This window comes from Notothenia rossii, assembly GCF_949606895.1.
Source record: "Notothenia rossii genome assembly, chromosome: 12".
Classification (NCBI taxonomy): Eukaryota; Metazoa; Chordata; class Actinopteri; order Perciformes; family Nototheniidae; genus Notothenia; species Notothenia rossii.
In genome coordinates, this window is record NC_136911.1 from 19994758 (window position 1) to 20127242 (window position 132485).

The 132485-nt window shown below is 42.0% G+C and overlaps 7 protein-coding genes across 14 annotated transcripts; 3 read left to right on the forward strand and 4 right to left on the reverse strand.

Moving 5' to 3' along the window:
* Positions 1-8711: 8711 nt before the first annotated feature.
* Positions 8712-11298, reverse strand: dtx3la (deltex E3 ubiquitin ligase 3L a). The gene is made up of 5 exons (XM_079661333.1): positions 11165-11298; positions 10305-10387; positions 10058-10209; positions 9307-9518; positions 8712-9213 (listed from the first exon to the last, which is right to left on the reverse strand). The coding sequence occupies exons 2-5, from the start codon at positions 10384-10386 to the stop codon at positions 9144-9146; spliced, it is 516 nt and encodes a 171-aa protein (XP_079517459.1). The 5' UTR covers position 10387; positions 11165-11298; the 3' UTR covers positions 8712-9143.
* Positions 11299-27996: 16698 nt separating this feature from the next.
* Positions 27997-35062, reverse strand: c1ql3a (complement component 1, q subcomponent-like 3a; the record flags this gene model as incomplete). The annotated part of the gene is made up of 2 exons (XM_079661341.1): positions 34457-35062; positions 27997-28176 (listed from the first exon to the last, which is right to left on the reverse strand). The coding sequence occupies exons 1-2, from the start codon at positions 35045-35047 to the stop codon at positions 27997-27999; spliced, it is 771 nt and encodes a 256-aa protein (XP_079517467.1). The 5' UTR covers positions 35048-35062.
* A 3640-nt stretch (positions 35063-38702) lies between these two features.
* rsu1 (Ras suppressor protein 1) lies at positions 38703-61211 on the reverse strand. Its single transcript, XM_079661326.1, has 9 exons — positions 61066-61211; positions 60785-60898; positions 59867-59917; positions 55989-56109; positions 53966-54084; positions 52651-52733; positions 52131-52245; positions 51808-51940; positions 38703-40620 (listed from the first exon to the last, which is right to left on the reverse strand). Exons 2-9 carry the CDS (start codon positions 60891-60893, stop codon positions 40518-40520), a joined length of 834 nt encoding a protein of 277 aa, XP_079517452.1. The 5' UTR covers positions 60894-60898; positions 61066-61211; the 3' UTR covers positions 38703-40517.
* A 526-nt stretch (positions 61212-61737) lies between these two features.
* trdmt1 (tRNA aspartic acid methyltransferase 1) lies at positions 61738-65208 on the forward strand. Of its 2 annotated transcripts, none has more exons than XM_079661317.1 (11): positions 61738-61880; positions 62371-62480; positions 62831-62907; positions 63074-63145; positions 63324-63389; positions 63578-63647; positions 63737-63817; positions 64011-64312; positions 64475-64532; positions 64641-64770; positions 64921-65208. In XM_079661317.1, the coding sequence occupies exons 1-11, from the start codon at positions 61817-61819 to the stop codon at positions 65019-65021; spliced, it is 1131 nt and encodes a 376-aa protein (XP_079517443.1). In that variant the 5' UTR covers positions 61738-61816; the 3' UTR covers positions 65022-65208. The 2 variants fall into 2 exon arrangements, with proteins under 2 accessions (XP_079517443.1, XP_079517444.1); XM_079661318.1 differs by lacking the exon at positions 61738-61880 and adding an exon at positions 62165-62228.
* A 439-nt stretch (positions 65209-65647) lies between these two features.
* On the forward strand, positions 65648-87632 carry pde7a (phosphodiesterase 7A). 4 transcript variants are annotated; one of them, XM_079661309.1, is made up of 16 exons: positions 65648-65720; positions 66919-67089; positions 67924-68061; positions 68751-70541; positions 79220-79280; positions 80543-80575; positions 81131-81220; positions 81820-81983; positions 82103-82166; positions 82526-82722; positions 82814-82945; positions 83035-83126; positions 84624-84771; positions 84990-85086; positions 85623-85703; positions 85887-87632. In XM_079661309.1, the coding sequence occupies exons 4-16, from the start codon at positions 70404-70406 to the stop codon at positions 86123-86125; spliced, it is 1536 nt and encodes a 511-aa protein (XP_079517435.1). In that variant the 5' UTR covers positions 65648-65720; positions 66919-67089; positions 67924-68061; positions 68751-70403; the 3' UTR covers positions 86126-87632. The 4 variants fall into 4 exon arrangements, with proteins under 4 accessions (XP_079517435.1, XP_079517436.1, XP_079517437.1 ...); XM_079661310.1 differs by lacking the exon at positions 80543-80575 and having other exon boundaries at positions 67924-70541; XM_079661311.1 differs by lacking the exon at positions 80543-80575 and having other exon boundaries at positions 67924-70541; positions 84627-84771.
* Positions 87633-88291: 659 nt separating this feature from the next.
* On the reverse strand, positions 88292-92605 carry mtfr1 (mitochondrial fission regulator 1). The gene is made up of 8 exons (XM_079661322.1): positions 92490-92605; positions 91637-91745; positions 91424-91522; positions 90724-90854; positions 90388-90620; positions 89976-90234; positions 89618-89798; positions 88292-89471 (listed from the first exon to the last, which is right to left on the reverse strand). The coding sequence occupies exons 2-8, from the start codon at positions 91670-91672 to the stop codon at positions 89424-89426; spliced, it is 987 nt and encodes a 328-aa protein (XP_079517448.1). The 5' UTR covers positions 91673-91745; positions 92490-92605; the 3' UTR covers positions 88292-89423.
* A 199-nt stretch (positions 92606-92804) lies between these two features.
* On the forward strand, positions 92805-103045 carry armc1 (armadillo repeat containing 1). 4 transcript variants are annotated; one of them, XM_079661329.1, is made up of 7 exons: positions 92805-93179; positions 93745-93953; positions 96274-96365; positions 98075-98267; positions 99495-99611; positions 100413-100487; positions 100991-103045. In XM_079661329.1, exons 2-7 carry the CDS (start codon positions 93792-93794, stop codon positions 101180-101182), a joined length of 831 nt encoding a protein of 276 aa, XP_079517455.1. In that variant the 5' UTR covers positions 92805-93179; positions 93745-93791; the 3' UTR covers positions 101183-103045. The 4 variants fall into 4 exon arrangements, with proteins under 4 accessions (XP_079517455.1, XP_079517454.1, XP_079517453.1 ...); XM_079661328.1 differs by having other exon boundaries at positions 92806-93099; positions 93742-93953; XM_079661327.1 differs by having other exon boundaries at positions 92806-93099.
* Positions 103046-132485: the final 29440 nt, after the last annotated feature.

Consider the following 132485-nt stretch of genomic DNA (forward strand, 5'->3'; position numbering starts at 1 on the left):
AAATTATATCATGAAAGTTACGGTGCTTATTAAGCATTTTAAAACGTATGTGGTAAGTTGCCAAAGTGCTTTGTTTTGAACGTTCATCAGTATTATAATCAAAAAGAGAAATATGATCGTTAGTTTTTACTGAAATGATCAAATAAAGTCAACATTTCACTGAGCGCAGAACGCAACCCTTGAGTTTGGCATTTTTCAACGTCCATCTTGGTTTTTAGCTGTCGCCATCTTGGTTTATTGGAGCCAGAAGTCGAACAAAAGAGAGGGTTAAGAAAAGTACAACCAAACACAAACAAATTGTTCAATTTGACTTCCATGAACTAAAACAAAACATTGTGGGGAGGGCTCGTAAACAAAAATCACGTGCAACCCAAAATAAATATTCAACAGAAAAGTACCTTCAATCAGTAGAGGCAAGGCAAAACAATAATAACAAAACTCTCTCTAGGAATATCCAGACACTCCCACAAATGATAACTAACTAACCAGGACTTTAAAACATGCACGGCTAATCACAAAGACAAGGCACAGGTGGGGAGGGAAGTGAAAACTCAAAGGCACCAGGTGATCATAATCAGGTAATCAAACAGGAGGGAAAACACAGAGGCAGGAAGTAAAAACAGACACGGGGGTTGATGGCTCTTCAAAAATAAAACAGGAAACTGGTGTGACAGATGGTGATAATATAAGGATGAGTATGAATAAAAAAGGATATACTTGGTTTAGTCATAATACAATGGTTTGATACGTGAAATAAATACCAAGAGTAATCCTTACTTATCCATATGTAGGCCTACATATGTTTTCAACAATTGCAACATAAACTTAAAATATTTCTGGATGGATGGTCAAATGACATTTTCCTCACACTTTCTAATCGTTTTGATTTGTTTTCAAGTTTAGAAAGTGATTGAAGTGATGGTATCAAATCCAAATCAATCACACAAAACAATCTCCCAGTGCCATTACTTTATGCCTCGTTTGATGTTCCCCAAATGACAGCAGAGTGGCCAAATGAATCACAGGCCGAGCACCTGCTCAGGATAATGACATTTGTCCTCATTAGGATGCTCCGTACCTCCTTATCCCCACCCGCTCCACATATCCAATCATTCTTTCATTTGGCAAGTAAGTGATACCACCTCCTCCAGTTCTGCTGAAGCTTTGATGAAATACCTGTGTTTTACTCAATCGCTCCCTTACACAGATGATTTAATTTAGTATGGTCAGTAATAGCCAGGGAAGTAATAATTACATTCAAATATTAATCTGTGTTGTCCAGACAAAGCGATGAATCAAAAGCCTTGACTTGTTCTCTTCCCAAAGTCCCTCCCCCCCCCCCCGCCTGAGCCGCCCAACAGAACAATGACAAATTATTCGAATACCCTTTCACATCAAAGAGGGTTGGATTTGAGGCGGGGCTTCGAACAAACATGTCTAGAGGGTGTGGAAATTAGTGGAGGGAGGGGCGGCCGAAACCAACATAATCAGACGGTGTGTGCGTGTGTGTGTGTGTGTGTGTGTGTGTGTGTGTGTGTGTGTGTGTGTGTGTGTGTGTGTGTGTGTACAATCCCATGCATTAACTTTAAGAGTTTAACCCTGATAATATGTTCAATGTGGTTGTCCCTTTCAACAAGAAAATTGCTATACACAGATTTCTTTCAAATTAAATACTTAAATGGTATATAGGTATAATTTACACTAGAGCAGAATTATCATTGTCAAAAAGAAAAACTTAGAAATGTGGGGTCCAACAATAACTGCAATTTAATTACAAAGAGCTACAATGTAAAATACAAAGAAATGTGCATTTAAAATCATAGTGTTTAAAAACAGTTTTAACCATACACAGATTTTATCAAAACTGATATACTACAAATGTCTAGCTAGCTACTGAATCTGCAGGGTTAAGACACTTGTGGGTACAAAATATACACTTATAAAGACCCCAAAAAAAGCTAAAAATTGCACAAAAAATCTTCAGACTTACATCAAACTTGAAATCCGAACCACAGTACATCCATCAGGAAATAGACGGCTCATGGTCACGGACAAATTGTTGTGATTTACATAGTTTTTGATGTCCCTTTGACTTCTAGTCACCCACACTGGGCTACAGCTCGCCCATTAATCAAACATAAATGGTTGTCACAGCTGGATTCTGTGCTCATCCAACATGGCCGGCCCCTGTCAGCGGGATGACAGCCGGAGAAAAGGGGGAGCAGACAGAAGGTGAGTGTGAGCTCAGGAGGGGGCTTCAGTCTGAATGATGCTCTGACAAAGGATGCAATGATCAGCTCTTACATTTGAATTTGAACAAGTTTACTGTACTGTTCATTAACATGCATTATATTGATGCTTGTATCTCATCACATAGATAACATGTTAATATTGTTCCCACTTTCACTGTTCAGAAAAACAGTTTTTTAGTGTAGTATAGTTTAAATATACAGCATGGCATTGAATTAGCTGCTGATTTGGCCTTTTTGACTGCGTTTGGATTCTTCAATTATTTTTTCATTCTATTATTCTGATAATACCTGTTGATGTGCATAAGGATTATTCCCGCCTTGTTAATTTAAACAATCTACTTTGTACTGCTTTTCAATAAAAGAATCATTTTCTTTCTCATAGCTTCATGTGATACAGATTTAATTCTAACTGACTGAAATCTTGCTTTTTTTTAATTAAAGCTTTCATTTTCAAGCAAACATAATAAATGACTCTTCTGATTTGATACAAGGCAACTCACTCCGTCACCACAAGTTAATGTAAATTGCTGGATGAGGTACACATGCCCTTATACTGTTCATACAGCATTTTGTGAATTACCATTGCTGTTCCCTGTAGGTGATAAACCATTTAAATGGGTAAATATTGCAATGCCACAAGGGGCTCAGAGATATTGCCAATATAGAATACCAACATCTAATATAGTCTGTTTGTCGACTAAACATCTGACGTAAAAATTGCATTTCCTCTGGGGAGGTGACCACCGCTGTGAGTCTCCCATTGGACTCAAAGGTTTTTATATGTATTTGCTCATCCAAGCAAATTGCTATTTGAGCCTCGAGTATAAATACATCAGGGCAATATTTGTCTTTTATTAGGAAGTGTTTATTTTTGTTATTTTTTTTTTATAGAACCTACTTCAAGTATTTTAAAATCTTCACTATTAACTTAATACAATTTATTTCACTCAACTGGCATTACACATTGAAAGCACCGTTTACAGATTGGGCATAATGTGAACAGAAACTTGCTTGGCATATCAAAAATCCTTTCAATATTTTAAGACTATTTATTGGATACAAAAAATGTAATGTGAGTGTTCGCACCTTGCACAACATCAGTGAGGCCAATGGCTTACGTGGACGAACGTGAGTCCTGCCATTTCTGTGGGACTACTTGGTCAAACATCTAGCCATGGTATTCGAGTCGCAAGAGGTATGCACTTAACAGAAACCGTGCAACAATCCAACAACTTAAAATCTAAAACAAACTGTGGTGGGTGTATCAAACCATGTGTAATCGAGGGGGGAGAGTGTGCAGGTTCTTTGTCCAGCCGACTCCAACTTTTGTTCTTCCATGGCAAACGGTTAATCCCCCTGCAAAAGCACCATTTGTCTCTTTTATTTTGTCCATCATCATTTGTTGAATGTAATAAACATTGCAGCCTCAAGGAGCCGCTAACACAAGACATTTCCGTCTACTTCCGTTTATCGCCGCAAACAGTGGACAGCATCAACCAACCTGATGATAGATGGTGATGTATGAAAGGCAATTTAAAAGCCAAAGGCATCTTCACTCTTTCCGTAAACCATCACCCTCAAAGCCCCAGGAGAAGCTCTTCCACATTTCCCAGTGATTCATTCATTAAGTCTCTCACACATGCTAGAAATATTACCTTTACTCCTACCCAGAGTAAACCCCCCAGACAAAAGTGCTTAGAAAAGGGACACCACTGCTTTAAATGCAAGCCATATAGAACTGACACTTAGAAAGGGAAAATGAAAGAATGATGTGGTGATTAGCTACTGTAAGGGAGAGACACTGAGAAGAAGAAAACGGTGAGTATCATGGAGGACGGTGGATAGAGAGACCATGATGGAAGCAGTGAGGGTCTAGGTAGGATGGATTGCCTCTTACCATAGGCCATAACTGAGGCGTCTGGATTCGGAATTGGCCGGCGGTCAGGGTGAATGATGCTGGGTGACATTTATTGGAGCCTAGAGACCAGAATGTGCAGATAGACAGAAGCTATGAGAGAAAGGAGGTGAAAGAGTAGCGAATGGGTGGAAGAGACCAAATGAAAGCAAAGGGAAGTAGAAAGGAGAGCAACGAGGAACTGTGGAAACATTTCCTACTTATATCATCTTAAAGAAAGACTGCTACAGAATATAACCCTCCAAATGTTTCCCTCTTTATTTTCTCACTGCCAAGGTAAATATCTTTAAGGTGGTGAGGTGAAATACTTTCCTTATAAAGTGAGTGCAGGAGATAATCTTTGAGTGCCACATTATCCATTTGTGACCTCCCCGGACACCAGAGTTCACCAGATTTGGATCCTTCTTGTGGGTTTCTTTAGGCGAGTATAATCGAGCAGGTCATCCACATAACGTCTTTCAACATTTCGATGCCTGAAGGCTTTGGGTTGACGTCTAAGAGTCGAAAAGTCTAAGAAGCTTGATTGCACACCGTCAATTCAACAACTCACCTTCAAAACTGAATTTAATATCTAACGTCCGGTTTATCCCCGTGAGACTGATGCATTATGACCAGAGCCTGCATGCCCTAGAGCTCTCTGGGTCCCAATACCTGCAACCCCCTCGTGAAATGACTCTCCCCAGACCCCCTCTCTGTTGAGAATGACCTCATGTTGGTCATTGGTATTGTTAGTCTCGGATTAATCAGCTCGCCCTGTTTGTTTAACCTGAAAAACACCCTCACAGAGAGGATGGTCGCATTTATTATTCAATATGGAGGAACCAATCTTCTCCAGGATTTGACCTTTGTGGATAGTGTGTGTTTGTTGTGTGTGTGTGATGTGTGAAATGTAATATACTAATCGCGTTATTGGCAAAATACAAATTATGTAGTTGAAGTCGTAGTTCTATCTAAGGTTATACCACAGTGTTGCGTGTTACAATCTCAATTAAAACACAATTACTGCCAAACGTGTTCAGCAGGTCTTTTGTTAGACCCTCATAATGGCTTCAATTGTCCTTATTCAAACAAGGACAAAGCAAAATATATGACAGAGAATAAGGAACTCTTGGCTTTCATTGCTGTCACATGATTTGTATGTTGAAACTCTCATAATGTTTGACCTTAAAATATAGTGTTTTCTTCAAAAATAACCCCTGATGGGTAAATGAAAGCATTAAGAACTACTTTTATGTTAACTCAAAGTAAAGTTAGACACAGATACATAAAATGAAAATGAATGAAAGTGCAAAAAAACACAGCTCTGGCTCAAAGGGGGGAAAGAGAAACCTTGTGGCATTGATTGTCTGGCAACCATTGTCTGTCTAGCTTCCCCGCTTCTCAGGGGTGATTTGTCAACTAAAAGACCATTAATCACTGAATGGGAGGGCGGAGGAGTGCTGTTTAGAGGCAGAGCATGACCACCCATCCATCTACACCGAGATCCAGACACACACACTGACCCAGAGGTGCAGGTTCAGGGCCGAGGTGGAGGACCATCCTCAGGTGGTTACAGTGTTAGAGGCAAAGCAGAACAAAACTCTACAGCCACGAACTGTAACCTCCAAAATAAAAGTCCTGTGCCGTGTTGGGCTGTCAAACAACACAAGTTTAGACTTCCAGAACAATTCATCAAATGCTTTCATACAGTTGTCAATCTAACTGAATCCCATCGGTTGATTGTAAGAAGTACACTGGAAAAAATGCTGCTCCAAAAACAAGTTAAGCAATAATGAAAACAAGCTGTTTTCACTTGAAATACGTACAAAAATCTGCCAATAGAACAAGTGGAAATTAGCTTGGTAAGATTTCTTGAAATAAGAAGGGATATTTTTAGACAAATCAGATCTTGTAATTAGCTGGGAGAACGCATTTTGAACTATATTTGACCAGAATCAGGAAATGTTGTGTTACAATATAAACCGCGAATGCTCAAAAGTTTTCTGATTTCTGATGGTTGAAGATTTTCCAATAAAAATGTAAAAAAATATGTGTTTCATCTGAGATACACCTCAAAATAAGATTTAACAAGATGATTCATTGTCTAAAAACAAAACCCGATATCTCACTACCGTGTTGCTTCTGAGGTTATTATGTCTTATATCAGATGTAAGGACATATTCTGACTAGATATTACACAAATATATTTGGCAAGATTTCCATTTTTGTAGTGTAACCCCAACTATTAATCTCGATTTTAACAGGTTCTCCCAAGCATATCCAGGCATATCCATCCCTGACATTCACTCACTCTTAACCACATTAAGATTCATGATTTTTTTTTTTCCGACAGTCAAAGGCCTCCATCTCCCTCCCTTAACTCCACAAAGACCGAATGCAGCTCCTTCACCCGGGATGAATAAATGTGTCCAGAGGGAATCAGCATTCAAAAAAGTCCTTCTATTCTCTCTGAATAGCGAGCAAGTCGGCGGAGAGTGCAGACATTAAAACATTCTCATGTATATGCTATCACACTTCTCCATCTTCAGTGGGGAGAATTCCTGAGCAGAAATGGAAGGCGGGGTGAAGATATGATCACATAACGGATGATCTGGAAGCCAACACACACACACACACACACACACACACACACACACACACACACACACACACACACACACACACACACACACACACACAATTTCACTCAGCATGGCCGGAGTTAACCTCACTGTACAATGTGTCTACACAGGTCATTGTTGAGTCTTTGTGAAGGGATAAAGTGAGAGCACAGGGGAAGGTGAGTGTCTGTGGCCTTGGCTCTGATAGCATTGTGATGAGCGAGTGGGCCGGGTTGGAAAGAGCTGCTTATTGAAGGATAAAGGGTGAGAAGATAAATGTAAAGGAAGTGTTATGGTGACTCCTTTGAAAAATCGCCCCTCTAAAAGGTCCACAGCCTTTGAAATAGCTTTGCTTGCTATCTTATCCCAAAGATTTTAGATATAAAATACATAAACTGGTCTTGGTCTTTGGATTTTTTAGGTTGAATTAAGATCTGGAAATGAGTGACAGGAGTCAACAAAGTCACATGCTATCGATCCATCTTTCCATCTGATTGCTAAATGTTATGTTGGCTTTCTTTGGGAACAAAAGCTGGATATCTAGATTACATCCATCTTAAACACCCACCATCGTCCAGTCTTGTAATTACCAGCCACGCAATCTGCTTTGTCTTCCAAAAAGGGAGGGTCTCTAATTGTGGGCCAAATTAAAGAGCTTAATGAAACACTGCTGTGAACCATTCATCACCACTAACAGAAGGACAGTGATGACAGAGGAGGAAGGAGAGCGGCGATACATAACATATCTTTATAGTGTTTGAACTTCACAAACCCCATGCACTTGGTATTTATTTTAAACGCTGACTTAAAGGAAATATTTAAAGGAAATGATTATCGTTTTTGCACAACTAAACAATTCTGATGTAGCAAAAAAATATTTTGTGAGCTTCCTCTTCCCTCAGTTCAATAGACCGGGATTGGGTAGCTGCCCCTCGAGCTACAAACAATACTACCTCCTTGTGTGTCCCTGATGTGTGTGTTTTGACAGATTTGACAGACTGTGTGACCTGCCAATGGTGGACAGATGAGTGTGTGTGTGTGTGTGTGTGTGTGTGTGTGTGTGTGTGTGTGTGTGTGTGTGTGTGTGTGTGTGTGTGTGTGTGTGTGTGTGTGTGTGTGTGTGTGTGTGTGTGTGTGTGTGTGTGTGTGTGTGTGTGTGTGTGTGTGTCCAGGAGAAAGTGGTTTAAGAGGCTCCGGGATGACAGAGGCCTCCCAAATGAGATTATGCTTTATTGTGAGTGCTAGGACCTGGCTGTAATTCAGTTTGAAGAGAACATCAGGCCTGCATTAAACCGGGAAAGTTCACACTTGGCAATATGGACCAATAAGGGAGCAGTAAGGCTTTAGGTGGGGTATAAAGGTAAAAGAGAAAAATAGAACCAATAAATAGCAGAGTCATTGCCGCCACATACTGTGACTGTTGTGCAGTGGGATCCATCTTATTCTATAATGTGAAGCTGTTTCCTTTGTGGTAAAGATACCAGATTAACAAAGAACGATATTTCAAAAAATGTAATGAAATAATTTGGAAAACTCTCTACAATGGAGATCTCAGGGTCTTCCGAAAGTGATTTTGGAATAGTGGCTGCAACTTCCTGATGTAACAATGGCCCATTACAGTAAGTGTTTTTTCCTATGCACAATCATTTGAAAAGGAGGTGTCGTACAAATTGTGAATTAGTCTTTTTCTAAGCAACACAAGCCTCTCGAAGTAACTCAACAGATTTTGAATAACTCCAATAACCTTTAGGAAGTATTTCAGCAATTCATTTTTTTCTGTAAAGCTAGAAGGAAGTCAGCAGTTCGGCCAACAGAGCCTGAAACTAGACAGTGGCTGAGCACAGTTAAATATGAACAGATAAACAAAAATAATGTTCAAAATGTATATCTGTTAGACGGAAATGTAAAAAGACAAGATCGCAACTGACAACATAACAACTGAAGTATTAGTTAAATAATCGTTTAATAGCACATTATACTTTCAACGCGTCAATGGCGTGAAACATCTGTCATAATAGATGGTGAAATCTTACACGACAACTGGTGGAGTTTGTATTTCACCCTCATCAGGAATATGACCCATAGAACAAATACAATATGACTCCATGTTTAAAAGCATGCTTTGTAATGATACAATAAAATAATCCCTTCATATAAGGACATGTCATTAGACACCATAAAAAGTTGGATTTAATACATTAATAATAATATTTATAAAAAGTATAGGCACTTTATTAATCTACACACACTGCACTAAACACAATACATGACAACCATGGTGGATCTTTTTTTAAAGTTCATTTCCTCGTTATTTTTATCACAGGTTCATTTAGAGATACAATTGTAGTTTGAAGCCCTCACAGTGTGTGCTGAGGTTTATTCAATGCCTTTATCCTTCAGTATCTTTCTCACATTTTTCAGGTAGTCAGGATCTGGGTAGCCATCACTGGAAGAACACAAATTACACAGAGTGAATAACTATAGTGTATAGTATGTTATATAAACCAACTTGTAAAGACTGGTTGCACATTTGACTCACACTTTGATTCCTCCTTCTGCTTGTGTTTTCAAGGGGATGGAAGCAGGGGTGACGACGTCCTGCCCCTCATTATTGGTGACCACAGAGAACAGCAGCTCCGTGTTGAAGGCCTTGTCCAGCAGCTTGAGGACCCTCCGGCCGTCGTGGCTGTCCGGCAGGTATGCACAGAGCCGCAGCCCTGGGTAAGGCTGGCCCGGGTGAGGGTGTTTGTCCTGGAGGAAGAGAAGTGAGGTTTCAGTGGCTTCTCAAATAACATTTACTTGCATTGTTTTTCTTCTCCCTCAGTTTAACTATATGTGTTGCTTCCTTGTTAGATTCCATTTTCCCGTAGCGCTGATAACCAGACCAACCAGATCATCAACTTCGTCCATTGAAAGAATGCTTCCTTTAAAACCTGTGCTGAGCTAGGTCAGTGTCTTTATTCAAATCTAATTATGCTATACATTACAGTGTCAAGTCTTTCAAGACTGGTTTTAAGACAGGTTACTGATCATGTTTGTTTATTTTAAGGTATTAATTAATTGAGAATGATGCTTTTAAATACTTGTAATAGTGTATGTACAGTTTAACAACATCATCTATCATTCAAAAATATGTTACGTAACCCGATGCTAAGATTTGTGTTGTGAAATAATTCAAGCCTCATCAAGACCTCCACATATTTCCAGGGAATAAACAAACCTGGAGCATAACAAATCCTTAGAAAGTTTATATAGGTTGATGGTTGAAAGTTGGTTGAAGCCTAGCTTACTGTCTGTATTCCATCGGGGAATATGTAGTTGATCTGCAGGGTGTTGTCAACGGGGTACCCTGGCAGGTCTCTGTGGAGGATCACCCAGGTCATCTGGCCCGGTGGCTGGGTGCCACTCAGGACTTTGTAGATCCCATTCACCTCTGCATTAGCTGCAAAGACAGGAGGCCAGGTTCAGTCAAATCACCCAGAAGAAGTTAAAGCTCGACAGAATCAGAGAATTGGTTTGCATGTGTGTGGGAAGGACCTTGTTGTACCAGTGATGGAGGACCATTCCCATCCAGGTAGCGGTTGCAGTAGAGTTTTTCGCTGCTCTGGTTAGAGCCCATTCTGGGGGACAAACACACAGAGAGTTTAACATCACCGATTAAAAATAAAATTTCATAAGTTCAAATCTAGTTTTAAGACCTTTTATTTGTAATGTTATTTGAGCTCAGCTGTTCCATGCAGGTGTAGGCCATTTTCTATAAAAACATGACGTTCCCTTACAACAAAACTGCATCGTCAATAACGTTTTGATGTATCATAAGTAAGTCTTGTCCTTACCAAGGTCATGTAAAAAAGGCGGTTGGGTGGGTTTAACAAAACACTGGATTTGTACCCTGGAGACAACTGGTTGTGTCCAATGTGAAACCTAAAGTAAATGTTTACTATTTTTAGATGAATGTCCCTAACATCTATAATTTAGCTAGATAATTCATGAATCTTTGACTGAACCGTATAACTTGCAAGTTGCACCACTTGTAATTGGCAGTATCTACACAAAATCAAGTAATGCTATGTTAAACAGTCTGACAAAAAGTTCAGACATATCCTCTGCCTGCTGAAACACCTGAAGTGAAAGTATTTACTCTGTTGCCTTTTCTTTCCAAGCGCAATTGGAGCACAAGGGGCAGAAATCAAGTTTGTCAACACACACTTCTCTGACATTAAACTGCCATTAAGATGTTTGATGACACGAAAAAATCTGATGGTCTGACTCACTGTTGACTTTATGAATCTGCCAAACATCATGCGTGTCCCATGTACCCAACACACAGGTTTGGCACAGGCAAAGAAACATACAAACTAGAATCATTACAGTGGAATTGGTACTGTCATCCATACCTGTTGAAGTGCTCTTCTTCTCCACACTTTGCAAAAAAGTTCTGCTTTACTTCTGTCTGTTTTCTGTGCACTCCCGTAGTTCAGATGTCTTTCCCATTCATGATGCCCACGAGAAAGAAACCGAGAGAAAGAGGCAGGAAGAGGGAGACAGAGAGGGGCGTGTCAGGTGTTGTGGGTAGATACTGCTGAGTGATCCGTTCAACTGGTGTAGCAGCTTTGACAGGGAGTGTGTGTGTGTGTGTGTGTGTGTGTGTGTGTGTGTGTGTGTGTGTGTGTGTGTGTGTGTGTGTGTGTGTGTGTGTGTGTGTGTGTGTGTGTGTGTGTGTGTGTGTGTGTGTGTGTGTGTGTGTGTGTGTGTGTGTGTGTGTGTGTGTGTGTGTGTGTGGCAAGAGAGTAGAGTAAGTATGCAGGAGTTGCATGTAAGAGGCAAGTGTACATAACAACAAGAATATCACACCAACACGTACACACAGATTTGATATTTCATTGTCTTTTTTAAGAGCTCATTGACTCACAAAATGATATTACAAAATACGACAGTCATTTTATAATTTCCACGAGGAAATGAAAGGCTTTCAGGGTCATTAGCGCAACAATAGCCTGACTTTTTGGCTGATGAGAGTCCAAAGGAAAGCAGACCAGCGGCTCCATTAGTTTTGGTTTCAGCGGAAAGTTTGGCACAAACTTACATTTTGTGAAGACCATTGTTCTCCTCTGGACTACTGACCGCTCTGTGGTAACTAACCCGAACCCTAACCCCAACCCCAACCCTAATTCTCGCAAAAGGAAAGCAAAACCATAATCACTCTTATAATACAATTATTAACATCTCATAGTTTTTTATTTTGGAGCCAGTGGTTCAGCTCTCACCCCTTCAGCTCTTTATTCCTTGTTTGAATGCACTTGTTGGGAGACACATTGGTAAAAGGTGACTGCCAGATTAATGTAACGGCGCTTTTCTATTCTGACACCAATCATTCTGGTATTTTATTGAACTTTGAGTACATTTTAAAACATTTAAATCTTACAACTTACAACACCCTATGACACTAGAGTGTTAGGGTGCAAGAAGAAATGAAGGAGTTCTAGTAGTATGGCGGTCATAGTCCTGAGGGTTAGGGTTAGTTACTTTACGGAAAGCTAAATAATCCAGTCAGTTTCAGCACTGCTGTGTGCTTGAATCCGTTTTGATAGCTATAATTGCTTATTGCAAATCAATGTAGTTGCATGGTAAGTCAAATGAAAAAATCTTACAAAGCCGGTGTAGCTGTATTGATTAAAACATAAGCGCATCTGTTCCATCAGATCAGCGGGATAAGGACGACTTGCTAAAACACATCCTTAAGAGTCAGAGGAGCTTGTGACATTCATATTAAGATGATTGAACTATCTCAGTTCATCCGTGTGGGGAAATACTGCTCTTTTTTAGGCAGTTTTAAGGAAGTTTGTTGCTGTGTAAGTGCTGAAATAATAAAGATTTACAGTTCGCTGGTAAAGCGGGGTTAACTGGATGAAGAAAGGCTTTCCTCTTGGGATTTGTGCAGCTCAACATGTGGATCTATCTGAGTCAGAGCAGACATCCAGTCAGTATTTTAGGTGCAGGAAAAAGATTTTGTGTTTGGGCTCCTCGTCTTATCTGTACTTGGTGTTTTTATCTTTTCCATCTTGATCCTGTTGTCTTCATCTGTGTGATATCTTGGTGGGTTTTGAACATGATGCTGTCAGAAAGTTCAGCTTCACACTCAATTAAGTTGAGTTTTCTACGATGCTCTCGGAAGCAGAGGATTCAACTGGACTCTCTCTCTCCGTCTCCCTCTCAGAGTGCATGCTGGGAGGGGTTGTTGTGAGGGCCGCTGAGAGTACGAGGGAGTTTTCTATCTTTTTGATATCTTTCGATTACTTTGTCTCCGTTTCTGGGTCTTTAGCACTCTAACAGTGTTCAGTTTGCTGTGTTTTGATCAGTCTGACTGCAGGCGGTGGGGACAAACTGACACCGACATGTGATTAAACTTTCTCCAGCTGTCAGTGGTTTAGCAGTGGGTGAAAAGGTTGGATATGGCAGTGTTGACTCTGCTGATATCGTGATCTTATTTGGCATCATTAAAACAGTTAATCAAGTGCTTCAAAGAGGTCTAGCTCAGTGTTTCACCCCCATATTGCTGTTGGGTTAAGCTGAGAAAAGGAATAAACTGTTTGGAGAAATAGTGATCCCCGGTATGAATCATAAAGTCAGTTTTAAGACCCCATAAGAAGCTGGAGCAATTCACTTCTAGGTCGCATTCACACCAAATAGTCCGTTTTCAGGTGCGCACCAGACGACAGTTTGTTACATTTTTCAGAAGGTTTGGTTTGCGTTCACACGGGCAAAACTCAAACGGACTATGAACTTTAAACACAAGTCATGTGCTCGGAAATGCTGTTCAACCATTGGTCAGACATTAAGGGGGTAAAAACGCAAATCCCGACCATTTCTACCGGAGCCTCCGCCATGGAGCATCGGCACTTTCGGCAGGTTATTCTCATGCTGCTGTTAATCTGGAGATCAACAGACTCTAGCGGCCCGCGCATATGATTATATAATCAGACAATGTCCGTTAAAAAACTGATAACATATAATGAGAGATGTTCTGCAGTCAGGAGGAGGTTTCACAGACGACGGGTGGCTCTGACTTTTATGTATAGTTGACGGAGCATTTGTACTGTTACGACACTTTTCAACACTTCATTCTGCTTCACTCTTTAACAAAAAAAACGCGGATGTCTTCAAAATCTTTAGCGAAAGAGTCTTTTGCTAAAGATTTTGAAGACATCCGCGTTCTTGTGACGTGTAAATACTACACTTCCTATGTTTTGGCGCGGACTGCGTTCACACCAGCGATGAACCGCTCCAGAGTACACAAGCAAGCGCTCCGAGACCACCTCTTTTAGGCGGACCAGAGTGAGGTTGTTTAGTTCACTTCAGAGGTCTCGGACTGCGTTCACACCAACCCAAACGAACCGCACCAAGCGGCTAAACGCACCAGGGTTCGATTCAACCTATATACAATTTTAAGCACCATATCTTGCCTAGGTTCAGACCTTCGATTCTCCCCCCTCCACCGAGTTGACGGACACATCCAGCACCATGACATGAGACAGTGGTATCCCGCTTTAAAGAGAAATCGATCCATTCAAGTGTACCTTTTGTGCTGCTGAATAATCCCTCCTGAATTTCTTATGACCCCCTTGGCTACCATATATTTGCCATAGATGGTATCTTCTTAATAACACCTGACATTGTAGCTGTTGGATTCAGGCATATACGATGGTCTCTAGTGATTGGTTAGGGAAAATCAAATCCATGTTCCCCATGGAAATCAATTACAGTGGAAGCAATGTCGGACTGAAGATGGAAACGGACTGTAACAAGTAGACAAGTCTGATATCAGGCAAGACCATACTGGTGTGTTTTAGCTCAATTGGGAATTCGATAAATGTAGCATTTTACTGTGTTTTGTGCATTTCCTGCCTACATTCATTTATATACAGTATAAAAGTCAAGTTGTAGATTGAAACTTGCTTTTGTAAGCAATTTGTCACAATGTCAGATGTTGTTTGTTTGCACAATTATAAGAACAGGTACATAACATGACACCAAGACCAAGCAAGAAAATGGGTGAAAAAAACACCTAACACTTTCTTCTTCACTTTCTATTTCACTATAATCCGCTATATCTGTAAAGGTGACTTCCCTGGAAAGTTAAAGAAGAAACCTTTATAGTCTTGGAAAGTTCACTTTGCTCTAATGAGATTAGTCTTGCGATGCTTCTTTCAGTGCGAGAGCGTGAGCTTGATACTCTATCACGCTGAATGGCACAATTAGCTGCAGAGCTGCTGTCAGGTATTAGCGGCATCTGCAGTGAGAAATCAGGCTAAACTACAAAATAAATGGACAGCGGCCGTGTTCTCCCACACAGAACTCATCCCCCCCCTCACCTCCCCTTGTCCTCCCCGTCTTTCTCCCCTTCTCCCATCCCTCTTTTCCTCATTGCCTCCACTTTCACTCCCTCACCTCGTCTTCTCCTCTCTCCTATTTGTCTTCACCTCTCACTTGCCTCCCCTTTACCTCCCTGCTGCCTTCCTATTATCTCCCATTTGCTCCCCCACACCCCCATCCTTTCGCCCGCGCCTAACCAACCCGGGTCTCCTCCTCAGTTATTGGATAATTTGGCTTTCTCCCACGTGTCTCCGTGCTAATTAAATGTGGTGTACACCGTCTGGAGAATGTCACAATTGATTTTTCTTTCTACAAGGAAGTGGGGAGCCATTTAATTTTGAAAAAAACACCACCCACAACACACACAAACACACACACACATATTCCTTGTACTAGAATACTAAAATGAACATGTACAGATTTACTCAGTATATAAAATCCTACTTCCACTATACTACCCCCCTGTCTGTGCTAAAATGATCCACTTTCACACATGAACTGCATCCCTGCAAGCATGTAGACATTGACCGTAGTGTGCGAGAAAAACAAAAACATCTGAACAGACATCAAATGAACTTTACCATGCCAGGTCCCGAGTTCAAACGCTTGTAAAATCTCATCGAGATTCGCTCATTACCCAGAAGAATAAGAGCTACATGTATGTGTAGATTGAAATTGGCAGATAAATTCAAAGAACTCAATACATTTGTATAAATCCAAATTACAAAACGACTGCGTGATTGCAATAAAATCCACATCTTGTCCTTCGTCGTGCACCCAGGGGCCAACCTTTGCCAAAACAAAACGAAGTATTTCCAGCAAATGTTTGACCATGGGAAGCTGCTGAGGCTTTTCTCCTACTGGGTGTTTGAGCTACTGATAAAGGGCTGCTGAAATACTCAACTGCAATATGTGCATATTACAAAAATAAACCTGTTGACAGAACACGCATAGTGATGTTTCCAGGGATTGTAAAGTCCTTTATCAGGAGCTTTTTCAGTCACAGATAGAAACATAGGCAGTGCATTGATTTCACTGTCACTGAAGGAACATCTCTCAGTTCACAGACACATCAACTGCGAGGACACTTAGCCCCAAAGAACCCATGATGAACAGCTCTGTCTGCCCTCAAGCCACATCTGTTTTATTTGGCATCGTGCACGTACAGACTCAATCTTAATGTGTTTTGCACCTTTAACATACAGCTTCCTGATTGTATAGATTGGTGGATGCTTTTGGACTTCCAAAAGAACAAATACATGTGAAGAAATAACTGATATACAACTTTAAAAATACACAATTTAAGGGTTTTATGAACAAATCTAGCCATCACCAACAGACATTAAGACTAGTTCCTGCTCTTACTGATTGTCTTTCAGCTATATATCTTGTGAGACTACAATAAGGTCATGGTGGAATAAGAAGTACACTTGTGTATTATATTGAAGCACTTATTATATTTCTGGTTGACATCCTTGATTTGAAATGTGAAAAGCCTTGAGAGAATGAGAAAAATAGTTACTTCTTCAGAGTTGAACAAATCTGCTCGTCCATAAAATGTGATGCATTATGACAAAATGACATGATTTGATCGGTGGAATAGAGAGAGAGAGAGAGAGAGAGAGAGAGAGAGAGAGAGAGAGAGAGAGAGAGAGAGAGAGAAAGAGAGACTGTGACAAATGTGCTTTTGCTATCTAAGCGAGATGAGTCCTTCTAAACCCTGACAACAAATGGAGATATCAGTGATATTAAAACCGACAAGGCCCCCTTTAACCTACTTGGCACAATTTGCTTGGAGTTAATAGTCTGTTGTTGGAGATTTGATCAGTACAGAGCCGAGTGTATCACATTCAGTCCAAACAGTCTGCAGAAGCTGTCACTTCTCATCACGTCAGCCCGCTGCGAAACCCAGGCTAACTAAGAGAGGAAAAACTGCTGCTAAAGGAGGGGAGTGTGTGTGTGTGTGTGTGTGTGTGTGTGTGTGTGTGTGTGTGTGTGTGTGTGTGTGTGTGTGTGTGTGTGTGTGTGTGTGTGTGTGTGTGTGTGTGTGTGTGTGTGTGTGTGTGTGTGCAGCAAGGGTGCACTAAGATAGAAAATACCATTCTTATACTCTTATATATGTATCTTTTATCTCATTTTAAAATGATTTATAGTTCTCTGATATACTTCACTGATACTTTTAACTCGTATATAACTGAGCTATTGATTGCATTACATTAAAGGGGCCATATTAAGCTCATTTTCAGGTTCATATTTGTAATTTGTGCTTTTGTGACATGTTTACATGGTTTAATGTTCAAAAAGCTCTTTATTTTTCTCATGCTCTTTTCCCCCTCTGTCTGAAACCAGAGCCCAGTCTGCTCTGATTGGTCAGCTGGCCGGCTCTGTTGTGATTGGTCAACCGCTTAGAGATTATTTATAAATATCTATCAGCGACAGTGGGCCCCTACAATATATATCATTCATCTTCATTGGAATGCATGTGAATGTGTCATGCAAAGAATATGTGAGAATGTACTTGTTTACACTCTACTTATTGTGTTTCTTCTGTGTTTATCTCCAGCATCAAGTTGTTTACAAGAGATTTAGCAGATTGGCGCCACTCTGTGTGTTTGAAGGCGATGTGCTGTGACAGCGCTGTCACCTTCCTGCGGGGCCTGAACACATCTCAGCTCGACCTTATCTCCCGCACCGCTCACTCATGTGCAGCTATTTTAAATTAGCAAAAGGATCTTTTGGGAGGAACATAATATTGTAAAGCCAACTTTTCAATTGAATATTGCTTGGATATTAGTGTTCCTGCTTAAATGGTTAAGGCTCATTGTAAACATGGTACATTTTGTTCGATTTTTACTGATTTCCAACAAAAGATACCAAATAAATCAACTTCAGACTCAAGAACACACTGAGGTTTTCAGTGGCCTCATTGCACTCTTTCTAGGCCGATGTTGCATACCACTTGAAGAAACTTTATGTTTCTCCCTCATTCCAGGTATACACACAATACACACAGAGGAAGGCCTATTGTTAGCAGCACATCATCCATCACAGAAAAATCACTATGTGGACCACCATCTGAAACCGTTAGACCGGGTTGATGAGCATTTTAGAACTTTGTCTCGGAGGGTCAGAGAGGCCCGTCTGTTGGGGGGCCAACAAAGTTCCTGATCAAGTGTTTTTAGCAAATATCCAGATTGAAGTACTTCAAACTGATTTGTTGGTTAAATGTGCATCTGATACAAAGAAATGCTATGTTGCCTGAACTTTTGCCTTTTATCAAATAACTCACTGAATTAACAGTAATTAGCAAAAGGTGTTTTGTTCTGCCACTGACAACAAGGTCCTTTTAACAAGTGAGAGTGCCAGGGAACTAAAGAAGAGAAACTGCAACTTGAATATTTTGAATCGTATTTAGATTTGTTTTAGTTGGACACATGAAAAGGTCCTTCTGAAAAATAAAGCCAAAATCAATCCTATTTTCCTGATTTTTGGGTTGCCATGGTTGTTACGTAATAAGACCTGCAGCACATTTGCCAATGGCAGAATTCAGACTCAGGAAATGTTGGTCTCTTAATAGAGGAAGCCATTTAGCTGATTCAAATCATTTTGTCTACTTTCAGTTGAAGATTGATAATCAATAACCATATTGTTCCTTTACTTTTCCAAGAAATCTTCCTAAACGAACTTCAATACGTAGAACAGTAAGTGAATGCATCACCACTATACAGCTGGTTAAACCATGCATGAGGGTTGGACGGTGGTATAGAGTTGTGGCTGGAAACAGAGAAGGAAAGGTTACAAAGAAAGGGAAGTTCAGAACATAATTGGACTTTCCTCTGTGTTTTCTCTTCCTGTCTGGATTAGAGGAGGGAGTCAAGCAGGATTTGGGACACATGGTAATTATCCAATCTGAGATCCCATCTGCGACCCCTCCTGTCCCCAGACTGTTTTCTAAACCCTCCCTAGCCCTCTCAGCTTATGCAGGATTGTCTTTCTCTGCTCCACAGTCTCTGAGGTCGCTAAAAACAAGCCGGGCTTTTGAGTCACAACAACAAAGGATTTCAAATGAAGAAGCAGATACCTTTTAACTCCCTCTGAGAGGAGCCAGCACTTGTTTTGCTGCCTTAACAATTTCAACAATGCTTGAGTTTTGTGTGGGTCGTGTTGCACAATGCACGCCTGACATACTTTACAAAAAAATAAATGTCTAGTTTGAGATCTAAACACAGAAAAGTTGACTGTCATAATTAAAACCTATTATATGGCTAAGTTTTAGTTGGTACCTCTTATATTGATGGGGTTTATGAGGTGGGACTAATGGCTTTATCATGAGGTTAGAGCTGCTTAAATCAGTTGTTTATAAATGGATTTCTGTTTAGATCTTAAATGTGGCCTTCAACACCTCTTTCAAGATTAAATAACGTAGGTTGTGAAATATGAAAAGCATTTTTTTACTCATTGACCAACGTGTTTGTCACGTTTCCCCGCCAAATCAGCAAGAATTTATGGCCGCCAAAAAATGTCATGTAGGGTGAATGAACTACAATTATGTCAATAACAGCTTTTGTACAAATGTGTTTACAGTTTAGAAATTCAAAGTATTAAAGGTACAGCCACACAGCTGTGCCAGGTGGGAAGAAGAAGCCCTGTTTGTTTGTTTTCAAGTTGCTGTTATTTATCAAAAAACAAACCAGAGCAGCAGGATGCTTTCTGGGACATAGAAGCAGGAAACCAGGCTGCTGGAGTCTGTTGGAAATATGAAGTTCATGCATCAACCAGAAACACCAAAATAGAACACGTCACATGTTCTCTGTCAATATTGAGGTCTTTGTCCACATCACACATAGTCTTCCCTCAATGTCCTCAAACATACAACTCTGCTTGTGATACTCAGCTTGTCTACGAATTAAATCGCTTTTGTCCTGCACCAAATTACTCCAAAACACCTTTAATTGTATAAGACATTGATTGTGTGTGTGTGTACTTGTTTACTTAGCTAACAGTGGACTGCCCACATACAGGGGACTTGGAGGCAAACAATGGACATTTCGGAGGTCCCCGGATAGACATGCACATGTAACGGATAATATATGAATAATACTAAATAATAGTATTGGAAAATGTCATGAATGTATGAACACCATAAAGCAGTCTTTTATAACAAGAGGGCCACAGTCAATGACCACAGTTTAATTGGCTCCATGTGGCTCAAATATGCCATCTCTGAATTAGTTAATAGGAAGAGTCCACTCAGCTGAAACATGAATTCACACAAGAATGTTGGAAACCATTCACATTATTATACGTGCACTGTGGTAATGGCATGAGTGTGTGTTTTCTGTGCTGCTTCTCCCTCCTTTGCACAGCCACACACCTGCTCTGAATCAGCCTCGTTAGTCTCCCCCCCCCCCCCCAGGTGTCTCACATGCTAATCAGCTCCCTGCCTTTCCTCCTTTTAATCACCTCATTCCCCTCTCCTGAGTTCCTCCACCCATCTCCACACCTGCACTTCATCCCCTCGTAGATTAGCTTGTGTTTAATACCGTGGTGAAGCCTGGGAACTCTCCTAGTTTAAATGTCAAAATATTAAAACTTGGATGACAAACTGCTGTTTCTTCTGCAAATGTACACCTGCTATGTACCCCCTTTGCACAGCGGGCAAATTGATTTGTCTAAGGATTAGTTGGAGGTGTTGAAATTGGGAAAGCTAACAGGTTGGAGGGGGAAGAGAGACAGAGAGAGAGAGAGAAAGAGAGAGAATACTTTCTTATGTGATAGTGACGGAGACAGACAGACGGGTTGAAAGGGGGAGAGAGGGGTCAGCCTGTGAGTGAAAGAGAGACAGTGTGTTGGGTGAAGCGTGTCCTGTGGAGAGACAGTCTCAATCATATTGTACTACATGAAGTGCACTACTGTTCTCTGTTTTTGTTTCAAGTTTGGTCACAATTCATTAGTCCAATTTTCCAGGGTCTCTTTGGTTTAGTTGCCAAATAAAGCTAAAATATCCCAGCTTCATAAAGCAAGCTTGTGACGAAACAAAACTATTTTTGTTTTGTCTGCAAGTTGTTTTAATTAAATGTGCAAAATTAACCCGAAAACGCGTTAAAGACTATTCTTTGATGATAATCTAACAGTGTGTCAGATAAAACCTGGGTGCACTGCACATTTAAAAAATCTGTAAAGAAATGTGAGGATGAAAGTAAATGTTTGGAAATTTAAAAGGTATTATTTACCTGCCTATACCAAATTTCACCGCATTTTTCTCTGGTATTTCACACATTTTATTAAAATAACCTTCACTGATTTAATCCGATTTTTAAGGAAGACAGTTGTATTTTGTCAAACATATTTTGTGTGTTTGTGAGACATGCCACGGTAGAACAACCCACATGTTTATTGGGATTAGCAGAGACTTGCCTCGAGTCTTTTTCTGGTGTTTCTCAGCAGTTCTGCCGTAATAAACCTGTATTCTGGGAGATGACGGGTGTTAGAGGGGGGGTGGGCTGTATATTTTAGCACAATGAGTTGTTGGACTATAAGCAGGCCCCGGTGCTGATGTGCTGTCAGCCTGGCCCCAGCCTCCATCTGGAGCTCCACTGGAGGTGTGAACGTCTCCTTCACTGCCCTTCACCACTGGATGCACAACATGCAAAGAAATGAATATGGCAAGTTTACTCCATCCTTTCTTAGGCCATAAAGTCGACATAGCTACAAATAAGAGAACAATTGTAGTGTGTCAGATCCGGCCGCTAAAAGCATAAAGAACATTTCAATGATAATCAGACCAGATTGGACTATCAGTGAATTCGGACCAAGTCATATGTTCGAAAGCCTCAGAACAGAGAAGATTGACCTTGAGTTAAAAATGAAATACATTTCATATTTACTGCTTAATCTATCTAATTTTGAACATTTTGGTAATCAAAAGAAGGCATTCCTGTAAATAAGAAATAGTCAACTGTACCACAGTACTATTTTTTTAAGTAAGCCTTAGCGATATACAGGTTTTTGGCAAGAACTGGGATATTTTAACCCATAAGAACCCGGACCCATTTCTACTTTTGGGGAAATTAAGGGGAATATAATTTAGACTAAATGGACCACTTAGAACACATTTCTGACAAGTAACCCCCCCCCCCCCCTCCCAGTGTCAAATATGACAGTCACATTGGGCTTTAATGGTAAAATAACTCTTATTTATAACTTAATTAATGAGGATGATTTTTTGGTTTCAATAAGCTTGAACATTCGTTGAATTGAAGAATAAGAACATAGTTACTATATAGTTGAATCAGCTAAATTAACTGAGCAGATCATAATAATATTTCTAATTGTGCATATGTCACTTTGGGTTTACTGTGAAAGTTTAGGGTTAAAGTCCCGATGTGACATCAGTGTGACAGCGATGTTTGTCTCATTTCTTTCATATCAATTTGATCAATACATGTTTCTGTCACACTCCTAGGGTTATGTCACGTTTTTAATTTTGTATGTTTAGGTTATGTCACGCTTCTATGTCTAGGTTTGGGTTTTTTGTTGTTCTCCCTGTCATGTTTTCCTCCTGTTTATTGTCTGGTCCTTTTCCCTGGTGTGTCTAATTGTCAGATTATGTTCACCTGTGGCCCCTGTGTTTTTTCCTCCCTCCTCACCTGTGTCTTGTTGTGTGATTAGTCTTGTGTGTATTTAAGTTCTGGGTTTTCTGTCTGTCTTTGTCGGTTCGTCTTGTGTCATGACTAGTTCTTCGGTGAGTGTTCTATTTTGTCATGGTTTGTATCATATAGCCTTGAAATAGAGGAGTTTTTTCAGTGTATCTCTGCATTTGGGTCCTGCTTCCTACACAATCTGTAACAGAATGAAACCAACCAAAAATGGACCGAGCAGACCTTTTGAAGCTACAGGCGGAACGTCTTGGATATTCTCTGGAGTCTATTGTTTATACGTGGAAAGGCGCCTCATCGACGGGGTAGAGAGGCTGCATAGAAGAAGGCATGTTAGGAGGTTGCTCGCAAGCCCTGGCTCTGGAGCTTGTTGTCCGAGTGGTTTAGGATTTTTTCACGTAGCCCTGAGAGCCACAGTATTTGCCCTCGATCCCGGCCCTCTGTGAGCTGCAGTCTTCGCCCTCGAGCCCGGCCCCCTGGCTCTTCCTGCCGCTGCCTTTGCCCTCGGGCCCGGCCCCCTGACTCTTCCTGCCGCTGCCTTCGCCCTCGTGCTCGGCCGCCCGAGTCCCCCACCATACACTCTGCCTTGCCCCCGGGTCGTCCGCCCGAGTTCCCCTTTTTGAATCCTGCCTTGCCCCCGGGCCGTCCGCCCGAGGTGGTCTAGTGATACGTTTATTGTCTGGTCCTTTTCCCTGTGTTTTTCCTCCTGTTAGTTTCCCTGGTGTGTGTATAATTGTCTGATTATGTTCACCTGTGGCCCCTGTGTTTTCTCCTCCCTCCTCACCTGTGTCTTGTTGTGTGATTAGTCTTGTGTGTATTTAAGTTCTGGGTTGTCTGTCTTTGTCGGTTCGTCTTGTGTCTTGACTAGTTCTTGGGTGAGTGTTCTGTTTTGTCTTTGTATCATATAGCCTTGAAATAAAGGAGTTTTTTCAGTTTATACCTGCTTCCTACACAATCCGTAACAGTTTCCACAACAGGTTAAATGTAATAAAGGACATGCTTTGTAAGCATTTTAATTCTTAAATGACTTGAATTTTACCTTTAGCAACAACAAAAAAAGCTTCTGAAATGTAGCTAGTTCTGTCACATGTGTTGGCACATGGACATCTTGGACATGTTGTTATGGGAACACAAAGTCACATGACCTGGACCATGACCCACCAGACTGTTTCAGGGTGTGTCACCAGGGACTGCATGAGATAAAATAAAGGCTAAAGCTGTATAAGGAACTTTCCAGAACATTTAAAGTTCATGTGTCACGGTGGATCCTTATGGGTTCAAAATGAAATATCCTCACCACGTTAAAACGATAAAATAAAGGCTAAAGCTGTATAAGGAACATTTAAAGTAAATCGTTTACCGTAAACCTAGACAGACCTTTTCCAAAGTCATCTAGTCATCTAAAAACCTATCTTTTGATTATGGCTTTTCATTTGGGTTAACTTTCAATTGTCACTAGTATCAGTGTCCATGTTTTACTGTTTGTTTTCTGTTTTTCTTTGATTTTACTTTTTTTATTTTGTTTTTAAAATTGTTTTATTTTAAAATGTTATCACTGTAGATGTTTTATCTTCTGTATTAATTTTAATATTTTAATATTATGTTTTCTGTAAAGCACTTTGGGCTGCTTTGTGCATGAAAGGTACTATACAAATAAAGTGTATTATCTGAGTACTTGCATCTTCTTGAGTACACATTGGGAACTAAGGCTATATAATACATGTATACATTTATTTTAATATAATGTAGATCTGGTTACTTGGACATAGTTTTAAGTATGTCTCTAATATAACCGTTCATATTACTTGACGAAAACTGTTAGAAGGTAATTTGTACTTTGGAGACTCATGGTAAAAACACGGAAATCTTCCTCCCCCCCCATTTGAACAACAAATAAATCAGTCAACACATGTTACATTAGTCCATTTAATGGAGACATTTTGAGGTAACAGTACACAGGTGACTGTTGTCAGACAAGAGAAGTGCAACGTGTTTTATAGTATTGCACACACCTGACACTGTATCTACCATACATATGCCTTTCACACCATTACACTGGTGAGGCTAGAACTTCAAGACAATCAGTGGTTACTGAATAATGAGTTGATTAATCAAGTATTCAAAATCATTATACACTCTTCTAGCATTCTGTACATGGGGTAGGCAGAAAAAATAAGAACAGTTTGTATCACTACAGTATTTACACATGATTCCCATTACAGTGATGCACACTTTCTATCCTTAAGATACATGTACATTGATACATTGTTATTCTCTACTTCTGCATAGTGCTTTCAGTTCACAACTTTGGTCAGGGCGAAGGAGTACGATCACACACCGGGGCTGAACCACAGCCAATCAAGCAACACTATTTCAATACACACCCTCAGAAAGGCTACCAGGACACACATCAGAGGAACACACACATTGGAGCCACTCAGTGTGGGTGGCTCCTGCTTGGTTAGTTAGAACTGGTAAACAACTTTTCATTTGCAATATCTGTTTCGATGCCATGTGAAGAAACTCAATTTGGGGTTTCCAAATGTTGCAGTCAGCTCACAGCCATATCAAAGCAGCACTGATTCCAATACGATCATCCTTTCAGTCCAAAACACCCAAAATGATTAACTGTGTTTAGGTCAGAGCTGTATTTGAATAAACTTTATATTTTGTTGTATTATAATTCAAATTAAAAAAAAAAAAATCTATTTCTTTTTAAGCCAAATTATGATAATTACTGAAATGTCATGTATGCTTAGGCTAAGGTGGTTAGCAATTGATGTAGCATCTAACACGCTAACATTTGTCAAGTCACCATTCAGTCTGCTACTCTGCGAAGCTCTGCACGTTTGATGCTTTCCCAAGGGTTCAACCTTTACTGTCATTTACCAACAGCAATAGTAAGATACTGGTTCATTAGAATAAGCCTTTCTCTCAGCACACATTTAGATTGTGTCACTGGTGTTGCTCATGATGCTAACGATGTTGGCATGTACAATACCAGGCACCTGAAATCAAAGCAGCTAAATGGGATCCAGCCATCGTTAGTTTTATCATTAACACCTGTGCTTTTACTTTTGGGGCAAGTCAAATTGTACTCTGCAAAAAAAGTCACATTTAGATGACTTAATAATCAAAGGGGTGTCAGTTTTTGTGTCCTAAACAACACACGTGTGTCTTCTGACAACTGAATCTCAGGGAGCACTGAGTTTACAAACTAATATCATTCAGTATACATGAGATATTGTTAAGAAAGGAACAAGTCTTAAATCTCGTGAAATACACTTGTTTCCTTCCAGCAATGTACTAATTTAATGTTAAGTGTAATTCAGCACAAAGACTTGAAAAGCTGTGGGTGTTTCTCAATGTCGAGTAGAGCTGCTCCAGAGCCACTGGCTGTTTCTCAATCGCGAGGAAACTGGCTTCCAAGCCAATATTTCAAGGATACTACGTCATTGAGTGCCGCCGAAGGACTGTTCCAATCTCCAGCATACTTGGAATTCCACCGAGGCCGCGTCCTTGGTTTGGGGGTAATTTCGAGGCTGCACATGGGTAGACTTCGCGTCCTTCAAATCCCCACAATGCTTTGCACACGGACCAATTTCCCCAAATCTGTGGCGGAAAATGTAAGGCGGGGCCTCTCATATGACGCATACCTGCACACTTGCTAGCCTGTTCCACTCTTCGTTTTCCGAATGCCAGGAAGGATTCTTGCCTGGCTTCTGAAGGAAGTGACTCGGAAGACATGTGCTACCAAGCAAGCATACTCGTGATTGAGAAACGGCCCCTATTTCAAGCATACTACGTCATCGAGTCCCGCCGAAGGACTGTTCCAATGTCCAGCATACTTGGAATTCTACCGAGCCCGGCGTACTTCGTAGCGAGAAATTTCGAGGCTGCACATGTGTAGACTCCGCGGTCTTAAAATCCCCATAATGCTTTGCGCACGGACCAATTTCCCCAAATCTGTGGCAGAAAATGTAAGGCGGGGCATCTCATATGACGCACACCTGCACACTTGCTAGCCTGTTCCACTCTTCGTTTTCCGAATGCCAGGAAGGATTCTTGCCTCGCTTCTGAAGCAAGTGACTCGGAAGACATGTGCTCCAAGCAAGCATCCTCGACATTGAGAAACACCCAGTGTGTAATCAGCCTGGATTTTTGGACAAACTAAGGTCATGTGTCCAAAGTATTCCAATGAATTCCACCTTTCCTTATTTTATCTCCCAATATATTTGTAATATAGTTTTAGGGAAATACTTAATCCCTCCATTTAGATCAATATAATTATAATACTATGATTTATAAATATATATTGAATTAAAATATATATAAATAACTTAGAGAAAAAAATAAAGACATGAGATCTCCGTCCTCAATGGTAGCTACTGGTATCACTAGCCTGTAGCTTTTATATCACAAAAATATGTATTTATATCTGTATTTGCAGAGGGCCACTGTGAAATGTGAACTTCTACAAAGTGGTGTTACAAAGCCATGCTAAGATATCAGCACATTATTAAATCATCATGATATAGATTGATTGTATACAATTGTATTACATGAAAAATAATAAAGATGAGAAGATATTTCATTAGTTTTCTATTCTATGAAAGATGTGATTATGTTTTGACATGAGAGGCTGCTGATAGTGTTTCAAAATGCAGTTCAAGTGTTACCGGCTTTTCCTTAATATAATGCATGATATCTGGGGGCTTTCTTATAAATAATCACCATGAATATAGTTTATTAGATATTGCACACAATCATCCCACTGTCAGTTTTCAGATATACTCATTAGTTCCTCTATTTCTATCCGATGTTCTCTTTCGACCAATCAAATTTAAGGGCGATGACACACTAGTGTAACTCATTCCTCTTAATGTTGCCTATTAACACCTCATTTAAGACCATTCCCTCTAACACCATCATAAGCTACAGCTAACTGATGCTTCGTGCACTCCTCCCCATGTGACAGCATCCCACACTTTGACAATCCGATCGTTTCATTAATGCGTTTGTCCGAAGTCACTCGGACAGTGATGTTGTCAAAAAAATAGAAAATAAAATAATATGCAGGTGATGACGGCGAAAGTATACTGGTTAGTCCACATTTTAAAGAGGAAGTCTGAGGAAGATTCGGTGAAGGATTTGGCCACGAGGTCTGCATTATCTGAGGTCAGAGCGTGTCGTTGCGTCTAGTCAGCGTAGATGATGAACCCAGAGAAGGTGCTGTACTTGTTGTTGTTTCCTCCGTGAGCTTTGCCCCCGTCTAGTTTGATGTACACCTCGTCTCCTGGCTCCAGGTGCAGCACGGCGCTGTTACTGGCATAGTCGTAGTTCTGGTCCGCATCCTGGGCGATGGCACTGGCACGCACCTGCAGGGATGCACACGCACACACACACGCACACACACACACACACACACACACACACACACACACACACACACACACACACACACACACACACACACACACACACACACACACACACACACACACACACACACACACACACACACACACACACACAGTCATCGTATACATTAACACTCAAAGGCACAACTGAAATCACACATCTTGGAGGGTTGTGCACCTTGTCTACACTGGACACTTTCAGACACTGACCAAAGACCAAAAAGCTAACTACACAAATAGTATTCCATATATCTTGTTTTTGATTTAAAGGTCCCATGTCATGGCCATTTCTACTGATCATAATTCCATTGTTGAGGTCTACTAAAATAAATGTATATTGTGCAATTTTCCAAACTCACATTGGTTTCTCATACAGCATCTCTGTATAGTATGTGTATTCACTCTGTCCTAAACGGCTTGTTGGAGCTCCTGCCCCCCCCCCCCCTCCCTGTGAGCCCAGTGGCCGTCTGCGAGACAGCGAGACACAGCGAAACCCAGCCTGAAACACACACACACACCCTCAGCCTGGCTGGGAGTTTGTGTGTCTGCCCAGGCTGAGTTCCGCGATGTCTCGCCGACCCCACACCAGTGAGCCAGCTCACACTGTCCCGCTCCTAAGCAGCAGCGAGCCTCGCAACGTCCCACCGAGTGTGTGGGTGTGAGGAAGTCCGCGGATTGGTCCAAACGTAACGGCTCCGCGGACGTAACGTAACGTCACTATACCCGAAATACGTCACTATACCAAAGAAGCAAACAAATGGAAAAAGAGAAATGTCCAAGGAGGCGTTCTGGGGCAGCATAGACAGGTCTTTTCTGTGTTAAAGTGTTACTCGCTACAGGGTGTACTTTGAGGGTTTGTGACCCTGCAGACCGTTTACATGCAGAAAAATCTACATAACGATGGGATTGAATTAATCCCAAATGTTGTGCAACCTGAATTGTCTTCTGTACTGTGTTGTAAATTGAAGACGTTGCAATAAAAAATGTATGATAAAAAAAAAAAAAAGAAGCTACATAACACACAAGGGGACGGGTAATAACCAGAAAAGCATGACATGGGTTGGATTAAGAAATAGAATATAACTGAGTTTTTAGTTAGATTCTCAAAATAACGTCTGTTGTTAACACAAGCTTCAGAGATTTTTTCGTTGTACTCTGACATAAAATATGCCAGTAAATACCCCGCTGTTGAATGTCTTCATTACGACGAACATTAGCCGCCTTTAGCTTTGCGGAGTTTGACGCAAAGTCATGTGAATGTGATGTAGGTATTTTATAGCCTAATATTAGCTTACTGCTGGTCATTGCATTTATGCTTTAACTAACAAAGGTGGTGTCAATGTGTGGAGATTATCCTGCTGAACAAAACGTGGAAGTATCATAAAAGTTCTTATCTTATTTTCTGTATTTAGCCCTACCATGCTAACTTCCGGGTTCACCTACAAATATACGTAATCACTGCTCCACTCTATAGAATGAGAGTAAAAGGGACTTGTTTGCAATGATCTCTCGATTGGTTTTTAAAGAAAAATGGCCATTGTGTTAGTTGGGCTTTACATCAAAACCAACTCAGAGAAAGTTCTGTCAAAGGAAAGCCAAAACAGAAAATATTAGCAGAGATTTAACTTAATGGTAGTGCACATGTTTCGCCTCTATGAGGTCGCAGAGTTCCTTCTCCAACATCTCAAGAGATTTGTTGTCCTGTTGCTCACGTCCATCAAGGCTACCCTCTGTTGTGGCTCCACAGTGGCTCTAATGAACTCTGCACCAAGGCCAAGACAGCAGTCACTGCAACACCCTCAACCACACGCTGAAAACCAAGCCTACATTTATTCTAGTTTCTTAAAACCACCTCTTCAGACCATGCCTACACACAAAATATAAAAATGTTGTGAAGACATGTTTAGCTGTACATTTATGTTCAATGAATGGACAAAGGCCATTAGGGATATATTGACCTCTCTAGCAGGGTTACATTACCTTAAAGTAGTCAAATAATATAACCATATGATATTGTTAAGATAACTAATCCTCTAATAAGAGCCTTTGTCTTACTTTTGGCCTGCATGCCACCCTCTTTAACACAATTTAATTAGGAACACAGTGTAAGACAACTGAAGCTGTTCAGCAAGAATAACCAGAGCTGAAAATATAACATTCAACATTAGGAAAATACTGTAGCAGCAATTCACATGAGCCCGTTTTATCGTCTTAATGGCTGATCACTGTGCTTTGCCTTGAAGAGGGTACTGAGGGAGACTGGAAATACATCCCTGGTTAGAGAAGTGGCTCGACTCGAGATACACTTTTTGTTATATTCCATGGAATGCTCTTAAAATCCCGATAGCAATGAATAACCCTTCTGTGGAAGCCGTGGTACTGTAAAAAGCACGACCGATCATCTGAGCCGGCCCGGCTAAAGTAACTGGATGGCCTACCTGCCTGTCAGCCTTCCATCTGTGCACAAACTTATCTCGTGCCCTGATTGGTCATGTGCACGTTCGTGTGTGTTGGAGGAGGGGCTCTGTAAGGAAGTGGCTGATTTTTTCCAGTTGTGTATTTTCAAATTCTAGTGCACTCAAGCTGGTTTCTACAAAATGACCTACCCCACCTTTAAGGTCAGGTCCCTGGTTTACAAATGGATACAGCATAGTATACAGGGCTTGGAATCTATGGTAAAACGACAGAATATGACTGACATGATTTTTTCTTTTTAAATTGGATTCATCTGATTTAAATCGAACAAATCTTAATCTTATCATTTAGTCTTCTGCTCTCATGTTGGATAATCCTTTCAGTAACATGCTCGATATCCTAAGAGCCTGCTCTTCACCAGGTTCCCCTCTTAATAACACACACAGGAAGCATAAAGCAGAATTCCTGAGAAGCTAGTAATTTTTTTATCTGGTGTACCAATCCAATAAATCTGCACTTATTTTTACCAGCAGTTTATAACAATATCCCTGCTGGTAGGCACAGAGGTGTTAATCTTAAAATGTTTTTAAAAGGCAGACTTTCCCATTTGAACGTTAGACACACATTCGTTTTACTGACAGCAGGTACCATCTTCTTTAAATTTCTCATACTGTAAAAAGGTGGGTTTCCATGTCTATTTTTTCCCATAAAGCAGGACTGGATGCTATAAATACTGTGAAAAGGATCAAAATGCTCAATCCACAGGGAGATATACACAGCCTGTGCCTTCAAATGTCCTTTCATGACTTCTGTAAGGTTGTGATGTCATATCTATAGATAGAAAGAGATGCTAGAGTGCCATGACAGTCATTTCGCTGGCAAACAGTGATTACAATTTTTGACAAATAGCCAAAATAAACAAATGAAAAATAGCCATCAAATTGAGGTAGGGCAACATGCAATCATTTGGAATCGAATCTGTGCAATCTGCTTTCATTGCCAAAGACTTTGGGCATGATTGATGTTGTTTTCCCACACTTGTTGCACTTGACATTGAGAGTATAGGCTAATCCTACGTAGCAGATTAGAATTTGATGATTTGGTCCCTGGCCAGAAATTGTGGAGAATGCCAAATGGCCCGTAACTATTTGGCTATTGGGCCATCTGCACATCCCAACTTTTTTTAACAGTCATTCAGCCCAGTCGGACTCCGGCTGACTTTATTTCAGATTTCACAGCCCTCGGTTTGGCCCAGAACAGAGGAGCTCGACTCCCTGACCTCCTCTTGTAAAAGTAATATGACCTTCGCTGTGGGAACCCTGGCCGCCCAGCTGAATTCATTCATATTCTCTCCTGTTGGACACTGTGACTCCCAATTGTGAGAGAAGCTCTGACCCATTTGAGATCGTAGAGTGAGTTGAAACAACATGATTTCAGCCCTGACTCTCCAATAAACAACAACATTTATTATAGATTGCCAACAAAAGCCCCACACCAGAGGCATGTCAGCGCTTGCTCCTTCTTGTTGAATAAATATTTGCCTAATTACCATCTTGGGTATTGATTTTTTGTTTTAGGCGTAGTGCTGGTGGAAGAAGTCCTGCATTAAATTTATTTGTATTAAGTTTAAAGAGGACTCATTATGCAGCTGAATTGACTGTGTCCAATTTATATTTTAAAAACGTATATGATTTGGATATTATTTTAGATTTGGCGGCGCCTGCATACAGAGGACGGGACAAAGACAAAGATGGCTTCAGCACATCTGTTGACAGAATCTGGGGAAATAAGAGGCTGCTCAGCTTCACCTTCATCTGGCAGCCTGCGCCTCAACGCTGAGTTTGTCATCAATCCTAGTCTAATAACAGCAAATTATTATTGGTGCCTATTAGAATACAATCTGATAGTATAGCTTTTACACATTCTGATTTATTATGTGTCTTGTATGCAATGACTGCCAGATGTCTCCAGATCTTATTCAACAGGGAGAGAGTCAGAGTGTCTTCGTAAAGCATGTCACCATCACCGGTTCAATTCCCGCCACGGGACTTTTGTTGCATGTCAAACCCCCCAATTTGCAATCTGTCTCTACACTGTCAAACAAAGTCAGGAAAGAGTGAAAACCTCTAGTTTCAATATTTGAACCTCCATGTGAATTCATCATTCTGGGGGTTTCCTTCAAATAAGTAAAAAATATGCCAGTGACTAAGTAGGATGTTTACACCAGGACAAAAAAAAGTGGGTAAAATCGAACTATTTCAATAAAAAGCAAATGCATTGATTTGAATATGGATCATATTCCAAGGCACTGGGGAGTTCCTTCATGTGTTGATGATGTTCACAGTGTTGTCCCTCTCTGACCAAAAGCCACATAGTTCTTATTAAAAACACGTGTTGGAGCAGCATCTGATTTGTCACGGTGTGTGGCTCCACTGGTTTAATCCCAGACATGTTTGCAGTGTTCTGTCTGCAGCAGCGTTTCAACAGCGGGCTGACAGCGGGGGGATCTGCTTGGTGGAGCGACGCTGGAAACTCTGGTTTGCCCCGCGGATTAGATCTGCTGCTGACAGGCTGATCACTGAGAGCAGGACACTGTGAGGGAGCACACAGCCGAGCACACAGGCAGCAAAGGGCCCCTCCCCCCCAGGCCTTATTATTGTTTTATTTATCAATTACTTCTTGCACTAAATAAATGATTCTACTATTGTATCATGACTTTCTAGTGTCAGCCAGCAAACAATTAGTGGCTGCAGACTTTTCTGAAATCCTCCAAGGAACACTATCCAGATATTGTGCAGAGATATTTTAAAAAGCTGACTGCACATTTTACATGAATGCCTTAACATAACAATATTTTATAAACTAATGAACTAAACTGGAAAGGGGCTGGGAAACACCTGACATTTTTATCAGGATGCTTTGGGGAGTCATACAGATACAACAAAAAGCGTACATTTTTGTCTTGTATATTAGAATGTAATGCATGCATGGCGTTTGATATAATTAACATATTTTATTACAATTCTTTAGGTCCTATTAACTTAGGTTTACCATTTTTAAGGCATGGCTAAGTTGAGTGTTTTTAAATGTTGGCCTTTCTATTTTACCTTTAAAAAATATGGTCACCATGATTATTGGGCAGGATGGAAAAGATTGAGAAATATTGAGATCACAGAGAAACCGCCCCTTTTGTTCTGATTTAATGAAATTTGAAAATGGCTAAAGAGAAACCAGATGAAATGAAGATCATACATCAGATGTGCAAAAGGCCACAGGGCTCCGCAGCACTGCTGTCCTTTGGATTCATTTTAAACTCTTACAGAGAGTTCAGGGACACTTCATCTTTAGTTAATTTACAAAATGTTAGACAGCCTCTGCACAGAGAGAAGTCTGAGCACTCTGTTCAGACTCAGTGATGGAGAAAGTCTACCCTGACTCATAAGAGCCACAGTAACAGTAAGCATCTCCTCTTCAGACCCTGACCTTAGACTCTCTGTCCTATTAATCATTGACCTATGGTCCATTACCTACCACCCACCCACCCACACACACACACACACACACACACACACACACACACACACACACACACACACACACACACACACACACACACACACAGAATAATAACAGCTGCTCTTACATGCCTGAACTGCAGTCAATAGTTCACTTTATAAATATAAGTCCGTATCTGAGATGTGAAGGCTATAGGTGAATTAAATAAAGTGGTAACTCCATTAGCTCGTGCGTAACAGGTTTATAAAACAAAAACAATAACCTTTTACAACTATAACTATGTTAGATTGTGAGCTCAGCTTGTTACCTGGTTGTTTTTGCACAGATCTGCCCACATGCTGGTTCCGTCTCCTCCGCGCATCAGGACGTGGTAAGTGAAGAAATAAATCCCGGGGATGGAGCAGGTGAACTTCCCCGCGTTGGGGTCGTAATGGTTTCCCAGGTTGGTCACCACATCGTCAAACTTGAGCACTTCGTAGCCCTCGTGCTGCTTTTTGAGCCCTGCGAAAAAGGCGATCTTTGGCACGGTGCTGTAGGTGGCCGCGCTAATCGCCCCTGCAGCTCCCCCGGACCCCGGAGGTCCCGGTAACCCGGGTCTGCCCGGCTCCCCTCGGTCTCCAGATGGCCCCGCTGGACCGGGATGCCCCGGTTCACCGGGAGGTCCCCTCGGTCCTGCCTTACCCGGACGACCCGGTTCCCCTTTTGGACCTTGGATAAAAGTGGGTAAAGACTGCACGAGACCGTTGTCTCGGGCCGGGTCCGATGAGGCCGTGCTGGTGGGGGGTTTGGTTCCGTACGGGTCGCACACCATCCTGCAGGTGCCGAGCATCTCATAGTGCGCCGCCGTCCCCGCTGAGTTGACCAGAACCGGGATGAGGATGACTAGAACCAGGACCATCACGACCCCCAGGACCCCCGCCGCTACTAGCCGTTTCCTGCTGACCAGCCGCGTCAGCGCAGGACGATCCGGCTGTCTGCTTTTGGGTGAAATTTTGCTGGCTGGAGAGGTACCCTTTAAAGAGAAAAAATGTAGCGACGCTACACTTAGTATGTTTAATTAACTTTTAAAAGCACAGCCCCCCTCCCCTCGCGTCCTCGTCCCTCTCCTCTCCACACTTGTTCTGCTGATGTGCGGCTTATTAAAGTATCTCTCAAAGTTCTCACTGGTCGCTGATTTTCAAAAGCTCTGGATTCAGCATCTCTGAAATCCAGACTCGGGGTCTGGCCCCTCTTTGATCCACAGGTCCCCCAACAAAGTGTTTATACAGCAGCTGCACTCACAAGGTGGATCAGTCTGTCTGATACAGAGCTGAGAGGGAGTCAAAGCACATAAACACAGGAGGGAGAGAGAGGGGGAGAGAGAGAGAGAGAGAGAGAGAGAGAGAGAGAGAGAGTGTGAGAGAGAGAGAGAGAGAGAGAGAGAGAGGGATAGAGAGAGAGAGAGAGAGAGATAACAGATAAGATCCTGATGCTCTGTCCTCCAATAGAAAGAGGGCAGCAGGGTATCATATAGAGTAATACAGGGTTAGGTAACTTTATCTGACTCCAGATATAGCAGATACGATTCCTCATAAGGTAGTGTGTTTATTGAGGACTCCCACATATTAGCCACTGCTCATATGACATCTGTTAAATCTGTCTTTTGAAATGGCTGTATTGGTACTTTTACTTATGTAAAGGTAAATTGTCTGTCCCCAGTATTCTGATAAAATGACGCTTCACTACCAAAGTTATTAGACAAGCTGTGGCTGTCAAATTCTATAAAATGCCAATGCTCAATAAACAATGACCCTACTGATGTCAAAGCTGATAAATATTTGGACACACCTCTCTGTCACTGACGCACTGGTTCTTGCTCTCATCATGATTTTATTGCTTTGTAAAGCACTTTGAAACTTTTGTGTTGAAAACATGCTCTGAATAAAGTTATGAATATTATCGTGATTATTACTGTGTCCACTCTCAGTCCCTGGACTTTTTGTGGCTCGTATAAGCCCTCCACAGCAATTTATCATTAAGCGTGCAGATATTGAGTGAAGTGCCAATGCAATGATCCTCCGTTACCTTCACAGCTCATTTTCAGGGACTCTCGATAAGTGGACGTTTGGAAGCCTAATGAAGCCAGAGGAACGAGGTTAGTTTCATTTTAGTTACATCGATACCGCCTCTCATTGCCTCTGTGTTCTCCTGTTCCACAAGACAAATGACTCTGTTCATATCTGTAGATCCAGGTATGGATGGTATGGACATGTCCCTATAGGAAGTCAAAACACTGCCAAATTGTCCCGATATTCCTCCAGATATGAAATCATTTGCCATTTTAAGTCCGCGCAGTGTGTCGCATTTACCTCTGATGCACAGATTTTGATCCTCATCATTTTTTAAAGCTGTTTCTTGTGAGTCACCCAACTTTTTTAAGTGCATTACTAAATCACTAGAGTTCAGGTGTGTTGTTCCGCTTTCATTTCCCATGACAATGGCAACAATCCAATACTGACAACAACAAGATCAGTGCTGCTGTTAACAAAATATTTTTATGCTTTTCTGTATTTTTCTAAAGGTACATGTACGAATGGTTTGTTTCGGACGAGTTTAGGCTGAAAATGCAGTGGTTTGATGTATTGGGATATACAGTAAATGAACACGTTATCAAACACCAACTGTAAATCTGCTCAAAGACTGTTGGTCAACCTTTTGAGAAAACAGGGTATATGAATTGTTACCATACAATTAGAGATACAACGTCCCACGAATAGATACGTTTAAGATCATTCAGATGTATATCAGTATGTAGTGTCTCTACTTTAAAGAGTCCTCTCCTGCTGATGTTCAGGTGTATATCAGTATGTAGTGTCTCTACTTTAAAGAGTCCTCTCCTGCTGATGTTCAGGTGTATATCAGTGTGTAGTGTCTCTACTTTAAAGAGTACTCTCCCGCTGATGTTCAGGTGTATATCAGTATGTAGTGTCTCTACTTTAAAGAGTCCTCTCCTGCTGATGTTCAGGTGTATATCAGTATGTAGTGTCTCTACTTTAAAGAGTCCTCTCCTGCTGATCTTCAGGTGTATATCAGAATGTAGTGTCTCTACTTTAAAGAGTCCTCTCCTGCTGATGTTCAGGTGTATATCAGAATGTAGTGTCTCTACTTTAAAGAGTCCTCTCCTGCTGATGTTCAGGTGTATATCAGTATGTAGTGTCTCTACTTTTAAGAGTCCTCTCCTGCTGATGTTCAGGTGTATATCAGTATGTAGTGTCTCTACTTTAAAGAGTCCTCTCCTGCTGATGTTCAGGTGTATATCAGTATGTAGTGTCTCTACTTTAAAGAGTCCTCTCCTGCTGATGTTCAGGTGTATATCAGTATGTAGTGTCTCTACTTTAAAGAGTCCTCTCCTTCTGATGTGCAGGTGTATATCAGTATGTAGTGTCTCTACTTTAAAGAGTCCTCTCCTGCTGATGTTCAGGTGTATATCAGTATGTAGTGTCTCTACTTTAAAGAGTCCTCTCCTGCTGATGTTCAGGTGTATATCAGTATGTAGTGTCTCTACATGTCTCCATGCTTTAATGTTCAAAAAGCTCTTTTTTTTTCTCATACTGCCTTTGCTGCGGCACCTCTTTTCACCCTCTGTCTGAAACCAGAGCTCTGATTGGTTAGCTGGCCGGCTCCGTTTTGATTGGTCAACTGCTTAGAGATGCCCCGCCCCTTAGCCTATCATGTACAATGAGTTGGAGAGCTAGCCAAAAGAAGCGCAAGTGTTACAGTACATAGGGATGCCGCTATGTTACAGGAGCAACAAGACAGCAAAGCCTGTAGAGATATTAAAAGGAATTGGACACAATATGAAATAGAACATTTGAAATATATTAATGTTTAAAGACAGATGTTTGCCTTTGCTCTGTGTAAATGCTGCGGTCATTAAAGCAGCAGCTGTATATTAGCGGCTCATCCTCTGGTGGGCGGGGGCTTGTTTCTCTGCCCTGTGTCACCACCCTCATTAAAGTGGCACTGTGCAGCCCACCTTAGACAATCGAGCCTGCCCTAACACACACGCCACCTATAAATCACCTCGTGAAAATCAATGGGCTTTAGTTAGCCTGGGACTCATTGTGTCCTTGGAAAGGTGTGAGATGAATTGAGATGAAGTGAAGACAAAACAGGAACAACATCCACAGAAAAGGGACGGAGTGCAGAAGTGAATGTTTTACACTTCAGGGTGGAGGTGATACTTGGTTAAATATAGGTCACCTTTATTTGATCAAAGCTGACATTTTACATTTATTTACAGCCTTTGCTTTTAAACTGGTGAAACAGTTGAAAGTCAACAGAGGATGAGTCAGGCTGCCATTATTACTTTCTCTCAGAGATGGATGGAGGTCTTAAGCTAAGGTGACCGTATTGAATGTGGTTTTCATTCAGGAAACTTTGGAAACCCCGCCTTCTTATCAGTCAATTACATTAAAACCCCAAGCATGACTGTATTTAGAAACATCTTACAATTCGTATGGCTTATATTGTACTGTATTATGGTTCTGAAATAGATGACACAAGAGAAAACATTGATTTTCATTGTTTAATATAATATAAGTGTTCAATACAGTGAGCATGATGTACTTTCAGTATATTTTGGCCTGTGATCGAAGCACAATGACTTTAAAACATGATTACAATCAATCAGCTTCGGTACAGGCTGAAATGTGACGGACACTTGGTGAAGCTTTCAAAGTAACACAACAAAGAGAAAGTGAAATTGAAGGCAGAGAGACTCTCAGGGACCAATTCACCAGAGGATTGTTCAGCAGCATCAATCGTACAAAAAGGGACGGCAGGTAACTCTCGAAGCGCCCGCAAAAACTGTGACATGCACCCCTTACTACACAGCCAATTTAAATCAGATGATATGCATTCATTTGGCGCAAAACTCACCTCTTTCTATGCAAATGAGCCTAATTACGAAAACAGTCCAATTTACAAAGATGCCGCTAATAGCCTCACGTAGTTAAAGTGAAATGATTACTTCACTTCAAAGAGTCCAGTGATCGTATTATATCTGGTTCCTTCCGTTTGCGTTTAAACTCCTCGACTTAGTTTTTGAAGAATGCGTGGGCCAGAAATCTCTGCAATTGAATTTTTTTATTTGCCTCTCTTGTTCGGCCTTCAGTGTTCTTGGTGCAAAGGCAACATTTACTCTTAATGATAATTGCAGTCAGATGCAAAAAGGGCAAATTGCAATCAGCTGTGAGAGGCTTTCACCAAGCGGACGCAATCCATTCTGTGTGAATCGGCCCCTCAGAGCTCTCAGAGATTGAACACAGTTAATGGCAGGTATACTGCTTCTTCAATCTCACAGACAATAGTACAAAATTGTATTTGATATAGATTGTCAAAATACGATAAGCTGTCTTTCCACCTGGCATTGGATCGGCACTTGCTGCTCTTTTCTCAGTCATATCTTTACATATCATTCAAAAACAATCATAACGTAACTGTAGCCACCTCTAAATGACCCGCACATGTGTTAGTCTGTAGAAAATGTGTGTGAATACTGAAAGCTAAAAATAAAGTGCACAGCATTGGTGAAAAGGCAGTAATGTGAAAGAAATGTTTTTTCATTGGTGAAATAAAGGTTGAAGTGTAAAACTGGCAGAATTAGAAGCTAACTGCATTACCTAAAGAAAAGCTAACATATATACTTTTCTTGTGACGCGTTTTTAAATAACGCCTGTCAGTCACCGTTAGCTGAAGAAGAAGGACTTCAAGGGGTAGCGGGTGTGACGAGAATTAGAAAATCCCTTTAAAAAAAAAGAAGCTTAATATTTCATTAAAAGGTAAAAAAAAGTTGAATACAAGGTTAATGAAGGCCTTCACAGAGCTGGAGAATAAAGGGTTAGAACAATGGAGTGAATGTTGCCGAGTCAGCAGAAATGTGGACATCGAGCTGCTGTGAAGAAGTGACGCCGCGGCATCAAGTGGACATCTGTCGACTACTTTTACTTTCGATTATCATTAAAACCAAAAGCTGGACTTAATAGTTGAACATTAAATATTAGCCTTTGGTATCATAGCAGTTTAACAGCCGTGTATGTCCTTATAATTTAAGTTAAAGTACCTTTTTAGGATGATTATAATACATTCTTACGTTTGATTCTAAATTCTGTTGGTGTTATCGCTAGTCTGAGCATTGTTAGTAAGTAGCACCGAAAACAAATATATATATATACTCAGGCACAGTGGAATACAGTCCAAACAATATTTAACACGTTCAGAAACATAATCCATACATTTCAATGTAATACAAAATGTCTTCAAAAAGGGAGAAGAAAAAGGCACATGCAGTGAGTTTGACCGGCATCGACTCCATCTTTGTCTCCTCTCTATTTGTTCTTGGCGGCCAGAGGCTTGCGGCTGATCTTCTTGCTCTTATCGTTGTTCTTCTTCGGTGGTTCTGGGTCAGCCTGCATGTGTCTGCCGTAGAGACTGAGGAGGAGAAAGGGGAAGAGAAAAAAACAAGTGTTGAGTGGAGAGGGGGGGGGGGGGGGGGTGAAGGCAGTTGTTGTAACCAAGCTTATAGCATAGCAATATGATTGTACCGTTTGTGAATTGTCTCTTTATGTGTGAAAAATGATCATATTCCTTTTCATACTGTCTCTAGTGCCCACCATCACCCATCCAGGCAATTTAACTAATACACCTGCAGGTGTCAGCAGCATCACTGGCACGCTGTGACGAATAGTGGCCGACAGTTTAATTGGAACAAACACACAAGCACCAAATATCCACACAGCGCACATCGAGTCATTACTTATTAGTGTCCATTACCACTGAGTACTGGACACACGGACAGTGTCTCTTCCACCCCACCACCATCACACACACACACACACACACACACACACACACACACACACACACACACACACACACACACACACACACACACACACACACACACACACACACACACACACACACACACACACACACACACACACACACACACACACACACACACACACACACACACACACACACACACACACACACACACACACACACACACACACACACACACACACACATACACACCACCTCTGTCTGTCACTTTTTCTCTCCCATGGGTTTCTCTTGCTCACAAGCAGCAGAGCTCATTGGAGTGGAAAAGACTTATTCTTCAGTTCAGTCTCTCTTTGCTGTTCCCCACAGCCTGTTAATAATTGTGTCTTCCTTTTTCCTCCTCTCATTGTATTCGTGCTTGGCCTGGGTTTAAAACAAGCTGACTTTAAAAACTGGGGAATGTAGGAGCCTGCCCAAATGAATCAGATAGTACAATAAACAGTGTGTATCGTAGCCTGTTTGTATAGATCATTGGTCGTAGGCCTAAGTTGCTTAATTTCCATCTGGTAAATTCATTTATTGATAAGTCCACCCACGTTTTTTAAGAGAAAGCTGGTTTGAAAACTTGGATAACGATAGTGCAAATAGTCATCCTATTTCACAGCCAATTAAAAATATCAAAAAGTCCACACACACATTTCTCAATCGAGTAGCAGTCTCCAAATATCCACTGTCCACCCACATGCTCAGTAAATTCAAAATCCTCACACTTGCCACTTGCTTGTCCCTTCTATTGTAACCTGTGGTTCCAGAAGAGGAAAACTTATATATAAACATCTCTTTAAAAAGCCTGTAAGTGATGGTATGGGTACACACACACTGAGGATGCGTTTATACAAATCCACTGTGGTGTAACTGTCACTCTATGATTGAAGCGTCTTGTACTTTCCTCTCCCCTCCCTGCCTCCATCCCGTGTCAACACTTGCACTTGGGAATAAAGTGCTGCCAAAGCCTATAATATCTGCTGCCCATCAAACCCCCAGCAGGCCGAGGGCAGAGACAGACAGACGGAGACACAAAGGGGAAGGGGGGGGGGGGGGGGGACACAGACACAGCCAGAGGAGCGTTTGAGTTTGCTTTAAATGTCTCTTACTGTTCCTCTTTTTAAAAATGTCGCCCCAGCTGCTCTCAAACTGTGTGCTGCATTACGGCCTGCTGTCTGCAGGGAGACACATTTGACAGAGAGCGGTTTAGACAAAGTGATGCTGGGACTCCTGCCCCGTCGGATTGGGGGCCGGGTCCCAGAGGAGAGGTGGGGGGGGGGGGGGCAGCCGGGCCTGGGGACAGTTGACAGCTTTTAGCCATTATAGTGGCTTTAGTCTAGGGACGGCATTGTCTGCTGGCAGTTGGTCTTGGTATATTTGCCGTTAATAACTGTGCAATATATACCTGGCTGCTAAATCCTCAGAACTTTTAAAGGACGTGTATTTTGTAAATTGTTTAACTTTTTTGACTTTTATGCATGCTTCTTAGGTAGCATTAAGCTCTCTTTGGCTCTTTGCTGCTGTAACAATGTACATTTCCCCTCTATGGGACTAATAAAGGTATTCTGATTCTATCACTTTGGTCCGGACTGAAATAACATTGCATTACATATCATTTAGCCAACGCTTGCATGTATCCAAAGCAACTTAAATATACTTTGATAACTTTATGCCAACGGTAGCAATTACAGGGTTAAGTACCTTGCTTAAGGACACTTTGACAAAATTGTTTTTGTTTTTTTTAGGACGTACGATATTAAGTAGGCAAATGAACTCAAACACGTCATGGTACAATTATTTTGCTGCTTGCTATAAAAGGAAAACTCGCGCGGCTCTCATGTCAGGGGTACTTGAGTGAGTGACAGCAAACCACCAATCACAATCATTCTTGATCAGATCACAGCAGGATAACCGAGCTAGCTCAGCTTGTTGCTCTGATAACTTAAGATCCAGAAGTCCGTGACTACAATCCTTCACCCGGTTAAATGTTGTTAAAAATACCAATTGTATAGCATTAAAGTTCAAGAAAGGATGGTTTGCGGACAAAAAAAACGGTCTTTTCTTCAATTCCTGTATTTTTTCATATCGCAATACATATCGCAGGGGGAGAAAATATCGCAATGTCAGTTTTTTCCAATATCGTGCAGCCCTAGTATACACCCATGTTGTCCCTGAGCCACGGCCACCCCGAAATATCTCCACAACTTCAAGATTAATTGGCATTTTTTTTACATTCATGGACCCCAAAGGATGAACCCTCTAACTGTAGCTCCACCAAATCAGCAGATTTTCCTTATAGAAAGTTAAATACTGAACTTTAGTGTAGTGAAGATTTGTAATCTTCGCCGGACTGCATTGTGGGGAGCATGGCATGGCTTTGCAAATATCACGAGCATCTATCGGCATCAAAAGTTGAACATTGTTCAACTTTTGATGCTCGATACTTGGCATCAGCCAATCAAATCCCGTTTATGCAAATCCCGCCAGTGCAAGCGCTAGCCAATCAAACCGCGTGCAAGCTGGGAGAGCCAGACCGCAGTTTATTTCCTCATATTCCAAACGAGATATTACGGTAGCAAATCACCCGGTTCTTTACGACCGGAACTATTTACCGGGATACAAACCGGAAGAACCAGGCATGGAGGGAGGTGGCAGAGACAGTGGGTGAAACTGATAGGTTTTTCGCCTGTTTGGAGAGTTTATATCCAGTTTACTTTGTTTTAACATTGCTATTGCTTTGTATGTCGGGGGCGGGAGATTCTTGTGATTGGTTGTTGGTCGCGTTGCTCGCAAAAAATCGCCAAGCTTCAGACACGCCCAGCTTCAAGATTTTTTGATGCCTGTAGTGTAGACGGGCCGTATATAGAACAGAGTGAGAGAAGACAAACATGTCTAAGTGATACAAAAATCAGAGGAGAGCATCCCACCGTTATAATGTAACTAACAGTCATTTATAATTCGTTTTTAAATGTTGCCAATTTGTGCATGTGTGAGGTGTAGTGATCAGAGGAGGGCGCTGGTGACTGATTGTGTGCGCTCCCTTTAAGAAAAGCCAGATTATTCATTCAGTCAATAAGTGGCCAATGCGGCACACTCAGTGCTGTCATAACACGCTACTGTTAGCATAATTGTGGCTTCCTAGCGTTGATGGATGAGTGGAGGAAGGAAAGATGTAAAGGGAAGAGGAGAGGAGTGATCAGTCAGGACAACAGGAATCAATGTGAAGAGGGGAGAATAATGCAGCCTAATTGATGATGGAGTGTTTGCTCAAAAAGGGATGTTTATGAATGTTTTTTTAATCACTTCTAGCATGTACAGTATGTGTTGCCATGTTGTTAAGTCACACTCTTGAAAGTTGAAGACACAAAGGCAAGCATGAACTGTGTACTACCTATTTAAAAAGCCTTATTTATGTTTTAATTGTATATGTATATGTTTAAATTGTATAACCAGTGTTGTGCTGGAAGATTTAAATAATGAATTAAAGTATCAAGCGGTGAGTAAGCAGGATTGTTGAGAGGTTTAGGTTGGTTGGTATGAGTAGAAAGAAGTGAATACAATCAAGAGAAAACCTGAAGGGTGCTTCTATCTGCAATTTGCACGATGAATGTTCTTTATTTTAGAATGTGTTAGACCCGCATAATCCTGCTTTTGCCTGATCTGCCTGACGAGGTTTCCACAGCTCACGGCACACTATATTTTGTTTGCAAATTGAAGTATCATACTGAAATGCACGAAGTGAAAGCCTCTTCTTCCTCTCTTATTCTTAATGAAAAGCTATGGCATTCTAAAGACTAACAGAAGACATTTAGTCCCAACGGCTTCCTTTCTCTTTTGTGTACACACACACACACACACACACACACACACACACACACACACACACACACACACACACACACACACACACACACACACACACACACACACACACACACACACACACACACACACACACACACACACACACACACACACACACACACACACACACACACACACACACACACACACACACACACACACACACACACACACACACACACACACACACTTTTATTATGCTTTTATCCTAGCGAAACAACACTTAACAGTTCTAGCTAAAGATCAACATAAAGATTTCCCATTTCATTTATGCGTGTGTGTGTGTGTGTGTGTGTGTGTGTGTGTGTGTGTGTGTGTGTGTGTGTGTGTGTGTGTGTGTGTGTGTGTGTGTGTGTGTGTGTGTGTGTGTGTGTCTGTGTGTGTGTGTGTGTGTGTGTGTGTGTGTGTGTGTGTAGTAATGAACTGTTAAGGCCAATTAAATGCAGAAGAATGGAGGAGAATGGATTCAGATTCCTGATGATGTCTTTATGGAGCTCTGCTATTCCACATGGCTTAATTAATCATGGCAAAAGCCCGTCGTGTGTGTGTGTGTGTGTGTGTGTGTGTGTGTGTGTGTGTGTGTGTGTGTGTGTGTGTGTGTGTGTGTGTGTGTGTGTGTGTGTGTGTGTGTGTGTGTGTGAGATTGAAAGTTGGTGTTTTCTTTTCTTTATCGGGATATGTGTATGTGTGTTACAAAAGTTAAAAATATCTATGTGTGAGTGCCTGTTTGATGAATGCGCTGGGAGGCCAAAGGCCATCGATCTGATGGGGGCCTTCCTCTCACCTCATCTTCACCAGAGCTACAAAGCAATTCAGTAACTTCCTTTACAGCCAGAGAAACATTAAGGAGAAGAAGGAGGGAAGCAGTGAAGACACGGAAGAGCAGGGAGGGGGAGGAAAGAAGTAGAACATATACTAATTAAGATACATGACAAACAACTGGTGCTTTTAGCCAATGGTGGCAAAGACCTCTGTCCTCATCATTAGTTAGTTTCCCGCTGACTCAGCAGCACTCTGTGGGACGTCTGCGTGAACATACACTTTTTTATCCATAAGTGAAATCAGCAAAAAGAACTTTGTTAACTGAACACACAAAGTGCAGCTCACTTTTATCTGCGTTTTATCTCCAGGCTCCTGCAGGAACAGTTAAAGCTCGGATTAGTCTCAGATAAAATGACATTAAATATCTCATTAACCACGTTAAAGGAGATTAGATGATGAAACATCCCACAACAACTGCAGGTAAATGTTCTGGAAGAGGCTTTAAACCCAAAGCAATCTCCTCAAATAAAGAAATATGTTGTTTAGCAGTGAATTTCACAACTCTACAGAGACGTGTCCCTGTATATTAAAGCCACTATAATGTGTACACAGTGGAGAAGCCAACAGGACAGCAGTGAGTTATACACACAGGGAAACTTAACGTCCAGACAGTTATGGATTCAATAATCAATCCACCACAGATCATTATTTGCTGAAGTTTGGAATATGTCTTCAGTGATTGATAATTATTCATGCTTTTGTGCCACTTGACAGTGACTGCATATTGTCAGCTCATTATGTTTGCATAAAAGTGGTTTATTATTCCACTCGTTTTGGGAGCAAACAAAGTAAAGTTGTCGCAAATGAGTTGAGTCTATTTGAGTAAAACGTTTTAAAGTCAAGCATTAATGTGCCACTTCAACAAAGCACAATTAAACTGCTGATCAAACAAAAAATGTAATTCACCAAAAATGACGGTTTAGAGTTTTCCTATCTTACTTATCATTCTTATTTTATTTGTTTAATGTTGCTTTATTTTATATTAACTCTGCATTCATTTCAGAGCCAGCCCCTCCCATTGACCTGCCCTCCATCAGGGATTAACTCCACCTGCTCACGGTCTCCCTCACCTGCTCCCCATTCGCTAATCAGCTCCCCAGTATATATACCAGACCACTTCCACCAGTTCTGTTTTGGTGCTGTGAGTCTTAGCTTGCACCCGACTCTACCTGAGTTTTTGACCTTTCACAGTTTTCCCCAGACTACGATTGAGCTTGGCGTGTATCGGGTTGCCCCTGCCTGAACCTGCCTTTGTTGAGTCGTGGTTTTGGGTTTTTGTGTTCTTGATTTCTGACACATTGACCTATAAATAAGCTACACTACCATTGCTTGTGTAAAGATGGAGCAGAGCTTTCACCCTCTGTGGTGCAGGACTGAAAACCACCTCACTCACTCACACTCTCTCACACACACACACAGACAGACAGACAGACAGACAGACAGACAGACAGACAGAGAGACACACACACACACACACACACACACACACACACACACACACACACACACACACACACACACACACACACACACACACACACACACACACACACACACACACACACACACACACACACACACACACACACACACACACACACACACACACACACACACACACACACACACACACACACACCTGTCTGCTCCTCCAGTTTCTGTCTCAGTGAGTGGACTTAAATTAATGATTCCCCTTATGGGGACCTCCAATTTGTCCCCATAAGGGAAGCGAGTCCCCACACGTGACTGTGTAAACAGATGTAGGTCCCCACAAGTATAGTAATGCTAGGCCACACACACACACACACACACACACACACACACACACACACACACACACACACACACACACACACACACACACACACACACACACACACACATACACACACACACACACACACACACACAAGCTAGTTATAAAAAGTCCTGCTGGATAATGAAGGAAATCCAGTTCCACACACAGAAACCAGATTATTAAAAGTTTTGAGGACTAAAAAAAGAACAGCCTACGTGTAACGGCTGACATGGTTTTTGGTGTAGTTGGTTTATCTAGGCACAGTATTCATATGTTGGTAGCATCATTTACTCAGGCCCGATGATCGTGATAATTATAACCCATTAGGGATGAATCAAAAAGATATGTGCGGTGAACAAATGCCTCATTCAGTGTCTTTGTTCCAGAGAAATCCAGAGGGTTCAATCAGTTAATGAGCTGCTCTGCCTCCCTGTGTTCAGCAGACAGGTGGGGCCCTCTCACTGTACGACCCCCCCGCTGCAGGGCCCCTGTGCAGCCCTCTCTGTTAGGCATCAACGCGTGAATATAATTAGACAGAAGCAGAGAGAGTGCACTCTGCATCCAGAGCAACTAACCAGGACTAGTTGAGCAGAAATGGCTACAAAATGACCCAAAGGGGAGACAGAGATGTGGAGATGAACTGCGGAAAGATTGCAGGCCTTTTATTAAACATGCAAGTTTGTAAAAGAATCATACATCCTAGGCAGCCACTGGCTTCAGTTCACTTTAGGACAATGTGAAATCAGCTCTAAAACTCAAATATTGTTTTTACTGAGACTTGGAATAAGTGAAAATGTACTAACATCATTCTTCCAAAAGCTAAATAGGGAAAAACAAATAAAAATCCATACCAATAGTTGCAATAGCAGCGTTTTCTTTTAATGCCAAGTGATTTTCTGGCCTTACAAAGATTGGTTTATGTGAAATATGGCTAAAACCAAATATGTTTTGCTTCCCACCCAACTATATGAATGCCAATGCCTTCTAAACTAGGTGACGTGTTTCTTTAACAATATGTTTTATTTCACATCCAATCCTGATTTATTAAAACCATCTCAACACAAAGCTGCTTTTGTCACTTGCAACAGATCCCAACCTTCATCCGGCTCTGATTTGTATCTACAACTTGTTCCTCACTCAGATGATTTTACACTTAACGCAGTTTGTGGTTCCTTAACCGAAACAAGTACTGAATGAAGTCCTTTCCAGAACACAGTATTGTTCAGGCAGAGAGGGATGAAAAGTCAACATTTCTTCAGTGATTCGCGGGGTATGGAACGAGAAAGGGAGACAGGAAGAAATGAATAAAACATATTGTGAGGAAAGAGAGGGGCTCTCTCTCTACTGTATGTTAATATGCCATGAGATACACAGTCTGCAGCGCTCTGTCAGGATAACAAGATTACTGATGAAACATGTATGACGGGCAACATAACCCCTCTCTCTTCCTCTCTCTCATGCACACGCATCCTGATGTGTGTTTAAGTATTTATTTAAATACATATTTAAAGCATAAAAACTTCACCAATCAAACAATCCCAAAGCCTCACCAGCGGGATATACAGTTATGTGATTACATGTATATTTTGCATTACTAGGCATGGTGATGTCAGTGGGACTTCAGAGCACTCTATTGATATAAATACTCACCGTAATGCCGTGACATTTAGCATCAATACAAATGATTCTCACGAGTTGATGAATTGTCTCCTTATTTTGTTGACCTTTGACCTAATGCCATATTCAGTTAGGAAACGTCCTCTAACCAACATTTTAAAAGAGTGTTTTGAACATTAATGAGCACATTGCCGTCGCATTGACATTAAATACTGTTCACTTGTACAAAAGAAGTCTAACTGAACACAGCCATTATGGTTTCTATTGGATACACTTTCCATTGTGCCCTCTCCATCATTTCCCCTGCTGAAAAGTCTATTAACTTATAGTCTTAATTAACCTCCAGTAAATAATCAAGGTTTCAAGATTAAAACTTGATTTCGCTGCCAATGTCTCTAAAATACAGATATACCCACATCTTATCTGCAGGGCCACCCTTTTGTAGATATAAATATTTAACAATAAGGTATTTAAAATGTCAAACCCATTCAAGGAAGTGCACTCTGCACTTGTAAAAGGTTAACATCTGTTGGATCTAGTCATATTTTTGGATACAAAAATAACTAAAGCCAGGCAGATCACAGCCTGTTTTGGCACAACAGAAGGAGGAGGTTACTTTAAAAAAAAGCAAAAGTTTGCTTCAGAATTCAAAGCTTGGAGAAATGTCCAACTCCACTGTAAGCCAGGACAGAGAGCTCTAATACAAGCAGCAGGCCCCTCACTGAGACAGAAACTGGAGGAGCAGACAGGTGTGTGTGTGTGTGTGTGTGTGTGTGTGTGTGTGTGTGTGTGTGTGTGTGTGTGTGTGTGTGTGTGTGTGTGTGTGTGTGTGTGTGTGTTTGTGTTCACAGAGTTGGAAGCTGAAGGACATTTAGTCAGGTGTGAATGAAGCTGTGGAGACACAAAGATGATCTTTTTGGGATATTATTTAACACCTGCCCAGAGACAGGCTGCTGCTGTGTGTGTGTGTGTGTGTGTGTGTGTGTGTGTGTGTGTGTGTGTGTGTGTGTGTGTGTGTGTGTGTCTCTCTCTTCTTCGCGGTTGCGCTTCTTCACATGTTTCTCGCCCTCACATATTCTTACAGTCTCATTTTAGAGTGTCTCTCACAGGCTGAGGGGTATGCTCAGTGTGATGACCATCAACACACTGACAATAAGCAAGTGTGTCTAAACATTACCCAGATGACTCCCTATTGTTCAACACTTCAAAAATAACTGGAAGTAATTAAAAGGAAAAAGCACAGGGCTTGGGGAAAAGAACTTGAAGTCAAATCTTCCACAATGGCCCATAATATTGGCTTCAGATACAGTATATTGCTAATATGTGGAGCAGAACAAGGACTGTGGATTCTTTCAGATGTCTTAAAGCCCAGAAAATGAATCGTAGCAGCCACCATGCCATTGGAGCATCTCATTTATGCTTATTTGACGATGACATCAAACAACAGGGACTTATGAGGGTTTGGTGTGTGTTTGCGGTTGTGTGTGTGATAGACAAATTATGCAAGTGCTGACATTGACATTGATTGAGTGGCAGTCCACGATACAAAGAAGCTGACCTCTCCATCATCCGGCTTGACAGACTCAGGTGACAGGTGACAAGTTTGATCACTAAACTCAGTATTTTATGCCAAAATAAAAGCAGGAAGCTCCTGAGCAGATATGGTTCCAGTGTTTAAAATGGTCAATCGGTACTGCAGTATGTATCGATTGATTAGAGCAGAGGAATAAACATCGTTGTGCTTCAGTGGGGATTCAAACTGGTTGTCGCTCGATTGACCTTTTTCCTAGGGCCACCAGCAGGAATAATATCCAATTCAAGAAATCCAATTCATACGAAGAGCTTAAAAAAGCTATAAGTGTACACATGTCCGCAGATCTGTCAATAACAGGAAACAAGCCGATATCTGAATAACTCATATTGATCCAACGTACTATGGAAAGATATACACCCAGATAGAAGACTCCCTCTCATACAAGTATGCAAACAAAATATGGGATCAAAATATGGTTGGGAGGCTCTGTTTTTTTTATCACACACACACACACACACACACACACACACACACACACACACACACACACACACACACACACACACACACACACACACACACACACACACACACACACACACACACACACACACACACACACACACACACACACACACACACACACACACACACACACACACACACACACACACACACACACACACACACACACACACACACACACACACACACACACACACACACACACACACACACACAGTGCAGGGATCAGTTCTGGAGCATGCCTCAGAGCAGCAGTTTGAAGCATTCACACAGAGGATTTGCAGCATCTCCTTCGACTGGAACAAAGAATTAATGGCCGCACTTTGCTTCACAGTGCAACCTCAAACACAGAGAAATGCCTAGACTTGGATTTCTGTGCTCGGACATACACACGGGTACGTTGAATACTGTTTTCAACTGATTCGCTTTTGACAGCAACTCTGGAGATCCGGACCGTCTTTTTAAGATGTTGTTTTGGGTTGGAAACTAGAAACAAGCCCTGGAATAATAAGAACAGTTTCATCTGACTTTGACGCCATTTTCATGACTTGGCCATTGTGTGAAGTTGCACATTAAAGAGGAGACAGAACGAGTCGTCTGTCAGTGTGGATGTGTTGGTACTCACTACTTATAGGTCTCCGAGCGCACATATTCAAAGACGTGGGAGACGCCCAGCTGGAACTGGTCTGCGATGGGAGTGACCCAGGGATTATTCTCTGCTTTGAACACCTGCTTAGGACCGGTCAGATCCAGATTACCTGCAGGCAGAGAGACACACAAGCATGGTTTACAAATACTCATCATTCTATGTCATCAATCTAGTTTTGTGGTGTGTGTGTGTGTGTGTGTGTGTGTGTGTGTGTGTGTGTGTGTGTGTGTGTGTGTGTGTGTGTGTGTGTGTGTGTGTGTGTGTGTGTGTGTGTGTGTGTGTGTGTGTGAGGTCAGTACCAAGCTCAGGGGGCAGGACAGTCAGTCTGTTGCCCTGGATGTGGAGCTCTTTGAGTTGAGCCAGGTCCCCGATCTCCTTCGGCAACGAGATCAGATCATTATCCCTCATACTCAACTGGACAGGAGGGAAAAGGAGGAGAAAACAAGACACACTTATTAAACACACAATATCTGAAACCTCCACACAAAGACAGCATCGTGAATGATTTTAAAGCACACACAATTCATCCTTAAAGTGATAGGTACCAAACAATGAATTTCTAAACTCCACTTCATAATTTCAACTGAAGATGTCTGAGCTAAAAACTGTGTGTATGCTTGGTCTGAAGTCCCCATGAGGTTTGGATTTCTCTTTTAGTAAGCACACGTCATTTATGTGGCCCCTTGAAACTTCTATATTTTAATCCTAACAGAACCTCAACAATAAAGGGATTGTGTTAGAAAGAGAGACTTCCTGTCTGACATATTTAAAGATGTCTGAGCAGAATACAACTTCAATGAGTCTGTCACATTAACTTACTATTTGCAGCTTGCCCAGCTTCCCGATGTCGGCAGGCAAGGCCTCGAAATCGTTGTCACTCAGATAGAGGGCACGGAGAGTAGCTGCAAAACGAGCATCTCTGTTAGTGTGTGTGTGTGTGTGTGTGTGTGTGTGTGTGTGTGTGTGTGTGTGTGTGTGTGTGTGTGTGTGTGTGTGTGTGTGTGTGTGTGTGTGTGTGTAGACTGGATTCTGATCGATACCGCCAGTCAAGCCTGATTAATAATAGTGCCTCACAAACTGGACAGAATCAATCCACGCAGACCTTCTGCACGTCTCAAAAGACAGCCGACGCACAAGACAGCTTTGTCAGTGTGCGGAGAAAAAAGAGAAAACGGGTCAGCCTCTCTCTAAGTGGGGAAAAAAAGGATTTTGCAAAGAGGGAGTGACAATGTAGTCTCATAACTGTCTCGAGGATACGCCTTTATTTTGAAATTCCCATGGCATGTACGTGTCACCATTTCCGCTGAAGCTCAATCCTACAGAGCCAAATCATTTTTGTGGGAATATGATTTCATTTTAGATCTGTTTAAGGTGTATAGGTATTGTAATGTGTTGAAGCATGTGATTACCACCCCTAGTAGTTCCCTTAACATGACTTCCTGTATGGTACATTTTGAAAGACCCTCTTTTGCACAAATACAATAAAGTTACAAAACCAATGACTAAACATAGTGCCAAAAACAATGTATGTCCACGGTGTACCTCAGTATCCAGAGTGGTCTTTATGAACTAGGATATATATAAACTCATAATACTCATCCGACATGTTGTCCACCTTATTGGATGTTGTGCGGTTTGATGGAATGGCAAGACGCTTGTGATCATAGTGAAGGGATGGATTATTAACCCCATGTTGTCAGTTGCACAAACTTGTATTTCCTGACATGTTTTACATTACAGCTCCATTTCAAAATGTGGATTTGAGGTGTAGGGGAAGTGCTGTGGTGTCCAAACTTCCTGACCTGGAGTCTGTGAGTGGAACACTTCTGGATCACTGTGGACATGTGGACAACCAGAGCTGTGGTGAGGGTGAATAATAAGCACCGACAGTGAGGAGGCATAAGAAAAACAACATTTGGAGTGCTCTCTGGGTTACGTTAGGTATTCTCAAGAAGGCCCAGTCACACCAGTATCTGGGACAAAGTGTTGCTTAATCCTGTGTGTGTGTGTGTGTGTGTGTGTGTGTGTGTGTGTGTGTGTGTGTGTGTGTGTGTGTGTGTGTGTGTGTGTGTGTGTGTGTGTGTGTGTGTGTGTGTGTGTGTGTGTGTGTGTGTGTGTGTGTGTGTGTACTCACTGAGGTAGAAGAAGTTTCCGGGCAGAGAGCTCTGGCTCAGGTTGTTGTAGGTGAGGTCCAACACTTCCAGAGCTGGCAGTGAACCGAATCCTCTGGGCAGGCCGCTCAGACGGTTCATACTGTACACACACACACACACACACACACACACACACACACACACACACACACAAAATATACATTATGGACACAAACCCACCGCTTGAGGATTAAGCAACACTTTAATCAAACAAATAAATAGCATAATTTCAAAAATGTTTTCAGACCCAGCTGAAATGTTCCTAACAAAATGTCTGAATTTAACAAATAGTCAAATTATCAGCAGTCAGACGTTGCCCTGTGTGTGTGTGTGTGTGTGTGTGTGTGTGTGTGTGTGTGTGTGTGTGTGTGTGTGTGTGTGTGTGTGTGTGTGTGTGTGTGTGTGTGTGGACTGGAGTCCCGTCTTTAGCCTTTTAGAGCACGTTGTGTTGGTTTCAGTTCGATGGATCACTAATGTAATGAACTCTCTGATCCCCTGTTACTGCTCTTTTGTGACATGAGGCTGCCATTTAATAACTTCAAATCAAAAATGTTGTCTGTATATCCCAAGCATAGTAGTAGTTGTAAGACATTGTTGGTTTTTTGGGCTTAGTTTATTGGGTTTTTTGACAATAGAAAACAAGGTAAGAGGTCTGCTACTTTATAGCCTAGTGCTTTTTTATTGGACAAAACACTTTAAAATCATTTGAACACAAAAGTCAAGGATTACAAAATACTGACATTTAAATATTAGTATGTGATTTGATTTGATTGAAACATGTATTTTTGTGGCTTTTTGTTTTTGTTTTTAACATACTTGGATTCAAAAGGAATGCCATTGTTAAAATGCCACTTCCGTTTCCAGCTAGTAGTGCCTATTAGCTGGATTTCGCTTAACCCTGACACTCTTGTTATACCAAACACAGACATCTTCTGAAATGTGCGACCATACTCATAATTCTTGACCTCGTCTTCTCAAGCTTGTCCTACAGCTTCTTGCTGTTTGTTTGTTTCTCGCCCTTGTGGACTCACCCTCACCACATCCAAATAAATAAGGAAGCAAGGACGGACAGATTAGCAGCCGGGGGGGATTTGATGATGTAAGAGACGGCGGCTGAGTGTATGCACACATCTCTGCCTGTGTGTGTATGTGTGACAGGTCGCAGGGACGAATGTTCAATTTCAATTCTATTATGTGTGTTTGACAAATGAGATTAAGCATTTACAAGGTTCAAACACACATATGCATGTTCCTCTGGTACACACACACACACACACACACACACACACACACACACACACACACACACACACACACACACACACACACACACACAAGCAAAATAAACAGCGGATGAAAAGTGAATGCGCAGCCTGAATAACAGTAGGGGGCTTACACTATCCAGATGATGTTTGTCTGTGGATCAATACACACCAAGGCTTCCCTCCTAATCCTCCTGTCACTGACACTGTGTAAGCCTGCACTCACATCAAACACACACATGAAGCATCTCCAGCCAACAGGTGAACCTCCCTCACCTACTTGTTACACAAACACACTTCCACATCTTTATGAGAGTGAGAGTTTTTATTTTCAAATGACAACTCTCAGCGTCAGGACCTGTACAGCCCAGTGTTGAGGTCTGAAAAAGTGAAATTAAGTATCAAACGGAGGTCGGATTAAACCTGCAGTTTTACCACCCTTTAAAACATCTCTCTGATCCATTGATTTGTTGCTGCCTTGTCATACAGCCTTTTGAATCAAATCAAGCAGAAAGGCTCAAAGGTCCAAAATAATTGCTGGAACCAAATCTGAGCTGGAACAGCCTCAGGGGGTGATTTGTGTGTGCGTGTGTGTGTGTGTGTGTGTGTGTGTGTGTGTGTGTGTGTGTGTGTGTGTGTGTGTGTGTGTGTGTGTGTGTGTGTGTGTGTGTGTGTGTGTGTGTGTGTGTGTGTGTGTGTGTGTGTGTGTGTGTGTGTGTGTGTGTGTGTGTGTGTGACATACCCGAGGTTGAGGTGTTTGAGCTTCTGCAGACTGCTGATCTGAGTCGGTAGCTCTTCAATCTGGTTGTTGAACATGTTCAGGACCTCCAGGTTCCTCAGCTCAGAGATGTTGGCGGGCACCGCTGGAGGACACACACAGACAGGGGAGAGAATTAAAGGAAGTACACAAGTGTAGGCAACCCATCATTACCAGTGTCATTCAACACCATGCCATGCAATATGGTTAAAAAAGACTAAACTGCAATTTTAAATATAAAAACGTGTCAACTTTCACCTTTTCTTCCCCTATCTTTCTTAAACGTATACCCACACATAAACACACTCACAGGCAGACAGAAAAACACTCACACACACACACACACACACACACACACACACACACACACACACACACACACACACACACACACACACACACACACACACACACACACACACACACACACACACACACACACACACACACACACACACACACACACACACACACACACACACACACACACACACACACCATTTTGATTTGACTGAATTGACTTAAATGTTTGATGACTGTAATCTGATCAATCTGATAGACACCCTGATAATCTGATTACTAAAAAGGGACATTTGACCCAGGACTACGACTCAATAAATAGAAAACGCTAACCAAATAAAGAGAGAAAAGATTTTAGAATGAAAGCAATGGCTATCATTTCACCGAAATATTATTACTTTTGGTCGAAAAACAATGAATTCATGATTAAAACGGGACACAACGTCACCATCTCAAAAGTAGGAACTGGACGGAAATGTCAAATAGCTGCCACAATGAACACACACACACCTTTTCAAGATGTTCATGTCTGTTAACAATGTGTTAGCTCTCATCACCGGCCCCAACTGCTGACAACAGGCTCTCATCTTTAGCCTCGGGACAAACCTCCGTCATTAAGTCTATTAGCGGCTGTGGTGACATTTCAACAGCACACATATTGCAGTTTCTCTCCCCACTTCCACCTTTTATTCCCCCGTGGTGCGCAGCCACAGAGGCGGACACAGATCAATGGGCTGATAACAAAGAGCAGGACGTTTATTGGATTATCCCACTGATCAATGGACGCAGCGCTGAAGAAGAGGAGGAGGAGAGTAAACCAGCCGGGCCCTGACCTGAATGCTGCCGGGAGAATGAGTGCCGGAGAGGTGAGGGCTGGGCATACTGATACTATATCAGTGGGGTGTGTGTGTGTGTGTGCGTATGTGTGTGTGTGTGTGTGTGTGTGTGTGTGTGTGTGTGTGTGTGTGTGTGTACAGACAGCAGCTGATCTAAACACTGGAGTCTCTTGGAACAATGCCAGTGTTTGCCAAATTTAATTTTTTTAAGGAAGCTAGTTTACACCTTCATAAATAGCAGGTTAAAACACATCTGTAGTGTGATTTTGCACACACACACACACACACACACACACACACACACACACACACACACACACACACACACACACACACACACACACACACACACACACACACACACACACACACACACACACACACACACACACACACACACACACACACACACACACACACACACACACACACACACACACACACACACACACACAACTTAAAAAGCAAACTGTACCATGAATGCACATCATGACTCGTGTTAAACTGGCCGTGGATCAACAGCCAATCGCGACATTGCAATATTCAAACTGAAGGAAGCATGATATTTGTTAAAGGCTAACTATGTGTTGAAATCCAGCTTTAGTGGGGTACGCAGAGATATCTCAGCCTTTGGTACAAATCTTCTTAACAAATCAACCCGTAATGATTTCATAGATTTTTCAATCATAATGAGAATTATCGAAATCCTTCCCTCTAATATCGTGAATAACACGGCAATAGCAATATCAGTCCAAAAAAAGTTTGTATCTTTCAATAGGAAAAAGCACAAAACCTTTTTTCATTTAGACACTTTACAAGGGGAACAACACTATTTCCAAACTACAATTTCTGTACCCTTTAAGCAGAAGCCAAAGCTGAGACTAATCCCCCCAAAAAACTCCAATTGTCCAATCCTTGACAAATGCCAAATGTGGCTTACATCCTTAAATGTGTTAGCTGTGTATCAAAATATCTGGATAAAGGATAGTATCACCACATCGTCCATTGAAAGGTGATAAATCATTGTATCGCCCTTCTCTCTCTCCTGTTGGTTACAGTACAGCCAACAGAGAGCTGGAGAATCAGTGAGGACTGTCTGGTTCTAAAGGTCCCTCTTCTTCACCGAGGATGTCTGAAGTCAATTTCATTTATCCGGCATCTCCCTCTGCGGGCCACTGACCAGAGTTCAATCAATGCAACACCCCAACCTCCTCTCAGGTGGACAACACAGTATTTACAAGTCCTACGCACAATATATGATATTGATTTCCATATTGTCTCATCTGCCCTGCGTGTTGGTGTGACCTGGGGTAGCTGCTGCATTATAAGCTTCTTTGTTTCTGTGCTGGAGGAAGAAACCCCCCCCCCTCCCCCCGCAGCCATGCGTGAACAACATGACAGGTGTTGTAGAGTTAGTGAGGTGGGATGTGTTGTGAAAATGTTGGATTTGATCTCGGATCGGATCTTGTTGATTGTGGTGAAAATCATAAAATAATACTAAATAAAAATACTGGAATTCTCATGTAAGAAAAGAACAGAATACGTTTTTCATTAAAAAAATTAAGCAGGGCGCCTTATGATTCATGATAACCCTGGTACCTTCCAAATTAACGTGAATAAATACATAAAACATAATTATTCATGTAAACCCTGTTAGTTTTAATGTATACTGCGCCAGACATTCTTATGATTTTATTTGATTTTCCTTGGGTAAGCTCTTACCTCTCCTATCCTGTGTTTCACTCTTAAGGCTGTTGCTGCTTTGAAACCTGAATCTCCCTATGGGGATTAACAAAGGTTTATCGTACCTCATCTCATCCCGTCTTATTCGAAGACTGATTGTGTGTTTCTTGAGAAGACTGCGATGCAATAAAAATACGTTTCACAAAAATATTTAGTAAAGTGATTTCAGTTTGTTATAGAAACATCGCATATGTTGATGATTATGGGGACACAATCAGGAGAATTAGGTACCCCCCCCTGATAATCAAGTTATGACATTTTGACATCGTCATCATCACTGTTTTGATACAGGACAGTCATGTTAGCACCATCAGCAGCCAGTTGAGCCCCCTCTCTCCCTGCTAAACTTTCTAAATATTAAAATAACTCTCCACTACGTCCATACAGCAGCAACATCGCCTCCTTCCTGTTGGCTGCTGCAGCTGTATTTGTAAAATCACCAAACTACACTGGATAGGATCAAGGAGAGGAGCAGATGGATCCAATATTTGCCGCTCCCTCCTCACTCTTCAGGCTGAGAGTTACCTAACAAGCCAGGAGTTACTGAGCATACCTCTATAGTGCTTGCAGGTCGGTAACTACGCCAATTATGTTATCCCACATTTCTGTCTGATCGGGGCTATAAATAACCCCGCAGTGTGTTATCTCTTCATCTTAGATTAGAAGGCAGAAGGTGGATCACAAGGTGCATCTCAAATATATTTGATCAACGACATCAAACAGAAATCATGCCCACCTTAACAGGTTATTTACTGTATTCATTTGGTCTAACAATCCCCTTTATCTAGGGTTTTTCCTACATGTCTGGATACTAAGTACTGATTGCATTACGTTCAGTCTACGGTGACCTCTGCTGGTGCAAAGCATCCCTGCATCCCTTCACTCCAATGGACTAAAGATGACCACAATATACATTCTTCCTATCAGTCCTCCTATTATTTACAAAATAACCTAACACACTTTATGAGTCTCACTGGATCTTACCTGTGAGCTTGTTGTGGCTGAGGACCAGCTGAGTGATGTTACACAGAGTGACTGAAACCACAGGAAACATCAAGTCAACACAGCACAGCAGACAACTGACACACATGCATCCTACTGATACATACTACTTTGTAAGAACAGATGTGAATAATATACAAGCATAAAAGTGATTATATTTCAGGAACAAGCAGACTTTTATGGCCACTAACTAAAGTAATAACATAATTCCCTGCATCATCCACAACAAATACAGTACATGTGTATAATGTTATGTCAGCTATTGTTAAAACGGGTCCGGGCATGGCTATTTATTATACACTGATTCATCATGAACACTATGTTACATGCAAAACATGAAAACAAAAATATTAAGGGTTGTTCACATCAGTAATAACTGCTGTATTTGATTTGTGGTATTCATTCATTGATCATTTATTTTACTAAATGTATTATATTCAATAAATGATTTAATAACAAGTGAACTCAACCTGATCAGAAATGTAATAACTTAACCAAATACTGCAATAAACTAGCTGACATGGTAATTACTTACTAAATAATACATTCATTATAAGATCAAGTTATTACATTATTGGATTTATTTGCATTTTGATCTGGTTCAGTGCTAATATTAAAGATTTTCAGGATTAAATGATTGGATGCTACAATAATAATAAAGTGTTATTTGGTTAACAAGCTAACGGTTTTAATAAAGTTTTTTCAACACTGTAGACAAGGCAGGCTGGGTGACGTCACCATCACTGAGTAATACGTTAATACCACAGTTTTTACCTATTTTATCAAGTCTACGTTTTTCACAAGTATGTATAGTATTCTTTATGTACAACAGGTTAGCATAAAGGCGGTTTTAACAGCAGCATATTCGCTAAAGTGTTGTGGTGAAATGAAAAGCCTTACAAAGTCCTGGGACGTCCAACATGTTGGAAATGCCTCTGTCGCACATCTCCACCTCCGGGATGTTCTTGTCCCGACTCTCCTCCACTATCTTCTTCAAAGACTTGGACATCTTTTCTGAAAAGCATTGATATACAAACAGTACAGCGTGTTACTGAGTTGTAAAAGTCGTCCTTCGTTAGCTACAGTGTAACGATAAAGAGACCCTAACTCACTCAGTCGGCTACAAGAGAAACTGAATGTGCTATGTATGCTAACACAAAGAAAAACACTTATTTCCTTACCGTTTGTAAAAGATGAATGAAATCAGAAATGTATACTAGCTTTTTTTAATTCCTCATAGAGTACGCTTGAAGCTGACACCCTTCCGGAAGTTTATTTGTGAGACACCATTCCTTAATAGGATACTTCCTGTTCCTGAAGCCGCGCCTCCGCGTCAAATTAACAGCTCCTAAACCTCCACAGCAGCCTCTGTTTCAGTCGTTTCAGTCCTAAAGCTGAACCAAGATCCAGGAGAGAGACAGCAGCTGCAGGGTTGGGGGGTGTAATTATGTCAAAATAAGTAAACAACAAACAAAGGTTATTTTCCTACCGATTGTTACTTTATCTTAATGGAAGCTGGATGAAAACACTGTGTATTTGTGTTACAAAAGCAGAAAAAACGTGTATTTCAATCTCAGTTTTACCTTTTTATTAATCGTTTTAATAGTAATAATATTTGCTTGATATATAGAAGTTTACAATATTGCTTATGTGCCTTTATCCTGTGTATTATCACAATTGTGATCACTACAGCAAATATTTGATATGTGTCAATAATGAAGTAATGTGTTTATTTTATCATAAAATTACATTTTTGCTCCTACGGTGTAGGAGATAATTGAGGAATAGACACGTTTGTAGTTTGTAGCAGTCACACAAGTTGTGGGTGCAGTTCAGTCTCCATACCACATGATGGCGGTAAGGCGCTGTTCCGTTTTTTGACAACGTTAATAAAATACCACGAAGAAGAAAAACTGTAAACAGAAATGTGCCATGGAGAGTCTGCGTGTGCTCGAGCTGTACAGTGGGATAGGAGGGATGCATTATGCTCTCAAAGGTTAGTTTATCGTTGTTAAATACTGATTTTAGTTTGTTACTGATACTTTAAAAGTTATAAATCGTTCAGGATGGAGATTGGACATGTTTCTATTGCGCTGCAGGGCTGAATACAAATGTTCCTCTGAGTCCTAAAGTGTCCACATCCTGATATATCATATCCACATGGAACCTTAAGAGGACTCTCTGTGGACAACTAGTCTTTATACAACCATAACCCAGTCTGGAGTCCCCCATAATCTATAATAATTTGTTTGTGACGATTTGTCATTTCAGCTTGAGCTGTCCAGTCCACAGTCTGATCATATATTATGGTGTTCCATTGACAAAGTGCTATAAACAACTAATGGTACAAAAATAAAAATTCTGAGAAAGGAGGAATGAGATTATTTTACACATATTGGTTTGGGTTGGGCAAAAAAATAAAGCATAAAGTGAAACAGTAGCTGATTATTTTCCTGTAGTTCATTTTCAGTTTTTTCTTCCTCCAGAGAGTGGCATACATGCTGAGGTTGTGGCTGCCATCGACATCAACACCACAGCCAATGAGATCTACACACATAATTACCCTGACACCCCCCTCTGGAACAAGACCATTGAGGTGAGTGGAGCGTTTGGGTATAACAGCATGCATCCAAACAAAGCTACAGAGATCAGAATCAGAATACCTCTATTAGTCCCACGGAGGGGACATTTGCTTAGTTACAGCAGGAAAAAGAGCCACTGACAGCTTAATGTTACATATGTTAAATATGTGACATGCATCAAAAAAGTTACATTATTTAAAAAAATACATAGCCTGTAACAGTTCTAAGGATTTAGCAGCCAGGTATATATTACACAGTTATTAACGGCATTTATATATCGCACATAGTTTGTTGGTGTTGGTTTTGTTGGTAATTATAGAACCTTTGAAAACTCTAATTTTCTGTATTTTCTTTTACCCTTTAGGGAATAACGCTAGAGGACTTCAATAAATTATCTTTTGACATGATTTTGATGAGCCCTCCTTGCCAGCCTTTCACCAGGTAGGTCTTGTGCTTTGGGATTTCAGTCAGATAAATCTTTTTTGTGAAGTTAACATGTTTTCTACCTAAACGTTATCATAGTAACCTTCTTCTAAATCACTATTACATGTATTTAATCAATTTCAAAAGGTTTTCCTCTGAACAAGTGATCCTTCTCTCTGTGCAGGATAGGACTTCAGGGTGACATTAATGACCCCAGAACCAAGAGCTTCCTCTACATCCTAGATCTTCTGCCGAGGTCTCTTTTTATTCCCAGATTCAACTTTTTATTGCCCTCCTGTCAACCTTGATCAAAACATATTTTCATATTGAAATCACAAAGTCTAGCCAAGCCCAAGAACACAGTTATTATTTGTAAATAGTTATAGCTTTGTGAACGTTTAACTGACACGTTTTCTCAACAATAATGTTTTCAGGCTGTGCAGGCTGCCCCGCTACATCCTGCTGGAGAATGTGAAAGGCTTTGAGACCTCCGCTGCCAGGTAGGAATGGAGGCAGCAAGTGTGCATTAAAAAGACCTGACACGTCACTATGTGAGCATGCAGCCACATTCTGTTGTACACTTAAATTATTGTATTTATTATGTGATTTGGATTCATTCCAATGTCAATCTCATGTAATGATATTTACCTTTAGACTTCATCTGTCATGTTATACTTCCAATCTCCAGGGATCGATTGGTGAAAACGCTCACTGAATGTGGATACACTTTCCAGGAGGTCATGGTCTCACCCACAAGTGTAAGAAAAACACAGTATGAAAATGTCATTGAATACATCTTCACTTTAAGTTGTATTTATTATATTTATTTTCTATTTTTTAAATCCAGGTTGGGATCCCAAATTCAAGACTGCGTTATTTCCTGATTGCTAAGATTTCAACAGAAAACCTCAGCATCCAGAGTTCAAGGGTGAGACTAGCTGTTTCAAATCAAATACTAGTTAGCTTCCAATGTTGACCTAATTTGGAGCTTGCATACCTCTTCTGGTACAAAGCATAGTTCAAATATAACATATCTATAATTGTTGGATATTTTATTATGTTAGAACCCCAGAATAGTGTTTGTATCCTCATGCATCTTTTGATAAAGCTTGTAATCTTAGATTTTAGATGCCTTCCCACATCCCGCTGAGCAGCCCAAAGTCCTGAGTCCCAGCGCAGACACCTGCCAGCCTGAGGAGGAAGTGCAGGAGGGTCATGTCCTGTACAAGCTAGAGACGAAGACAGATGCTCAGAGGAAGATGAGCCAGAACAACGATCTGTCTCTCAGGCTGATCCAAGACTTCCTGGAACCACAGATAGACATGGAGCCGTATCTCCTTCCTCCTAAAACCCTGCTGAGATACGCTCTGCTCTTAGACATAGTTCGGCCCACATGTAGGAGGTCTGTTTGCTTTACCAAAGGGTGGGTACTCTTCAAAATTACTCTATTAGTGCAATTTTGGCAGAAGAAATGCATGGCAACTGGAAGCAAAACTCAGTGACACTTATATGGGATAACATGGCAGAAAAAAACATTAATTTAAGTGGTTTTTTTAATTGACGTGTTAATGTGTTGTACCTCTAGATATGGGCGGTATGTGGAAGGAACTGGCTCAGTTATGCAGGGCTGCGTGGAAACAGAGGTAGGTTTTGATTTCAGTACGGGCACATTTATATTATTGTTCAAAGTTTGTTTTGCCACGTTTTTTATTGTAAGTGTGTTGAGGGCTTTTGTTTTGTGTGCTCTGCAGATGGAGAGTGTGTTTACAGGTCTGGACCAGTGCGCTGAAGATGAGAAACTCCAGCGGCTGTTGAAACTGAAACTTCGTTATTTTACTCCTAGAGAAGTTGCAAACCTCATGGGCTTTCCTCAAAGCTTCAGTAAGTTAAAAAAATCAGACAGATTTATATTGATTCCTCTTTTTAACTTATTCATAATGTGATATTGTGTTTCTATTTGTATTTAATGGATTGCTGCACATTCCCAATTGTGTACATGTTGTCTAAATCTGTTTTTAATGAATGTTTCAGCCTTTCCGAAGAAGACCACTACCAAGCAGCAGTACAGAGTTCTAGGAAACAGCCTGAATGTCGTGGTGGTGGCCAGACTCCTGCAGGTGCTGCTCTCCTAGCACTCGGCACACTCTGAAGGAGAAGAATGTTAAGTTTGATCAATTGGGCCAACTTGAAAATGAACAGTTTCATGATTCTTACATTTCACTTCAGACAGTACATTTATCTTTTGGCTGGATATTCATATGTTTGTTTATATGCTTTTTTAAATTAAATTAAAAGAAAAAACTAAATCTAACCTGTGAAGTACTTTGTATTTGTGTCTCTTTTATGTTTTTACCTCATGGTTTTTGGGTAGGAAGGTTTTTACTATGATATACTTTATATGAGTTACATTTAAATGTAGCATCAGCAACATGCTTTAACAATTAGGCTAATGTTAATTAATGTATATTTTGCCTGCAGTCACTTAGCACATGATAGATGTTTTTAATGATGCAGATGTGCTTTAGTTAAAAAGTTAACTAACTCATAATATTCGATGTTAAATAATTGATGGACATATAATGTTACGTCGATATGAGTGAGATTATACACTAAGAAAGTTATTAGTTTCAACGAACTAAGACATATACGTCTTTTGACCGTTTGACCTCACCATGTAAATGTTAGGCTAACGTGAATGCTAACTTTTTAGCATGACGCTAATTTAAGCTAATTTAAAGACAAATGTAGATCTATCAAATGTAAACATCGAACGAACCTGGAAGCAACCATGTTTCGCACCAGAAGGAAGTACCTTTATCCTTCAACATTTGGTAAGTTAACTTTCTGTATAACCTTATATATGTTATGAAGTATAAAAGCAGGGGGAAAACGGTATTTTGAAAATCAATAAAATATACAAAATTAAGGAGTTACCAAGTTTGTGTTCAGTAGCTAGCTAAACAGTTGAAGTTAGCTATTAGCAAAGAGGACACATTAGTTATAGCACGGGCAACTAAAGCTGAAGCTATCCATGAACGTTCTCCATGCTCTATCTATTTACCAGTTAGGCAAATATAGACAATTCGTTTTTTTTTTTTAATTGTGTGTTTTCTTCGCCCACTATGGTTTGCTGAAATAGTGTTGAAAAATAAAAAAGGTATTGGAGAATGCGGGCATCGATCCCGCTACTTCTCGCATGCTAAGCGAGCGCTCTACCATTTGAGCTAATTCCCCGTCCGGATCTGTTGGTGTCAATGTGTGTATTTAAAACCACCAGAGGACACATTTACAACTGAAGCTAACGTTTGAAAAAGGGTATCAAAATGATTTCGGACAGAACAGATGCGGCTTTTTAATACTTTCGCGAAATTGTATTCGTTTGTTTCTCTGTATGGCTCTACGTTAAATGGTCATTAGATCTTCAAATCAATATGTTTCTGGTGTTGTAGCAGCTCCCTTCGATAGCTCAGTTGGTAGAGCGGAGGACTGTAGTGGTTACATGGAAATCCTTAGGTCGCTGGTTCAAATCCGGCTCGAAGGAGTGGTATCTTTTCCCTTTTGTACTGAGTACATTTAGATTTAACGCATTCTTTTAGCATAGCAAGGACAGACTTGTAACTTCATTCTTTACATTGAAAAGTAAACAATCAAAAATAAATGTCACAAAAACTGGCTTATCATGGTTGATCTGCATTGTAATGATTGTTCTTAACAGTCATTTTAATCTGTACATTTTTTTATTAACAATGTAGCAGGAACAAAACACTTCTCTTATGTTTTTTAACTTATTCCTTAATATAAATTGACACACCACAAATGTTCCATTAATGCGATAGGAGTACATGTAGTTTGGTTAATCCCTTAGTCGTTAACATTGCACTTGTTTTAAATACTCAATTTAAATATAACAGGGCTTGTTTACTGTAAACTCTTTATACCGAAGCATGTTTTTGCATCCAGGCACATGTGTGTATGATAATGAGATAAACAGGGATACTAAGGTAACTATTTTCCTTTTTTTATTTTTAGACTGTGAGCTTCTTGCGTGACAGTGAAGCCAGTATAGCTCCAGCATAAGAAGCTTCCCATTGGCTCGTGTGCAGGACTTCTTCAGCACCAGGTCTTCCTCTGAGTTGTAGATAACACCTCTACGCTCAGATCAGACATCCTTCTGTATCATTACCTGCTACAAAAAGCCAGGTAAATGACCATGTACTGAACATCCAACCAGACATTACAAAATGCTACTACACATTTAACTCAAATCAAACTTGTGGTTATGCTGTTACATTTTGATCTTATGATTCATACTCCTTTGTGGATGGAAACAAGAGATGTGTCACTTCAGTAACACATGAATAACAAATCAAGTTTTCACACATTCATGAAATCTGGGACTCATTTTGTTTAGCACGTCAGGACTTATTATTTTATACTAGCACTACATGCTTTTTCACATTGTACTTTTCCAAGTCTGGAAATGCAAACTGTAAGTGTTAGTAGAAGGTGTCAGGTTTGCAGCTTTTCGTTTTTTATTTGGCAGGCATTAGTCTAGTATTGGAAAATATAAACCTAAAATCAGTTCCGCTCCACAATTAATACATTCTGATTACAAACTAGCAATCCATATATTTTCAAATATTCTTAAGATATACTTTATTTAACCTAAATATTACTTTAATTCATTTTTGACTCTACAAGCACACTGTCCATGCAGTTGCTATTTTTCACCACCAGGTGGCTTCAAATACACACTATACATTCTTATCCGTTAGTAATCTAATAGAAAAGTATGCTACAGTATAAAAATGCTGTTTATTTCTTCTAATTTGACCTGATAATAATAGCATCAACTTAAAAAAATTATGAATTAGTCATGAAAATAATTAAGAGCATATGATGTCAGATCAACTATACAATGGTAAATCTCATGTGGTTTTTTTACAGATGCAAAAAGAATATGTATGTCAGAAAAGCACAATAGATGTAGGATGGGAATTTGAGTGATAGATAATGACTCTTACATACCAACAGTGTCATCCAATGGTAACAGGTAAATCAATTAGGGACACCTCAGCGGATTCCACTCTCTCTCCAGAGAGCTCGGCTAAAGTGCAGTCAGGGGATCGGGGCTTCAGATACTGTACCTGCGACCTCCAGGGGAATCAGCAGGTATGCAGCTCACCCGTAACCAAAGCTCCAGAGGCTGACTCTAGAGTAGTTAAACACAGCTGCCATGCTTCAAAGATGTGTGCTAGTTTCCGTGTATGTGTGAAGGTGGCAATGTAAATGTCTGTGGAAGAAATTAATTAACAAAAATGCCTCCCCAATGTGCAGTGAGAGGAGTGTAAAATATGTGCAGTCCGGTGCACACACACGTGACGGGCCACTGACGCAGTTTCAGAGTTGTGTGGCAACAACAGGTTGCAAAAACTGAACTGCCTTTGTGTGTTTGACATTCTTGCTTTATTTGTAGCAAAATACTTCTAGATGTGAAAGGTCGTTTTTTACCATCAGTCCAGATAAAGTAAGATAAGGTAAGATGGACCTTTATCGACCCGCTGTTGGGAAACTCATGGTCTTATAGCAGCAACTATAAGACAGAAACACAGGGATAATAAGAATACAAATGAAATAGTTCAAAATAAAGTAGCAGTAAACATACAATTGAGTATTCTGCTCCATCTTACAATCGTTCAAAACAGTTGATTTTCTAGTTTTGTTTAGTAGTTTAAAACACGAGTACCTCATTTTAGATAAAATGTAAGTCAATGCACATGGTTACCTCTACATACGTTGTTTATTCTAATATCTTTACACCCCTGCTACTGTCTGTGAAAGGTTTGTTTTTGTGTTTGCAGTGTTGCCTGGAAGAGATGCAGGACCTCTTTGTGGGGGGTATGATTGTGGGGAACTGCATTCAGACCCGTGGAAATGGGGAGGGGGATTATGCCTCCATTGGCACTGGGCCTGTCCGTTGCCATGGCACGTCCATTGTCCCCCCCAGCACATGGGCATGGCACAGAAACCTCCAGTGAAAACATTCATTTTCTACTGCTCTGTTCTTCTTGGGGAATTGACTCATGAAGACACCTTATCATGCAACAACAACAAATCAATGGTCATTATCTTGTCACATTTGGTGCCGACAGACAGACCTAGACAGTAAAATGAGTCACTCTACATTGCAATCAGCATTTGTTTTGAGTCACTACAAACAGTCATACGGATCAAATTGCCTTAGCCTGACAGAGCTGCAACCTTTTTGCTGTTTTTTTTCTAGGCTGTATTTCAAACTCTCTGTGACTCTCAGCTCCCAAGTAGTATGAGTCATGAGAGGAAGGTAATCACAGGCAATGATGTGGACCGCTGCAGGGCAAGCCCCGTTGTGGAGGAATACCCTTGAGAAAGTCCACGCCGTTTGCAAACGACTACTCATATAGGGCTTGGGATCGCCCTGGCTTCATAACCAATCGCGTCATTCGGGTCATACATCCTACGTGCTTCTATCCAATCAGCGTTGAGTTTATAAAACCAGCCTTGCCACTATTGGTTCATTTCAGACAAGGGCGTCTTTTGCTCGCTCCAACAGCACCATCTCTGGCAGGTGGTGTGTGCTTTAAAACCATACAGTAGGGTAATGTTTAGGACGATAGGTAGGTAGTTATAGGGGAATAAACACACTTTAGGTTGTTAATTTGTCGACTTTTGTTTCGTAGTTTTGTTTTACGTGCCATTACGTCTCCTTTGAAGCAACCGGAATCGCAGCGAGTGAGATTACCGTCGGGGTTCCCCTCTCTGAGACAGACACTTTGTGCTTTACAAGCGGTGAATTGCTGCTTCTTCATCATGCAGAAGAAAGAGGGAAAAGCCCTACATGTTGATTATATTTCGGCTCCGGTGTAAGTCTGAATGAGCGAAGAACCTCCCGGCGACGACTGAAACCAGGGGCTCACATCCCGGATCTGCCTCACCTCATCCGCCGGTGTGGCAATATACAATATGTTGTGTTGATTTTTTTTTTGGAAGTGGTCGTGCCTTTTGTTTTCATTTCGGGATATGCGGATCCGCGAACGCAACGAAACGCAAATGAGTTTTTTCTTCTGCTTTGAAAATGAGGAAGCGTTTTCATAAAGACCCAGAAAATGGCAAGAAGGTCTCGTCGTCCGTGGGCCCGGATTTGAGTAAAATGAGAAAGAAAGGAGCAAATGCAACAGCAGCATGATATCTTTTTTTTGCCTACAGAATGACACCAAAGGAGGTAAAAAAGGTGGCGGTAAATAAGACGCAGCATCAATGAAGGCGATCTGGACAAGTTTTGAGTCGCTCATAATGAACAGAATTACTTTGCAGCTCGACAGCAGATCCTTTCCACAATATTGAAGATTGTTTTTGGCTTGGGAGATTTTCTAATTCACCAGTATTCTCCATTTGTTAACAATTGTTGATTACATTTTAGATTTCTCTGTTTTAAAAAAAAATACTTTTGATCCGGATCCAGCCCTGACTATTCAATGGAAGTATGTTATCAGCTGCCGGTTTTGCCTCTAGACAGGCCGGTTCCCAAGCATGTCCTCAGCCGGAGGGGAGCCATTAGTTTCAGCTCCAGCTCTTCCCTCTTCGGGGCTCCTGATCCAAGACAGCTGTCACAGGTAAAAAGACCTTTTTTTAAATCTCTTTATTTATCATTTTGTCACAGTGGGTTGAGATATGTGAATCACACAGGCCTTAAAACCAGCACCTTCTTCTAAACAAATATATGAATAATCCACAGGAATCTTGCAGGTGGTTGTTGGATATCTAGGCCCTAACACACACAATGAGCACTCACTTGCACACACAACATTTTCTTATCTCTCAGACCCAAAATACAACCTGAGACCACTTTGCATGTGTGCATGTTACCCACAGATAAAGGCCCTCTCACTTTAACCATCAATGTCAGTTTACTGCCAGAGTAAAAGCAGTTTACTTTTGTGACTCTCTGTATTGTCAGGAGGAACGTGCCACATTGTTATTTATGCAACATCCCATGACACATTGACAGAAGAAACCTTCATCCTTGAGTCATACTTGAGCTTCCTGCTTTCTCAGAGACCTGAACTCTTGGAAATGTGCCTCTTGTAAGCCTGCCTCTATATTTCAGCTGTGGTGAATGAAAGGAAAAGGTAGGCCACAACAACAGTCATCGTGTCGTGGCGTCACGTTTCGTTTGACTCTTTTGTCTCTGAAAGAAAAACTTGACACATTACTTTGTATGTCCAATGTATTTAAGCCAAACATTTAGTCACTGCATATCTGAGGTGATCTACTATGCATTAAGCCTTTGTGTGGTACACTTCCCTAACTGACTGTAACACAAATGTTCCTGTAACCTCAGCTCAGATGGTTGCACATCAAGTCGTACATCAGTTCCTCCTCTGCGTCACAGTTTTAAAACACTAAAACCTCCTTACTATTGCTTCAGTAGATTTGCACAACAGCAGCCGGGGTTATACTCCTCTCTCTGGGTCACGTCCTGCTAGTTGGTCATGGACAGTAACTCCCATAGCGTTGCATGGCATCCCTCAACACATTAACTACGCATTAAGTCACTGTGTTTGACCGTGTGAGCGTGCTCTACAATGGATCGTCCATTAGTGCTTTGTGTGACACGCTGCTCCACATAACCACCCATGTGTGTCCGCTTTGAACCTACCACACCATCACTGGCCGCTGCATCAAAGACTAATGCATAGCCTTGGCTACCAAAGGCCCTCAGTGTTGCTCGTCCTCACTGGTCCCTTTTGTCCGTTGGGTTATTGGTGCTTTTGACAGATGTTATAAGAATAGTGAATAAGCTAGCTGGAGAAGACCTTTCTGTTCCTGCACTCAGTTGTTTATGACCAAATTACTATAAGGCCTGCACACTCTACCTAGGTACCACCGTTAGCCTAAAACCAAACAAAGTATTTCCAGTCCGTTAGAACACGTCTCAAATGAACAATGTCCCATTGTGTGCTACTTTTATGAAAGTAAGACTAATCCTAAGGCCTGAAGCAGCCTTTTGTCTTTGTGGTTCTTGGACCTTGCTTCTAAGACCACAGCCCCAAACAAGGGGTCCCTTGAGAGGGCCTAGACATCAGGAGCAAACCCATCTGGTCATAATGCTTTATGCTTATCGTCTGCATAAAAACCCAGGTGTAAAGCTATCGTGTCTTTAGGTCAGTTCACCAGTTGTTTTTTCTCAAGTGATCCAGAGTTCATTTAGTCTTTGTGATGTGGTTTGTACTGGTATAATGCCCCTTTGTTGTGAAGCAGGAGGACAAGCAGCACACTTTGTAGTGTGAAATGTGTTTCCAGTGAAAACCTAATGATTTGCATGTCATTTTTGTGGAAGAATATTTAAATCGCACAAGGTTTACCAACACTTTTATGCAAAGCAAGAAAGCACCAGCGAGGGATTCAACATAAAGACCTACTGACATGGACATTTGCCTTTTTTCTTCCCTACACAGTGGCAGAGCTGGGTGGACATGTATACACACATGCGGCTGTGTCACTCAGCCTTTGTCACAGCAATTACACTACTACAAATATTGTGTTTCGGGCCCTATTCCTGACCATAAGGGTGCATCTGTCCTCGGTGGCTGCTGTGTTTTTGTGTGTGGTTCCACAGGCCTGTTGTTTGTGGAAGCATTTCTGGACTACCATTGCAGAGAAAGGCAGTTAGACATGTGCCCGGGCTCTGTGGGCAGTGGTTTGGCTCACTGCCACACTCACAGATGGCCGGAGTCTCAGTCTCTTTTTTATTTCTCTGGCTATCTTGTTCTGCTCACTCACAAACTCCCTCCCTCTCTTTCTTTCTTTCTTTCTTTCTTTCTCTTCTGCTCCCTCCCCTTCCCTCGCAGAATGAAGACATTTCCTCTTGTAAACAGAGGCAAAAGAGTAGGGTTGAAGACGCGGCAGGGTCTCAGAAGAATATGTCACTCTGTGGTCCTGGAATGTTTATGATGGGGTGTAAATATGCTGTCGAAGAGGCGTTGAAAACGGCAACGACATTAAAACAGATGGTCTCATTTTATCTAGAACAATGCCTCTATTGTTTTTATTGCAATGCATGTTGGCTGCTTGTTGATTCGTTCCTAAAATTGAGTTGGAAGATGCTGGTCCACTCTGCTGCTGGCTTCTCTGCAGTGAAGGCTAAACACAGTCTGAGATTAGATTGGTGCAGAATGAAAGGAGCAGTAATACGACACAAGGAGTAAACAAAGTCATGTGGTTCCCGTCTAAACACTTACGGCACATTAAGTTAGTTAGGCCTTACTACACACATTCACGAGACGTTACACATGGCAGCAGTAAGACCCGACGGCTGTCTGTCATGATGTGTAACACATTCACACACAGTTGCATGGTGTTGATGAGGCTGTGTTATTGACATTTGACCAAAAAAAGAGATCCAAGAATCGATAGCGGTATCGATGAGGCCCGAGTAAATCATATCACAGTCACAGATATCCTCCATGAGTATGTCGGCCACTGACCCCAGATCAACTCCGACGTTTTGGGGGCAGGAGATGATGATGAGAGGCCTGTGTGCAAGAATGGGAGATATCGCTGCTTGTTTCGTCAACACTATGGATGTTTCTGTGCACGACATGATAAGAGAATACGCCACAGTGCTTCTCTCTGAGGGAGTTACTTTGTTGATTTTAACTGAACCGATAAGCTTTTTCTTTTCTGCACATTGCCATCGGATTGACGTAGTTTCAGGATGTGGTAAGAATGCTGAAGGAGCCGTTCAGACACTGAGCCTGGTGTTTCACAACCTTTCACAAAAACGTTAACCCTCTCCCCGCCAGAGTTTGCCTTTCCACGAAATGTGCGCAAACCAGCCGGTACAGTCTACCGAGCGAGGATGTGTATTATTTAGTAAATAAACCGGAGTAGTACCTCACATCCTGTCTTCGTTTATACATACACACTTTCTCTGTCTCTCGGTAAGGGGGCCCCTCTCATCACATGACCATTCTGTTTTTGTGCTTTAGTGTTGAGTGCAATCGGCCGTGAGATTGTGTCTCCGTACATCAACACACCAACGGACACAATGTCAGGGGGGGCCAACTGCGCCTGCTGAATATGAATCATGTTAACTGTAGTCCGATAGACATATGAGATGAGCACATACAGGATGTAGGAATTGATATAGCCCTGTTGCTAGATTTAAACACCAACTAGCTGTCCGCAGACGCACCGGTTGTCGACTTGGGTTTTGTTTACTCTCCTCAGAAGGTTAAGAGTTGCAAAGGGGGGAGCCTTACGATAGCCCAGAGAAGCAATTAGAGCCTGGGGATGATGTTTTAGATGAATGAAATTCCTGTGCCGGGTAGACGGCCTGTGAGAATATGAAGCAAATCTACCTCCTCCCCCACTCCTCTACTCCACTTGTGTCATCGAGCACCGCTAAAAGCACATTTATGCAAGGCCCCCTTTTAAAGCCGTCTGCTAAAGAAGGCTTAAATCATTTCAACACACTTTCCAGTAAAAGAAAAACTGCATCGGTTGCTGATAGATTACAGCCCGACAAGCACGCTGCTTTGTTCTTTAGCGACAACACTGCTCCGTCATTCTCTGGCTGAGGCATCGGGCCAATACACCCCAGCCCCCCCCCCCCCCCCCCCCCCCCCCCTCTCAGAAACTCACTGCAGCTGGAGTGTGTCAGAGTGGAGAGAGTTCTCATAAAACACTTACAACAGGTAGACTCCATCTAGGGCTTTTGTGTATGCAATGGCTGGTGCACGAATGCACACATACTCACTCACTCCAAACCTGTCCACATTTATGGCCTAGCACTCAGTTACTGGAATGTGCCGTCCCACACAGCACAGCGCTGCAAGAGGTCATAACTCACAAGGATGCTTTCAGTTTATGAAACTGCGCTGAGTCCGGCTGCTTTTAATCGTGTGTGTGTGTGTGTGTGTGTGTGTGTGTGTGTGTGTGTGTGTGTGTGTGTGTGTGTGTGTGTGTGTGTGTGTGTGTGTGTGTGTGTGTGTGTGTGTGTGTGTGTGTGTGTGTGTGTGTGTGTGTGTGTGTGTGTGTGTGTGTGTGTGTGTGTGTGTGTGTGTGTGTGTGTGTGTGTGTGTGTGTGTGTGTGTGTGTGTGTGTGTGTGTGGGGCTTTTGTTTCTGATAAGTCAGTTTCTAGAAATACTGCCAGCTTCCTCATTTGCTTGGCCTTAGCTCGTTTACTGACAGTGCAAAAGGCTTGTCCTCAGCAGAAACCTCATTTCAAAGCTGAATGACATCATAAAGGCCATTTGATGTCCTTTTTGTTTGGAACAAGGAAGTGTGGGAATGTGACACTGTGTACTAAACCCTTAGATACCATTCAGAGGGCATCAGACTACAATATCTGCTCAATCATCAACCAGTGTCTTTTGAATCAAACACACAATACATTAGGCTGTCTGCTTTGTTGTCTGCATTCGGTCCAATGATAACAAACATTGAAACCTGGCGTTACTCACACTGTCAGACATTTTGACATTGTGTGCCCTCCTGACCTCGGAAACCTAAACGCTGTGTCCCCCTGGCAGCCAGTCTAAGCCCAGATAAGAAACAGAGCCGTATGTAAACGAGCTCACGTGGAATAGCAGGGAGCACAATGAACAGACTGTTATGCGAGTAGTAAACTCCAAACAAAACTGAGTTGGCTTGTGCTGCGAGCAAACACAACCTGGCTGCCGCTCCAGGTGCTCAGTTAAAGGCACGCAGAGCATGTTCCCAGTAAACAATGACGGAGTTTAAGTTGACTTTGTGAAGATTTATGGAAGAAAAAAGGAAATAAATGTAGCCTCTAACCAAACAGGTAAACCATCAACCACACAAGTACATTTCCAAATCCAGGTGGTAGATAGGGTTTGTGTAAGCACTTGCTAGTTAGCGACAACTGTGCATTGTTTGGGCTAGATATGCTGTACATATGCCTTTACAAAATATGATGTTTGGGCTGATTAACAGAGGTTGTATTTATGAATGTTGCAAAAGTAATCGCTGTGCAGGATTCTTTAGAGATAGAATATTGAAGACTTTACTTAATATCCCAGTGGATCACATTTCTCCCAAGCTTTGCATGAGCCTGAAGTGAAAACCAAAAATGCCTTGTCCAACAGATTGGTAGGAATCGGCCCTGCCTCTTTTGGTGCCAGAGGCTGTGGGTCAGATGCAAACTGGAAGTCAGCTCGAACTCGGCACTGAAGCCACAGCAAAAGTCCCCCAAGCGTCAATTTCCCCCTAATGGACACTGGACACCAAGAACCTTGTATTAAAGGGTCTCTATGCAGACATCAGAGCATAAAGCAAGTTGCATAACAAAGACATAAGAACCAAGCTAGCCTGTCTGACCTCTTCATACCTGTGCTGGAACACACCCATGAGCAACCATGATGGAAACCCATGATATGCGCTGGAGATGCACAACATGTTCTATCAGATAAAGGAGTTATCAGTCAGTCACGGTTTTAGCTCAATGACGGAAGCGAGCGGTACCTGCAGGCCCTTCATAGTTCAATCTTTCATACTTAATTCTTGTTAAGAAGCTGTTCAGTCTATTGTGGCATTTCACAAAGAAGATTATACTCTGCTGGACATCATTCCTAATGTTTCATAAGACTGAAATGTGTGTGCGTCAAGTAGAACAGCAAATCAGATCAATCGCATTATTGTTTTATAACCTCTTTTGATGTGGATTTCCTGCCACTGACATTAAGTTCAAGTCATGCCTCTGACATCCTGCTTCTCTCGCGCTCTCCCTTATTTCCCCATCACCCTCAGCTGTGAAGCATGAATGACAGAAAAACAAAGCTCACAAGGGGGCTCAAGTTCATTCTGGACCATGACAGGACCACGGGTGATGGTTTTGTGTGTGTTGGCAATACAAGGCGTGGCAGGGGTGTGTATTATGGGCTGCACATCTCAAGGGTAAAACGTGACTTTCCCCTCCGTTCACAGTGGGAATGTGACTTTGAGAAAGTGTTCGCACGACCAGCTCCTTCTTACCAGCTCACATAGGAGCACATGCCAACGTCCACTTAAGTGTGTGTGTGTGTGTGTGTGTGTGTGTGTGTGTGTGTGTGTGTGTGTGTGTGTGTGTGTGTGTGTGTGTGTGTGTGTGTGTGTGTGTGTGTGTGTGTGTGTGTGTGTGTGTGTGTGTGTGTGTGTGTGTGTGTGTGTGTGTGTGTGTGTGTGTGTGTGTGTGTGTGTGGCTCTGGCCAAAAGGTTTGTTTGGGCAAGTGTTGGCAGGGCTGGTCACTCTTCCATTCCCAGACCTAGAGCCAGTATTACACAGTTCCCACGCATGTTACAGCTGATACCCAGCCCCCTACACACAAACATTGCAACAGCCCATGCATATATACACACACAATCTATAATATTCCCTTTAACCACTGGTGCTGTGTGTAAACACGGAGATAACCCACCCCGAGTCAAGCTGTTTGCTAGCCGGTAAAATATTAGCTTTGGATTGGCGGCTGTCATGAGCCCACAGGATGGACAGTGTCAGGTGTGTGTGAAGGAGATTCTGAGTAATCCTAAGGATATGAAGTAATGAGTATACAAGCATGGACATTTGTGTTTGTGCTGTGGCCAGTTGGCGTTTGTCGTGAAGGGCTAGTCATGCAGGCTCCCTGTGGAATGGGTAACTCTAGACCAGAGGAGTCCCAGAAGGGAGAGGGGAGTCGGCCTGATGGGGGGGGGGGGGGGGGGGGGGGGGGAAGGAGAGGAGTGTGGAGTGCATGGAGAGGTGAGCCAAGGTGTAGCCCGGAGCAGCTGTTTGTCGGCAGAGCAAATATTCAGTTACCACAGCCGTACCGCTACAACTACCACTGTGGTGCTGCGGAGGGAAACTGTTGGCACTGAGTTGTAGACACAAGCAAAGATAAAACACACATCTTATCAACTTCATTCTAAAGTCAACAGAAGCACTGTTATTCACAATAACAAAATTACATTGCAGTTTATACATTGAAGTAGCCTAGAAGAGGCGGCGACCATCTTTTGGAAGCACACAAATGCTACGAGATAAAGATCAAGAAGACCAGCTGGTAGAGAATCACAGCTGTCTGAACATCTCCTATCCTCATACTCGATAAGCCTTCCCTGATTTAAGAAAAACAACCATTTTGGAAGACACTGGCACGATTTACAAAGTAGTTTAAGTGGTTTATTATGTTACTTATTCATGATGCATAAGGCCTCAGATTCAGCCAGTTCTTTGTGTTTTGTCGGCACATTGATGCCAACCTAGTGTAACGTCCAAATTGAGATTAAATCAACTGTTATGGAGCAAACCATTATGATCACTTAACTTGGTAGACAAGTCGCTTCTTAGAAAAAAAAGTATTCTCGTGATGCAGTTCCCAGAAATGTTGATTTTTAGTGACATCAAACCTTCAAGGACAACAATGTGAACTGAAACATGCTATTTTTTGATTTAATAGATTCTTGGGTAATAGCCATTGGTGAATGAATGGTATTGACTTTTCAAGGGTTATTGAGTTGCATCTTTGTCGTTATTAGTTCCAGCTAACTCGATTCAAATTGCATTCACCTGCTGGATAAGGAAGTCATTATATACAATTTAATCTTCGTGCATTATCAACAGTTTTTCGTGAGAGACTTTTAAAGGGAAGTAAAAATGGCTCAGAAAACTTATCGGGTGGGAGGGGACATTTCTATTTGGATAGGACTCGAAGTAATTTCTATTTATGGGAAACTGTGTGTGTGTGTGTGTGTGTGTGTGTGTGTGTGTGTGTGTGTGTGTGTGTGTGTGTGTGTGTGTGTGTGTGTGTGTGTGTGTGTGTGTGTGTGTGTGTGTGTGTGTGTGTGTGTGTGTGTGTGTGTGTGTGTGTGTGTGTGTGTGTGTGTGTGTGTGTGTGTGTGTGTGTGTGTGTGTGTGTGTGTGTGTGTGTGTGTGTGTGTGTGTGTGTGTGTGTGTGTGTGTGTGTGTGTGTGTGTCACGCATTTCTCACATGACTGATAGCACTGGTGTAAGTGCCGTATCAGGCTGGTGATATGGCACTGGAACATATTTATCAGTGTTGCCGTTTGTGCACATACACACACACACACATCACACATAAACACACTCCGCAGCACCTCCCTCCACTTCTCAGCGTGTGTTTATGTTAATAATAATTGCCTGTATTTTGTGTTTTTGAGTCGTGTGTGTGCTGAGATGTGGCTGTGATACCACCCACATCCATTTTAAGATGCATTTCTTGTTTTTTAAAACATAATTCATTACAAACCTTGGACAGCTGTTTATGATGTTCCTTCTTGTTTGCTCAGAGACGAGGGGCCATCTCCTACGACAGCTCCGACCAGACAGCACTGTACATTCGCATGCTAGGTAAGTGTTTCCCCTCTATCAGTGCATGCACACAACCATTTACAGCACACACACCCATACACACACATCCCAGACATCAGCAGGCTTATCTTGTCCATGATCATTTCTTAACCCACAATGGCTTTAAAAGCAGCCAGATGGAAAATGGAGGGAGGGATGGAGACATTATGAAGAGATGGGGACACACTAGAGTGCACCGTCCACGGCCTTTTAGTAATCTCTCCATCAGAATAGGTTTACATTGTGTGTGTCTGCAGTGTTGAGTGCCTTTTTTTAAAGTTTGCCCAGGTTTGTTAAGAGTACAGATTGTTGTGCGTACGTGCGCCACGTGCTCGCTGCCCTCGGCAACCCCAAGCAGTTCAGAAAATGGATGAGAGGACGGAGGGCTCATAGTTCAGCCAGGCAGATGGAATCAAATTCATCCAGGAAGCAACCGGAGCAGTCTCTCCTTCCTGATCAATAACACTATTGAGTATAATGGTGCAATTAGAGCCTGGGTGGACCCCTGACATCAGTCCACCCTACACACATGTGCCCTCGCATGCTGCTGCTTTGGCCACCTTTACTCATACATCAGACGGTGTTTGACTGGTAGTGAGCAGCTCATGGATATCAGATTGCTGCTGTGAAGCATAGTGAGTAGGCAGGGAGCATTAAACAGCCGGGGCAGTTCTCTGTTCAAATCCTCTTTTCTATAGTTCACGTAATGTTGTGATACTTTGTTTTCTCTCTCGATGGATGATACAAATCCTCGACTCGTCTCATCACAGTCATTCACAGAGCTCACTGAAGGAGCTTTAGCCTCGTAATCGTTTCACTTGGTTAAGTGTGATGGCAGTCTCGTAAGTCACCGGCGTAAAGCAGCTGCAGATTTGATATTAAGAGTGTAAGGAGAGGCTCGCTAATGCAGACTGGTGTTTGCCTCGACCCGGGGTTCAGTCTGCCAAGTTAATGCTGATGTGCTTTCAAATAGCAGGACTCAGAGCTTTCGCCGCATCAGATATAATGACATGACCTACATCCACCCCGGGGCGCCAGCACTAATGCACCGCGGGAGAAACATGGACCCTGTGACTCAGAATACACACTCAGCCGCACACACTTTAGCATGTACGGATTAATGGGACAGATGTATGGTCATGGGATCACACACACAGCCAAGGAGGACTAGCATTTGCTGTATTTTATGTTTTGAGCATGAAATGCCATGGATACACTCTGATGCCTTGAATTGTAATTCTTAGTTGTTGGTATTTTGATAGGAGCTTGTGTAGTATTCAAACAGCTGTTGACAAGTAAGTAACCAGTGGTTGGGGTGTGTGTGTGACTGCTTTTGATTTGAATTCTAGTGCCATGCTGGAAACCTCCCATTGCACTGTTGAGCAGCTTGACGAGTGTACTGCCTTCCAGAGTCTTGCCGCATTGGAGTGTTGCCTGGAACGACACACTAGCATTTTTACTGCATCAGTGTCATAGCAGCATCCCGTCACCTCTCTGCACGCTCACTGCTCCTGACTGCGGTTTCAAAGCAGGCCCGCCGTCTTTTCAGTCCGAGCCTGGAGCCTGATCCACTGCCTGACTAATAAAAACAGCCATAGGTGTACTATAGATCGCCGTCAGGGACGCTGAGTATTAATAGCAGAGCAGGCTGTCCTGACATGGCATTGCATGCTCAGCTGTTTGATGTCCGCCCCTCTGGAAAGTGTACACCAGTCATGTGGCGCTTAAACAAGATCAATCACTGTCTATGATGTCACATATCTTGAAATACTACTTAGCCTAGCACATTCAGACACATTTACTTTCCAAACAGTTTGAATCTTGAGGAAATAATTGCTGATTTCTTCTAGGAGATGTGAGAGTGAGAAGTCAGGTTGGGTTTGAACCGGAACGAAGAAGCTCCCATCCTTACCTTTGCATCGACTTCAGAACTCTTCACAGTGAGTACAAATAAGTTGCCTATCAGCCATAGACATTCTCAAACACTGCTGCTACACTGATGTCTGTGCACGGCTCTCATGCTGTATCTTTACATGATGAAAAAGAACGAAGTGGGAGGCTCTTTATCGGAGCTTTGTGAGTCCATAAGTGATTAAATAACCTCTTTAAAATGTCTTTAGAAAGCATCAAGCAGTAACAGAGTGTGTGTGTGTGTGTGTGTGTGTGTGTGTGTGTGTGTGTGTGTGTGTGTGTGTGTGTGTGTGTGTGTGTGTGTGTGTGTGTGTGTGTGTGTGTGTGTGTGTGTGTGTGTGTGTGTGTGTGTGTGTGTGTGTGTGTGTGTGTGTGTGTGTGTGTGTGTGTGTGTGTGTGTGTGTGTGTGTGTGTGTGTGTGTGTGTGTGTCCACTGACAAAGCATGTCTGCTGTGTGATCCCAGACGAAAGGCTTATGAGTGGGCGGCTGTGTCAGCAGCCACTGTTTGCATATCGCCGTGTTGGTGTCACATCCCTGCCAAGTTTGTGTGACCCGAATGATCCTCAGGGCCTAATGATCTTGTGAAATTAACCTTGTTAGATATTTGACATCTCTTTGTGTTTGCAGCACGGCCGAGCTCTGGATCCACGTCAGCGGAGTCCTCGCCTGAGAGGAGGGTCCACAGACTGCTCAGCTTCCAGAGGTACCTGCACTCCTCCCGGCTGCTGCGGGGCATCCCCCAGCAGATCCCCCTCCACATCCTGGATGAAGACTACACTGGACAGGCCAGAGTATGACACACGCATTATATATAATGATACTACATTAAAATACATAAAAACCTACCTTATTTATTTTGTTGACATTTCGAATCACTAATTCTGCACTTCTCTCTTTCTCTCTTTCGTAGTGCATGCTGGAAAAAGTCGGGACCTGGAATTTTGACATTTTCCTCTTCGATAGGTTGACAAACGGTATGTTGAACATGACCATAAATACTATTCAGAAGATGTTTTTAAAAGTCCTGTGACGCAGCACTGAGGGCATTTAACCAACCTTAGATTCCATGTACACCAATGGTGCCATCTGTTGGATTCTGGCCGACACAGAGGATTCACCCAATGACGAATAATCCTATAATCAAATCAGTCAATTTGAGATCCCGTCAGTTTGAAAAAGATCTTGTTATTTTTCCATTGCCGCTTTAGGGAAGAGAATAACTTCCTCAAACTAAAACAAACAGAAATGTCATATCTCATCGCTTCACCGATTTTCACGGTTTCAAAAGAGATGCACGAACCAGCAGAAAGCTCACTCTGTTCCTCTTGTTTAGGGAACAGCCTGATCACCCTGACCCTCCACCTGCTGAACCAGTACGGCCTGGTGGAGCTCTTCCAGCTGGACATGCTCAAACTGTGGAGGTTCCTAGTCATGGTCCAGGAGGACTACCACAGCGACAACCCCTACCACAACGCTGTCCACGCTGCCGACGTCACACAGGCCATGTACTGCTTCATGCAGGAACCCATTGTGAGACACGAGAATGAGTATAGTCAATGTGTCGTTTCAATACAGGAGTATTTTGTTGATTAATCATCATGATATGTTGTTGTTAATGCAGCTTGCCAAGTCTCTGACCTCCTGTGACATCCTGCTGGGACTCCTCGCCGCCGCTACACATGACCTGGACCATCCGGGGGTCAACCAGCCTTTCCTCATCAAGACTGACCACTATCTCGCTACACTCTATAGGGTACGACCACGTAACAGTCTTTAACCTGACAGAAATGACCCGATGGATGTACTGAAGTTACATTGTATGATTTATTTCTTCATGTGCAGAATAACTCAGTTCTGGAGAACCACCACTGGAAGTCAGCAGTGGGCCTGCTCAGAGAGACCGGGCTCTTTTCCCATCTGCCCGCAGAGGACAGGTCAGTCTGACACTGAAGCCATGTCAAGTGCAACGGTAGAAACTTGAAGTTATTTCACAAGGCTTCACTGATTGGGTAATGGAGAGAATTCAATCCAATGTCAGTGCTCAACAATGTGGGGCTGTATGAAACTTGGCAAGCTGAACACATTCTGAGAATACTCTGAGAGCTCTTAACATTTCGAGCAATGAGTCCTAGCTTAGGAGGGATTTAAGAAGGATTCTCAGAACAACTCTAAACAAGGAAGGGACAGAAAGTTTTACCGTGAGGAGCCGTTGTTGACCCTGGTGCTCGTTATGATGCGTTCTTTAAAAAAGCTTTGATGGTTGCAAAATACAACAAAATAGAAAATCACTAGATATAATGTTACGGACGGCTGTTTCCGAAAGAATACAAAATATCCTCAAGGAAAGTCAAAACTACAAGATAAAAAATTTGAAATTATGGAAAAGGTTCCATAAAATAGCCATAAAATAAAGACTTAAGAATAGGTCTAACCATAGATTTGATTCTATAGACATGGTGAAATGACAATGACTGTTTTATGTAAGGGCCATCTCTGTTCAGAACCACTTTTGTAGAGTAGCCTTTAAAATGTTGAAAACAGTCATCTTGTTCCTAATACTAAGAATTCAGCGTTTTCACACAGCAGCTTTGAAAAAATCTTGAAAATCTTGGAACTGGGCGTGTCTGAGAGCTTGGGGATTTTTTGTGAGCAACGCGACCAACAACCAATCACATGAATCTCCCGCCCCCGACATACAAAGTAAAAAAACCCGGGGATTTTATGCGAGCAATATATATATATATATATATATATATATATATATATATATATATATATATATATATATATATATATATATATATATATATATATATATATATATATATATATAAACTCCCCAAACAGGCGAAAACCTACCAGTTTCCCCCACTGTCTCTGCCACCTCCCTCCATGCCTGGTTCCTCCGGTTTGTATCCCGGTAAATAGTTCTGGTCGTAAAGAACCGGATGATTTGCTACCGTAATTTCTCGTTTAGAATATGAGGAAATGAACTGCGGTCTGTCTCTCCCAGCTTGCACGCGGTTTGATTGGCTAGCGCTTGAACTGTCAGATTTGCATAAACGGGATTTGATTGGCTGACGTTTCCAGCTCAGCTTCAAAAGTTTAACATTGCTCAACTTTTGAATCCTGAAAATCCTGGAAATCCTGGAAATCTTCGCTCTGCTTCCCCACAATGCAGTTCGGCGAAAAGCGAGGCAAAGTGACGTCACCCCCATTCAAAGTCAATGGGCAGAGAAGCGTTGGAAGACTTTTTTAAAGCTGCTGTGTGGACGTACCGTCAAGGTCTGAGATGCTTTATGAATAACTTTCATCTTACCCAAGATTCTTAGATAACGGGACGGAGAATTTCTTAGAATTTCGTCACTAGGACTGGTCACATGACTTTAAGACTTTAACACCACCACCACTGATCCTCTTTTCTTTCCAAGCAGTCTGAACATGGAGAGGGAGTTGGGCTCCCTGATCCTGGCCACCGACATCAGCCGACAGAATGATTACCTGTGCAGGTTTCGCAGGCACCTGGACCAGGACAACCTGTGCGTGAGCAACGCCAGCCACCGCCACTTCCTCCTGCAGGCCAGTTACTTTCTCTCTCACACACACACACACACACACACACACACACACACACACACACACACACACACACACACACACACACACACACACACACACACACACACACACACACACACACACACACACACACACACACACACACACACACACACACACACATATTCACAACTTCAGCAAAACTGAACTCTTGATTTGTCTTTATCCCCCCTATACAGATGGCTCTGAAGTGCGCGGACATCTGTAACCCCTGCAGACCCTGGGAGCTGAGCAAACAGTGGAGTGAGAAAGTGACCGATGAGTTCTTCCAGCAAGGTAATCATCTCTTCTGCTGCATAACAATGATTTTATAATAACTTCCGACTGCCAACAGAAGACACAGATCCACACTGCAAGTTTAACCATAGGGGGTTAAATAATAAATGTAGGTTAAACTGAGAGTCACCAATTTGGCCATAGCTAGTTAGATAGCTAACATTAGTGAGCTAGCAAGCTAACTAGTAGATAGCGAATGTTAGTTAGCTTGGATAGATGGCTAACTTTCTCTAGCTAGCTTGTTTAGTACATAGCTAACATTCACTTACTAGTTTGATAGATAGATCGTTTATGTTAGCTTGTCAGATTGAAATGCTAACTTTCAATAGCCAGCCTGTTAGCTAGATAGCTAACACCCGCTAGCCAGCTATGGAACACTAGCTGTGCTAAACATTCCCCTTTCATCATTAATTTTTGCTCTTTTCTCCATCATTTGTTCATTTTGTGTTTTATTCTCTGTAACAAAATGTGTGTATAATAGTAGAACATACAGTATCACATCTCATATATTGATTCTTCTTTTGTTATTCTCTTAGGAGACATTGAGAAGAAGCACAAACTTGAAGTAAGCCCAGTTTGTGACAGAGAGATGAACACCGTCGGCAACATTCAAATCGGTAAGAAGGGGTGTTTTTAATGGTGTGCATTCGAAGTAAAGTAAGAAAGGAAAATACAGCACTTGTAAAGAATGATTAAGAGCTTTTTTTATCCGTGTAAGCAGTTTCCACCGTATTCAGCATTCTCCTCGCTCATATCTAATCTCAAACCCTTATTTGTGTCTGCCTCCCCTCTCCTCCCAGGCTTCATGACGTACGTGGTGGAGCCGCTGTTTGCGGAGTGGACCCGCTTCTCCGACACACGGCTGTCCCATACCATGATGGGCCACATGAGGCTGAACAAGGCCAGCTGGGGGGCCCTGCTGCGGGAACAGAGCTCCGTGGCGGCGGGGCCCAGCTCGCCCGGCACCGAGCCAGAAGACGGTGCCGCTACCGGAGGAAGCAGCTCCAAAGAAATACCTCAGGGAAGCAGAGAATCCTGACACTCCTCGTGAGCCCCTTCACCTCGACCCCTGACCCCTGACCCCGGGGCCTGCAGCTCCACCTGATCCTAACTTTTTGTTTTGTTGCTTTTGCCTCTCATCTTGATAAACCACTGATTTTATTTAATTTATTTAATTTTTAATTCCTCTTTTTTGGCATAGAGCAATACATAGATACCTCATTTGGCTACTGCTGTATTTTTCTTTTATTTGCTTTGTTTTATTTATTTGTCCACTGTAGTTTTTGGCATTACTGACTGAACACACCACTTTGTTTGTTGGTGAACCTTTAGGGGAAAGCAGTATAAGAACTGAAGACCTTTTTTATTTTTGGTTCTGGTATTTTGAAGTGCCATTTGAAAACAAAGATTTGAAGAATGATCTGAAATGACTGAGACAACTGGAGTATTCTGACATGAGACCCTCCTAAGACTTTACAGCAATGCCATGATGCATCTGTATTGAAGATTCTTCCTCATGTTGAAAAAATAAATAAAAATGTGACAAGCCCGGTCCTTTTTGCTGCCTCTACGAAGACTGTTTACGCATCTCCTTGTTTGTCGTGACTTTCCCTTGAAGTGAATCACGTGGGCTCCACGGTTTGCCTTCGAAGCACAGATGTGAAGAACCACTCGTTTGAACTGTCATCCCACTGTTGAAGCCATGAGCAGAACCTTACTCAACCACACCAGATGCCATAAGTAACTCCACCTGTGTGCTCCCATGTGTCCTTGCACTCCCGAATGAAATACGGTGGTGGATTTGCAGCGACCCGCGAAGGTGTTCTAGTCCTTCTCCACGTATCTTCCAGTGCTGGTTGAACTCGGGGGAGCGTCCCCAACCCCCCCACACTGGAAATCAGATACTCACTGCACATGCATCTCACCTGGAACTCGCTCAGGGTCTCTTATCACGAAGGAGAGGGGGAGGAGGCGACTGCGGACGATGCAGGGTTGTGTTCCTGGCGAGGATCTACTGAAGGAGACCCTCCCTCTCCGCAGAATGTCTCTCTCAGCCACATGCAACCTAAAGGACTGCTCGATTGATGCCTTATAACTATGCACAAACTATGCTAAGTGACCAAACCAGCTCCATCAAGTGCATGGTGTGCTTGTCTTTTGAATGCACTGTCCAATCCCTTGCCTTTTTGTTGTGAGGAACAACTCCAGCTGTCCTTCTTTTTTGTACCGAAACAAAATGGTCGAGTGACTTTGAACATTCCACTTCTTCGTGTTTGGTTTGTCTACTCCGATTCTGTATAGTGGCACAAATCGTTGTTTGTGTTTTTTCGAAAGATAACAGGTGCTTTTCTTACTTTAGCTGATTTGTATTTTTGCTGTAAGTGCTGTAAGACTGTTGATAAAACTGTTTACAATTTGTTGCGACAGCCATTTTTTGGGAAGACTTTGGTGTCGAGCCAGATTTTGTAAAGGCTTTGCTGTATTGACCTTTTTGATACATGCCTGTTGCAGTTACGATTTGAATAATAAAACCTGTTGTTGACTAATGTTTTCTTTAAGTTTCACGCTGTTTTAACATGTCTAATACTGAAGTTTAAAGGTGGAGTAGGTACGTTTTGAGAAACCGGCTCGAAACACTTTTTGTTATATTCCATGGAATGCTCTTAACATCCCGATAGCAATGAATATCTGACGTGCTTTGACAAAAAATCCATTAAAAAAAAGTCATCTGTGGAAGCCGTAGCGCTGTAAAAAGCACGACCAATCATCTGAGCCGCCCCGGCTAAAATGATTGGATGGCCTACCTGCCTGTCAGCCTTCCATCTGGGCACAAACTTATCTCGTGCCCTCATTGGTCATGTGCGCGTTCGTGTGTGTTGGAGGAGGGGCTTTGTAAGGAAGTGGCAGATTTTTTCCGGTTGTGTATCTTCAAATTCTAGCGCACTCAAGCCGGTTTCTCAAATTACCTACCCCACCTTTAGCAGGGTATATTATGCTTTTTGAGTTCCTTCTCCTGTAGTGTTATTTTATTTGTGTATGTAAATGGTCTGTGAAGGCTAAAATCCCCGTGTCCCTCCGGGGGATGTTCTCTCTGATACACTCGTGTCTTCAAGTTGGGTTGCATTTATTCTTTGAACCTTACAATTTAAACCGAAGGCATTTGACTTTCAAGAGGTTAAAACTCAGCAATGAACACCAGAGAAAGTTAGGACAGAAAATAAACTTTATTATTTAGAGGTTTGACAATTAAACAATTTGTATGGAAGACAACTCTTCGACAAAATCCTACCACTGACACAGCCAGTCCACCTTCCCTTATTAAAAGGTAATACTAGTAGAGTCGACTTAAAGCAGCAACTACTCTTACATGATCGACTGAACGGAAACAAAGCAGTCAGTCAATTTGAACAAAATACTAAAAACCTCACACGACCCTGAAGAATCTGCATCTTAACAGGCATGGAAATGTGATGATTACTGGCACCATTGGAATGATACATGAACAGTGGGTATCTTAGGACCCATGACTAAAACATGTAAAAATAGTGTTTCTTACCGAGATGAACCGAAGCATGTTTTTTGATAAAAGGCTTACTTCATCTTTTCTGTTGATGACCTAGACATTTCACAGTATCTGTTTCCCTCACTGTTTAAGCATCGTCTGTACACAACATAGAGTACATAGAAAGATATTTGGCAGAGAAAGGCAGAATCTCTCAGATCGCTGGAATGTATTTGGTTCTTAATCACAGATCGCACTAAAGAGATCATTTCAACAGACAACGTACATAACTCACAGATAAAGTACAAACTCTTTTTTAAAAGTCAACAGGAATTAATACCGGAAAAAAAAATCAACCACATAATAACTTGTGTTATCTACTTGAACTACAACATAAATAAAAGGATCCCAATCATAAATTAGTCTATGTTACATGTATACAGCACAAAATTCCACGAGTAAGAAAGTGCTCAATTTCTCCTGTTGAAGAACTCAGCTTTACAAACCCCTTCGTAGAAAGGGGAATGCAAACATGACCAACTGTGATACGTGCACTTAAAGTGTTTTTAATATTATTCTGTAGTGTTGCTGCCACGATCACTCGGGCTGATATATTTTGAACACTAAACAATAAGACATTCAGTTAAAGTAAATCATGTTCTTAAAACAAAAAGCTAATAATATAAGTTATAAAAAGTGCAAAATCAGACGGTCAGGGTGACTATCGGACACAACGCTGCGAGATGACTGGTACTCAGAATCCTTTGCTCTTCCACAGAAACTGCCCTTATTTAAAAAGGTTGGTAAGGCACTTTAAAGTGTCTGCAGCTCCAGCTCAGATCAACTTCTTTTTTCCAGTCGATTTCAACATGTGCTGTCCAAACTGTGGGAAGAGAAAGACAGAATAAAGTACATCTTAAGAAAAGCGTTACTTATCCAAACATGTTTCAGTAAGAGTTGTTTTGCTCAGGATTAATAAAAGGCTGATTTTGAGGTAGCTTGAGATGACAGCGATTTAACTTCTCTTACCAGAGGAGCTTCCGTTCGGGGTTTCACATCTGGAATGGGAAGCTTGAAATCCTCCTTGTCTCCTGACTCACTGTCGTTTCGATACCGGTGAGCAAACTTGCGTTTCAAGGCTTCGGCGATGAGAGAAGCGGCATCTAAAGGCTCACTGGACTTCATTTTGGCATCACCTTCCCCTGGGCGACTGTGGAAAACACAGTTAGGCAAAAAAAAGATACTCATTTAATTAATTGTGAGGTTTTTCATTACAGTAGCAAGTAAGTGTTGTTTTGACCACCTACTGTTAGCTTGCATGCTCTTCAAAAAAACCTTCATCTTTACATTTGATCATTTTCTAAATCTGTTATGTATTCCCTCGTACCTTTTGACCGATCGTAACTTGACTTTGCCGATGTCTTTCAGGACGTCGAGCATGCTGGGGACTTCTGCTGGCCTCGAGTCCAAATCTGTGTGACCCTCTGTCTTCATCCCCCTGCGCTGCTTTATCAAATCAATGGCAGAAAATGTCCGCTGGAGGTTTGAAGGTGGGGGCGGCAGCGGCGGTGGGGGAGGGGGCGGTGGAGGAGGAGGGGGAGGCAGGGTGCCACAGGGTGGAGGGGGAGGTATCCCTGTGGTAGCAGCTGAGGTGAAACAAAGGAAAGAGAAGACTCAAAGCTGTGGGACATTTAAAAGTCTGCTGCCATCTAGAGGACATTGTATGTTACTGCAATGGAGCAGACAGGGAGAACAAAGCAGAGAGATAAGAGAGATAAGAGATCAGTGAAAGGAAATACCTGGCTGTGTGCTCTTTTCCTGAAATAAAACGATTTGTGCTATCTGAGCTCGGAGTTTGGCGAGTTCTGTCTCCAGAGCGCTGATCTTCTGATTGGCCTCATCGTTGTTGTTTGTCTGCCCCTGAGGGTCCGGGGTCCCCTGATGCAAAGTGGGTAGTGACATCTGGCGGCATAATGACCTCTGAGGATGAGTCTCGCGGGCTCGAAACACGAGTCCTGCTGGGACCGCTGACCTGTTTCAAAAAGGCATTCAAATGTTTTAGACCAAACTCACAGAAACAGTTCAAGTGAAACACTCTCTCTGTCGCTGTTAGCAGACAGAGGAGTATCTCCCACCTGGGTCTGCCGATGAATTCGTCCTCATCCTCTTCGTCCCTGTCGAGCCAGCCGACATCAGCCAGAGAGGCCAAACCACTCGGCCTGCTGCCGCCAATCAGGACACCAGCGTCCTCATTGTACGGGTAAAGCTGTCACAGAGAAAAGCGATGATCAAAAAACACTGCATTTCAACAACTAATACAAGTAAGTGTGTGAAAGGAAACGGGGCTAGTTCAGAGAGAGGAGGTGTGTGGGGGGTCTGTACGATGCTAATGAAAGGTTCAGGTACTCAGTAATCAGCTGGAGGTTTTGGAAGGTTGCTGAACACACTGACCTAAAGCAGACACACTGCATTCCACAAATCTAGGGAGGGGAGCTGGAGACAGAAGGACAGAAGAAAAAAGAGAAAGCAATGTGTTGAAAGAGACAGAAAAGGAAAAGGCAAAGCATTTCAGATACACCTCTTTATAGAAATATCTAAAAATGGTGACCTTTAAATTGTTTGGTGAAAAAACATATCTCTGGTCACATGGCTCGTTTTACGGGTGACACATGGAAACAGTTCTGAGGTAAGCAAAAGCTGGAAGAGGGCTGTGATTTATCGTCACATGACTCCGACAGTGAGGAGCGACAGGCAGAAAGACAGAGGAAGAGATTTGGAGACGAATTCACTTTGACACACATATAATGAATTTGATGATTATGTAAACGCCCTTACCTGAAAATGAACCCTGGGGCAGGGTTTAAAAGGAAGACTAGAAGCTATTCTCCTCACAATACTTCTAGAGGACCCGTAGGTCTTGTCTGATCCAAAAGCCTGCAAAACAAAACATGAAACACATCATTTAGAGAGATGGAAATAATACATTTAAACATTGAAACTAAGGGCTTCTAAGTATTTAGCAGACATTAAAAAAAGGTTGTCACGTACCAGGTCCATTTCTATCCGTGGATTGTCTTTATTCATTTCTGTTGATGTGTACTACAAGTGCATTCAGACACATGTCCTAAAACCAAAGGCATCATCACCAAATTGTCACCTAGAGGAAACACAAAGAAAGTGTTTAATTTGAATCATGTTGAGTCAAGGAGAGGACAGTGCAATAGTGATAAGATGCCCCAAAACACTGACATATTCTTTATTTGTCTGCAATAAAATACTCTTTCCAAAATGATCATCGCTGCCAATAATTATTATATTATAGAATCTCAATCCTTATCAGTTTCCCCAAGTGTTTAACATGTTTAACAGCTGTCAAAATCAAAGTTAAGTAAGTAACATCTTTACAGGAATAACTTTAAAACAGTTCAAGCCTTTTAATTGTTTATTTTAGCAACAGGACAAGATGCAAAACACTGTAGGAAAAGCTTTAACATTAACAATTGCAGCACAGGCAGGGATGCTAGCATGATAGCGTTTTGAAGCTAGTTTCACTTTTACCGCTGTTTGTTGTTTTTAAGGGTTAAAAAAGTTAAGCCAATAAAGTGGTAACGTGAGTCGGTCGCAGTTGTGTGGCAGATGTTTGCTGATAGCGTGCATGTGACAGGATTAGATGTTAGTTGAGCACGATTAAACAGGATAATCTTGACTTTAGCGGCTAAACGATGCTAACAAGCATAGCTCCGGCTAGCTAACTCCAGCCAACTTTACAAACACATTTATTACGACATTCCAAAGACACCCACAAGTCTAATCACATTAAACGCCGGGGAGGCAGATGCATATGTAAACGTTACAATATAATCAAAGATCGGTTTTGTGTGTGACTTTGAAACAAACTTACCGAAGCTGTAGCTGGCAAACAACTGTCTAAATTTTTCCACCTTGTCAACCGACGGACATCTGCAGGAGGGGGCTAATGTGGGAAGACTCAAGGAGTACATTTTTGAGCCAATTGGATTATACGGATTACAATGGGTAGGTTGTGGCCACGGGATGCTACGATTGGTTGTTCACATTGATTGACAGGCGCCAGCACCAACCAACTTTGACTAAGAAAAGAACACTAACTGATGATTGGGTGTAATATCAGTCAATCAAAGTATACCGTATCATTTGACAGGAACTTTGTGTGTGCTCGTTATACTTCCCTTCATTCCCCGGCGGTGATGTATCCTGTTTAAAGGGCTTGGAGCTTTACGGAAAATTGGGACGTCCGTATTCACAAAACAGCTGTACCCATTGACGTGCCACAAAACCTAAACACTGTGCACAGCTGCTAGCTAAAGAAGCATAGAAAAGAAAGGGACGCAGGCCTAGCGTTTGTGAAATTTGTTTGTGACATTTGTTGTTTAAGGGTGGTGCCGGAAGATTTTGTAACGTCGTGTTAGCATCTGTTGTAACTGAAGTCAGCTGGGGTTGTCACATGGTTTTACTGAAAACTGACCAAAAAGGTATGCTATCATTGTCAAGTAACGTTAGCTAGCTTAGCTTAGCTGCCGACTCGCCTCTGTACCACAGGGCGTGTTTTGAGGTGAGGTTGGGGGTCGTAGTAAGTGTCTTTGGTAAACACGAATATTTGTATTATAGCTTTCTGAAATATATTGATTGTGTAAGAAGTAACTCAGGTTATGAAATGTCATGCTAAGCTATGTATACTTTACTGTGAAAACCACAGTCCTATCAGTCACTTATCAAGAGTCACTTATCAGTCAGATTGTGTAGGACTACATTTCAGAGGCTATTGTTTATAAAAGAACCCGAAACTCAAACACATCATTCAAATGTGGTCTAAGGTAATGGGATGGTTGTTAAAGTTTCATAGTGTCTGCCAAACACACTTGATTTTGCAAGTTGTATTATTATTTTTGCACCAAATAAAAAAACAACAGCAGTAACAATAACAATTTTGCAGCAGATTGTGGATTTTTCTACAATTTTGATAATAAATGAATGTTGTGATAGTTATTTTTGGACATGTTATGCATTTAATAAAATTACCTACATGTGTAACCGATGTGTAAACAATCTTTGGCTGCAGTTCTAATGTGTTTAATGTAAGCTCCCTGGTTGATCACATGTTTCTTTTTCTCCAGCAGAGTGAAGCGGCTGGTTTGATGTGCATGGCATCTGGATAAGAGGCACCATGAGTGCGGAGCTGGACGCCCTGACCGTGGTGAACCAGCTGCGAGACCTGGCTGCGGACCCCCTGAACCGAAGAGCCATCGTAGAAGACCAAGGCTGTCTGCCGGGCCTGATCCTGTTCCTGGACCACCCCAACCCACAAGTCGTCTACTCGGCACTATTGGTAAGCAGCATCCATTTATACACATGGTGCATTTGCAATGTTCTAGCTGAACTATCTTCAGCAGTCGTTTGATTCAATGAGTCTTGGTTGATTAATCAGTTGTGTGGTGGAATGTAACAACAATGTGATATGATATGTTACGGGCTGTACCATGAAATAACGCAGTGTTTTAGGTGCCTAAAATGTCTTCCTCATTTACAAACTACTACATAAAAAATTAATATTCTATATTATTGCAATACTGTGAAAAGAGCCTATCTGAACAATGAGCGCTTTTACTTTGAATGCATTAAGTACATTTAGCTGACTTTTAGCTGCTTTTACTTAAGTAACATGTTGAATTCAAGACTTTACACATATAGTATATAGTATATTGAGACTGTAGTATTTGTTCTTTTATTAAGGAAAGATTCAAAGTACTCCTTCCAACACTGCTCTTCTGCTGCTCTGTGATATCAGTGTTTTCTATACTTGTCATATGTTGCCCCCCCCCCCAACCTCACTTCCTGCTTCACAGCAGTCAGAGCCGGTTTCAGTGACAGTCTGAGGGCCATTCCTGACACCATTGTGTTCCAGTCACATGCTTACATATGGTCTCTTTAAACGGCTACATTTAAAACACTATACTGTGGTGACACCTGCTGTCTGTTTTGGGGTGTAAACGTGATGCCATGTCTTGATATAGCGACATCTTTCCACTGCCAACTCTATCACCTTTTAGCAGTACATTCAAAGGCTTTATTTGTCATAAGCCCAACAGCTGCAGCGTAGTTTTGGCTTAAAGGGGCCATATCATGCTAAATGCACTTTTTTGTATGTCTTTTTATACACGAATATGTGTCCCCGGTGCGTCAGGGAACTCACCAAGTGTCAGAAAACACAACCCCCTCTCTTTCCCTCCATACCCAAATCTCTAAAAACGGGGCTGCAACGGATCTGATCCAGATTTGAAATTGTTCTGACGTCAGAAACGGGGTGCTCCGCCTATATGGGCAACTCTCCGCCTATCAGGGGAATGAGAGGTTGCGTGGCATGGTAACAGCAGCATGGTAACAGCATGGTAACAGCAGCATGGTAACAGCATGGTAACAGCAGCATGGTAACAGCATGGTAACAGCAGCATGGTAACAGCAGCATGGTAACAGCAGCATGGTAACAGCAGCATGGTAACAGCATGGTAACATGACGGTCATGCCTCGCCCCCCTCCTTTACAGGGGGGGGGTTGTCAGCTGCAGCTCATTTGCCACAGAATCGGCCCTTGTGAAGACGGCTGGAATAGAGCCAAATGAGGCATGACTAAAATGCATGATCTGTTTGGTACTTTGAAAAAAAACCTAACAGACATGTTTTATATAGATATGCCCCTAAAATATATGTTTCCAATATAGCATGATAGGTCCACTTTAAGTCTCGCGCTCCAACAATGCAACATACGATAAACATGAAGACATAAAATAATGCAATAGTCAAAATGGGTCAATTTAAGTTGCATAAATAAGAAAAATATGTATATATAAAATATAATTATATTATACAGAATGAAAAATGCAGAGTAGAAAAAATAGTGTAATAATATAAACATATATAGATATCAAGACTACAAACAGATGTATAATTGAACAGTGTATTATGAACGTACAGTATGTACATGGTGACACTTCACAGAGCTCAGGAGTTTAACAGTCTTACTCCCTGACTTGTATTGCCAGCACTCATTTTAAAGGCTTTATGTAACGGTTGCTCCTTGGCGGTAACCCGTGAAGTGTAAACACACCGCGTGTTTATCATGGTTATGCAATATTTGACGTCTCGCAGCGGAGAAACCGTGACGCGCTGCGACGACTGGGACTGTGACGGCTGCTAGTGGAGCCTCGCAGCAACTCTGCTTTCTGCACCACAATCTGGTGCTGCTGAATTGGGACTACTAAATGAGTGAGACTCAAATATCAGAAGTTCAGAACAAGTTTTAGTAGTTTTTTTTAAAGTTTTTTTACTTCATTTACTTTACTCAGGGTCACAGAGAGGAAACCAGTTTTAAGATGTTGAAAAGTTCATTAGACATAAAAAGGCATTTCATAGAAGTTCTGTTATTCTACATTTTGACACCAAGATTTTCTGATTTTATTACAAATGTATTATCGGTTCCAAATACCGGTCATCGGTCTCCTTGATTACTAATAATCGGTATCGGCCTTGAAAAAGCCATATCGGTAGATCCCTAACGCTCACCCATTTTAAAGTGTCCTCTCTCTCGTGATATCACAACGGGTCTGTCAGCTTTCAGCGGCAGATTGATAACCGCTGCCCTTGTCCTTGCAGGCCGTGCGCTACCTGGCAGAATGTCGAGCCAACAGGGAGAAGATGAAGGGCGAGCTGGGCATGATGCTGAGCCTGCAGAATGTCATGCAGAAGCAAGTCCCTGTCACACACACACATACACACACACACACACACACACACACACACACACACACACACACACACACACACACACACACACACACACACACACACACACACACACACACACACACACACCCTAGTTTTTCTTTGTTTTGCACAGACAACGTGTGCCAGTCTGCAGATTTTCTCGTTAGAATGATGTCCTTTCCTTCGCCATGTCAGGATGAATGTGATTAAAGATGAATTAGAGTCGGGTGCTAAACAGTTAAACTGCTGTTTCTGCAGCTTTATAGATTTGAATGTGTCTTGCCACATCTACATTTCATGTTGAGTCCACTTGCATGTTTTTAGCTTATATTTGCACTTGTTTTGTGATGGAGTTAGCGGGTTAGATGCAGAGGTGGCTCATTTTGTGCAAGCATATTTCTTAGTTTTCTATCATTTGTAGGCTTTCTACATAATATGTGTTTATATATAAAACACAGTCTGATCAACCATTAAGGCTACTACGTTTATACTGCGGGTAAAACTTGGAATTTCTTATTTATTGCACATGTGATTGAGTATGAACCGCTCAAATCATAAAGTGTGATCTATTCTGATTTGGGCCACCTTTTCTTATGTTGTACTAAATCATATCCAGCTCTGATCGTTAACATGTCTTCTGATCGACATTCGTCACAATTTTGCGTCTTTCCGAGGGGCGTAATCCCACCACTCCTGGCTTTGACCCGGCATCCACACTAACCTCCAAAGCTGTAGCAGCTATTCCTACACACAAAGCCATTATTAAAAACTTGGATCCCTAGTACCTGCTTGTGGCTTTCTTATTTTTTTTCGGGTCAGTTCAGGACCGTAAGAAGCTCACACTGGAACCTGATACTAGCCACTTCATATCTGAGCAATACATCAGAATTGAGGCTTGCAGTGTGAACGCAGCCTCAGTGTTTTGGCCGGTCTGTGTTGAGGAGGTGTTTTGCTCCAGATAGCTTCTCTCACCAGAGAACACTAAGCGACTGCAGGTCATCGTCAGCACCCTGATAGGAATAGACCTAATGTTTAAGTGGCCGGCTATAGCCTGTATGATTACACCCCGCCCCCTCCTCGTCCTCCTCCTGCGGCAGAGCTCTCTTTCTCACCCTGGAATGAGCGCATCACGTTAGCTCGTCAGGCATCAGAAGCCGCCCTGCAGGAACAGCTTCAGTCAGGCTGACTTTGGGTGGAGGTCGATCATAGCCGGACGGAGTGGCAACACATGGCAGAGGAGGGGGGGGGGTCCAGCATAGTAGCACCAAACGGGTGTTTTTATTTACTTTACACTCAAGATCGGAAGCTCAAGCAGCCTCTTATTAAATGCATGGAAGTAAAGAATAGAGTGAAATATCAAAGAGGGTGGCCTCTATGGATTTGGAGCAGGATGTGTTGTTGGGGGGGGGGGGGGGGGGGGTACCCAACACTCCCAGAGGGCAGCAGCTCCAGACAGATGGTGTCGTGTGTGGTTACTATAGAAGGACTGATGACTTGACATATGAAGCCTGCAGGTTTATCTCAGGATCCCTCTCAAAACATCAGCAGCCCCAACTGACCTCGAGTGGCTCCTTCATGGAAATCCACCCACTAAGAACAACATACGATCACATATGTTCCTACAAACGTAAACCACAGTTGACAAATTCAGTAATGTTTCTTCTATGATCTTCTCCCTCTCTCCCTGAAGGAGTACGTCGCCCGGGGAGACCAAGCTGCTGGCCTCTGAGATCTATGAGATCCTGCAGCTGGCGGGTAAAGAGGAGGCGGAGCAGGCGGAGGCGGCCGCTGCGTCCTGCCAGAAGAAAGCCCAGTTCTTCCTGGGCTCCAGCAACAAGAGGGCCAAGACGGTGGTGCTGCACATCGACGGACTGGACAACTCAGTGAGTGTCCCACGGGCTGCATTCAGCACTTACAGGGAGAGACTCCTTCTTTCAGAGTAGGGTAGTAATGGGTTGTTATCCATAGGTAGTATTAGGAGTGTCACAGTACACCGGTATACTACAGGGTTATTATTGAATCATGTTATTATTATCGTGTGTATAATCTAACCTCTTTTCTTTTATTCATTTTCATGCTCTCTTATTGAGATTTAAATCCATTATGACAGAGATTTCAATCTCAATGTATGCTTTTGTATATAGTTTATGGCTGGAGACTCTCTTGACCTTCGTACACTTGTATTTTTAGTGTAATTAATTTACCAAAAAGGGACAAAATGCTCAAAACACAAAATTAAATATGATTTTGACTTTTTATCTAACACTTTTAATGTTCTTGGCCATGATAAGGATGTAGTGACAGCCCCTTACTGTTTGCCCTTGCTGTCAGACACCCCTTTCACACATGGAACTGAAGCCGTTTGAAACTAACATATATTTTCTTTAAAAGCCAGCAGACGGCTTAGACAAAAACAATCATTTTAGCAGACAGAACGCAGCAGTTGCTGGTTTACCGCTGCCATTATGAAGTCAGTTTGACACACCCAGACCAACTGAGAGATCAAGTACTTGATCTTGTCCTGCGAGGTTAAATGACTGCTTCTGTCAAAGGAGTCTGGTGGCGCTTTGCAAGGTGCTTTGCCACCATGCTCTGACTTCATCTGCTCCTCGAAACTACACACACCAAACATTATTGATGCAAAGACATCCCTCTTTGTGCTGTAGTGTTTGCCGCTGTCATTACGAGTGTTGTCAGTGCAGCTTAGCCATATCTATGTGGCACGGGTTGGGGGGTGTAGGGGTCAGGTTGTAAATGTCAGCCATTGATCAGCAGGAGGCTGGGATTGAACCTGAACGCCGCTCTGCAGGAAGCTAGCAGCTAGCCAGATTACATTACAGGAGACAGACGGCCTCTGGTGGGCGGCCGCACTATCACTGCAGCAGACACACACACACACACACACACACACACACACACACACACACACACACACACACACACACACACTGTCATTTGGACTGCATTCCTGTAGTAGTTGTACGTAGCAATATCATGTTTTGTTGTGTATTTTTTACGACTACATTTGCCATGGTTACATCTTATACTGTATGGTGATGCCCGTCCCTTAACCAATGACATGTTAATAACCCAGTTGTTTCCTGTGTCAGTCTCGACGGAGCCTTTGTGAGGACGCGCTGCTGAAGATTCGAGGAGTGATCAGCTTCACCTTCCAGATGGCCGTCAAGAGATGTGTAGTCAGGATCCGCTCTGACCTCAAAGCCGAGGTAGGTGCAGGACATCCCCCAGGAACTCTGGGTTACACCATGTTGCTGCCTGTGTCCGACCACAAATAAATATCAGTTGGTATTTTGGTCAGAATCAGTTGGTAAACACGCCATCTGTCCAGTTTCTTGTACCGTGTCTGACGTATAACCATTTGAAACACTTCCAAACATCTAAGGGCTGCCACTTTTCTCTGTAATTTATTGATTGCTGCGTTGTTGCCAGTTGGGATACACACTCCCACAGTTGCGCACACACACACACACACACACACACACACACACACACACACACACACACACACACACACACACACACACACACACGCTGTTTGCTATGGACTTTGCAATATGTCCGAATGCAGCATATGTATTATGTGTGTTTTTATCACTCTTAACTATATTTAATTGTATTCAACTCCCTTGAACATTGTACTTCTAATACTATACTCCTACTTTTTTACTCTTGGCTGATAAAGTAAATCAGATTTTTGAGTTATTAAAGGTAGGAGAACCTGCTCCCTTCAGTCCTAGCTCTAGAGCAGAAAGTTAGATATCAACTTATTTATTGGTATGTGAAACTGGAAAGTCATTGATATTGGTCTTCTTCATTACAAAAGCAGAAATAAGCTTTCTCATACATTTACAACCTGTGTTGACGCTGCTTGTCAACCTATAAATGATTATTTAAACCAGAATTGACCACCAACATTTAATAAAACCATGATATTATTTATATTATTATGGTTTTAGCTAAAGACAGAAAGAGAAGAATCACAAATAAGTGTTTCCTTTTCCTCACAGGCGTTGGGCACAGCAATCAACTCCACCAAAGTGATGACGGCTCAGCAGGTGGTGAGGACGGAGAATGGAGCCGAGGTAAGGGCAGATAATAAGAGAGAAAGAACTGCATTGTTTACTTTAAATTGCTGTGGACTAATTTCCCTGGATGTAGTGTAAGCTGTGTGTATCTGTGTGTGGCCGCCCTTGCCTGCGGCTGAGACTCATTCACACTGACATGATTAGCTAGTCACATCTCTGCCTCCGCCTCCAGGCTACTCCCTTTTTGCCAAAAAAACACACCAGTCCCACTCGTACCATTTCCCAGCAGTGTGTACACGTAAATGTAGTGAAGCTGTATTTAAAACTCATAAATCAGGTGGGATTCCAAAGTGTTTGTTTTTCAATCATTTGTTAATTGTTCTTTAAATATTAAGAAAGAGTTGCTGCATTTGAACAGTCATACATAAAGTGGCCAGCAGGGGGCAGACCAGGCTCACACATGTAATCTGACTGTGAGGATGATGATGACGAAAAAACACTGTTCCTCCTGGACAAATTACACTAAAAACACATATTTCTCTTTTTTTGTCTTTCCGCAGAGGATCTTGGCGTTCAGCGAGGACTCGGAGGAGGCGGTGGAGGTGAACGAAGACATCCCAGAATACCTGCCCGAGGAGGAGAGCCCGTCCGAGGAGCAGGACAAGGCGATGACACGCGTCGGCTCCATCACAGACGGCATGGGCTGGCTCAACACGGCCGCCAACTTCCTGACCCGCTCCTTTTACTGGTGACCACTTCCTGTCTCTCTCTCTGCTCCTGTGTCTCCTCTAAAGTACCATCCAGCTGCAGCCTTAGCGTCTCTCAGCCTCGGACTAAGCCAACACTAGCGTAGCCCTCCCCCTCTCCCCCCCCCCCCCCCCCACACTCACTTCGCTAAGCACACCACGAGCGTGCAACAAGTGCTGGACTGCCGAGTGGAACCTGCAATAACTTTAACTTGTGTATATATCCAGCTACATCTCACCACTACTGGCTTTTATGTGCAGACCTAGCTGCTCGTGTATCCCACCAGACATAGAGGACTACAAAATCATACCAAACCAAATTCTGGACATATTTCATTCTGGCTGATTCATTTGAAATTGGAAGTTCTTGTTTTGTTTTTTTTTGTGTGTGCATGGTTTTTGGTTGCTTTTCCTCATCGTGTCTACTCCCTATCCTTTTGACTATACATTTTTTTCTTTTCCCCTACAGTTTTATTTAGCATGCTTTTTCGTCTTTTGTGCCAACCTCGCCTGATGCCTAGATCTGTGATTGTTGTGTGTGCCTTTTTGACATTTAACTTTAGCTATATATATATATTTAATATTATTTTTTCCATCGTTCGTTTAAATCATGTGAGAGTCAGATGTAACAGCTGTGCGGGGCGGCTCTTAGCTTAGCGCGGGACGTCTCCTCAGTAGAAATAGTGAACTAGACACCGGCTCTCATGCATTACATACTGAATGATAAACCACCACTAACTACATTACCTGAACTCCTCTGGACTGATCCAATCACAGCAGCAGTGATTTGATTGACAGCGCTTTGTGTTTTTGCACACACGTTAGGCTACCTCTGCTTTCACATCAGCTTTATAGTCTTCTGTAGTTTCCCCCCCTCAGCATGTCAAATACCAACGTGTCAGCTGCCTGCTTATTGGACCCTTCCCTGGACTCCCACTCACACTGTTACAGTATCATCGCCCCACCTGTTTAATCTTCAGTTTAGCCAGCAGTGTCCTTACAGCAAACATCATGTCGCTGCACGCTCACACACACACACACACACACACACACACACACACACACACACACACACACACACACACAGGACTCGCTGTGCAGTAATGGAAAACTGGAACAACGGTGTGGTTATGTACATTTTGTAAATGGGGCCCGATTCCCTAAAGTCTCGGAGCCTACATGTGAAGGATTGTTCAGTTTTTGTAATTTGATTGGATGCCACAGAACAGCTAATGCTTAGTGAGTTTATTCCTTTCCTTTAGCCTTTACGACCCCATGATTCACACCAGGTTTTAATCATGATCTCCTCCGACTTGTGTGAGTGTCATTAATAATTATAATTTCCTCTGCTGACCAGGCGACTTTTATTGTTCTGATGGTGCATAGACGTCACAGTCGGTCGAGGTCAAACAGATAGAGGGTCGGCACAGATTGACCCGAATTAATCACGACTACTCTCTGGAAAAGCAATAATATTTTTTGCGTTAAATGTAGAAATAGATCAGTCTTTAAAATAATGTTTTTGGATAAAAGGTATTAGTTAAGGTTATCATCAGTATTACAATGTCTTCTTTATTTGTCCATTTTGCACAGAATCAATCTCTAAATTGTATCGTGATTTAATTTTTAATATTTGGTGTCATACTGCGAAGAAATACTTGAACGTAGTTTCTTAGAACTCTTCTCATGTGTCGCTCAAAGTGTACATTTCCCACAGCTGTTAGATGAACCTCTGTAAGGTCGACAAAAACAAAGTGTAACTGTACAGACTCGCTCGTCTGTCATCAAATGTAATATACTGAATGCAGATCTTTAAACTGTAGATCCCTTACACTGTTAATGCAAACGATGATAAACTTCAAATCCAAACATGTCTGGTGCTTTTTTTTTTCTTTTTTTTTGCTGAATATGAGGCGGTCATCGTGTTCTCTTGTGATCATCTTCACGGCGTTTGCAGTTGTGCAGAGCTCGCTTCGTCGAATCAAATCGCTGAAGGCAGCAACCGTTCGTAGCCGAGGGAGAGGGGAAATCCAGTTCTCTTTACTGGTGCGTAAGTGAGGGGCCCCAGGACGATCCTGTGGCCGCCCACCACCTCCCCCCCGCCCCAGCCCTGCTGCTGGTAGGTAGGCAGCAGCAGCCCCAGCTGGAGGCCCCCCGAGCCACTGATGGTGCTGATGCTGCTGCTGCTGCTGATCCTCCAATGAAACGCCAAGCTGGAGGGAGGCTTCACTGCCGCTGTAATATCTGAATGGAGTCTGGCTACAGAGCCTGTTTAACGGCAATGTTAATTCATGATACCGGCATGTCATCGGTGTCTGCAGAAATGATTACTTCCTCTCCTGTGACTTCCCGATGTGTTGCGTAAAATGTTATACAGCAGCGGTTCCCAACCTGTGCCGCCAACATTTCATTATTAAGATTTTTTTTTTTTCCTTTCTCTTTCTTGATCCTCCTTAGCAACGGTCATTACAGTCCTTGACAGCGGTCTGTACTACTGGATTGACAACGTGTCACATGTTCTGAATTGACCAATCAGAACTTTATTTAGTCTCCGTATTGTCGATGGTTGAATGTGGGCCACGACATGTTTTAGATTCTTAAGAGGGCCCTGAGTTGAACCGCTGTTATACAGTATGGCATGATTTACATGTAACCTTAATTGAAGTACTTTTCTTAGTTTTCTCAGTCAATGTGTACATTTTGAAAAACAAGGGCCAGTAGGCATAATATTATTTTTATTCCACTACAGGGGACACTTGACGCACTTTGCATTTTGGCTGAAAAAGTGTGTGTGTGTATATCGGCATCTGCAACCGTCTAAAAGGAGTTTAGGAAATATTGACTATCCAATATCTATATCCCTAAAGCCATTTTAAATCTTTATTTGTACAAGGAAAATCCTCTGAGAAAAGTATTCAACATCTATTTTCCGCTCAATACAACTTTTTGAACTACAGTACATAGAAACCACTAGTGAAATCTTTTAATCTTTTTTAAGAGAGTTAACCTTCTCATATTTTTGACAATATAATCTCCCCTCAAAGTCTATTTTGTAGCAATAGATGTGCCCTGTTGTCAAGGACTATTAGATGATTCTGACTTAGGGAACCTCTTGTCCATATTGGCCATTGACACTGACAAACAAGTATCTTGGTGTGATTTGCAGGCACCCTGAGCCCCTCTGAGCTCAGTCTTCTCCCTTCCCACCACTAGAGAGAGACAGTAAGCCTGACAAGTGATGAAGTGCTGGGTCCAGTGTACACTCTGAACACTTGTTTGTAATTAGATGACCGCTGAAACTGCATTTCCATCTTTAGACTGAGCGAGAATCCTCATCACCATTAACACACTGACACGCCTCGCTCACCTCCTGTAATATCTGAGCGCTAATGCAGCCATAAGGTTGTTTTTAGGAGATAATGCACCTTTCTCTGCATTCCTGAGCACTAATGCAAAAGGACATTTTCACTTTGAAATGATTTTTCTCAAAGCTTCATGTGCTGCCTTTGTGAAATGACTCAATTCACCTCTCGTTTTTTTATCAAAGCCACAGATAACTTTCCCTCCTTGAGTTCTTTGGATACACCACCTTGCTTTTCCCCATGTTTCACCCCCATCTGATAAAACACAATCAGCCTGTCTTGTGCACAGCCCCCCCCCCCCCCCCCCCCCCTCATGGCCATATCAGCCCAGTTGCATATATGTGCATAAATGTGTTGGCGGTATCATCCTCCCACCTGTGTGTATTTGCATGGTTAATCTGCGTTAGAGGGGGTGGGGGAGATAGGTGCTCCTCTCGTCCCCGGGCTCTTGGGGAATTGTATTGGAGGTTTAGCTCCCCGTCAATGGGATCAGCCGTAAATCCCGCTCAGAGTGTGGCAGGAAATGATGTGACTCCGGCAATTTATGTCAAATAACTTTTGAGGATGTGTGAGTGCAGCGATAACTCTCCGGCGGGGGGCCCCAGTGAAGATTTAATTGAGACATTTTTCTTTATCCGGAGCGAGGCGCAGGAGCCGTGTTGTTGTGTAACGAGATGTAATGTCTCTCTTTATACGGGGGTCAACATCCGGGATGAGGGAAGGTCACGGACTGACTGTTTGAGCATCCAATTTGCTCACGTAATACCCGCTCTGCAGGGAGTAAAAACATCAGAGGATTAACTCACACAGTCCACATATCACAGGCAGACATGACACCCTGTGCTGCGCAGTATTACCCATCCTCATGGCTTCATGTAGTCTCTGAGTGTAAGAACAAAAATGTTAAATGATGCGGTTACTGAGTCTGAACATTGTGACAGAACTGTTGACACCATTTTATAGTAATAGAATACCACACACAAATAAGTTTAATGGGATGTGCAGGCACCACAAATGTCCTCTTTAAACAAAGGTTACAAGACGTTAGTCCACTAGGGCAGTGGTTCCCAACCTGGGGGGCGAACCCCCTTGGGGGGGCGCCAAAGATCGCAGGGGGGGGGGGGCAGGGGGCGCCAGGCCTCAGATGATTTGAGGCCAAATATAATATTTAGACTTTTATAATTTTTTTACATTTAAAAAAGAAAATTGTTTTACATATAATTGTAAGGCAATACATGATTGTCACTAAAAGCCTTGTCTCTACATTACAATAAAATATAAAAAAATTAATTAATTATTTTAATAAAAATTCAAGTTAGTAGCTATTAAAGGCATAAAAAGACAGAAATGTATAATTCTTTCTTTAATAGAAATTTTTCTTCTGCCTGTAAAGTTTCCAAACCGGGCTTGTCTGGATAAGCACATTTTTAAAACATAGTCATTGTCCATGCCGGTTTCAGTTGGATTATTTGTCACAGTTGCTCCGATCATATCGGTCTCCTCCATTTTGTAGATATTTACAACTTTTGAATCCACATAAACACATCGGCAAAATCCGGCTTACTTTGAGCATGTGTTATAAACAGTTTAATCCCTTTGTGAATTGTTTTCCACTTGCGTCCGTCCTTTAATTTCTTCATACAGCGGGAATCCAAATGAATCCTGAGTCCAATAACATCACAGTCACTCCAATAGAGCTCCTAATTACGCTTTCATCCTCCCTTTAACAAAATACTTCATATTCATCCAGTTTTTGACAGTAGATGTAGCATTTTTGAGACTTTTAAACTTTAATTACCGCTGTTGCGCCCCCCCACCTTGTGTATTGTGCATGTGTGGGGGGGTGCAACTTCCAATAGGAGTCATTTGGGGGGGGTCTTGGGAAAAAACCCTGCTCTAGGGTACCTTAACCGAAGTAAATGTAGTTATACTCATAAGTACTCACAATGCAGAATGTCTCCGGACTGGTATATTGGTTATAATACAGCAGAGTTATCACTGTCCATGTAAGCAGTATTTAATGCTGTAGCTGGTCAAGGTGATTTTCTGTGGCAGTACACTCTATAATAAAAGTGCTTCACATTTTGTAAGATGATCATTTGGCATGTAGCTATATCAATCTGCAGTGATGGAAGAAAGTTTCCAGAATATTTTTAACGTACGAAGGACAAATGCATTACAAGTGAAAGTCCTGCAAGCAATTTGTTCCTAAGAGTGTTAATCAAAAGTAAAACTATTCATTATAAGTTTGAAGGGCCCCGTTAGTCTATTACACATTAGAAAATGTGATCATTATGAATAATAAGTAAGATTTAAATGATTTAACTAAGTTAATTTGAACATTTTCATAGCTTATTGTAACTAATTATATGACACTTTCTTTACAAAATACAAATATGTCAAATCTTAATCCACATAGTAATGCATTATATAATTTCCATCTTGAAAATATTGTTAAAGTTGAACACACCATAACATAATGTGCTATTAAAATGCAAGTAACTTCAACATCTTTAACACAAATGCAGTACCTGTTTGATTAATGTTATTCCTGCCTCTAAAAAGTAGAAGTTACAGTAAAATCCAATCTGCAATTAAGTACTTGAAAACTGCCTGAAATTTACATAATAAAAGGCACCGTTTTTGTTTTTTTAATCAGTAGCAGAAGGACACATGCTTGGTAGTAAATATGTTGGTTTCTTTATACACTTATTGATATTTGTTCTTGTATTAACTTGTAATTGATGTTTTCCAAAAGTAAATCACATTCAATTTCAACTGATACTCAGGTTAGACTACTTTTCTCACAGGTATCTTGTAGTTGTAACAGAATACATTTTAAAGACACCCTCCCTCCTGCCTGTTTCATATATGAAATCCCTGATGTGTGCGTCCTGCATTGTGTCTCTGCTCCTCCTCCACAGCAGCATGGGGGCCTCTGATGAGATGCACACTCACCACAGGCAGCTCATAATAGTGGGCCGTAGCTCATTATTGTCCCCGGGATGATTTGGGACCCGCCGTGGGAGGGAGAGGGGAGGGGGGGGGGTGAACCCTCGTCCTCTGACACCGCCACGTCCGACAACCACTCCAGGCACTGATTGGTGGGATGAAATATTGCCGGCGAAAATTAAAAGGTCCCAGTGTCAAAATAATTCATGATATGCATATCTTCCTCGGCTTGATGAAATCGCTGATATCTGGATTAGGAGGATAATAAAAGCGATCAGGCTACAGTTAAACTGTTCCAGCAGCGGCGTGGAAAGGAGGGGGGGGGGGGAGATCTTCTTTATGTGTCAAGAGATTTGGGCTGAGGGGTCAAGATACAACAAGTGTGTGTGTGTGTGTGTGTGTAGTGCAGCTCCCACACACACCTAGACTGCGATTTGAATATCCACTGTAATTGTCCCAAAACGGCTCATCAGTGGATCTGCCTGCTGCCATTAGGGTCCAACAATATGGTGTGACATTCAAATTCCCCTCAATGACAGGTTATTAGGAGCCCCGAGCAGCCGGCACATAATTAAGCACCGTAACGCTGACCTGTAATATGAAGTGATGGCTCAGTCGTATACTGAGAGGACGGAATAGGTGCTTTGTTAAAACTCAGGACAACTGGGGGAGATTTTTCACACATGGAACAATCGTAAAAACACGACAGATGTCAGTGTAAAAACTCCACTGTGGAGGCAAATAACACAGGCTATGGTTTTAAAAACTGCACACCAGCTGCCATGGCAACAGCTGACAGATTATAGAGACGGATAAATCTCGTCAATAATGTTAAATATCAACAAAAGTAATTTCCCTCTTCTATAAGATGCCGGTTTATGTTATACAATTCACTCATCCTCTGGGAGCTGCGGGAACAAATCTTCTACAGGGAAAAAAACAACCTGAGAAAAAAAAATGAACGTGTGATTTTCATTTGTGACACTAAAAGCTTATTACACAACTTAAGACGTGCTGTCGGAGGCCCCCGCTTTCCCCTTTAGAACAAGTGGACGTTGTGATGAGCAACGGCCCATCTGCTGTGCCCTCTCCTCCAACTGGTGTGTGAATGTGAGGCAGTCCGGAGGTGGTTCCAAGTGGGAATATAATACCAGTGGCACCTGGAAAATATTCTTTAAAAAGATGATTAAGTTTCACGTGCATGCTCTGGAGCTGAGCAGCTTTCACGTCTCCACATATAAAACTAGTTTTCTTTCTTTTTTAGTACTTACTGGCTTAATTTATTAAGCAGATGCACTTTGTTGAGAATATAAGCTCATATTTGTACATACAGTAAAAGAAAAAGAAAGGCAAGAATTAAACTGAAATACAAAATGAAAGAAAAAGAAACAACTAAAAGAAAAACGAACATATAAGCAGTAAGATACTTTTAAAGTTAGATTAAAGCTGATGACAAAGCAATGGTTCATACAGTTCACTTGTAGTCATAGCTTGAACACAACACATGGATGATTTCACACGTTTACATACACCTGTTCTTATACTGTCCTGTGAAGGATAGGAAAACACTCTGTACTTAGAGCACTCTGTCGTTAAGACAATGTTTTAATAGGCTTTTGACTCCTGTGAAATAATACCAAGTGCACAAGTTTTATGACCCACTTCCTTGTTTTTAACTGGACCCCCGGCCCACCTTCAGCGGGGGCAGAGCCAGCCTCTCTGTTAAACTGTGGGCCAGAGGCCTGTGTAAAGCTGGGTCTGTGTGGCAGGGCTGCTGAACAGAAGGTCTCCCCCTCCCTCCCTCCCTCCCTCCCTCCCTCCCCTCCATCTCTCTCTCTCTCTCTACCCCCCCCCCCCCCCCCACCCCCTCCTCCACTTTCATAACGGTGGCAGATGGCTGCAGATGAATCCCTCATAATCATGTCAGGACGGCTCCTCCGATCCCAATTCATCTCTTTAAACACATTTAATCAGACGGAGAATTACACACAGATAAAGGCGGCCGGCAGACAACAAAAGCACACAGAGATTGTCCTTGCAAACAAGTGTTCTTAGTCCCTAACACCACTTAATCATTTGTGCTCCTGTTATTGCTCCTCCCCCCCCCCCCCTCCCCCCGTGCAATCAAATCCCATTTTCTGTCGCTCACTCGTCCACTCTTTATTTCGCAGTTAATTGTCTCTATTTCATGCTTCCTTATAAATCTTTCTAACAAGCCTTCGTTTTTTTAAAGACAGGTAAAATCCTCCCCTCCTCTGATGGTTGCCCTTTTTCGGAGGGGTGATAATTTGCCACAAAGTGAATTGTGGGTTTCTCTTCCCTCCCCTGCCGTGACCCCGTGTCACCCATCCGCATGACGCCGTTAATTGTGGATCAGGTGAAGTTTGTCTCACCTCATTTCAGGGCCATGCTCTGCTAGGGCCATTCTCCCCACTCAAAGGCCACATAATTTCACAGCCTCCTACTTCTCATTAATCCCTCCTGAGTGGCTGCTCTCCCAGTTCCAGATCACAGATTTGTTTTGCTCTTGTTTTCTGACTCGCTGCCCTTCCTGCCCCACCCACTCCTCTCCTCCGCCTTCACACTAACCCCTTTAGTGAGACCCCTCCCTGCTCACTTCACTGTACGCTCATTCTCACGTTTCCTCCAGCTCCTCTGTCATGTCATTTTACAATCATTACACTTTGACAGCTTATATCTCCACAGTTTTTTCTGCGCCCTTGTTACAGAATTGATTATATTGTTCTTTGTGAAACCTGCCCAAGTATCAAGTGAAAATTACATTTAAAAGTGTGTGTGTGTGTGTGTGTGTGTGTGTGTGTGTGTGTGTGTGTGTGTGTGTGTGTGTGTGTGTGTGTGTGTGTGTGTGTGTGTGTGTGTGTGTGTGTGTGTGTGTGTGTGTGTGTGTGTGTGTGTGTGTGTGTGTGTGTGTGTGTGTGTGTGTGTGTGTGTGTGTGTGTGTGTGTGTGCACACGTGTCTGATCAACAGTCAGACTCCACTCACTCCTTCCCCACGCAAAACTTTTTTTTGTTGATTCATAAATTATTCATGAGAGAAAGCTGAAGATCTCTCATTAACATAAAATAACAATTTGCTAATTTATGGAAACTCCTAATCACTTGCCTTATTTGCCATGACCATATTAAATATTCATAAACATGTGATTATTTCTTTGATTTGACTGTCGTTCAGTTTAATCTACTATTTTTGCTCCTGTGTGAACCAACCAAAACAAAAACCCAGGAGAGAACAATGAACGATATCGTGCCTCATAGTAGGCGTGTTTCACTTGTTATTATTTAATACAATACACCTCTATTTTACATTATGCTAATTTTGTGTCCTTGTTCTTGTTGATGATTGGAAACAGAATTGAATTTGCAAAGTAAAGTAATTTAACACACTTTTCTTGTGATAATCAAATATACTTTGTGTTTTGAAATGATTTGAATACTGCTTATATTGGAATAAGATCCCTAATGACCATTTCTACCATGAAAGAAATATCTGATATTTACCTAACTAGCACTAGATATATCAAACATATCGTTAACTGTTATTTTTTTGGATCTATTGTAACATAGAAATTAAAGAGAGCAAAAACTCTCACTACACAAGCTCGTAAATAATTGTGGGGCTTCGTTGCAAGTCGAAATCAAAATGCATTCATTCATTTGGCTCCCATCCAGAACTAATCACTTCATTTTCCGTTCTGTAGTCTGGAAATCTGCTTTCACTCCAGTTCATTTTGATTTACTCGGAGAGCGTGTGCAAGAAGAGAAGAAAAAAAAAAACACACAAGTCTATCTTTGAATATTTCCTCTTGCCTTCATTTCTGCAAACTGTCGTGAGAGGAAGTCTCAGCCAAGATCTTGGAGAAAGCGAAGTCGTGGATCCCATCTGGGACGACTCGATGAGGTCTCTTGCTGTCATCGCGTCTGTTGTCAAGGCTGCATTTAACCTCAAATGTATGACTTTGTTATATCAGAATTAATTACAGATATTTCCCCCCAAACTGAGTGACGTTGACGAAAACGCTAAGCACAGGCAATTTAGCTCTATTTGCAGATTAATTTGGGCCCACCTGTGATGCTTGGTGTGCTAAGTAGGTACATCAGTTTTAATTACAAACCTCGCAGAGTGGGTTTAGTTAAATTACAGTATTAATTATCACATTTAACACATATCAGAGTGACAAACGGTTGCGGAGAAGCACTTCCCTCAAACCTCCTGTTTCTCCAGACGATGGCTTCGCTTCTGTCCTTCAGGCGACCTTCAGACAGGTGGATGTGATGGAAGGCTTTGTTTCTGAAGGAGAAGCCTCCACCTTAATTCATCACTGTCCACTCACTGCCAAACATGTTCACATCTGACGCTCACAACTACAATTTTATGGGTTTTGACGTTGCAACACTTCCACGTCTAATGAGAACTTTTCCTGCCATATGGTAAATTAGTCTGAATATTTGGAAAATGAAGGAAACACCTCACAGAAATCAAAGTAGTTGCTCCCATCATAAAGGGGGTTTAATCGGCCTTCGTCCACATCATTACCCCCTTCATTCAGTCTGCTACATTAATCTCTTCAAGGATAATATGATTCACGCCTGACTGCCACTCCACCAGTCTACACCTAAAAGAGAAAATAGCGACCTTTGACCCATAGTATCATTATAGGCCTCCTTAAACGGATCAGCTGAAGACATGAATCTTTTTTATGTGTATATGAGGTTAAAATGATGGTTCACAAAGTAACAATAAAATAGGAGCAGCTTCTTGAGAGAAAAAACCATGAGAATAAATATTGTCAAATGCTATTGAGCTAGCACAGCATCTATTTGGTGATAATTTCAAGTACTACTTCTTTATTCTAGATTTTATGCTTTCCTGTAGACATTAATATAATGAGATAAAGATAACTCTTAAATTAATATGAATCTATAGCCAACTATTGCTTAGCTTAGCTTAGCTTAGCATAAAGAGTGCAATGAAGGGGGAACTGTACGCTACCTGCTTAGCACCAAAGGACGGACAAAGTTAGCGACTAGCAAGTTAAGAAAGTGGAATGTTTAACTTAAAAGCGAGATATTCCCCACAAATGGCCAAAAACATGACTCCAAATGAATGCTAATGTGTAAAGTAAGAAAATGTAAGCTAACTGCCATATCCACTTAAAAGTGCATTATATGTAAATGTATGTTGTCCTGAGGTTGTCCAAAATGTGTAGCCTATGTTGCCATGCAGAACATGTAACCTTTGGACATAACAGGTAGCCAATACCTGTGTTTTATGCTACGTAAGATAAGCTAATGAGCTACTGGCTGCCACTTCTTATTCACCTCGGTTTCTTCTCTAGCCAACAGCAAGGAAGCGAATAAGTGCATTTCCCTAAATCAAACTATTTCAACACTCTCTATCTAAGCTAAGAGACAGAAACAAGAGGTGATCAGAGGTCCATGCAGCGCTGAAATGTGTCCAGGCCTGGAACCAGAGAGAGGGGGGTCCTCATTTAGCCTTTGGCTGGTGTTCCCTCTCACCAAAGTACTATATTAATCATAATCACACAACACCATTAGACTATGTCATTCTATTAAAGAAATCACATTATCATACATTTCATTAATTAAACACGAACCCAGTCTATCCACTCTGAGGAGCGACCCATAAGAGCATGAGACTCTGGTTAGGACGGAGGAGGAGGGGGGGGGGGGGGGGGGGGGGAGGTGGCAGAGGGCAAGACACTTTACCACTCCACTCACCATCTCTCCAAATCAAGGGGATGGATTTGCATGTCATGGGGTGTACGGCTAGAGGCTCAAACAACTGATGATGGAGGTGGAGAGGGGAGTCTGGGAACAATCGAGTGTGGATGGAGGGAAGCCAGAGGAGGAGAGGAAGGGCCGACTCCCTCCTTAACGGGTCACAGGGTGATGCTAATGCTGCGATACACAAACACACCTCAAGTGGCTTTTAGGGGACACTAGTGTTTCTGATTCCTCTTGGAAAGGGGGCTTGTTTATCCACAGAATGCAACCCCAGGCCCTTTTGTGTTAGAGTTTCTGAGCCTTTGAAATTACGTCTTAGTTTCAAATGTAATTCATAATATCATTTATTTTTATTGAACCTAATGGAATTAATGAGGCTTCACAAATTCTGTTTTAGTGGAAAGGTAAACAAATTAAATCTGCAACTCAAATTGTTTCCTCATCTATATATAATTTATTTGATATCCTAAAAGGTTTCGCCCCATTTTATCATTTTAAATCTAATTATTTTACAGGGAAATATTTTTAAATACTAAAGAGGCTGTGCCTATAAAAAACCCTTTTCTCATTGCTTGCTTTGATTGCTCTGTTAAAGACAACCTATCATGCAAAATGCACTTTCTGATGTCTTTTATACATAAAGATGTGTCCCCGGTGTGTCAGAAAATAAAAACCTTCTCTCTTTTCCTCCGTACCCAAATCTCTAAAAACGGGGGAACAACGGAGCTGATCCAGATTTGCGTCCGATATGACATAATATCTGAAATGTGGACCCACGGCTCAATCAGAAACGTTGCTATCAGAAACAATGCCCGACTGTTTTGGACGTAATATGGTCGGTGTTTACATTAGCATCGCTAACACTCAGAGCTAACCTGTACTGGAGAGCATGTGTGTGAAGAAGCAGGAAGTAAAAAGAAACTCACCTTGTGGTATAACCGGCAAGAGAGAAAGCCTTTGCTTTATACATAAAATCAGCACTTTAGAAACAGGAAGTGAAATAGAGGGATATGAGGCATGGCTAGAATGGGTGATCTGTTTGGTATTTTGAGCAAAACACTTCATAGACATGTTTTTTATGTATTTTTATATATCTGGGACCTATGCTATTGCCTAAAAATAGCATGATAGGTGACCTTTAAGATATCATCCTTCATTCACATCATATTTTCTGATCAGCTATTTGCTGAAAGTCAACTTGAATTTGCATATTTTTACTATACGAGCCTTTACCCTATTTTCACAGTTTTCCAGTTCTGTCTTGACAACAACATCCTCTTCGTTGCATTTTTATCTTGATCTTTTCTTTACTCCTGTACACTTATTTCTCCCTCCATCTGCCCGTCTCTCTCCTCCCTCGTCTCTCCGGGTCTGATTAGCATGTGTAGTGTATGTTCCGTCACGCTGTAGTGTTGACCTGCGCTGTCATCTCCCTGATTACCTCCCTGATTCACTTTCCTTGTTTAGTAATGTGCAATCAATCATAATCAATTAGCCAAAATGTTGAATCATTAAAACCATTATCATTAATTAAAATAATTATCCCTTTCTGCCAATGCTTCATTACCAGTGTTGTCTAACGTGTCTGCCACACAGCAGACTTTCCTGCTGCTGCTTTTTTCTTTCAGAAGTCACATTTCTGAAGTTATTTTTAAAGCTCTGCTGATGATGCAAACAATCACTAATCACTTCCTTTTGATAATAATCGGCTCATTTTGTCTAATAGGCACATTTGACAAAACTGCAAAGGATATGATTAATTGTGAGAAATATTTGTGATGCAATGATGCAAAAGTTTTCTGAGCACTTCTGTGTTTGAAAGTCTGAATCTCAACTTCATACACAGCTCCTCTGAAGTGTTTTCTCACTGTCTGTGAGACTCTGCTGCCTCCTCTGCTGCCCTGCTTTCTTTCTCTCATGCTTGACCAGTCTCTGTCTTTTCCTTCCATCCCAGACCAATGCAGGGCTGTTCTTTACTGAGCAGAGACGAGACCTTAATGATGTGTAAACATCCAGGGAGAGCTCGTCTAAAAGCCCCCAGGGTAGAGGGGGGAGAGGCAGACAGACATGAAGCTCACTTAGTCCGGCACACTGCCTCAACCCGAGTCGTAATTCCACACGATTGTCAGTCCGCTTCTCTTTTGTGCGCCTGTAGAAACCTGGAATAGACCTGTCACTGCCTAACCCTCAATAATTGCTCACGTCAAAATTTCCTTGAAAGTGGGCTGTTGACCCTGAGGGTGTGAAGGGTGCTTCAGAGTGTATGTGTGCTTAAGGGATGTGTAAGAGTCTGTGGTTCCAGCTCAGCCCATTGGGCAAAGAAGGGTCTCGTCGCCCCCCCGCCCCCGCCCCATGCTGTGGAGGAGCATCGCTCACTGCCACCTGGGGAAAGCAAGCGTCTCATTGGGGTCATGCCACCCCAGTGGAATGTGAGTCAGAAGGAAATGGGCCTGAACATTGCACAGTATCCCCAGTCTGAGCTCCATTAAGCCAGGCACCCTCGCTCTGGGATGGATGTCCATTATTACGCAGAGCACAAAGACCATCCATTGAGCTCACCGTGCTTCATGTCCCCGGCACTACACTAATGCTTAAGAGGAGAATAATGAGCCTATAGTTCACTTTTCAACAGACAACACAAACCATTGTGCAATTAAGTAAAGGACAAATTATGAGCTAATTCTTCAATGCCCTCCCCTCCCTCACTAAACCAATATCCCTCTCGCTGCTGTGTGGATGCCCATGGCACCACCTGGCATGGCACAGACTGGCATGGTGGGTCGTCCTGCAGCGAGGAACCACAGAAAACAGGCTGCGAGACAGGAGGGGTCTCACGACATGGGGCTCCCCCTCTCTCCCCCCTCCCAGAGCCCTCCCCCTAATCCTCGATGGAGCCCATCATGGCCACCTGATTGCATTATTTTGCAAATGGTCTTCAGGAATGAGTGTAATTGTGTCTCATTATGGGCTGTGAAGTGTGACAGGACGCAATTGAAAATGTGACCAGAAGAGGACAAAGAAATGTCTTAAAAAGCAATATGTGCATAATATTCTTCAGCCAAAGTAAAAAAAAAAGTATTTCTAACGAACGGAATAACAAATTCGCTCCAGGATGAAAGATATTTTGATTTAGCGGAACAGTAACGTCTTCATGTAACCACAAAACTCTGCACATTCGGTTTCACAAGAACAAACGTCCAGAGCGAGACAAAAAGACATCCCACTCTTTCCTGGTTGCCTCCACCTCTGCCTGTTTATGATGAAAGGCTCTTTTTGGGTGCGAGAGTGAAACAGACAGGCTGGGCTGGCTGTCATGTCATAAAGGATGCAGTCAGAGAGAGCAGACATGATTTCATGGCTAATGATTCCCGCACTAATATCAGTGTGGGCTGCAGAGGGGATAACCAAGTTGAGCTGTCTTAGCTCAAATGATTCAATTAGGCCAGCTGTCCCTATTTGTCATGGCTCAACTGGCTTCTAGATTACCTTTCCAGAGTGCATACGTGCCTCTGCATTGCACTTACCAGCTCAACAGTTTCATAAAAAAATGAGAGAATAGGGGAAAGAAAGGAAGGGGCGGTGGAGGGGAAGAAACGAAACAAAGAATGCAGTAATAACCACATTATCCACTTAAACGCTGAGGCCAATTACAGAGATAAATGTGACTTTTTGTTTTGCTGAGGATCCTCTCGGTGAAATCGGTGGAGGGCCTCAGAGCGTGAGTGAGAGGAGAGATGCTCTACACGGGATCTCTAAAAGGCAATGTGAAGGTCAAGAGATAAACAGAGAAATTAGAGCAAATGTGAACATCTTCTTCTGCTAAATTCAGAAAGAATCACTCTTTTATTTCTCTTTGACCTACTCCGAAAGCTTTTTCTAAAATGTCGAAGCTGCGTCAGACGCAACAAAAAGTGTAGAACGAGAGAAGAAGAGAACAGGTCCAACGTCACCTCTCCTTCCCTGAGCCTCGATTAGGTGTGTGATGAGTATTAAATTCAAAGAAGCATTAGAGTCATTAGCGTTGATTGAGTTGATGACTCCGGGGGCGAAGTCTTCTTCCTTTCACTTTAATGTAGTTAAACGTGAATTTGTGTCAACTAACCTCATCAGATCCAATTAACACAATTGTCAGTTTTGGGTCAGGGAGTAGAAGACAGGGTAATAAAACGGTAGAATTTCTCGTTTATTAAAGGTAATTAGTTATGTTAGTGCTGCCACTTTTTGCATTAACATTGAACCTATAAACCAATAGGAACCACGCACAGTGTAACGCGAGCTAAAGCCCAATTAGACATGTCTGCTTACAAGTAAACAACATCCCATTAAAAGCAGGGACGTTACATGCTCTGTGGATAGCGTGCGCAATGCTTACACAACCATGAAAACGCAAATTATGGTTCATTTTTTTTGTACTTCTTCGTGATTAAACACATCGCTGCACTGCACAGAAGTTAATACAAGAGAATAACAATCCTCGTGGGAGGCATCGGAGCAGCTTAACAATACTCCTTAAAGACACTGTGTGTACTTCCACTGTGCAGATAAAGGCGGTAATGAGTACACTGAAATATATGTACATCTTCTCATCCCTGAAACATGACTGATGGGTGTTGCTGATGACGAAAAAAATCACTTGCAAAATGATCTTTATTCTCTAAATATTTAACCAGATAAAATATATATATTAGATCAATATTCCTGCTGTAAATATAAAAGACTCCCTTCTTGAAATCCGACAATTTTGATGAATTCTGCTTGTAGCTTTTCGTGATTTTTCAAAAATTTATTGTCTTTGGTTCATCCATTTTATATCTGCAGGGTTAAAAGAAGTAGTCCGATTTGTTTTACTTAAGTAAAAGTAGCAATACTAAATCCTAAAAGTACTCTTACAAGTAAAAGTCCTGCATTATGTCAAAGTACAAAAGTATCACCATCAAAAAGTAAAAGTACTCCTTATGTCTCATTTCAGAATCATATGGATGTATCATGGATATGGCTCTGTTTTTATCATAGCTGGTAAATGTAGAGCTAATTTTAATTACTTTATATACTACTGCTGGATACCTGAACCAATAAGAAAAACATTGGGTTCTGTTTTGTATTGGCTAATAATCTCAATCTTATTGAGTACAAAATTGTCTTCCAAAATAGTTGAAATATATAGCACAAACAAGAGATGACCTTAAAATTCTATAGTCCTTGAGTAAATGTACTTTGTTATTATCCACCGCTGCATATCTGTGTTTGTTAGTGCAGGCTATTGTTTTCTCCAATGTTAAAGCTGGGAATAGAATGAGGGCAGCCTCGTCTTGAGCTGTCAGAGCTGTGAGGGGGATCAGCCTTATTACAATGATTGAGAGAACAGGCCTTTGCAGCAGAAACACCATCCAAAGGGACGCGAAATGCCACATTCATACCACCCAGTTCACACATTTGTCTTCATTAATCCAATTCTTTTCTGTTTTGTCAGGTTTGCTACCAAACACTTACACAGTTATACAGTCAGCGGGCAGATAAAAAGGACCTGATATTGCCAGAGGTCACAGATTTGATACAGGACGTTGAGGTCCGTCTAAAAGGTCCCTCGGGTGCTGGTGTTTTTGACCCCTTTTAACACTGACAGTGTGATGATAGTGACATTTAATGTAATGAATCACAAATTGATTGAGTGGAGTTTTTTTTTATGTTATCCTCAAGGGCCTTTTCATCCATCTATTTTCCTCTTGACCTTCAAGCTGTGGTTTTAAAAGACAGGAAGATTAAATGAATGATTTGAGATTAATTTAGCATATGTTGTCAGCATGCTATTTTGCTGTTGAGATCTTTACCACTCGGGCCAAATAGTGACTAACACCCAGACTCGACAGGCCCAGGAATACAGAACGTCATTACTGCCGTATCTTTAGAAGCTGAGCGAGGTGTCAATGACACTTCTGCTGCATGCAGGCAGCAGCTGAGCTGTGAGATGTCCTGGCACACAGCACTGTCTTCCTGGCCAGCGCTTTGCAGCCCAAGCTTTACCTTTTAATTACAGAAATATTCACTGCTATTAGAGTCTACATAATACATTTTGTATCAGTTCTGGCTGTTCTAGGATTTCAACTGAATTATGAAAGTTAAGAATCAAAGTGCTCAACATGATCAATGCAGATATAATTATACATCTCATAATTGTCTTTTAAAAATGAAGCTAAAGCCAGGCTACTGTTAGCTTGGACTAGCAAAAAATTCAAAAAAATGAAAAGAATAGCTAGCTCTGTAAAAAGATGCAGTAACATCTTGGTAAGGCATTTTTGAAAAACGTCCGGCACATAACTTAGCTACATTTGAGTTTTTGTCTTGATTGAACGCATATGTTATACATGGCAGATTTCTATCTTTTTTTTGATAGTCCAACAACCAGTTTCCAGTCTAAGCTAAACTAAGCTAAGCTAAACTAAGCTATAGGCTATGCTACGCTAAGCTAACTGAACCAAGTTATTTAAATGGGGTTTAATTGGATCATAATGATCCAAGCGAGTTTGTGTCTTCTCTCTGTACACAAACTCGCTGCTGCAGATACACTCTTTACAACATCAGGAGGATACGTCCCCAGCTGACCCAGAAAACAGCGCAGGTTCTGGTCCAGGCTCTCGTCATCTCATGCCTAGACTACTGCAACTCCCTCCTGGCTGATCTACCTGCACCATCCGACCTCTGCAGCTCATCCAGAATGCAGCGGCTCGTCTGGTCTTCAACCTTCCTAAATTCTCCCACACCACGCCGCTCCTCCGCTCCCTTCACTGGCTTCCAGTAACTGCTAGAATCCACTTCAAGACACTGGTTTGCTGTGAATGGATCTGGCCCTTCCTACATCCAGGAAATGGTTAAACCGTACACCCCAGCACGTACACTCCGCTCGACCCAAGTTCCCATCAGCAAAAACACGTGGGTTTGCTATCCTGGCTCCAAAATGGTGGAATGAGCTCCCCATTGACATCAGGACAGCAGATATCTTGCACGTCTTCCGGCACAGACTGAAAACTCATCTCTTTCGACTCCACTTCAAGCAATAAAATGAAAAACAAACAACAAAACAACAAAGCAAAATAAAAAGCACTTATAGACTAACAAAGGACTGGCTTATCTAAAGCCTGTTGAGTAGCACTTAAAATGGTTTGGCTCTATGAAACCTACTTATATGATTCTGTTTTCTTCAAGTTTGTATCTTCTTGGTCGAATGCACTTAATGTAAGTCGCTTTGGATAAAACCGTCAGCTAAATGAAATGTAATGTAATAATTACACATATGTGAATTCAGCCCACTTAAAAAGCGAATGCATGAATCACTAATATCTAAAAATCACTTTTACTTCCTAATTCTTCACTTTCTGTTTGAGAAGAAGACGTCACATGATGTTTTGACCTCACAACTTATAACAAAGCTTTAGTCCTGTGTGTGTGTGTGTGTGTGCTTTGTGCCGGGCTGGAGAGCAAAGAGACAGAGGACTCGTAGAAAACCTCTTCACCTGCTCCCTCCACCCCTCCTCTTCCTCCCCTCCTCTTCCTCCCCTCTACCTGCAACACTGGGCTGCGCTGCATCATGGGTGCAGCTGAGGCCATGCCAAAACCCAATTTGGAACGTGTCCAGCACTTCATTGGAAAGTAATGGTTTTCACTGAACTGAGTTATGACCAGCTGTTTGCAGACAGTCTGTGACATACTGATGGAGCAGAACACCGTATGTTGCTTTCCAAATCAAATGATACAAGGAGTGTGACAGTGTGGAGAAACATCTGTCATTAGCAATTTACAGCACGCTCCACTAATTCTGGACAAAATACGCCTAATGAAGTTACTGCAGGAAACTTCAAATATTGTCAGAGCAACAAGGCCATAAGAAGCCGGTTCTCACCAAGGCCTGTAATCCCATTAGTTTGTTGTGAGGGAAAATACAGAAGGAGGCGGGTAATTGTTTTTGATCATGATGTTTTAAAATGCAAATGGCAAACGTTCTTCTTTTATCCGAGAACAAATAAAAAAAGGAATCAAGGACGAGAGGGTGGCTGGCTTTTCTTTCTTCCTTTATTCCCTTGTAGTGGCGCTTCATAGAGTTTCCATATGAGAGGACACGGTGGCTTTGATGGTTGCCTAGTTCAGTCGCCATATATACATGATGATGCATCTGTTGCAACCCCTAGTCGTTATACATAGTTTCCAAGTTATCTCACAGGTTGAGTTTCCTCTAATCTTTTAATGAAATCGAGTTAAGAAATATATCTTAAGCTTTTGCACTGTGAAAAACTTTAAAAGGGATGGCCTCCTGATTATATTCATGGTTAAAATTCGAGTTGAAAATACTTTACCGTAAGTCTAGCACTGACAATATTCATTTGGCTCCTCTGTGTTTGTACTTTGCCAGTTTCCTAGGACTGTCCCAAATTTATTCAGGCTCTGCTGTGAGGATGAGAGGGTTTGTGACAGGCAGCTCTGCTGAAAGTGGTCCTCTCCTCCAGAACAGTTGTTGTGGTGAGAAGTGTTAGAGACGGGTGGGCGTCTGGACCCGAGTGTGCTGCTCAAACACGAGGCCTGTGTCTATCTGGCAGCCATCTCGTGGCGGCAGAAGGGCCATAAACCCGCCTGTGTTAATTCTGCCGTAATTATCATGGGTGCCACATGTTATGCAGGATGTCCTACCACTGCAGATCCACTCGAAAGTTTGCAGTGAAATCCTTCCACACTGCTTAAAGCTGTGGCAGAGCGTGACAGTTGGCCATTGTGATTAGAAAGGGCTTCTCCTGGAGCCCTGCCCCGCGTCTCATTTCCTGTCCAACGCCTTTGCAATGATGTGTTTTATGCGGTGCATGTTGGTGAATAACTGGCTGCACTGAGATGACAATAATCACCCATAATGCCCCCAGGGAGGGGGCGGCCTCTCTCAGGGACAACATTAGTCATAAATATGCAAAACGGCTGCTGTCCTTACTGCATGCTATTCCACATGCACGCTTTGTTTCAGTTCAAGGTTGATCTGACTGTAAAAAATACGTTATTCTGAAAAGTCATTCGATGAATTTGACACCAAATGAGACTTTTAAGTGTTGCAAAATTTGCATCGCTGGAAATCAGAGATTCTTACAGTAGGATGCACAAGACTGAACAAGAAATAAGAATGGTTACTTGGTTGAGCAGTTTAACCAATAAACCATCAGTAACATTACCATCACCCCTCACTCTCAGCCTCAGTCGTCCTCTTGCCTTCAAACCTAATAAGAGGCCCTCTCTATCGCCCCATCTTGAGTCTCAGTCCCCCCCCCATGGTGTCACAAGCGGCCCCTCTTAGCCTGGGCCGTGCTTTGGCAGGACTTTGCGGTTTAGCACCCTGAGAAATCACACTCTCTCTTCCCGTCAGAAGGCTTTGTGTCTCTCCCATCTCGACCTTCTCCCACTCCTGCCTGCGCTCCTGTCATCCATCTGTCGGAGAACGCTTTCTTCCTGTTGTCCTGTGATTCTGACAAGATCACCCACATGCTCCCGTGTTGTTGTCCGAGACAAACTGCACACACAGACACAGTTTCATGCAACTGAATATCCCCATATTTGCAGTAATAGCAATCGTGCTGTTTCCCGGGCTCTAAGCAGGGCAGTGACATCTCAACATGTCTGTCAGGTTAGTGGATGTCTCCCCGGCTGAATCTGCTGACTTTGACTTGTGAGCTTAGTGCCTGATTATAGGATGGGTGACAGATAGATTTTATCAAAATTAAGGCACAATTAAACATTTCATCTCCGCTAATTACTGGCTGTAGATTTGGCAAGATGACCATGTGCTGTAGGAAATCAGCAACCATAACACATTTTAATGGGGCACAGCTGTCTTACAGCTTGGTAATATTTGCACAGTGCACCAGAACTGTAATTTATGAGACAGAAAGAGGAGGAAAATCTGCATTGGATTGAGTGCCAGAATAGAATTTGGACTTATATCTGTAATGAGGTTTGGATTTGTTGCTGGGGTTTGTGTCTTATCAAAGATCTATGGATGATGTGATGCGTTGGTGCATCTGAGGGCATTATTGCTGTGCTTTTTATGTAAATGTTCTCTAAACTAATGTTAATGTTGTATCCTGCAGCCTTGCACTCAATACATTTAGATTAAATCACTGCGAGAAGAGGAAGGTAGATGCTTTTTGAGTGTGCACGCTTCGCAGGCACTGGGCAGACTTGATGGGTTCACGCTAAAGTAATCAGCCCCAGTATCCACTTGTGCCAAGGCATAAGCCTGGGAAATTCACCAAAATGTGGGAACAGCTTGGGAACAGATTGATGCAGAAGGGTGAAAAAGGCTGAGAGTGAGTGCATGTGTGTGCCGAAATGGGTGTGTATGTGTGTGTGTGATCCCAGAGCTAATTCAAAGGCAAACAAGAGGAAGCTTGCTCTAAGTAACTCAGCTCTGGTGTGCTCCTGTGCTACGTCTCCACTGGGGTCTGTCATAGCCTCTTCAATTAGATGGAAGTTTGGCCACCAAATCCCATCCCAAAACAGATAGTTGATGCATTGTGAGGAATGTGAATATGATTATTTTCACATTCATTTTGATTAATCTGACATTGATGATTTATTTCCGAAATTCCACCTCAGCGGGGGCCTCCAGGTTTTAAATACTTTTGAAGGCGACCTCTAGAAGCTTGTTCTCTTGAGCAATACAGCAACTAATATTGTTTTTCTGCTGTTGTATGTTTGACCTGTGTGCATTTACTGCGCTGAATATGAAAGCCATAAACATGTCCCTATACTTATCAGGAGTACACAGCCTTCTTTAATGCATATGGCAGCAGGATGGCCTTCCAAAGCAACACAATGAGATCAATTAAGATATTTTCTGATTTATATTATATCATGCTACCTTCAGTCTACTTATATCATCCCAGCCTTGGCTTTATTGGACCGGGCGGAGAGTGAAAAGGCTCAGTCGGGCTGTGCTGGCATGCTGCAGGCTGTGTTTGGTTGCATCCCATTGAGGTTAATTCCACTGCTGTTTCCTGGGTGACACCTTCAGTCTGTGACAGGGCGCTGAGGGCTGGGGGCTTGTGGCACTTTCCACGATACCCCACCGGTCTGTGCTTGGGTCCAATTCAGGTGCTGCTCAGTACACTCAGCCCCTGAAGGCCCCGTTGACCTTCTTTCATCAGCGATTATCTTCATGTTTAGAGGGGTGACATTGCAGTGCTGTGTGGTCATTTAAGACAGCTTCTGCGATTGGCTTGTGGCATGAAGTTGCATCAGAAAACAAGTGTTGTTTTGTCCAACCAACAGTATAATCCCAACATTATAAGTTCTCCATTACAAGCATTCACATCATTAAGCAAAATCAGCGTATTTTCACATTTTAAAATGACAGTTTTTTTTGTGTAACTAAAGCTGTCATGAATGTAGTAGATGTAGGAACTGACATTAAAATTAAAAAACTAATTTACAAGTACCTCAAAAAGTACATTGCTTGAGTAAATGCATTTACTAAGGAGTATACTTCACATTTTGATTTATTTTAAACAAAATTAATATTAGGATGTATTTACATTTGTTGTTCAGATTGCTGTGCTTTAGATGACTATGTGATGTAGCAGACTGTGGCCATGCAGCGTTTCCTAACGTAAATGTGACCACAGGCTAGTGTACAGTATGTCATTTTGTGCACCGTGCTAGAGACTGACGACTGGGCTCATCCTCGCAGATAACCGGCTGTTGTCCTAAAAGTGCAGCACATTGCAGTATCGCCCCAGGAGAAAAGATCAGGGACAGCAAAGGACAATAGAGTGCGTGCTGTCCTGATATCAAATCACTCTTTCAACAAACAAGCAGCGATTAAGTATTTCTAGCGCTCACACAAAGGAATTATGTAAATTATTTCAATAGATATGCTACAGTGGAGATTATTTATGCAAGGTAGTGTTTCTTCACTCATTAGGTCAGCTATGCGCTTGAATAGTGCATCTTTGTTGAGGGAATCCAAACATTAGATTAGATGTAATTGAGAGAAATGAAGCCATGCTTCAAGCAGTTAAGCCTTTTGCAATAAAGCGTGCACTGAAATGCTCTTTGTTAATCTCTGATCAAGTGGGATATTACCTCTCGCGAATAGCTCAGTAAATGCTCATTAAAGCATTACACCGTAAATGCCTGAATAATTATGAATTCCATTTCGCCTCCCAATAAAATCCCACAGTTTAACAAACAGTGCGCAGCATTGAAGTAAATGAACTTTAGGGTTCTAAAGGAGCATGGCAAATGTGTGGTGATGTTACACATGTCTGTTTTGAATCCTGAACATGCTCTCCGCCCTCCTGGTCATACAGTACATATGTCAGGGATAGGGACAACAGCCTTCTGCCAATGTCTCATACCAGGCTGGATCTGTTGGATCAGACTCATGCATGAATGGACGCACACAGACTCTGTTATAGTGCTCTGATTATTTCATTATGACATGTTCCCGGCACACATACTGATGCCTTTTTAAAAAAAAGCACGTGTTAGTGTTAATTAATTGGCCCAGGTGGTCACACAGCCTTTGCCACTTATACCCTCAACATAAAGGTGTGACATTCAGAGTATGTCAATATGTCAAATACCATATAGTGCTTGACACCGAGACAACGAATGTCACCCATCCCACCTACATTTTGCCACATGCCATATTTTCCCATTATATAGGATTATAAACAGGTGTTAGTGTGTGTCTGTGTGTGTATGCAGATGTATTAACACAGCCATCACACGCCCTGAGTAGATCTGTGTTTGTTTTTTTGACAAGTGGTCCTGTGTGTGTGTGTGTGTGTGTGTGTGTGTGTGTGTGTGTGTGTGTGTGTGTGTGTGTGTGTGTGTGTGTGTGTGTGTGTGTCGTCGTCGCGGGCCAGTGACAGCTGAAGAAGAGGACTGTATTTGTGGAGGAACAGCATGGCTGCAGAGAGGAGTGGAGATCCTGAGGGAGGCCTAATGGTTCCACTCCTTCCTGCACAGAGATAAAGACTCATAACTGTGCATGTGGCCCTTATGGAGGCGAAAGCAGCGCAATCTGTAAACGATCAGGAGCCATGGCGCTCCCCCCAGAGAGGCCGCCATGCAATCAAGGTGACAGATGGCAGCACCACTGCTGTGGCCTCATGGAGGAGATCAAAATCACCTTCAATAAACTCTGACTGGAATGGGCACAGGCCCCTCAAAAAGTCAGTTTGTCAGTCAAACTGTGGCAGCTTGCTGAAACAGGGGGAACACACAGCGGTCCGTCCGTCCACCGCCTGATTTCCATATTTTCCGTCTGACTGAGCCTGAACTGTGATCTTTCTCCAGTTGTCCTCTCGACTCGTGCCGGCGTGGGCGAGCTGGCTGCCAGGACTAGCAAGGCTGCTGGGGGAAAATTGAGAACATGATGCTGCTAATGTGGGGCAACAGGAGCGGATGGTGGCATAGAGACATTAAATAACCGACTGGTACTCTATTTTTGATATGACAGGGCCCCCATGATTTGCCTCTTTTTTGTTTTTTTAATTACACGCTCACATGCAACCACACAAAACCAACATCCTTATACACCATATCATATAAAATAGCTTTACATTCAGTTGTGAGCTCATACTGATTTCCTATATCCTTTCATGATTTTTTTTTTTTGTCTTAACATCTGAAGGAGCAGCATGGTCCATCCTCCGCACCGTGTCTGTATCGGAGTGTTTGTGTCCTGAGCGTGGAGATAGAAAATGCTTGGGAATGCTATTTCACACATCCCCTTCATCTGATGCGCAGCTTCTGTCAGTGATGTGAGAAAAACAGCCTGACTCTCCAAGCTTTTTTTGCACCAGTGCAAAAGTTCAAAATTGAAACGCCATCTGTTCAATAAAACTAATCTAGGCAGGGAGAGCCGCTTCCAAGGCTGTCCTGATTGGTTGTTTCTTGTCTTTTGAACTTCCTGCCACAAGGTTCACAATCAACACAGGATATTGTCATTTGCAAAATAAATTGATGTTGGGCAAAAACATGCCATATCCAATCCTGTCCAGAATTAGTTCTGTACTTTTTGATCATATAAAACTGTCTTCTAAGTACACACTTTCTCTTTGTTATTAATTCAGCTGCAGGGACTTTTATCGTACACTGTATATCTGGATTCAGACTCTCCACCATCTTTAGTTCTAATGAAATGAGAGGCGTAAGTACTTTCAGGGAAAATCAATTGTCCCCTCATCCACTGCAGCCCTTAAACACTCACTTAGTTAATTGCCACACTTATTTGATTAATTGGACAACTTCCATTGTACTCTCTCTTTACCTCGCGTGTTTTATTGAGGTGACCTGGAGTACTCTTAAACATTTTTACAAATGTTAAATATGTGCACTTTAAGTAATAATTAGATCAATTACACTAATTAGTATCATAAGTTGAATTGAAAACATTAAAGTGGCTTTTAGGCTCCTTATCCAAAGTGCGCTGTCTTTTTTTGACTACAGTCTTAAATCTGTGACCAGCGGCTGACGACATGAACTGCAAGGGTATCAGAGCGCTGGTCATCCCACTTAAGGTTAAAATAATAGTTATTAAATTGTACCTAAAGTGAATTGGCCAGGAGATATATGAGCTGTAAGACAACTGCACTAAAGTGATCTTATAAGGTCTTTTTCATGCCATTAATCAGGCTTAAAAATATACTCATAGACGCTGTATAATAGAGCTGCCAGTTCAACCAAACCTCTGTAATGTCGAGTCCTTTCTATGTCTGAAGTACAAATCATAGTAACATTTGAAAAGAGAAACCTTCTCTCACATACTATACCTCAGTCTGTAGTGCTTGTTTTTATTAACCTAAACAGATAATAAACTAAAATACGAGTCATATAATGTCCTCTAAGTCCCCAGATGTATTGTTTTTCATTTGGTTTGTGTTCATTTTATGTGTTGGTAGACTGTTTGGGAACATGCAAAATTAAATAAAAGTGTAAACTGATAGTGTGGCATCCTACTTTATCACCTCATCATGAAACATTGAAGACAATATTGTACAAAAATCTAGTTTCAGCTCTTATGGTCAATATCCTTAAATTGATGTGTTACATTTCAATTTGCAGACGGGATATAAACACTTCACTACTTCCGGTAATATTTTGAGTGCCGGGAGTGGGCGTGGCTTTCCAATGAGCTTGCAACTGAGCCAATGGTAGCAATGTTTTGAGGACATTTTGAACATATGTTTTTCTTGAATTTTACCGCTGTTAACCTACCTTTTCGCCTAACTTTGGTGAAAAATGTTCAGCTTGTTTTATGTGGACTTTATTTCAACATGAAGGAGGACGTCTTGACGCAGTATGGAGGAGCCTCAAACTGCAGGTAAGCTTCCACAACAGACAGTCTCTTTCTCACCTCTGTTGTAATTCATATCATGAAAAAGAAACACCCACACTTCTTCTATTTCATAACAACAAAGACAGAAAAACGGAGACTACCTAACATGTTACTACAGCCTTGAAACTTTTGCTAAAGCTAATTGAAATGTTAATAAAAGTGCTATTGGGACAGTTAGCTTAAAGGCTAGTGAACCTATGTTATTAGCACTGTTGCAGGTAAAATGGACCTCAGCATGTTGCTAGACTGATTTAAATATATTCAAAAGGCAGGGAGCTACTCAAATAAGTTCCAACATTTGCAAATGTGTATTATTTCTTTCATTCATCTGATTATTTCTTCATTACTATCCCTAAACATTGGACAATTGCTTTACTTTCATTCATTTGCAATTATATGAAACAGCAAAAGGAACAAATCCTCACATTTAAGAAGCTGATGTTGTTGTCTAAACCAATAAAACACCGAATTAATAATAATATTTTCAGACAAATGTTCTGTGTAATGGCTATTTTATATTGTTTTCCCAGCATAGGAACATAATCACTAGCCCTTGTTAAGTTCTTAAGCATTTTTAGATATAAGTGGATAGCAATGGAGATCATTTGTTCATGGACACAGACATTAAAATGACTGTTTTGAGTTTCAACAACCATATCAGAGTTTTTGAGTTGAGTTTCATTCTGCCGCTGTATGGCCTGATGATAGGATTGTACATTTTGGACAATGACAACAGACGCATCTTTTAGAGAATTAGATAATAAAGCCATTTGTGTGTTCTGTAAATGATTCTGGGGACAACCACGCTTTCAATGAATTCCTCTTTGTATTAGTAATGAAGGATAAGTTGATTTTGCAGTACAATGTATTTGTGAATACAGTATTTACTAATTAGAATTGCATAAATAATATTGCTTCATCATTTTACATCTGATAAAGAGCAGGTGTTTATAGGACGCCATGTTTGGTTTCTGCAGCCTTGTCTCACTTCTCTGATAAGACTAAATGTTATGGCAAGTTTGAACCCATTTGACCCTCGTAACCAAATGTTCCCATAGAGACTTAATGAAGGAAATGATAGTGGAACATTTTGGCTTTGGGGTCTTGTATGATTGGATTAAATTACACTGATTCATGAGTGAGCTCACACAGTTCCCATTGCTTTGTCAGATGGGGATTTTAATTTGAGCCTCACCTGATGGATGCTTGTAATTTATGCTGATTAGAAATAAAGCATCATATTTTCCTTTATCCCCCCCCCCCCCCCCTATCCATTTGAACAGAAGAAGATTTTACTAGAAGGGTATAAGGGAAGCGGTTGATTAGTTGTAATGTAACAGCAGTACCCCACAGGCTGGAATTGATGTCCCCCGTTTGAAGTGTGTGTGTGTATACATCAGGTTTGTTAATGAAATTTGTCGCCAGGAGGGAGTCGGTGGCAGCGGTCGTTCGGCACCTTGACACGTAATTGTGTGAAATCTAACCTTTCAAACTTCAAGTCAGCACTAGCTTAATTGTAATATTATTATTCCCCCCATCAAAACATAATAAATTGGGTGTCTTCGTGGATTATTGCTTTCAGACTGTTGATGAACTATTAGAAATAATGCTTTTCTTATTAAATTATTGTCTCGTGAAGCTGTAAATGTTCCATGAGCATGGATGAAAAACTATTTGTTTTACATGGGTCACTCACATCAGCGCTGTCAGCATGCAGCACTTCACTGTGTGTGTGTGTGTGTGTGTGTGTGTGTGTGTGTGTGTGTGTGTGTGTGTGTGTGTGTGTGTGTGTGTGTGTGTGTGTGTGTGTGTGTGTGTGTGTGTGTGTGTGTGTGTGTGTGTGTGTGTGTGTGTGTGTGTGTGTGTGTGTGTGTGTGTGTGTGTGTGTGTGTGTGTGTGTGTGTGTGTGTGTGTGTGTGTGTGTGTGTGTGTGTGTGTGTGTGTGTGTGTGTGTGTGTGTGTGTGTGTTGGGTGCTGTGCTGCAGGAGCATGTGGAGCTGTGTATGCTGCTGTCCTCTCAGCCTGTCTCTGTGTATGACTGACAGGTGTCAGGCCTGTCATGGCGGCTGTGTGTGAGATGTGCCGGGTCAGGGAGAGATGGAGGTGGTGGAGGAGAGGAACGGCTAGAGAATCTGTCATTTCATTCAGGCTTATCTCCTTCTGACACGCATCCTCACCCCCGTATTGTCTATCAGCATCAGCAGATGACTGACAGAGAAACTGCTCGCGCTCAGACAGGTCCACATCAAGGCTGCGTGTGTGTGTCTTTGTACTGTGTGCACTTCAATGGCTTACACAAGTGTTAACACATGAGAAAATGCCATGCCACCGCTTTGCAGACTCAGCATATCCTCGGTGATGATCAGATGCTGCAGTGTGAGCCTGCTGCCTCCTCGCTGCCCTTTGCTCTTCACACTCTGACTGAGTCGACTCTGGCCATCAAAATGCTGAGTGCTTTCCAAAAACATGATTTCACAAATGAAAAAACAGCATCTGCTTTCCTGCCGCTTCACATATGGCGGCCATAGCTGCTCATATGAACTGAAGCAGGTAAGCAGGGACTCTGGGGTCCTTGAGCAGAGGGCTTTGCCCTGGGGACTCCATCGGGCCACTCTGCAGCGAGGGCCACGCTGTCCCCGGCCAGATGAACCTGCATACGAAATGAGGCCACAGAGAGCCGGGGACCATGAACCTGGAAGTACAGTATGTAAATCTGTTGTGTGCTTGGAAGAAAAGGCTTATTGAAATGGGGTGATTTAAGTTCATTGCTGCAGCATAGGAGGCTCAAGATGATGTGAGTATCAATGGTATAAAAGCAGTATAATTATTCTCATATATAAAACATTGAAATGTCTTATTAAATGTCACAAGGTTATGCCCCGGTTACTTTGCAAGTTTGCATTTGATTGAAATGGAGGAATAGTCGGAACTTGCCATTTCCAGCCAGTTTGTTAAGAAGGGTTGGATTGACCTCTTATTCAACAAATGTTGTTTGTTTATACTCCATGGTAAAACATTTCAAGCAGCGCTGAAGAGGGTTTAATGACAGTGAAGTGTTTGACTGCTACTGTTAGCTAGCGATACAAGTGCCTGCAGTTTATGTTTATCACGACATACGCTATTTCCTGCCCCCTCCTGCTATGTTGGTCTAACTGCGTCCACACCTTGGATGTTACTCTCTATGGTGTTTAAGGTGTAGTTATGTTATCTCTTCTCTCCCCCCTCCCCTCCCTCCTCTCCCCCGCCTCCAGTCTCGCTCCCCCGGTGGTATTACTGGTGATCACAGCGTGACAGACCGTCCTTGGGGAGCCAGGAGCAGCGTTTACAACTCTTTTGGTGTCAGTGCCTCCTGTCTGCTCCAATTTCCTCCTCACTACGGTAACCTCCACGATAGTCCCTACTCAGGACGGGCACATCTATTGGGAGATACAGTGGTTCAAAGTGTAATGCCAGTGGTCCTTTCTTTAAAACAAACACAGATGCAAGCACGCACACAGACAAACACTCATTATAAATTAGCCGTCAGTTGGTTAAATCATTACCAATATCCACCTGTAGGCAGCCAAAGAGTAGACATGTGTAATGATTGCTAATTGCCTTGTTAGTATGAAAACAAAGAAGCATTTTTTTCTTGTGCTGAAGGGCTGAATTACCATGACACAAACAAGTGGAGGGGAACATGTGAATAAGGATGTTTTTACATGAGCATCTGTGAATACAGCTGCCGCTCGCTCTGAGCATCCCGCCTGCTCCGCTCTCTTTTCTCAAACTAGCCAAACCCAACAAGACGGCAGCATAATGTGCCTGTTTTGGGTTAGCTTTTACTCAATCAATCAATCAATCAATCAATCAATCA

Bases quoted from the DNA above. Each gene is read 5' to 3' on its own strand.
- dtx3la (XM_079661333.1), bottom strand. From the start codon at position 10,386: ATGGGCTCTAACCAGAGCAGCGAAAAACTCTACTGCAACCGCTACCTG. The intron at 10,210-10,304 runs GTCCTTCCCACA...CTGTCTTTGCAG, and splicing joins TCCATCACTGGTACAACAAG to CTAATGCAGAGGTGAATGGG. The intron at 9,519-10,057 runs GTAAGCTAGGCT...CTCTTCCTCCAG, and splicing joins TCCCCGATGGAATACAGACA to GACAAACACCCTCACCCGGG.
- rsu1 (XM_079661326.1), bottom strand. From the start codon at position 60,893: ATGTCCAAGTCTTTGAAGAAGATAGTGGAGGAGAGTCGGGACAAGAAC. The intron at 56,110-59,866 runs GTAAGATCCAGT...TGTGTCCTCCAG, and splicing joins CAGCCACAACAAGCTCACAG to CGGTGCCCGCCAACATCTCT. The intron at 51,941-52,130 runs GTACTGACCTCA...CTCTGCCTGCAG, and splicing joins TGTCCTGCCCCCTGAGCTTG to GTAATCTGGATCTGACCGGT.
- trdmt1 (XM_079661317.1), top strand. From the start codon at position 61,817: ATGGAGAGTCTGCGTGTGCTCGAGCTGTACAGTGGGATAGGAGGGATG. The intron at 63,146-63,323 runs GTCTCTTTTTAT...TAATGTTTTCAG, and splicing joins ATCCTAGATCTTCTGCCGAG to GCTGTGCAGGCTGCCCCGCT. The intron at 63,390-63,577 runs GTAGGAATGGAG...TCCAATCTCCAG, and splicing joins TTTGAGACCTCCGCTGCCAG to GGATCGATTGGTGAAAACGC.
- pde7a (XM_079661309.1), top strand. From the start codon at position 70,404: ATGGAAGTATGTTATCAGCTGCCGGTTTTGCCTCTAGACAGGCCGGTT. The intron at 80,576-81,130 runs GTAAGTAACCAG...GATTTCTTCTAG, and splicing joins ATTCAAACAGCTGTTGACAA to GAGATGTGAGAGTGAGAAGT. The intron at 85,704-85,886 runs GTAAGAAGGGGT...CTCTCCTCCCAG, and splicing joins CGTCGGCAACATTCAAATCG to GCTTCATGACGTACGTGGTG.
- mtfr1 (XM_079661322.1), bottom strand. From the start codon at position 91,672: ATGAATAAAGACAATCCACGGATAGAAATGGACCTG. The intron at 90,855-91,423 runs GTAAGGGCGTTT...TCTCTGTGACAG, and splicing joins GCCCCAGGGTTCATTTTCAG to CTTTACCCGTACAATGAGGA. The intron at 90,235-90,387 runs GTATTTCCTTTC...GTTTCACCTCAG, and splicing joins GGAAAAGAGCACACAGCCAG to CTGCTACCACAGGGATACCT.
- armc1 (XM_079661329.1), top strand. From the start codon at position 93,792: ATGAGTGCGGAGCTGGACGCCCTGACCGTGGTGAACCAGCTGCGAGAC. The intron at 93,954-96,273 runs GTAAGCAGCATC...TTGTCCTTGCAG, and splicing joins TCGTCTACTCGGCACTATTG to GCCGTGCGCTACCTGGCAGA. The intron at 98,268-99,494 runs GTGAGTGTCCCA...TTCCTGTGTCAG, and splicing joins TCGACGGACTGGACAACTCA to TCTCGACGGAGCCTTTGTGA.